The sequence below is a fragment of the Tasmannia lanceolata genome, unplaced genomic scaffold (genome assembly GCF_043159265.1).
Source record: "Tasmannia lanceolata isolate RefF3 unplaced genomic scaffold, GAP_Taslan_0.1 ptg000015l, whole genome shotgun sequence".
Classification (NCBI taxonomy): domain Eukaryota; kingdom Viridiplantae; phylum Streptophyta; class Magnoliopsida; order Canellales; family Winteraceae; genus Tasmannia; species Tasmannia lanceolata.
In genome coordinates this window covers 42,949,305-43,092,226 of record NW_027518692.1, presented here as the reverse complement: position 1 = coordinate 43,092,226, position 142,922 = coordinate 42,949,305, and the positions used below count along the sequence as shown (strand labels likewise).

Genomic DNA, 142,922 nt, shown 5'->3' with positions numbered 1-142,922 from the left:
GGTTTGGACTAATTATTTTACACCTCATGCTATGATGGGGTGGGGCCCAACATTTAATGACCATGCCTAGGATTGGTGGGGCCCACTGTCTCTACCCAAACCAATGCAAAAAGTGGGGGCTCCCATTTTATCCCTAACATTATTGACAAGGTGGTGTTCATCGTCCCTACCCAAACCTATGCATTTGACTGGAGCCCGCCATTTTACATCTCATGTTTTGATGGCATGGGGCCCACCATTTTACTAGTAAATAACTACATGCTTGTAACTTGCATGAACAAAAATAATTAAGTTTTAAGTCCCTACTTCCAAGTTTTCAACCATCAAAGCAAGAAAGCCTAGGCCCAACAACTCGATTCGACTTATAAGAGTCATAGTTTTTTTACTCGACTCGGAGCGAGTCGTAAGAGTCACTAGATGACTCGTAAAAGTTTTTGACAGAGGCGACTCGCATGGGTGACTCAACTCGACTCGAGAGTTGACTCGCACGATTCGTAAGAGTTTGACAACTTATGCTCTTGTCCTTTATAGCTATGTGACAATTCCTTCATTCAACTCAACATCCTTGCGATGCCCATCTTTAGGGTCCACCAGGTTTTTTATATATTTGTCAAGCAAGAAGAAATTCTATGACTAACTGCCAGTGCTAAGCAGAAGTCTCCCTGCCTCCATTGCCACTACCACGCTAGAGTCCATGGCTACAATGACTACGACAAACGGGTTCCACCGAAGAGACTAAAGAACGTTTCCTATGTACCTATGTATAGTATTTACTTACATACAAGATGTACTTTGAATATAATTAATATTTACCTGTACACATACTAAAAAGGCACTCTCTTATTTCAAATATCTTTAGATTTTTGTATCAAGTATCAGAAATAAGAGGGTAGAAATTATCAACATAGCAACAATTAATGTTGGTTCCTAGTCTGAGCAATAAGATATAAGGGATTATAAAGTTATAGGTAGGGGTGCCAAAATTGGCCGAACCGAACCGAAACCAAGCCGAAACAGAACCAAAAATTTGGTTTCGGTTCGGTAAAACCAAACCGATTCAAATTTCGGTTCAGTTCGGTTTGGGGGTCAAACCGAACCGAACCAAACCGTTGCCCTCGATTTCCAATGAATATGACTAAGGGGTGGCGAAATTGGCCGAAACCCAACAGAAACTGAATTTCCCCTATTCAAATTTCGGTTCGGTTTGACTCAAACCGAACCGAAACCGAACCATTGCCAACCCCAGTTATAGGGCGTTAATTATTAGAGTCGAACAATGTGTATATGCATGTGTGTGTGACCACCGTTCCCTAAGCTCAAAAAACTGTCCAATTGTACCCTTTCTAAGGTTGAAAATCTATATTCCCCTCAACCACATCCTTTCTTCTTTTAACTTGCGCATGCTATGCCATCAACCATTAGATAGTTGATAAACGGATTTTTAGTTTCGTACAAAATATACTTGACTATAAGTACATACCATACAAACTCTTCTACAGTTTGTGTTGTAAAAAGTACCACCTGAATGAAAAATACTTGTTTTCATGCTATGCTATTAGCCAACCAACCAATACATTGCCAAAAGAGAGTTCAACCAATACAGTGCTAAAAGAGAGTTCAACCAATACAGTGTCAAAAGAGAGTCCAGAAGGTGAAAGGAGGTCGGTCGGTCAACAAATCACTCTAAAACCTGTGTTATATTTTGGATCGACTTCTCTATGGCTGATGAACCACATTTAGCAGCTCAGACTCTCCTCAAAACCGCATTGTACAGACGGGAAAACTCTGGTCATTTTATTAGAAACAAGTTCAACCGCCTAGCTAGGCCTTCCTGACAAAATAGTGATAGAGCCATGATTAGAGAGTCTTCATTCGACAAGAGTTTAATGATGAAAGTGTTTGTAGAATTTGAAAAATGTTTAGGAAGATTTTAAGAAAAATTCAATGATTTACAACACGTATGTCTACTATGGGCCCACTTGGCTACCATGATTTTTTTTTTTTTTTTTTTTCATGACAAACTGGTGTCTCCAACTGGTGAGATAGAGGTTGGGCAGGTGAAGTCGCTAAAAATCAAGAAACAAAATACCGGAAACTCGCGTCTCCAAATGGTAGGTAGGAGTGCCTAAAAAACAGGAAACAGCCGATCAGATTTTGAGTATAGTTTTTTGTTTCCTGATTTTTTTGCCACTTCTCATCACCACGGAGACACTAGTTTCCTGTTTTTTCTTTTCTGATTTTTAGCGACTTCACCTTCATCTCCACTTGGAGACACCGATTTATCATGAAAAAAAATTCATGGTAGCCAAACGTGCCCTATGTGTATTCTTATTTCTCTAAATAAGAAATAACAATGATAGATTAGGAATTTAGGATGTGAGTTCATTTTCCACCACAATGTTGTTATCAATAGTTTTGAATTTCTCTACGGCTGATGAACCACCTTTAGTAGCTAGCTTGAACTCTCCTCGAAAGCAACATTGTCCAGACAGAAAGACTACAATCATTTTATTAGAAATAGGGTCAATCTCTTAATGAGGCCTTCTTGACAAAATAGTGCTAGAGATGATGCAGTCGAAAAACCTATAGGTTCCTCTTTGCCTAGCGCAAGAGGCAAAAATAGAAAAAATAAAGAAGAAAAAGGGACCCTTTAATCACCGTCGTGGGGGAAATAATACTTAGATCAGTGTAAAAAAGGTTGATATTCTCTTCGACGATCTCGTCGAAGACGGAGTTTCTTGGAGCAAAACTGAGAAGAACTCCTGTAGGGCCTAATCCTACAACCTAAATGGCCGTTTGGATATGCGGATTTTAAAATCTTGGATTTCTTCAAAATTGTGTATGGGAGCAAGAGAGGGAGGAGACCAACTGTCTCATTTTTTGATTTCTCGCCCTTCTTTCCATAGCCAGAGAGGAGATCATCCCATGTTTCCAGATTTTAGAAATCTCAGGATTGGGGAGACATTTCTAAAACCTAGTTTTCTTACTTAAAATCTAAGATTATGGAGAAGCGAAGCCGACGGTCTCCTTCTTCTCTTGTCTCCCATGTATAATTTTGAATAAATCCAAGATTCTAAAATCCGCATATCCAAACGGCCCCTACAAGTTCTCAAAGAACTCAAAAGCCTAAAGGAAATTTTCATTCAATAATTCAAAAAAGTCCCTAACAATCTCAGTTGTCTATCAAAACTAACCTAAATAAAGTTTTAAAAAGTGAAAATAAACCCTAAAATACAGGGTTGCAACTAGAGCCGGGCTCAACCTGAACCCATAGGGTTCAACCGATTTCCAAACGAGTTGGGTTTGAATAAATGAAAATATATGCAGACATCTCCAATTGTTTGTTACTCTTCCACCTTAGATTAATTAGCATATGTGGATGTTGTCTCGTGCCGAAGGCAGCCCGAAATGCCTCGCAAAATTCCCTAGCAAAGCCCTTGAATCCTACTATGGATGATTAACAAACCAAAGAGTTATCTATTAGATAATCCTAACCATCAATCATTTGCTGGCACTATGTCCCATTCAAACCGGTCCATTGGATGATGATCTAAGTAACAAAACCCAGGAAGGGCATTGAAGCTACTAGTTTCATAAGCTTGGATGGTATTTCCGTAATGAAGAAAGTTAGCAAGACGCTACGGAGAACGGCTTTCCCAAGACTGCCACTAATATGTCGCGTTGCATCGAGGCGATTTTCTTTTCTTTTCGAATAAAGGTCAAAAACCCACACCACCCCAAAAGGTTGAAAATGGCGGGAGTAGGGTTTTCAGTTTTCCAAGCTTTTCATCTCCTCTTCCCTTCACTCTCTCCAATAGGTTAGTCTCTCTCTTTCTCTCTCCATGAATTCGATTTCTCCTTTGGAAATACTCGATCGAATAAACGATCTGTTATTCATTTCCTATTTTATTATTTCAATTTACAATTTTTCCCCGATTTTTTTCAATTTTTATGGAACTCCAAGATTCCAGCAAGCGGCAACGAGGGAATTTCCCCCTGCCGTGCCGGAAGAAGCGGAGAATCGTCACGAAATCTGGGTTCTTCTATCTCAGATCTCTCGGCTCTCCTATGATTCTATCGAGTACTAATTCTCTTTGTAGATTGATTTGTTTGAGATCAGATAGGGTTTATAGCATTGGTAGGAAAAAGAAGCTTTGTGAAGTTGTCTTTGAAGACCGTCGTGTTAGTAAGCGACATTGCCAGATTTTATTTGATGGGTTAAAGCGTAAATTTTTTATTGTTGATGGGTTTTTTCCATCTGATAGTTTCCATTTGGATGAGATTAGGAGAAAGTTTGGGTATCATTCCAATTTTAAGGTTGAAGGTTCTTTGAATGGGCTTTTTGTTAATGGGTTTAGGCTTAAAAGGGGTGTTATTACAGAGGTGTCTGTTGGGGATGAGGTTTCCTTGGTTTGTGGTGGTGGGTCAGATCATGATTTGGTAGATAGAGTTGGGTTCATTGTTGAAAGGATTGTTTTTACAGAAGAGGTTACAGGGGAGAGTGTAATTGCTATGAAAAAGAGTTTGGAGGATGAAGTGAAAATTCGGTGCAGGGAAAGTTCTGATGCAAGTAATGTGCTTGCTTTTAAGGACAAGAGACCATTTTCAGATTTTACTCTTTGTAGGTTGAGGCACAAACAACTGATCACCAGAGCATCCCTACTTTTATGCAAATACAGGCGCATATTGCAAAGTGTTGACCCCATATCGTACATCCGAAGATGTGTGAATTTGGATAAGCAGGAGGGAATCATGATGCTAAAAAATGGGTCTTCTATCATTAGCAGAAAGGATCACTTTCAAGATTTAGTGCTACGTAAGATGATTGAAATTCCACCCAGTAGTGATTCAGTAATAGATAAGGACAAAAATCTTGACAGTCAGAAACTGCTCTGCCACTTTAGTTTGAATGCTGAACGACGTTTAGCAAGTGAAACAATAGACATCATAAAGACTGGTTCTATTAGACTTCATGCTGGGACCGTGTTGGCTTCTGAAAATTGCTCCATGGTGAACCTCAGAAAGACCATCAAATTGAACATGTCAAAAGAAACTCAGTCCGTTTTCTTTTCTAGTGATCCTTTACAACAAAAGGATTGTAGTAAAAATCCTGATAAGGAAGCTCTTCTTAAAGATAAATCCATGGATCACTTGATGAACTCTATTGACAATATTTATCAGATTAACGGTGCCTCGCATTCGAAGAAGGACAGAGGCATCAGTTATTCTTCATGCGGGAGAAAATTCTTTTTGAACCGCCTTAAATTTATGGACAATGGTTTGCCAGACCAGCATACCAATGTTTCCTTGCCAGAGCTTCTCTATCCTGTAGAAGGCCTCTTACGCATATTTGTTGCAACATTTACAAGTGATGTTTTATGGTATGCGAAATTCTAGTCTATTTATTGGAAATTTTATTTGTTGGGTTTGCGTTGTTACAAGTTGTGTGTTAGTTTAGATTATGATCCCAGGTCTGAAGCAGAAATTTTTTTACAGGTTTTTGTCGTACTGTGAAGTTCCCAACCTTCTACCAATAACCATTGCATGTCATAACACTGATAGATGCTGGAGTGCTAATCATGATAAAAGAACATCAGCACCTTATTCGGATTATCCAAACTTAGTAGTGGTGTAAGTGCTGTTCATCTATTGATTTCTGATAATTTGATTGTAATACCTTTATTTTTCTAATGCATGCTGTTTCATTGTAGTTATCCTCCATTTCCTGATTCTATAGCCTTTGGTAAAGACCGTAAAAAACAAGGGATTGCATGCCATCATCCAAAACTGCTTGTTTTGCAAAGACAGGATAGTATTCGCATTGTTGTTACTTCGGCAAACTTGGTTTCAAGACAGGTGATTATTTCTTTGCAAGTCACTTGTCACGAACAGCAGCCACAAGATCACATTGTACATCATTCATGCTTATAAAGTACCCTTCATTTCTATGCAACCCTTTTCTTTTAAATTGATAAGCTTGGATTTATCCCGAAAACTAAAGATTACGACATTCAGAACCTTCAAACTGAGCGACAAGCTCAACCCTCTGTTTGTACAACCTTGGCATGTTATTGACCAATGAAATCAAACTGAGAATCTTCGTCGAAGATTAGATTGTGTGACAGGGCCCTACCTAGAATATGTTGACAGTTAAAGAATAAAGATCTTGATTGTGGCGGGAAAGAGGAGTGTGCTTCCACTCTAGTTCTTGCTTCTCTAGTCCGAGGCTGTTCACCGCTCAGTGGCATGCATCCATGCTTATAGTTTTGGATCTCAGGGTTTTTATCTAATTTGCTTATTAATGAAATGCTCCATCTAGAAGCCTACAACTGTTGCTTGAATAGTGAAATAAAAATGGGTTTTGTGGGGTTTGGGCTTATTTTTGCAACCCAGAGTGGCTTATATTGTCTCAGGTGAAACATGTATTCCATGATCCATTTTATGTTTCATTTCATCCATAACAGAATATTATACACTTGTCGCTGAAAAGAAACATGGGTATTCTAGGCCTAGCAATACAAGATTACAAGCACATCTATTGTAGTTTCTGTGGAGAAGTCTGAGACGCCTTTGTCTAAGAAAATATTTCAACCACTCCTGTCATTTATGATAAATTTCACTCATCTTAATTGTTCTATTAGAACTATTTTAAATGAAAATTGGCATGGACTCAACTGCTTTAATTTCGAGGGGTCTTTCTAACTCTATGTAGATTGGTCTTCTTGTGCTCTTTTTGTTCACATTATATACTTATTAATCTGGCTCAGAGTTTCCCAACATGAACTCCTTCCAATCTTTTAGCAAATATATTCCATCTCTGTTGACACTGTATTTGTCTGCCCTGACATTTTTCCTGCACATTGCTTGCTCATTGAGCCTTTCTTTGTCAGTGGAATGGTGTGACCAATACTGTTTGGTGGCAAGATTTTCCTCGTCAAAGCACGCCCGATTACTCTTCTCTCTTTACCCACCGTTCATCTGGGGAAACTAATGAAGACTCCAAACCTGACTTTGCTGCCCAACTAGCTGGATTTATGGCATCTCTTCTTGCTGATGTTCCTAGTCAGGCACATTGGATCTTGGAGTTGACTAAGTATGATTTTGGAGGGGCTGTCGGTCATCTGGTTTCTTCAATACCAGGATTGCATATGCAGAATCCTCCTTATTCTCGGGAACCTTTGTCCTTCTTACCTGTAAGTAGTTTTTGTACTTATTGCTTGAGCGATATTAGAGAAAGAGTGAAAGAATAATCTTTGTGTATTTGGTTTTCTTTACCTTCCCGTGGATTAGTTTCCTATTATTGCATCCAACTATTGGCGTACGAGAATGTGTTCCTATGCATATGAATGGGCAGGGTTAAGAAACCAAAAGATTGCAAAGAGATGATATCAGCGAGTTGGCTCAAGCACTGATGATTACTTTCATGTCTATAAATTTAGAAAACTAGGAAAAGATGTTTTAAGCCCCAAATAATGATGAGTGAGCATGTTATAATATGTTGTATGATAATGTAGTATTAAAGATATTAATTTTCATTCTACATTGAGAGTTAACGTTTTGATGAGAGATGGAATCGTGTTCTTGATAGGGAGGGTGGGAGCACTCTTTTGAGGGGAGGTGGGTGAGAATGCCTCCTTGCTCATATCTGCTCCCGTATTGTATTTTCTCAAATCTGCTCCCGTATTGTAGATTCGTGGCTCTAGAGCTGGTTCAAGAACTTGATGAATGGATTTGGCTTCTAAGATCTCGCCCAGGGCATCCTTGGGGAGAAGATATTTCGTGGTGTGCATGTGTGCTTGTATATATTGGACAGCATGCAGACATTCATGTACGTGTGCATATGCATGCATAGCTCCATTGGTGCCTTTTGATTCCTTCGTGTGAATACAAAGAAGTCAAACCTTCACTACCTGACTCACAGCATATTTAATATTTACACACACACACATATATGTCTTATATATATATATATATATATATATATATATATATATATATATAGTGATCAGTGTATTCTATGGTTCTGTCAATAAGACATTTCAAAATATGATTATGAAAATTGTGACTTCTAATGTGCATGACATAATACATGGTCAATAGTGTTGTGACCAAGGTGTTAAGTTTTGGTTTCAGTATGTTTTTCGGTCCTGATGAAAATGGAAACATGTCAGTTTCAAATGAAAATTTCGGTAGAAATTTTGTAAAATTGCGGAAACATATGGGAACATGTGCAAATGAAGATGAAACTTCAGGAAGTGCTAGAAAAAGCACTTATACATACTAAAAAACCATCACATAAGGGGGAAAAACTACCTATAATGTTTTAACATTGAATACTTAGTGACATGCTCGACAACTCATGTATCATAATTTAATACATTCCATATTTCACATGAATTAACCTGTACGGAATGTGGCTCTTTGGCTTAAAGTCATGGGTATGCTCTCCGGTGACGAGAGTTCGAATCCCCCTGGGCTTGCCCGATGCATGTGGTTTACGGGTGATTGCGCACATCCGTTGGGAATAGTCCCACGGTCCCACCCTAAAAATTGGGGTGGGGATACCCTATGTCATCAAAAAATATATATATTTCACATGATTTTATATAAATATTTATACATAATACATACCCCACATTTCACATGCAATTCATACAAATATAATTATTTAATACATACACCGTGGAAGGAGGGGAGGGGAGACTGTTCTCTTTGCGGCTGCTTGGGATGTTCTCATATATGGGCTTAAGTGAGTTTAGGTGGTGGGATCTATTGCCCACCAATCACGTTAAAAGGTTTCTTTTAAGTCGTTTAAATGACTTAAAAGAGGTCATGTGAGCCATGGTGAGGTAAAGGGAGAAAGGGGCAAGAAAGGGTAGAGCCATATATGATGTGTGGGCCTTGGTGATGGGGACCATCCTCACATCGAGGCTAATAAAATGCTCAAAAATAGAAATGCTCAAAAATAGAAGGGCGGCACAGTGCACAAGGCTCCCGCCATTGCGAGGTCGAGGGCTAGATGTACGCAGCCTTACCCCTACTTTGCAGAGAGGCTGTTTCCGTGACTCAAATCCATGACCACCAGGTCACAATGGAGCAACCTTACCGTTGCGCCAAGGTTCGCCCTCTGCAAAAAAAGGAATAAAACTATAAACTAGAATGTCTCTCGTAGCTGTTGCAGTATAAATGATTAAATAACACCAATTCCAATGGCTTAATCTTTTGGAGTAATTGGTTGTTTTCACATGATATCAGAGAAAAAGTCCTGGGTTCGAAATTCCTTGATGTTAAAAATCCACATGTATTGGCCAACCCAAAAGAGGGGCCACATCTATGCCAACCCTAAAAAGAGGGGCCACCCATGAGGGGGAGTGTTGAAGTATAAATGATTAAATAACACCAACTCCAATGGCTTAAGCTTTTGGAGTAACGGTTGTTTTCACGGTAGCAAAGAAAGCATGCCTCAAGTGTGCCGTTTCACATCAAACTGATGTGATTCAGTCATCTTAGCATCTGTTAGATTTATTATTTTCTATTGAACTATTAGACATGTGTTATTTTCTTTTATTAGCATTTTATTTGAATTATTAGCATTTTTATGTACTGTGGATATGAGGGATGTCTATATCAACTATGACCCACCAGACCCTTTTTCCCCATGGCACACCTTCTTCACCTTTTCCCAGGGCCTACCATCACTTAAGCCTTAGCGCACACATCACCCGTTAACAAGGGGTTGGTCAAGGCATTCTTAGGCTTGATTGATGTAAGGCTTCCACTGATACGAGGTGATGGCCTTTATGTAGTGTACCATATTCTGATTTGTACACCTTTGGAATCCTTTGATCGTGGAAGGTGATTTCAGCAACGTCGTAAAATGGATCCACCCAAAAGGCGGCGCTGGCACTTCGCAGACTACTTTTAGGGGATCATTATTAGTGTGGAAGGTCATGATGTGACCTTCCAGCATATCCGTAATACAACCAATGAGGTGACCGACTTGCCGGCTATAGAGGGATTGAACCATTCCACTATTATTTCTTCTGGATCTTTTCCTATTTGATCAGAGCTTTAGCTGTGTGTTTTGGCTTCTCATGTTCCTTCTTGTGACCACCTCGGCCTGTGAGATTTTTCTCTTGTTCATTTCTTAACCGTGTTCTTTACCAAAAAAATAAAAAAAATCAGGTCATTTATGACTTGACAATTTCTTGCCTTCTTCGTTCTTACTGTTGTGTTTCTAATCTGGTATGCTTTAAGGGGCATTTTACTGTTGTGTATGTATAAAATTTTATTCTTTTGGTTATATTATGGCTTGACAAGATGTTTGGCCCAAAATGGATCATTAAGTAGCATATGTTTCATTTCTTCTAATGCAGGCTAAGCAGATTTCATGTTCACAATCAATTGATGTGAAGTTCCTTGGTTCTGTTCAAGCATCTGTCGTAGGTTTAAGCCACCGTTTTCGTACTGCAGCTGATTCACATGGCACACAACTGAAGACACTAGCTGCTTTCCTTGGAAAATGTCGAGAAAATGCATATGGAATGTCACAAGTTCTCTTAAAAAGGAACACTAATATCCCTGCAGATGCAAATGCTGTGAGCGTTCTTGTTTGTGATCTAGATGAATACTCGGAGGGAGGTAACTTTATTAAAGCTTCCTTGTGGCAACTAAATGATATTATTGGATACTATGTTCTTTACTCATGTTCTGCATTATTTATGAATTTTAATCTAAACAAACATGTAAACTGAACTAGTGCAAAGATTTTGAATTATGTGAGACCTTCATAGGAGGATGTAGGTGTGAAACCATGCATTAAAAGATAATCCATGTTGCAACAGAAACTCTACTGTTAACTTACCAACTTCTCCAAAAGCTTAAGCTGTTGGAGAAAGGCGTTATTTATCTTTTATACTTTAACATTCCCCCGCACGTGTGGCCCACTTGGCAAACACGTGGCACATGTGGTACCACTTTGGGCCGACCATTGCATGTGGATTTTTGCTATCCGGGAGGTTTGAACTCGAGACCTTTGGCTCTAATACCATGTTAACTTACCAACTTCTCCAAAAGCTTAAGCTGTTGGAGAAAGGCGTTATTTATCTTTTATACTTTAACATCTACTTTTAGTGGAATTTTATCTGTAAATCCCTGATTGAACAAATACTTCATTGGTACTGTTTTCAGTCTGGATGTTTAAGAAAGCCCACTTGACGTGGATGTCACCGGAGAGTTGATGTCACCATAGAAAAAATAATGTCATTTCTGCTTGTATGAATAAACTGGAGCTGTAGGGGCAGAGTTTACAAGCTTCTTTTGGTTCAGAATGGAGGAGAAGGTGGGGAATGGGGGATTCAAAGATCGAGTAAGAGAAACCAAAAGAAAGTTGTGCAAAATAGGTTTCCCTTCCTCCTAGGGACTGGAGGATCAAGCATTTCGAGTACCAAATTTTCAAGAGAATAGAATGTAGGAGGTGTTATGTTAAAAATAAACAATTCTCAGGCCTGGCTTTCATGCAACCCAAAGTCGATGGGGTATGGAAGAAAAAGAAGAGGGACAATGGGACAACTACAATCGAGCAGGTCTTTTGCTCGAGTGGCTTAAAAAGGGAATTGACCAGAGATGAAAAATGAGCTTCCCAAACCTGGAATATTCCACTACTGCCTGAACCAGTAAAACTAATGAAGTTTTGTTTTGGATGGAATCTGATGATCAAGCACCCAGAATTGGGAAAATATAAGGCTGAGCCATGGGTGAAAAGATGGGCAGCCCCTTTAATCAAGCATCCTGTATTAGGAGAATTGCAGCCCCTTTGAGTCACCTAATATTAGTATTGGAATATGACGAAGTGTCCTTCAATTTCAATATTACTCAACTATGTATGGTTCTGAAAGCTTTCTTCTCTAAAGTCCTGTAACTTGCAGGATGCTGTTTTCTTTTGCTTCTCAAATTTATACAATGTTTTTCATGGCTTGGTATCTCCACGTAACTATAGCAATTCCTTTGAATCAGATTATGTCCAACTTGGTTTTCTCCCAAAAAGCGTTGCCAAGTGGGTAGCACCTCTGTACGATATTGGCTTTTTTAGTTTCTCTGGATGTATTTATCCTAAAGAAGCTCTTGCGGCTGCTTTAGGAGGAACCAACCACACAGTACAGCTGATTTTGTATGTATCACAGGCATGTCTCCTTTATTTAATCCATATTTTCACTAAGACTTAATCCATTTCTTTTTTATTATTAAATGTGAGGACTTGATTTTTGGATTGTGCTTATGTGAGGGCTGTTGTTGCCTGCAATGCAGGGGCGTAACTTTTCTGAAATTCCAAGTTTAATACAGCCTGACCATATTGCTGCTATATGCTCTCTTCTTGCATCCATACAAAGGTGTGTAGGCCTTTGGCGCTTACAAGAGGTAATTTTTCCAGTGTTTAGCTCTTGATTTTTTTTTTTCATCTTTTTTCCATTAAAATCATGCACAAAATAATAATACCGAATTGGAGACAGAAAAATGTCTTCCCGACATGTATGCCAACATTTGTCCAGCATGAAATGGCCTGTCGTTGTTACATGGGACAAGATTGTATTTTGTAACCTACTTCCTTTTCTTTGTATTTTCAACATTCTCTAAGTCCCTTCTCTGGTTCTTTTGCTTTGAATTAGGTATTGTGTCGATACAAATGGCCAGAATCCCTAGAAACTGATTTTGTATATGGTGCGTTACTTTAGCTTGGTGATATTCTTTTTCATTTTAATGAGTTTATCAGATGTTACTCTCACTTCATACATGGCTATAGTAATTTTTCATTTGCATTGTGTTTCTACTGTAAAGGGGCATCCTCAATTGGAACATCAATCAATGCACAGTTTTTAGCTGCATTTTCGGCAGCTGTTGGCAAAAAGTCATCAGAGTTCTCTGAGTCTGAGGAATCTGATCCAGAGGTAACTTTTTAACGGCTTGATTTTTCCCTAAGCATTGAACTTTGGGCTTGTATCGTATATTTGTTCTTGTATTCAATAGTTCATTATCCATGCTTTTGACAGTGGGGTCGCTGGAATGCCAATCACGAGCTAAGAAGTCCATCAGTCAGGATCATTTTCCCAACTATTGAAAGAGTTAAAAATGGGGTTTGTGGAATCTGGCCTTCCAGACGCATGCTTTCTTTTTCAGAGGTAACAGATTTACTTGATATCATTTACTGTAAGTGCTCTCTGAGTGAAAAATGGGGTTTGTGGAATCTTTCCACTTACATTCCATTTTACATCACGTAATTCAGAGTTAAAACGAGGAAATTTTTTTCTCCATGAGTTTAATGGTATCTCTCTATTAAAAAATGTTATTTCTCTCCTATCATATCATACACACATACTGTCGTCCTATTTATGATTTATGAATATTGTGGACTTGAAACTGACTTTTTTTTTCATTGATTTCCTTACTTTTTCTCAGCGAACATGGCAGAGATTGAGAACCAGGGGCATACTTCATGATGCTATTCCTCATCCCATTGATAGAGTAGGATATCCAATGCATGTCAAGGTATTATTATGTTCCCGATTCGATTGTAGTAATAAGTAAACCTGATGTTTCGGGAAGCATATTTGTCTAGTTTCAGCCAAAAACATTATGATCCCATAGGAAATGTGTGTTATTATGCTGATAGAAGTTGGTATGGTCTAAACAGGTGGCGCGCAGACGCTTCCTCTCCAAGACGGGTTCATCTTCTTTTGGGTGGTTATATTGTGGATCACATAATTTCAGCCGAGCCGCCTGGGGAAACCCAATATCCCATTCATCTGATGTTAATGCCCCTGGAGCCATTGCATCGTCTGTTTTGGGTTCGAGGCTTCACATTTGCAATTATGAGCTTGGTATCATTTTCGTTGTACCCCCACCAGATATATCCAAGGTTGTATCCAAAGAAAAGCATTTAAATTTAGATGATATTACTCTGCCATTTGTTGTTCCTGCACCAAAATACCAGCATAATGATCGGCCAGCAACGGCGCAGGCCATGCGAGAGGCTTTGGCTGAAGTTGCTCAACTAGAGAAAGAAAACTCCATGGTGATGGAACCTGTTGAAGAACTGATGGATGGGGGAATCTCTGATGAAGAAGAGGAAATGATAGAGCCAACTGACTATGTAGTTGAAGAGAAAGAAGAGGAGAAAGCCTATGCTGAAACTCTCTGGAGCCAAGTAGATTCATCTGAGAGTTGATAAGGTCTACTTCTCCATCAGAGGTTTAGTTAGTGGTCGAGGTATTGGAGCAGTAAGCAGAACTTGAAAATAAGCCATTTTGGCTTCTAGTGAAGGAGCTATGCCAAAGCAGAGTTTCTCTCGTAGTAGACCGGACATATTCAGAGTTGTATTCTTGGATTGTGAAGAACATGAGCAGGAAGAAGCAGTGTTATAACCCCATAAGGGAATGACGGAATGTCATTAAGTCCTAGTCATGCGCGAAATACATTGTATTACTTATTGAAAGATGTACTTTTTTAACATTCTTTGATTACATTCAATAAAATAGAGAGAATTTATAGGCATTCGGCAATGTCGGTGTGGATTCATCCAGTTTTTGTTTTTCTTTGCTTTCTGAGTGAGATCTTACTACCATAGAGTTTTAAAACTCCCTCATGTCATTGTCAACTTGCCCTAGTCGACTCCCATTTACCTTTGCCCCGTTCTTGTCTAAGTCTGCATTTTTTTCTTACAAAGTGAAACAAAACTCTTTTGACTCTCCGAAGTTATGACTGTATCAACTGAGTACTTGGTCGCATCAACCGAGTACTGCCATGCCGAGCTATGCCAAAGCAGAGTTTCACATAGTTGAAGCTCTTTGGTCATATCGCCATAGACATAGGTCTTATCTGTGCTCGTTTTATTTTTGTTTTGTGTTTCCATCAAACCTCAGATGGTTTGGTTTGCACTTTGCAATCTTCCAACATGCATACAAATATGTTTGCTATCTGATCATGGTGGGCCCACCAAGTGACCGGTATGGATGGTTTTGACACTACACAGGAGGGGCCTAATCCATTATAGCACAAGATTGAGTGCTAATAATAGGAAGGTCCTGTGTGTCCCTCGGGGCCACCAAAAATTGAGTGACTCTTTGGTAGCCATTCAATCTTAACCATACATGCCACAGATGTGTTGAAGATCTGAACCATCTGAGTTCAGCCAGTCCCACAAATCATACGATCCTAACCATCCATCCATCAGAGGATTTTCTTTCGCACTGCCCATGGACTTAATACAAAGAAAAAGGACAAAAGAATTAACACACAGAAGAGCAACAGACAACAAGCTTTTCTATTATTTTTTCTAAAACACATTCACATATGAAGAAAGACTCATGCAACAAAAACCCACAAAGGATGCATCACAAAAGCCTTAAAAATTTATGTTTTTACGGGGAAAAGCTGTCAAATAAACGATCCAAGGGTGTTTCCGGAGAAGAAACAAGGCCGGGATTTTCCTGGGTAGTGGCCGGAATGGCCCTCGAAACAGAGGTTTCAGGTCTTCTCTCCGTCTCAACAATGAGGACCTGATTCTTCTTCTTCTTCATCTCTTTCCGTTTGATTACATAATCTTCTGGAATGAAAACATCCATTGCTGACAGAAGAAGAGAAAAGAGAAGAGGAGAGATATGAAGGAAATAAGACACGCTTGCATCATTGACTTAAATCGGCAAGGCTCCAAAAGTTCAGACCACTTTTCTGTTTTATCCTATTAATCAGATTACGAAATTGCCCTAACATTGTTCAAAATTTACAACAAAAAAAGCAATATATACCTGTTGCATGGGAGAAGCCACCTCGGATGAATTAAATGAATAAGACAAAATCTGCTGAAAAGTGAGCTTGTGTGGCTGCTCTCTCATGCAACGTAGCCAGACCCACATAATATGAAACCTCTTGCCGTTGGACTGGGCCCACACATAGCTTGTGATCCAGGACGTTCATTGGGGGACCCCATAGATGAATCTAAAAATCGCACCTACTTGCAATGGTACTCCTATGATAAGGGATCTCATAATATCACAAGTTTGATATGGATGGAGGGTGAAAAATGCGCCCACGTCCTCGTGATGTCATGGGCGGGACCCAGACTTATAGATGACATGAGATGAATGTTTTCCATTGTAGGATTTTCCAACATTTCCGATCTCTTTTGTTTGTTTTTTCTTACAAATGGCCGCATTCCCACTGTTTTCCTGAAAACAATGACATTTTCCTGGAAACACAAACATTACGGAGGTTTGGATGTGTTGGGTTGATTTGTTTTTCACTGTACGTCTTCCAACCATGGAGATCCAATTCATAGACCCCAATCTCAAGAGTTGGAATCGTCCAATGTGATGGATTTTCAAGCATGGCTTGAGAAATGGATGGTTTAGATAATAGTTTCAAAACTCCCCCATGTCATTGCCCACAAGTTGACTCCTTTTTACGCTAGCCTCATTCTCGCCGGAGTCCGTGTTTTGTCCCACAAAGTCAATCAAACTCCGTTGACTCGGTTAAGTTATGATCGCATAATCGAGCACTCAGTCATGACTGAGTCCTCGACTTCTTCTCTCTGAGTCGCCTGGGATTTGTTTTGGTTGCAGTTTTTTACCCACGTCCACATTTTGAAACACAATTAGTTGATAATAGGTCAGAGGTTTGGAAGTAACTATGGTACTATGCCCGGTAATTAGGATTGCAACTCTGGTCGGGTTTTCAAGAACCCTACCCTACGCTACTCAAGAAACAATCTTGAGTCGAGTCGGATCGTGTTTTTTTTTTCCCTTTTTGGAAACCATGATTCATAAGTCTGGCCCTACTCGAGATAGTTTCTCAGGCCAAGCCGGGTTTTTCCACATTGTCGTCTTAACTACACTTGTGGATGTCAGTTTTAGCTACATTTTAACAGCTACTTTATTTTTTTTCTAGAGTTGAAGACCCTGAAATGGAATATTGCATCTTTCACAAGTATAACCAGCCATCAGCCCCAACTACATTCAATTCACTAAGGGCCCGTTTGGATGCTGAGAAGATTTTGATTTTGATTTCTCACATTTGCAGCCCATTTTGCGTTGTGATTTGGATTTGGATCGAATCCTTGGATTTCCAAATCAGCGACTGACAGTGAGAAAAAATCAGATTTCCAAATATGATATGGAAATAAGTAATTGAAAATCCACAGATCTGGCAGTTTCCTCACCCTCTTTGCTCCTCAACCTCTCCCCTCCGGTAGGAAGTACCCCCTTCCCTCTTTGTCTCCCTTTTTATAGTTAGGTTTTACCGAAAAACAAAATATTGCTTCTATTATTGCCTCTTGCCTTCCCACCCATGCCACCCACGGTGGTGGAAAATAAGGCAACTTTCCGAAGAACAACAATTACTTACCAATTGTATCTATCTGCATTTTTCTTTTCTCCTTTGCATTTAAACAAATGACAAGGGATGTGCAATTACTTTGACAGGGACTACAACGACATTAAAGCGGATCACAGAACCATATAATACTACTGCAATGAACCTAGAAATTAATGTACAGAGACATTAGCGTGAAGAGAAATATCTGAAAATTGATAGGCTTTGATAGCATAAAATTATGTGATAACTACATGAAGAACTCATCTCCATGGTAGAAATATGCACAAAGCATCTTTTTGTTCCTAGTTCCTACTGATCAATAAATGAAGTCATTCAACCCTAGATGAAAACAACTAAAATAAAAACATTCAATGTAAACTGATAGCTTGAGCATGCGATATTCAGAGAGATAATTCAGAAGATTTGCACTACCGGACATTACCTTTTTGTTTGGAAAGAATAAGATAAAGGATCAAGACCAAAAAGTCAACAAATATAAGGGGGTAAAGATAGACCCACATACAAGGAATCACACACACACACACAAATAAATATTATATGGTACAAGATACCGTCTACAACGTAACCTAATATAAATTCCGAACCCAAATATGAGTACCACAGTATGAATAGGGCACAGTAACTATGCAATTTTCACATGACATAACTGCAAGTATTTTGTGGTTCAAGGACACTATCTAATCCCCACCTGTTGGGCTGGGTGGAACACCCGGATAAATCCTCTTCGGCTGACCTCACATAGGGGCCCTTCTCAATCTCATCGTTCTTAAACTCGAGTGAGATGGGAGGATGAGGGTTTAAATGTTGTTATCTTTTCGAAAAACAGTGTCTTTTCAATTCCTTTAAAAATATATTGAGGAATATTAGACATTCAAGTTTTCCCCTTCTCAATCTCTTCCCAATTCCTTCTCTCTTTTATAGAGGCAATCATAAGCCGTGCTTACAAGGTTCCTAAGCTTCATGAGTGCACACCCTTCAAGTGGAGTCATTGTATCTTGAAAGCATACATTGGATATCTCTTCTGCGCCATCGATTCATCTTATGTGGTAGCGATAATTGCCTTAAAGACATAAGATTTAGATCCGGGCCTTGACTCAACCGATAAGTCATTGTAGCTCACATTTACCTTTTGATTCTTACAATTGATTTAATTGCTCGTGTTCTATGACTTTAATATGTTGCTTGATTAGTATAGTCTGAAATCCTCATACACTTTATCTTACAAGGGGGTTGGGTTGGGCAGAAGAAGCATTAATCACCTGGTATCTGAGAATGATTTGAGCCTTATGAAGGAGAACTCCCACGTACATTTTTTATGAGGGGTTGGGGGTGTTGGGGTTTCAGGCAAAATCAAATCATCACACATCGGAAGAAACAGGTGGATGTGGATGGGTCGTAAGGGAATGGGCACCCTCCTTCTAACAGCTAGCTTTTAGAGGTGAGTTCAACGCGGTTAAATTTCCTACAAATGGTATCAGAGCTCAAGGCCTGGTAACCCCGGTTTGCCTCCGAGGGTGAAAATGTCCCTTGGGGAAGATCTCAAAAACCCTGGTGTAGTTATTTCGTGGTTCCCATGTTGCCGCCGCGTGGAGGGGCGAGATATCCACATTGCTTCCGCTTGGAGGGGGAGATTGTTGGGGTTTCACGCAAAAGCAAATCATCCCACATCGGAAAAAAAAATGCGTGGATGTGGATGGGTTATAAGGGAATGGCCGGGTACCCTCTCTCTAACGGCTATCTTTTAGGGGCGAGTTCTATCCGGTTAAATTCCCTACAGGGTTAGGAATATACATGGGTAGAATTAGAACATAAATTCCCATAGATGTCAATATAATAGTATCACTTGAGAAGAAGTAAGTGTGCTATAATATTACTCTTTAGGTCTATAATTAATTTCCTGTTTACTTGAGTAACTTAATTTCCTTCAATTGTGTTGAGATGTGACTTCGGGGAAAAAAGAGTAAGAGATTCCTTGGTGCATCTGATTCCTATTAGGTGTCATTTTCCTATGTCACATGCTTAAAGCACTTGGAAGAACCAAAGAAAAAAATGATGTGAAGACACATTTGAATATAACAACCTTTATTGAGCTTTGCATGTGAAGTCATTGCTGGGATTCGGTTCTCAGATGGATCCTACCTGAAGACTGTCACTCCATTCTTCCTTCTCTAAACGGATTCCATTTTTAACTGTAATTAGATATTGTTCTTGTCGTTCATTTTATTTTGGGAAAAGATATCCCCCGCGCGGTTTCTGTGACAATGGTTCACTGCTTGAGGACAAATTCACCCCCTTCAACGTTTTTCTTTGCCTTTAAAACTTAAAAGAATAATGTTAGAGTAATGCTAGGGAAACCGAGAGTAGGACCTAAAAGGGGAAGTGAGATTTCCCTTAAGTTTAGGGAAATCATAAAAAGGTAAACTTTTTTTTGAACACATGGCACATTTTCATTGCAGGTCCCCTGTTAGGTGGCTCTCTCGGTCTCCATATCATTTTCCATAACGTTAAGAGGGGATTTTATCTGTCGCGGCGCACGGGCGGGCAGGATGGTGCATTTCTCTTTATTTTTCCTAACAAATATGGGTTCAACCTAAACTTTGTCTCAACCAGACCCGACCCGACCCGAGTTGCCCCGGGTCGGGTTGGATCAGGTTGAACCTCATCGGGTTGGAACTCGGGCCTGGTGGTTGGCCTCAACCCGACCCAACCTGACCCGAGTTGCACCCTAGCTGAAACATGGACAGTTGTCCACTTGTCCTTGAGTGTTAAAGCCACATGTCCTGCCACCATCTGTTGCAAGACCACGGAAGACACGAAACATGATTGTTTTTTTTTCTAATTAATTTCAGTTTTCTTCTTCTTAGGGTTTCTTTTGTTCATCATCAAAAGTTGATTATGCTATCTTGTAGATAAACCTAACTTGATATTTAATTGGTAACATTGAACTGAAGCTAGTCTAACGACCGCCAACCTTATCGTTACTTGGATCATTACAACTTCCCATCAATTGGATGAGCTTAATTAATTAATTAAGGGGAATGTTATCAGCACTACTGTATTTTGATGATCACACTGCTCACTTTATTAGAAGTTCGGTCTGGCCCGCACCATAGGGTATCCAAATCGTCCATTGGACAGATTGGATCATCCTTAGGGGTGCAACTTGGTCGGGCTCAACCCGAACCCGACGGATTGAACCCGAATTTGGGTTGGGTTGGTTTTTTTTTAATCGGGTTGGGTTGGGTTGGGAAAAATCAACCCGAATCGGAAATCGGGTTGGGTCGGGTTGGGGTGCCGGGCAACCCGACCCGACCCGATTTCCAATTCCAATATGTATAAAATTTTTACTTCAATGTTTGTTTTGTCATTATATAACTCAAATCTAGAAAGAAATAAAAAACTTGGTGAAAGTTGTCCTAATTAACCCTCTTGTTGGGGAACATCTAATGACTAGGATGAGATGGAAATACAAAAATAAAATGGAGAAATCAAACAAATGGTGAAATCAGGTTGGGTCGGGTTGGGTCGGGTTGAGAAAATTACAAATCCGGTTGGATCGGGTTGGGTCAGTCGGGTTGGAAATCAAGTTGGGTTGGGTTGGAAAAATGGGTTCCTCGGGCTGGGTCAGGTTGGGCTCAACCTGACCTGACCCGAGTTGCACCCCTAATCATCCTATGGTGCGAGCCATACCTTACTTTTAATAAAGTGAGGAGTGTAATCATCAAAATACAGTAGTGCTGTAACATTTCCCTTAATAAATCTCTAAATATCATAAACATAATATATAAGTCTATGGGATTTGCTAGGCAATTTGGCAGAAAGCCATTTTGCATCTTTTTTTAAAGGAGAGAACAGCTACACAATGTCACTTTTCAGCAGATTTTGTCTAGTTCATTTCATTCATCTGATGTGGCTGTTCTCTTCTGCAAAAGTGAGCCGCGAAATTGCCCCGTAAATCCCTATATACATGATGTGTTTTCTTTAGTTTGGTTAACCAACAAAGCATGACATGTGCTTCTTTGATCTTACATCATTCTCTTTATTGAACTAGTGGGCCCCACAAAATTTCGAACTTACCCACCAAATTAAAAAAGAAAAGAAAACGAGTCTATTAAATGAGAAAGAAAGCTAATATGTTCACCCCCTATTCTTTATATGGAACTCCTTTTTCTTTATATCTTGCCTTCAAAATGTTTTTTTATGCGTAAGCCGGGGTTAGGTGGACCCCTACTAGAATATTAAATAAAGATGAAACAATATCAGGAGCAAGACCACTGCCCAATCGTTAGAGCAATGTCTAAGGAAGAGGGTAAAGTAACCAGGATCATGATACCTTTAAAGACAAACTCAAAACAGGCGAGGGAAAAGAAAATACACGAGCTGGAATTGTGCAATTGGCAATTGGTGGGGCTTGGCAGACACGTGATCCGTAGAGCCGGTCCTCATCCTCAGGTGAAGCCATATTTATTGTAATCCAGGAGGACTATGGCTAAACTTCCTTATTCTCTGGTTCTTACTCAACTCCTAAACCTTTGGGGATTCTGTTTTTCTTTGATGAAGGAGTTCTATTTTCTTTTGTTGGGGGTGCTCTTTTTCACTAGCTTCCTATTCCGCTCTTCAATGGGAAGAGAGAGGGAAGTTTTCCCTCTTTCTTTTCCTTTGGACTTTTTGCCAAGAGTCTCCTTTGGTACCACAGTTTGAAATACTTCATCAAGGCCTACTAGTGCTGAGAATCTGTTGTCTTGACGCTTTTTTTTTTGAAATAGGTAAGCTAGGGTTAGGCGGACCCCGACCAGATATATTAAAAAGATCAATAAAGATACTACAAGAAAACAGAAAAGCAAGCCCCTCGCACATAAGAAGAAGGGCAAACAAACTATCAAAAGGGAGCCAAAGGCCACCCAACAAAACGGCAAAGACAAAAACCTAACCGCTTCAGCAAAATGAAAACAACAGCTACAACACTGCCAGAATTCGAACAGCTACCACAAAAACAAACAGCACCAGAGCTAACAGCAGAACCAAAAACACCAGCACCAAAAGCAGACCCCAATTCTCAGCCTCCCGGAATGAGCCCACGAAATGGGGACCTTATTCCAGTAGAGGGGATCGGGGAGATAGATGGCGGCTTAAGGAGGGAAGCAGCTGACTTTCCCTTTTTATTCTTCTTGCTCTGAACTAAATTCCAAGGACCTTCAGACGATGGGGACGATAAAGAGAGAGAAAGGTCCGGAGGCTTGGTCTGCTTTGTAGATGTCTCGGGGATATCAGAGCCAATGACTGAGAATTTATTTCTAGATAAGGCACTATTGGTATAAGGGGTTTCAGGATGATCCAAGCTGATCCTATTATGAGCAATTGGAAAATCAGAACTTAGCTGAACAGCTTTATCACTATCCTTAGTGATTGGCCTCCATTCCTTTCTGTATTGAACAGAGAGAAGGGGAGGAGGCATTTGGTTCTTAGGGCATCCTTCAGAAGAATGACTAAAATCAAGACAGGTTTTGCAAGGTTTGGGCTTCCATTCATATTCTACAACCTGAGTTTCATCTCCAGTAGGGGTTTGGATGTGGACAACATCAGGAAGGGGGCTTTCGGCAGTTATTTCGACACAAACTCTAGCAAATTGTAATCTTGAGGCCTCAGCAGTGTGAGAATCCATGTATAAAGGTTTGCCAATGATGCTAGATAGCTTTCCAATACCTGTAGGAGTCCAGAATTTCAGGTGCAATGCAGGGAATTTAATCCAAATTGGGATAGTTGAAAGTTTCAGCTTCTCCAAAGAACAGCCCGGAAACCATTTCTGCAGGATGAGAGCACGACCCCCAAAGGTGGTGGGGTATTCCAGGACTTTAATGCAGTCCTCTTCCAGGTTGAACTTGAACAAGAAAAAGCTATTAGGGAGAGCAATTAGATCAAAGTCCCCTTTCAGCTGCCAGATTCTCAATAAGTGGTTTTTAATAGCAGTGAAGTAGGGCCTCCGACCAAGAAAATAACCCAGAAGACAGTTTTCCCATTTAGACTTTGCTTCAATAAAATCACCCTCCTTGAAAGCTGCCTTTATTATGCCATCTTCAGTAGTTACCGGGTTGAAAAAAGGGACAGAAGTATCAACTGCTTTGGTTCGACTCTTTCCAAACACTTCCTTCCATTTGCCCTCTGAAATTGAGGAGATGGAAGGAGCTGGTCTGGAAGAAAGGAAACAGGGAGCAGAATCCATGGATCCATTAGCTCGAGCAGGGAAAGATCCAGAAGGATTATGGGAGCTGCTGGGAGGACAGTTGGCCAGCATCTGACAGGAGCCAATAGGACTAGCAATGATAGAGGGGGATGGGAGACGAAAGGTACAAGGGGTAGGACCAGCTGGGAGAGGCCAGCAGTCGCTACACTTGAGATCAGGGGGAGAAGCTTTTTTCTCAAGAAGAGGACTAGAAAGGAGCGGTTCAGAAGGAGACCCCAATACCGAGGCATTTATCCTCATAGTCTTAGCAAATCCCATCTGAATCTCTACACCTTTTCCATCAGAATGGTTTTCATGTCCAGCAGTTTCACTCAGAGAGCAGGGGTTGCCAAGAGAGAACTCAGCTTCACAAGGTTGGACTTCCGAAGAGAAGGACGGATCCGATTCAGATAAGAGTAATGCTTCCTTCTGAGATTGCAACTTTGAGCTGAGAAGGGAGTATATATCTTCTTCACCCTCAATATGGATTTGAGGTTGGGCCTTTGATTTTCTTCTCCCATTCTTTCTCTTTTTTGATGATGAAGAAGCTTTCGAAATAGGAGAGCTGAGCTCCTTTTCTATAAGCTTGAGATATCGCATCTTCTCTGGAACTGATAACCGAATGCTATTAAAGCCTTCATCATCACGGAGAGCGCGGAGGTCCAGCAAAGTCTTATTCGGATTAGGAATCAGGTCGATCTTGTGCTTGACCAGATCAGAGAAAGAAAGAGGTTCGATCTCGGAATCGCTTGCAGCAGAATTTTTTATAGCATTAATGCCAGGAGACCAGAAGTTTAGACGCCCAAATGAGTGGGGAGGAATATCCTCATCAGACCCATCATGAGAAGAGTCAAGGCCCTCCATTTGACCTTAAGAAAAACAGAGGCGCAAATCTCTCTCACTCTCCAAAATGGACGATCTCCCTCCACCCGATGAGATCGAAATCCTGAGTCGACTCAGCGAATCCACCGATCTAGGTCGGTGCAGATGCGATTCAAAAACCCTCCGATCTGATCTCTCTCTCTCTCTCTGCAACGAAGAAAGAAGCCGGAAAAAAGTGGCCGGATCTGTACCACCGTCAGACGAGGCGAGCTACAGCCGATCTATACAATTTCCTTACTTTTCCGGCGATCGGAGACGGATCCACCGTTGACTCGACTGTCCGTTCCGATCTAACATCCGATCGTTCCTCGGGAAGCACACGTGCCTTCCCCCGCCCTCCTCCCTCTTCTCGCCCACCTCCTTCCCTTACCTGCTCACCTGGCAGATAGCCGATTCGTGTCTGCCTCCAGCCTCCTGATGGCTTCCCGGATTCCCTCGGTCTCCCCGGACAGATCCGGCCTCCTAGCGACCTCCCCGGCCAAATCCGGCCTCTCGACAGTTAGATCTGGCCTCCCGACGGCCCCTCGACTCTTCCGGCCAGATCCGGTCACTCAACGGCCAGATCTGTCCTCTCAACGGCCAGATCCGTCCTCTCGGCGGCCTCCCGTCGGGCAGTTTCTTACTAATCGCCGGAGAAGGGGAGAACCGGAGAAGGAGGAGGTGGAGTAGATCCCGCCGGAGAAGGAGGACGGCCTGAGAAGGAGGAGGAGGAGGAGATCCCGCCTTGATTGCTGTAGTCTTCTTTTCTCTGCTCTTCTATCCCCTCTTTCATTCCAAACTCTCCAAACCCATCTCAGAAACTTGTGAGAGATAGTTAGGAGAGGAGATCCCGCCTTGATTGCTGCAGTCTTCCGGCCAGATCCGGTCTCTCAACGGCCAGATCTGTCCTCTCAACGGCCAGATCCGTCCTCTCGGCGGCCTCCCGTCGGGCGAAGGGGAGAACCGGAGAAGGAGGAGGTTGCCTTCACTCCGAAGTTGACTGGGTTTTTGAGATTGAGACTTCTTAAAGGTGGTCACGCCAATAAGCTCTTAGTCCATACTGTCTGCCTAAAACGACGCTTAGACTGCTATCTCTTTAAATGTTCTACATGAGACTCAATATGGGATTCCATTTCTCCTCTGATAAATTTCCTTGACAATCTTTTCCTATTTCTTTATTTGTGACATGCAATTTTGGTCTCCATTGTGACTTGGTGGTCACCGGTTCAAATCATGGAAACAGCCTCTTTGTAAAGCAGGGGTAAGGCTGTGTACATATAGCCCTCCCAAGACCCCGCAATGGCGGGTACCTCGTGCACTGGGCCCCCTTTTTTTCTAATTTTGGTCTCCATTCTTGCTTTATTTCTTTGTGCTTTCCAGCAGGCTTAGTTTCACATCCTTCTGTGCGTTGATTGAAATCAAAGCATTCCTTGCCTGCTCTTAGTTTCCAATTCATACTCTACTGGAGGTATGAGTACATTTTCAAAATGTTTCCATCAAAAGCAGACTTCCGAACTAAACATCAGATCAAAAAACGAGTCTTAACAACCCCCTCTTATCTGTGACGAGAAGAGCCAGAATACCTCAAATTATCAAAATCAAATGCAAAAGCTTCATGGATTGAAAAGGACCGAAACATGGTCCTGGTAGAAGGCCCACACGCTATTTCGATAATGATGTGAATTATCGTTCTAGAAATATACACATGAAAAAGGGAAAAGCCAAGTAGATAAGGCCTTGCTTTTATCCAAAAATCTAAAATATATACTTACCATATTTCTTCCCATTGCCTTGGGGTGTCAATGGATCCAGACGGTCCGATGGACCATCCGAATCCGAACTTTAATGAACGGGATATAAGCATACCAAGAGGGTCCATGGGCATATTTCGGATTCCCAATCGTATGATCCGAAAACTTTCAGATCGGATCCAGGCATGCTGCGAAAGTCCTTACGGACAGTCACGATCCGAAATCATCTTACAGTAATACCCTCAAAATCATTACAACATCAAGGTTAAGTGGGGGTATTCTCGTCAAAATAGTCATATTCTTTTAGTAGTTACCGGTTTCCATCTTTATTGAATGAAATCTCCTTTTTGAAATAAATCTGCTATTCCTTCCCGTGTAAGTAACCCCTCCCCATTTGTGGAACAAACATCTCATCTTCCTATCTATAATCATAACCCATCTACTCCATATTCTGTCCATAGTCATTGCTCTCACCCTCGTCATCGCTAGTCATTGCTCTCACCCTCACCATCGCAGCAACCTTGCCTTCCCAGCATCCGAGCAGTAAGCACGGAAAGCTCCTGCTAAGTTTTTGGTTTCTATTATCTTCTTAGAATACTGGATAGTGGATACATATTTTTCCCTGTTTTTAGTCACTTCTTTGAAGTCGATTACTGCTTTTCATTATGGTCGAGTGACATTCTAACTCTTTTAAAAAAAAATTAATTGTGTACTAAGCTTAGTAAGTCATAATAGGACACTCCGACGGACGGTCCGATTTAAAATGGATCGTGATCGTGACGTGGAAAGTAGGATCCGAAGAACAATCCGATCCGACCGATAAGGAATTTGAATGGATCGTGACCGTGACATAGGTGGATCCGATCCGAAGTGGATCTGTTGACACAGGCATTGCCATTTAGCTTTATTTTATTTTTTATTTTTGATTAAGCATTTATTGGAAAATATTTTCTGCAAAAAAAGTCAGCTTTGTGTTTTTCAACTAGTGATTTTGATATGCCGTCAACTAATTTTATTTATGTGAGAATGGTTTTATTTATGTGAGAATGGTTCACTGCTTGAGGATAAATTCACCCAATTGAACGTTTTTTTTTGCCTTTAAAACTTAATGAATAGCGTTAGAGGAGGGGATTTTAATATTTTATCCGCCAGAGGGGAGGAGGGGTACCATTCCCCTTATTTTGCAGTTAACATTCACTTTGTACCAATAAAGTTGAGGGACTCATGTACTCGCAAACATATCTTGATGAGAGTTTTTATATGGTGTAAGCCCTTATGGTCCCTTATTTTTCAACAGTGTTGTACGGACCCTTATAGTCCCTTATACGGTGGTAATGCCATTACTCTCTTCATTTTTGCACTTTTTAAACAGCTGTCAAAGCTAATTTTAGTGTCATTATAATTATGATAGTGCAGATATTAATCCACTATTCATTTGGTCCCTTGTATTTTGATAGTGACACATATCCCTTCATGTTTAGCTTCTCGTCATCAACTAGTCAAACTATTCCCCAAAAAAAAAAAAAAAAAAAAAAAGGCCTGCCAATATCAGATAGCTCACTTAAGAACCTTGGGCATTCCGTATAGATCCTGAAATTTCCTCTTATCTTTTATTTTTGTTGATGGGTAAGCCCGACTAGATATCTTGTGGACACCGTCTTTATGTCAGGGCCCATCAAATGAAGGCTTTGCATCACCCAAATAAGGTGAGACTCATGTGTTTTTAGTCGGCGGACTAGAGAATGATCTCTAGTCGGCCGACTAGAAACACTTTCCTCATATATATATATATATATATATATATATCCACCCCTTTTGATCACCAGAAAAACCCCTTGTCAGTGTATCAATGACTAAAGAGGGGCTGTTGTACTTATGTTAGAAGAATTCAATGCCCCTTATTGCCACAGACACTGACAGGAGGGTGTTCCTAGTGATCAAAAGGGGCAGATATATTATTTTATTTTGGCGGAAACAAACGGATAACAACAACAACGGGGGAACAAACGGATAACAACAACGAGCTTTACTTCTTCTTTTTTTCCCTGGGAAGTGATATAATCCCCTGCCCCCTTTTCTTCCCTGGCCCCCCACCCAAAGTGTGTTTATCACTGCTCTCTTAGCCTCTAACTCTACAAAAGACAGGCTCGAGGAAGAAAATGGGGTGAATATGTCATTCCGCACTTTTATTTTTGTCTTCAAATGGTAGACGACTGATTTGATCCACCTTATCTTCGGAGCGAGGACCACAACCGACTCGGCTTCAGTGCGTTGGCCGCATCTGAGTCGCACTAGCCAAGCCGGCAATCACTCATTTCGACACGTGGGGCCCACAAAGACACGTGGCTTTTAGTTGGCAAAGCGACGTAAGCACCGAAAGGTTCTCTATCGGATGCACGACACGTATCCGTTCAGCGATAGATCACGGGGCGGCAAAATAAGAGGCAAAATGACGAATATATCCAAACTTTTCCATTCCGTTTTTTTTTTCATCTACGCCAACCATTTATTTTTTCAGTAGATAATTAATCAGACGGTTAGAATCATCCAATGGGAGTGGAATTTCATGCATGGCCCACCCACAGCAATGGCTAACATCTCAAGGGTTTGGATCATAGAACAAGTGGGCCCTATTTGCAAGGGCTCCCTTCAGTTTAGAATTCCTCCACTCAAGATTCTATAACATCCAATAAAACAAGGCTACTGTTCATGTCACTTCCATGTTTTGATAATTGCACTAAATTATATTGTCTTATATTATTTAAAGGTGTCAATAGTTATTACAATTCTCAGAAAACTCTGAGCCAATTAAAAAAAAAAGAAAAAAGGCAAAGTGAATTTCCTGCAATTATTAAAACATTATAGTAGCCTAAAACAGTGAGAATAGTGCCACTATCAAAAAATTGATAAGCGCGGATATCAATCCCGTAGGCGTATTAGTAAAAAAAAAATTATCACCGGACATGTCGGTGATTTCTTAAATCTTAAAGTGTAATTTTAGAAGCTTTGTTTGGTCTAAAATTTAAATCGCTTTACTCAGAGCATCTGAGAAGATGGGAGTGGGCCCACGTAGACCCAGGGCAGACCTGCCCGTGCTGCCCATGCTGCCCTTTGCCCGCTGCCCGCTGCCCGCTGCCCACTACCCGCTGGAAATGGCCTACTTTCTTCTATAAATACAATTGCAGTCGTGTGAAATGCAGTTTGCCGCTTTGGCTATCCAACGCCGGGTGCGAAGGTTTAGCCCTCTCCTCTTTTCTCTTCGCTCTCTATTTATTTATTTTAATATTATTATTATTATTATTATTACAGATCTAAATATCATTTCAGGATCGGGTTGACTCGGACGAGTTACGTTCAAATCCGTTCGTTTGATTTTTTTTTGTTTTTTGCTTTTATACTACTAACCGTATTTCATATCTGAGTTGGGATTCAATTCGTTTGACCCGTCCTGGTTATCGGTTTTTTTTTAGCAGATCAGATCGGTTTTAGTTGCCGGCCACGTCTTCCCGTTAAGCACGTGACTGGTCTCCTGATCACGTGCCGAGAAAAGTGTGGTCTCTCTGTAATCTGTATCTCCAGATCCAGGATTCTGACTGTCAGATCCCGTCACTGATCTCCGGTTATCAGATCATGGAAAATATTTTCTTATAAAACTGTTTCCTTTTAATGATTTAGAGGGGAATAATATGGTTATGGCTTAAGTAGGCTTCAACCTTCTTTTTTTTTTCTCCATGTGGAATCAAGTAATGGAAAATCAAGGAATTCTTGGAAAAAAAATTCCCTTTTTTGGAAAAAAAAATCCCTTTCTAAATTTTTTCGATTATTTCGCCGATAAATCATTACGTAGGTATATAATAATCTATGTTTGTAAAATTATATTTATATATTTTCTTCTGAATCTATTTGGCTTTGAAAAATTCCCATAATCTATTTGGCTAAATCCCTTGTATCCATCCAATGTCTACAGCTTTACCGTGAATAGGGTAAAGTATGAGAAAAACCCTTTAGTTTCGGTGTCGGTTTCCGCCACCACCAAAATCAAAATATTCTATTTCGGTGGAATTTTTTGGTATTTCTAAAATTTTATAGGAAATCATTAAGGGCCCGTTTGGATACCTCATATTTTTGTATTTGGATTTGGAATTGGAATTGAGTTTTGAATACAGAAATGAATAGATCTGCCAGCCAGCACATGTTGAGGAGAATAGAGGAAATGGGGTTACTTCCTACTGGAGGGAAGAGGTTGAGGAGAAAGAGGGTGAAGGAAACTGCCAGATCTGTGAATTTCCAATTACTTATTTCCATAGCATATTTGGAAATTTGATTTTTTTTCACTGTCGGTCACTAATTTGTGATCCTGATCCAAATCACAACACAATAAGGGCCCGTTTGGATGCCGAGACGATTTTGATTTGGAATTCTCACATTTGCAGCCCTTTTTGCGTTGACATTTGGATCCCAATTAAATCCGTGAATTTCCAATTCATCGACTGACAGTGAAAAAAATCAGATTTTATTTTCAAATAAGCTGTGGAAATAAAAAATTGGAAATCCGCAGATGTGGCAGTTTCCTTCACCCTCTTGGCTCCTCAACCTCTCCCTTCCAGCAGTAATTACCCCCTTCCCTCTCAGACAACATGAGATGGCAGATCTACTCATTTTGTACTGAAAACTCAGTTCCAAATCCAAATACAAAACCTGAGGTATCCAAACGGGCCCTAAAGTTTCAGCTGAGAAATTTCGGCAATATCTTGTTAAAAAACGTTTCAATGTGTTATTTCATTTCGGTCTTGGCCGACGAAATTTCAAACCATGATCAAAATATGTGGGTGGCAAATTTGGGTTTCTATTGTTTCATCTCTCTAACATGTCTTGTTTTCATCCAGCCAGTCTCAGAAAATTTCTGTTTTTTGGTTCTCCCCTACTCTGGAAATGGCTTCTACCTCCATTGACACCGCCGAGGAATGCTGCAAGGAAAACAGTAAGAACGCGGATTTAAGGAACTTGAAGCGCTCATTTTCGAGCGGTTCATATGGCAGCCAAGGAACTAAGTCATGCGTCTGTGCCCCGGCAACCCATGCTGGATCGTTCAAATGCAGACTCCACAGGGTAAATTCTCATGGACAATCATCTCTGCCACCTCCTAAGACTGCAGTCTCCTCTTCATCTACAAGGACCATCGAGGCGCAGTAAAAAAATGGAAAAAAAAAAAAACAGGGGTCTCTGTATTCATCTTCTTCTGTGAAAGCTCTTCCCTTCTGGTATATACACCATCTTTCTTGGTTGGTGTTATCTATATGTATGGGTGGTGTGCTATTTTGGATTGGAAGGCATTTATAGCATATTTGTACTAGTCTTATATGGAAATGTGGACTCAGGACATGGACAAAATCCTCATGTTTTAAGAGGATGCTGTAGAATTCACTGAATTGTTTAAAAATGGATGCTCTCTGCTTAATTCTCTCTATAAAATACAATCCATCTCTATAAAATAATGCAGATTTGTAGATAATCTATTGCACAAATTTGTGGAGAATTCACCACCCCTGTGCATGTTAAATGCGTTCTCTCTGCTTAATTCTCTCTATAAAATACAATGCATATTCTGTGGAAAATCTACGCCACAAGCACTATCTAATAATTGCTGATAAAGAAGCTAATTTTGGAGGCTGTTTTTATTTTATTTTCCATCTGTGCGTGTGTCAATGTGTGTGTGGGTTATGGATGTGATCATGAATCTAAATATTCCTTTTTCGTTACTTTTGTTCTTTCAGGTTGTATGGAGTGATTTGTGGTTTGATTGGAAGATTTCCATTTATGCACAAGCAAATGACGCCCAAATTTTGGATACATTTTTTTCTTTTTGCTGCTCAACGGTATGTGCACGGAAGTTCATCTCATGCTTAAGTTTAATGCACGCTTGAAATACCACGCATTTATATATTGAGATTGTTCGATTCCTATGTTCTTTGGTTGTTTTATGGTAAAGGTACGGAAATCCTTAGTTTGATTCTTGGGATTATTTTATGCTTGCATTGTGAGCTATCTTTTTTTCCTGTATTTTTTTTTTTTGCTGTTTATATTTGCGACTTATTAACACATGCTTAGAACATACTGATATGACTATATTTAAGGTAATCTAGGGAACCCAAGATTCCATTATGTCAGAGGGTTGTGGTTCTCTTGAAATATTTATGCTTCCAAGGATGGAAGAAACTTGAACACCCTCACACGCAACAAAAATAAGTATGCAAGAACTAACCAGATTCAAGGTATGCAAGAATTAAACAGATTCAAGGATTGCTTATGTTAGGGGTTCATGCTATGGTAACGGTACTGAGACAGGAGTACTAGTACAGGCTTAAATCAATAAAAAATATGCAAGTTTTGCTTATACGATCAAAATGTGCTGCTTGTAAAAAATTTCCAATGTAAATTATATACACAAGCACGCTCCAATATTTATATAGTTGCTTAAAAACACCTCCAAGTCAATCACTGACTTGATCCAGTCTACTTGGTTTTACCTTGGCTAATTTCTTTTCCGAGTCTGGGTGTTGACAGAGAGGAAACGGTGGATTCTTCCACTATATGCGTAGAATGTGACTACCCTAATGAATAGACGATAGAGGTGGCTGATAGATTAGCTGTATCAGCGCTCAAATTCTTTTATCGATATTGCCCTTTGATGATCAACCCCTTGTCGTTTAGGTTTACTATTAAGTCAACTAACGACTCTCGACTTGCTTGAGGTAATGAGAAATTTATTGTGTCGGCCAGGGACTTGCTTGAGCTTTGTATGATATGATGCTCTTCTTTTTTTATTTACCTTGGCTGAGTTTTTGTTTGAGTTGGGAGTTAGAACTAGGGAACAATTAGGTCTTTTACCTCAAGAGATGGGAGCTCGAGGCTCTTGCCATGAATACTTGTTGAGAAAAATATATATCACAAGTCTTTCCATTTGATGTCATGTGGGTTTTGTCGAGATTGATATTGGAATTCTCGAGGCTCTTCCCATGAATATTTGTTGAGAAAAAAAATATATCTTTCCATTTGATGTCATGTGGGTTTTGTCGAGATTGATATTGGAATTCTTGGAGGCCTATTCTTTGTTTTCTTTGCCTACTAAGGAAGGAGTATGTGGAAGTTGAGTTTATTTGCCACCTATTCCGCTATTTGGAAACTCTTGGAGTTCCACGCAAAAGCAAATAGTCTCACATTGGTAAAGTGAATTGGACGGGGATGGGTTATAAGGGAATGGGCACCCTCCCTCTAACAACTAGCTTTTACGGGTGAGTTCTACCCGGTTTAATTCCCAACAAGTGGTATCAGAGCGTGGTTGGAGCGATCGTCGAGGCCAGGTAGAGTGATCGTGGGTGTTGTGGTTGGATTTTTGGGAGTGGAAAGATTGTCCAAGAAAGATTCTCGTTCGAGGTGGAGCGCTACACCGTGAAGTGCGGAATAATCTGAGATGGTGGTAAAATCAAGTTCTACTCAGTTCAACATCGACAGATGTGACGGAAAGTGCAGTTTCACCCTATGGCAGATGAGGGTGAAGGACATCCTAATTCAACAGGGCTTGGTTAAGGCGTTGAAGGGAAAGGATGGGAAGCCAGAGAAGATGATGGATGCCAAGTGGGAAGACATTGAGTCGAAGGCGGTCAGCACGGTTCGACTATGTCTGGCAGATAGCATTATGTTTAACGTTGTGGAAGAGGAAGATGCGCCTAAATATGGGAGAAGTTGGAAAAGCTTTATATGTCAAAAAGCTTGGCCAACCGGTTGTATCTGAAGCGGCAATTGTACGGGCTGAAGATGCAGGAAGGCGGAGATCTTCTGGATCATATTACGGTGTTCAACAGGCTTGTGGATCAACTCCACATGGTTGACGAAAAGTTGAAGGAAGAAGACAAGGCCCTTTTACTTCTTATTTCGCTTCTTGATTCGTATGACAACCTAGTGACGACTTTGTTGTATGGTAAGGATGACAACCTAGTGACGACTTTGTTGTATGGTAATGATACAATAAAGTTAGAGGAAGTCACGGCATCGCTCTTATCGAATGAGATGCGGAAGAAACATGTTCTTGGTGGAGGTGAAGAGCATGGGTTGGTTGTTCATGGTGGGAGGGGCGAGATGGTCGACGTTGCTTCCGCGTAGAGGGGGAGATTGTTGGAGTTCCACGCAAAAGCAAATAGTCCCACATCAGTAAAGTGAATTGGATGGGGATGGGCTATAAGGGAATGGGCACCATAACAGCTAGCTTTTAGGGGTGAGTTCTACCCGGTTTAATTCCCTACAGAAACAATGCAATAATAGTATTTTCAAGGTTTCATAGCTGTCTCTAGATCTAAAATAGTTTGCTAAGACCTGGTTTCCATTGATTACCAGTTACTACCTCTAGAGGGTGCATGCTATGGCTATATCATCCGGTGGTTACTATCAAAATAACCGTCTAGCTATTTTATTTTTCCTACATTTTATGTCATTAGCTGCCAATTCTCCTTTGTTCTAGTCATGTTTCTCATGCCGTAGTAGCCATATCATTAGTTGTTTCTGACTATTGGAATCTTTATTAGCACATTATTCATTATTTTTAGCTTTCATAATTCAAAGAAGAATATGCAATGGTACTTGTATGTCTAGCAATGGTTGCATTAGGCTAATCACTAGATTTTATACAGTATGCGGCTGTTGATATAATATGTTTAATCAAGTCTCTATATCAAGATTTCACTTTTAAAAGTAAGATTCAGCCGGGTCTTTAGCTCAAATCTGGTAGAGTGCTTGGGAAATGGGAATGACCTCAATGTTTCTCAAGAGGATGGTGGTTCAAATCCACCAAGACCCCAAATTTTTCAAATTTGATCCATATGTAACCACTTGAAAAGAGATGCTTTTTGTTTAGGTGATAAAACGTATCCCTATTGGTAGCTAAATAACCTAAATTAGTTTGGTAGGGGAGTAACTAGTGTAATTAAAGTTCTTTCTTGTTCTTAACAAGCTACCAAAGCTGGGGAACAAATGGATGCTCTTCTGATATTAACCTATTGATCTTAACAAGCTGTTGAAGTTGGGAAATAAGATTACTATATCGAAGGCCTTCTCTCTTTTAAGCATCTATCTAGCTGTAGGGGCCCCTCTTGCTTGACTAGGTGGACACAATGCAGGTCCTACTGCGACTCCGGTTTGGAACTTGACTGGCACTTGAGGTCAGGTATAAAGGGTAAGGCCAGCCATCGTCACATGATGGATGCTACCTCTGGTTGATCTGGATTATCAGCCTAGCAGGACTGACCTTAGATGGATGATCCTAACTGACCGAATGAACTGTAAAATAACATGTAGGCAATGATCCAACATTTTAATTGGATATCCAACACAGGTCTACTATGTGGTAGATAGTTTAGGTCCACAACTGGTGGGGTCCATAAGTCCATTTCCCTGGTAGTGATGAACTTCAACTTGAACTTAAGGTGCAACACATCAAAGAGGCATCCTGCCCTCAAAACCCACCCTACATGTGTATTGGAGATATGAGCGATCCACATTGATTATGGGAAATGAACAAAATATAAAGTGAGTCCCATGAAATACAGATCTCATCAGTCATGGATTACAGATAGGGAACAAAGGGTACATGCATATCTGATGTTGGAGAGGATTGTAGTTTGAATTCAATCTTCATTTGTCCCTATGGATCAATAGCTTAATCCTCATCTCACACAAGGTGGAGAGCGGTCTATGATCGTTATTTACATTTGACCTGATGTCCTTTGACCTGATGTCCTATATCTGCTTCTGACTGTTCTTTATTTTATTTTATTTCGCCTGGTAAAGGTAATTTTATTGAAAAACAAGAGGACCAAGATGATCCCCTCAATTACATAAGAAAGATACAATAGAAATAGGAAAACCAGAAAGGTGAGGAGGTACAAAAACTAGGGAGGAAGAAAATCAAAGAACTCAAAACTCTCCCTAGAAACCCCATCTCTGACCCAATTTATCCGCCTCACCATTTGGTGACCTCCTTTTATGGGTTGAAAGAAATAGAAGACGTCCCAATCTTGTCGTGAATATCATCGAAGAAAGATGCGAATCTCCATGGAACAATCATTGATCTTCTTAACCATCTAATGACATTAAGAGAGTCACCTTCAACAATCATCTTGTTTAGATCGATCACCATGTTTAGATCCACGTTTTGGAGTAATTTGATTCCCTGATGTACGATGTGAACTTCTATCTCGTTAGGAGACCTCCCATACCTGAAGGGTCCGGATTCCCCAAATTGGATCCATCAAAATTCAATTTAAATACTCCTTGAATTGGCAGCGACCACTGTTGAACTACTTTGGGATTATTGCTAGATTCATTGCAAATCTCTTTCCAACCATGCCATTTATCGTATGCTACATTCTGACTGTTACTTTATATATTGCTTCTCTCTTAATCATTTACGCATTGCTGGCTTCCGACAAACAAAAATTTCTATCTACCCCTATTATATCCTCTACTCATAGGTCGGATTGTTGAAGAGACGACTACCGTTTTTTATGGCAGGACTGCATTTTGCTCTAACGGTAACAACTAATGACTAACAAATGTAAACATTTGAATAGAGATCAACTCAAGCATTAGATAAAGATAAAAGCAAACTCAGAGACAAATAACAGAGGACGAACTGTTTAACAAAAAAAAATAACAGAGAAGGCATTGCATCAAAGGCCTTGATTAACATGGCACACCCTTGCATTACAGTCCCGCCATAGTTCAGTTCTCTGGTTTTGCTTCCAACAAGAAGGCCTTTATTGTGCGGAGTGTCTCGGCAATTTTGAACAAAGCCATTTGGCAGCCTTCCTTTTCAAGAGACGAGCCACCACATAGCTGAACTGTCTTATTAATTTAATTCATATGAGGTGACAAAGTGGGGCTGCAAAATTGCTTTTGCCAAATTGCCTAGACACTCCTTTATTATCTTGATCGATTTGGAAGGAGAAAGCTTTCACTTTCCTTTCACTTTCCAGCTTGAACTGGGATTGTATATAATGTCTTGAGCTATTAACTGGCGTATATTTTGAAGTATGATTATTGGTTGCATAGATAACACAGTTTGTGAACTATCTTGTCTAGATTACAAGGCATCACCATCTGCTTCCGGCAGGAAATGCTTCAAAGCATCGTCTTTGTGCCCATGGAGGTAATAAATACTAAGGCCCCATTCGTTTAAGATTGTGACAACGTGCCAAACCGATTATTGGACTGAAAATTAAACATCAGTTTAGCTCACACAATCAGTTTAAATCTTCAACGAACAGGGCCTAGATGATCTTCAACCATTCATGTTCTTGAATTCTCATTATACAAAATATTTTTCTATATTCAAAGGATTCAAATAATAACGTATAAGGTGAAAACACATCATTCCACATGAAATCTTTGTCTGTGGTACTATTAGCCCCTGTTCTCAGAATCGAAAACAAACAGGTCTTTAAGGTGTGAATGAAGTTTTGATTATTTCTTATTCACTAAAACTCCATATTTACATTTATGCTTAGCCATCTGAAAAATCCGTAAAAAATGCAGGCATACTTATTATTTATGTTCTAAGGACTTGTCTCTCTCTCTCTCTCTCTCTCTCTTGCTTATTATTTATGTTCTAGGGACTTATCACCCTCCCTCCCTCTCATGTTATAAAAGAAATGCAGAGAGAATATGAAACGTCATTATATCTTTCAACAACAAAAAAAAACAGAGAGAGAATATGAGTAGTCATTAGCACATTAGCAGGGCTAGGGAGAGGAGAAAGAAGGAGAAGACAGAACAAGAGATCTTTTGTAAGAAACTCATCAAGCTTACCACGATATAATTTGCTCAAGGATTAATGAAACTAACAAACAAACGCAAATAAAATCCATCATTCACCAAAATAAACACGCAAATCAAAAGATAATGAAAGCAAATTACATGGTTTGATAAGATTGCCTACATCTAGCCAAGAGAAGTAATAGGTATAATCTTCTTCAAAAAAAAGAAGTAATAGGTATAATAATAATACATTATACAACCAATATAATGTATTATTATAAAACGAGTTCTCAAACGACATTTCATCAGCTACCATCTCTATCGAGTAGTGGAAACCTCCCAATCGAAATCTAGCTCATCCACCCCTCCACCTGAACCAGTCTCGATGACTTCAGCCTAAGGCTGAAACCTCAGCAACCAAAACCAGACTCAAATTGCAAGGTTGCCAGTATTGAAACAGAGGATTGGACATCGGTTTTTGTTAGGCTGAGAAACAGTTTATAGAGAAAAAGAACGCATGCTAGAAGAAAACAGAACCACCACGTATGAAGATTATAATAGACAGCATCACACCTAAGCCATATAACAAGAAATCATCGTTTAACATCAGAAAACCTCTTCAACTTACTGTTTGATTATACTAAAATGTCACATGAAAGTAGGTTCCTACCAAAACAACAAGAGGATATTTAAATATATCCTAAAACACGCACAATAAATGAAATCCTGCTAAAGTTTATGCAAAGAACGGCAATGGCAACACAGCAAAATATCCAGAGTGAAGAAATGGAGGAAACAGGTAAAGGATCAGTAACCGCCTTTAAGGTCGTTAACAACGTCATACGGAATGGGTGTAACGGTTTCTAGGGTGGCACCCTCAACCATAAAACCAGGCTTAGGGCCCTCAGGCTGCCTCTTTGTACTGATCTTCTCCCCGCGAGCTTTTGCCTCCGCCTTCAACTCAGCATTACGGATTTTCCTCAGCCGGAACTCTTCCCGGCACCTTGATGGTTGAACATGCTCCACCCGTACATGGATTCTCTTCCTGATAATCCTGTTCCCGACCTAAAAAAATAAGCCAAACCAAAATATTTAAGTCAGTTGAGACAATATTTTAGTCGGCATGTACCCGAAGCATCAGCAATTCAGCACTCCACAAATGGCAGAAAGATGAATCCAAAGAAAAGGATAAGTACAGATTGATGTAAATGTATGAGGACATGCCTACCTAGTGTATCTGTAGAACATAATGGAAGTAAATCTTGAGATGAATGAAAACCCATTGTATGCTCATCAAATTGCAGATACATGCTCACAGGAATGAGCCAAATATATGCATCCAAACAGTTAGTGAAAGAATTTGTATGACATACTGGTGATTCCAGATAATGCTAACATACAAGAAATGAGCCAAAAATACATATCATAACTAGCGGAAAAAAAAGTTATAAGAGAGAGCATCTCAACTGGCCACCAAATACTATATCCATGGGGTACAGTTCAAATTGCTTCAACTTCTATTGAGCACCAACTAGGCAGAACTATATGGGGCACAATTCATGAATGGTTTGGTGTTGAAAGAATCGCAGGGAATGACACTCACGCTACAGTATGTTTCCTGGTGTTGAGAATTAAATTTGAAGGCTTTAGGGACATAATGGGAAAGCCTGCAAATAATTTTGAGAAATTGGAAAGCTTGTAAACATTGTGGTCTTTCAAGGAAAAAGACATTAAAGGTGGCTAGATTAGGTTGCACCATGCCACCGTTACATAAGGGTATACCATCACAGTTTGGAAAGAATAACTTTTACATCTGGGTTTAGACTTTTGAACAAAAAACTACAGAAAGGGTCTTTATGATCGTTACGAGCCTCACCGCCGGCATGTACGAGAGGCCTCAGCACTCAAGAAATGGTAGAAAGATGAATACCAAGAAAAGTATGCTGTAAATGCATAAAAACATGTACGAACAGTGGAAATAAATCTTAACATCCATAAATCCCCATTGTTGGCTCATCAAATTGCAGATACATGCCAACAGGAATGAGGAGCCAAATCTATGCATCCAAACAATTAGAGTAAGAAATTTTATGACATATAAGCAATTCCAGATATGCTAACACACATGAAACGAGCCATAAATACACATTATGACAATTCGCGGAAAAAAATATGACACATAATATGAGATATATATTAGAGTATCTTGACTAGTCACTAAATACTATATCCATGAGGCACAGTGCATCGATCCATCTACTACATCCATGGGGCACAGTGCATCCATCCATCTTCTATTGATCACCAACAAGGTACTATTTGGATCACAATTCATGAATGGCTTGGTGTTGGAAAAAATTGCAGGGAATGACATGCTCCGGCATGTTTCCCAGTGTTGAGAATTAAATCTGAAAGTTGTAGGGGCGTAATGAGAAAGCCCGCAAACAATTTTGAGACATTGGAAACAATGTGGCAAAATTGAAAAGGCATCATCAAATAATGGTATTTCCATCATTGTTAGATAGTAACTTTTTAGGGTATTCCATCAATTTTGAGTTGAATTCCCCTACGATCTTCAGCTTTAACATGAATTAGCAAAGAAATATAAAATCCCCTACAGCTAAGCTTTGACATGAATTAACAAAGAAATATAAAATCCCCTACAGCTAAACGTTGACATGAATCAGCAAAAAACTCAAAAACCATTGCAGATCTCAGTGAACTCTAACAGCTCAAGCTTTGGGGTAATTGGTTGTTTCACAATATACATAGATCCAACGTGTTTGATCCTAAGGAAAAAACCTAAAACGCAAGATGGGTATTTTCAAGAATGCAAAGTTTACAAATAAAGTAGAAAAAGAAAAGCCCCAAACAGCAATCTAGATTTAAAACCAGAAGCACCCACTAGCATACACAATACCCAAAAATAATGAAAAGTCTCATTTTGTAAGTATAAGAAAAAAAGGGGCCAAACATAATGAGAAGTCAGAAGAAGAAGAGAGAGACCTGTTTGTTAACTTCAACACCGATGGCTCTTTTGGTAACGTTCCAGACCTTTCCGGTGCGACCATGGTAGAACTTGTGGGGCATCCCCTTGTGTATGGCCCCATTCACCTTTATGTCCACGTACTCTCCGATCTTGTAGGTTCGGAGGTATGTGGTGAGGGGGATGTAACCCTTCTTCCTGAAGGGCCGAGCGAACAGATCTCGAGTTCTAGAACGAAGACCGTGACCAGCAGGCATTTTTTTCTTTTTTTCCCCCTCTCTCTCTCTCTCTCTCTCTCTCTCTCTCTCTCTCTGTCGACGAGAAATATATATTTATACCTGACCCTGAGGAATGCAAACCCTAAGTTGGGTTATTTAGTATTTCATGGAAAGGTGAGGGTATTTTTCATCTCTTTTGCCATCTTCTATTTTACAATTATTGGCTAATGATTTTGGCACTACCAACGCTTTCATGATTGCACTAACTCATATTGTCTTTTATAATTTAAACAGTTGTCAACTGTTACTAAGTTCCCAAGAAGCTGTCATAAGCCAATTAGAAAAGAAAACACAAGATCAGTTTGTGCAATTATTAAAACATGGTAGTGGCAATATCAATATCAATATCCCAATTATATAGAGATTTTATATGGGTAGTGTTTTTTTCAAAAAGTACAGTACGGGCCATTCATAGGAACATAGGATGATCCAAATCGTTCATTTGTTGGGCAAAAACGCTCTATAGATCATAGGGTTAGGATCATCCTATGGAAATGGCCAACATATTTATGTTGTAGCCCCACAAATGAATGGTTTGGATCATCCTATAAAGTATGTTGTACGGTACTTTATGAAAAAACTGGATTGTACAGCCAGACACCATATGATCCTAACCCTTAGATCTATCGAGGTTTCCCGCTACAGGTCCGATCAGTTGTGGCCTAACAAATGAACTGTTTGGATCGGCCCTATTGGCCCATTTACTTGTCCTACGAGGAGGACCTTGACTCCACCAGGTTTGTCTACGGAGGAACTGTTTGGATTTGCTCCTACTGATTTAGAAGGAGCAAATCCAAATTCTTTTACAGCTCCTGGGCTTTGATTTACAAGGTTCTAAATACAATCAATCTTATGAAATAGGGCCCGCGGTATTGTTTTGAAAAATACTGGACTTCACATGCACACAACATATAAAATCTCAATGCTCGTATTCAACATTCCACTCTTGATATTAGATCCCACAACCACACTTGGATGTATGCTGAATCCTGAATGTGAGCATGTCCGCTAGTCCAACATATAATTTCTCTATCCTACAACATACTTTTTAAGATGCTGCTGATGGGCCCCTCGGGTTATTTAATCTTTTATACTTTAACACTCCCCCTCGCGTGTGGCCTCTCTTTCTAGAGTTGGCCTACACATGGCACATGTGGTTTGTCTTTTGGGTTTGCCCATTGCATGTGGATTTTTGCTATCTGAGAGGGTTTGAACCCGGGCATTTGCTCTGATATCATGTGAAACAACCGGTTACTCCAAAAGCCTAAGCTGTTGGAGAAATCGTTATTTAATCTTTTATACTTCAATACTGTATTTACATGAAGTGCAACATTTTTTAAAAGTATTGTGGATCCAATTTCATATGATGATCCAAACCGTTCATTCGTTGGGCAACATTGTAAATGGGAGTTTGAAACTTGTTATCTACTTGCTATGTCATAACATGTTACCAATACCAGCCGTGGAAGTCCGAGGCCTTGGATTTGCCTTTTCGTACTTTGCGGAATTGTGGGCAAGCCAAAATCGTTTTATCTGCCAGTTGAGTCAACTCAGAGTAGTTTCTAGTTTTAGTACATATGCCAAGAAGTAGAACCAAGAAATTAGAAACAACAAAACAAGGGGTGATAATAAGCAGAACCAAGAAATTAGAAACAAGGAGAGGGTGTTAAAATAACAAAACAAGGGATGATAATACCCGTAGTTACAAAATTGTCCCCGAGTTATTGAATTTTTATTTTTTTTTAAATCCTGAGTTTTTTCTGCCTCATTTTAAATTTTAAAATGAATTTGTTGAATAGATCCTAATTTCCCATATTTTATTTGAAGATTCAGTGAGAAATTTAATATGAAAAATGAACTCACATCCTAATCCTGAGTTTTACTATGTATTGTTGTTGCTCTGTCGTGCAACAGCCAGTCCGCGATCCCGATCTAGTGAGCACATGCACAGTTAAGAGTATTAATCTTAATGATTCAATTAAGAGTATTAATCTCTAGGAACTGAACAGTATATTTTGCAGCTGATTCCGCTGAGTAATGTTATATCTAATCTACCAAATATGATTATGGAAAAGACTCCACACAGCAATTTTCCTGTTTTCTATTTGCTGAACTTCAGTAACACTTGAGATCTTTCACATCCCAAAAATAAGAAAACAAATTACAAGATACCATCAGCATATAACAATATCAGAGAGGCATACATATGTCCTCACAAGCTGCAACAATTTCCATCATGCAGTCCAAAGGTCATTTCTGATGATAAAACAACAATAGGGATAGATATTTATTCCATCCAAAGAACTGAACATAGCAGCCGCACCAAAACCATATCTTTCAGCTCAAGTCAGACACCACACCATATTTGTTGAATAGAATCCTCCTAAAGAACTTTGGACAGAGTGGTATTTTCTGGCCCTCTGCCACCTCTACTCAGCTTAGCTAAGCCCTGATAGAATGCAAAACCTCTACTAAAACCCTTAGAAACTCTCTGATTGCCTGAGTCAACTTGACTCAAACCAACTCTTGGGTCAAGGGAGTACTCAGGTGTCACACATCCTGAAAAATAAAAACAATAAAAAAGGAAGAATGATGGAGCCTGATTTGAGTGCTTGAAAAAATATGAAGAAACCTCAATAAACTACTCATAAACTAGAATAAGCACTCAAAATACTTCATCAAATACTTAAAAACCCATAAAATCAAACAATATCCTAATCTTTTTAAACTTGAAAAGCTTCATCCAGTACTTGACTGAGTTTCGTGTGACTCACAGCCAGGAACCTCACCGAGTGCAAGTTGGGCTTCAAGCTATAGAACTTAAACACACAATGTTTTGGTTTGTTTTTCGTTTTTTTTTTTTGTTGAAATGATAACTATTAGATTAATTGAAGAAAACAAACTGTGATATAACTTACACACATAAAGTGATGTATGGTACAAATATAAAATTTTCCAAACCTAGAAAGAACCTGGCTTACCTTCTCTCTTCCAAAGCAAAAATGTTCTCCAGCTAAGGCATTATGTTTATTCAGAAACAGAGACAAATTACAAAGAATACAGCTCCCCAAGGAATAAAATCAAGGAAGAGGAATAAAAATACCCATACAAGATGGAGACCTAGCACCCTTTGAGAAAAGAGTCTTAATTTCAGCTATTCCATTATGAAAATGGTAGAAAGAAACATCCAACTACTGTCTAAAATCACAAATCTCCTCCAATGTTTTCTATAAGTCTCCATGGGAATGGGCCATCAATCTTGCTCCACAAAAGATCGCCATAAGCAAGTCACATTCAACAACAAAGGGGCTGAAAAAGGATTGAGAAGAAATTCAAACATGTTCAAGGAAGATATACCACAATTTCATCCAAATAATTTGTACCTGGTTTCCAAGAATAGCAACCTTATCTCCCTAGCACAGAGGATTCTAATGAAATCATCCACTTCTGCATGGCCTAAATTTCCATACGAGTTTGCATCAGTCCACTTACATCTTTCAACAATGAGGATCCGTGGAAGTCTTCAAATTTCTCAAAGAAAGAACCATTAGAGCATATTGCCCTACAATACCTGAACAGTCATCCATTGTAATACCATGAAAGTATCATGGTTAAAAGGCCTGAAATGATAAAATCACCTCCATATATTCCGATGAAATCGTGCATTCCACTGGGGCCTGATTTGCCAGCCAGCTTCCATCAAATTCCAAAATCCTAGCAAGTCGCAAAATCTCCCACTATTTAGAGTAAGAGGAATGATAGACTGAAGAGCGCCCTTGCAAAAACCAGTTACAAGGGCGCCACAATTGGTCCATCTTAAGAAAGTGTGCACGGAAATAGGAAATGGTGTTGATAACTATAAAATAAAAGCAGCAATAAATGCACTATTTTGACAAGGACCAATGGGGGCACCCTTGTAACTGTTTTTTTTTTGTTTTTTTTGCAAGGTCACCCTTCAGTCTATCATTCCTCTTTAGAGTAATCACCCTCCAATATTTAAACTTCCACTCCAACACCATGAAATGTATCATGAATGTGGGTCCAAAGAAATAACTAACAACCTATTCTTATCACTGACCACAAATACGCTCAACTTGCACTTAACAGTTATGCTGTTCCGCTCTTTCCAAAAACTCAAAGAAGAGGCAAAAGGACCAAATATTCAAGATATCAACAATCACTGTATGCATGGCCTACGCATGCCAAACAAATCAAAAAAAGAATTTAAAGACCCAATTTGCAAAAGCACAGCAAACGAGGAGGTGGCCCATCAATTCCTCTGAATAAAACACAGGCACAAAAATGTTGAAGGTGGAGATGTGATGATCTGAATTGAAATTTCAGTCTAGCAAAAGCAAGACTCCAACACCACCTACCATTCTCACATGATAATCACTATCCTATGCCGCTCTATTCATAGTGTAACAATCTTAGAAGGCTACCAAGCAAGGAAACCCAACGAACTAGTACATTAAAGTTTAAACCCCACCACTTCTCTACTGTCTCACTTCAGAGACGTCTCACTCCAGAGACTATCCCTCCAAGATCTCTACTGCCATTCATTCAATATCCCCTTATTCAACACTCTTTCATAGCAAGCATCACCATTCACCAACATTTGTCTACGTCGTTACAAACTATAACCTTATTTATAGAAAAAACGCCTTATTCACTTTCTATCCTCAAGATTTTAGTATAACAAGGAATTCTATTTCTACCTCAGTAAAGGCACCAATCTCTTACTATGTAAAGAAACTAAAGCTTTTTATACTCTTGGACATATTATAAGAAATATTAGAATTTCACAATCTTAAAAACATAATAACAAGGAGAATCAACGTATAGAAATGTATGTCTCTCCTATCCATAATCAAGAGTCAGAAAGACTTAAATAATGGAACATTTCAAAGAACCTGAAGCAAACAACACAATCACATTTCTTGTTTTGACTCGGCCTTGGATCACAAAAGGAGGTATGCAGCTTCTTATTAGTTCTGCATCATTTTTGGTAATAGAGCCAGGTTCATGTGGCTACTCAAAGAGGCATAAAATATCAAGGGAAACTAATCGATAGCACTATGGATTACTTCATATTTAAACTTATTGAAAAAGCCATCCAAGTTTAGCTCCTAATCTAGGAGGAGAAATTGTTGCCGAAACTAGGAACCCTACTAATCAAGGAGATAATGAGAACATTTTGAACAACAATAGTGAGGAAGAAATTTGTCAGGTAACCCCACCACTTAGGATTTTCCCTGGAGCAACATGTGTCCTAAACAATGCGTAGACACTCCTATGAACGAATGGGATCGTGAAATCTTTGAAAGGAACATATCTATACCTATAGATCACATGGGAGATATCATGAAAATTCATGGTGGGTGTAGCAGATTTTAAGGGAAATATTGACACACACTCACACAAATATTTCTTACTTGGATAGCTTCCATAAAAGAATATTTTGATTGGTATGACATGAACAATGATCAGAGAGTGAGATTTGAGAGAATGAGATTGATTAGTTATGCAAAAGTTTAGTGGAGAAACATTGAACTAGAGGCACAGTTCATGGTTGTAACTAGAGGCAGTCTCTAGTTGAACATCTAAACTCTCTCTTTTAACATGCTAGAAGAATTTAATTTGCTGGCAATTGCTGTCCAACAAAAAGTGTCTATATGGATCGCAGAAACCAAAGCATGCCACACAATTGACTGGGCGAGGGGGAGGGGGGGCAATCCAGAAAATCAACATATGGCAGAGTGAAATGATTTAATCATAAAATATTCATGATGATTTCTAGCCAAATCCTCTCATCTTTGTGAAGAGGAGAGATGGACATCATCAAGACACACTACGCAAGGAAGCCACTATATATTTTTCTCTTTTTTTTGGAATGGTAAGAGATTTCATTAAAAATGAAACAAAGACCGAGGAGGTCTTTACAAGAGAAAGAACGTAACAGAAAATACATAATAGATAGAGAAAAGAACAATCAAGCAAAAAAAGTAATTCAAGGGGGGAGGAAGTCAAACAGTTCCACGCCGGCCCTTGAGACACCCTCTCTGGCTAATTTGTCAACCACCTCATTAGCCGACCTCCTGACATGAAAGAAAGAAATAGCAGTTTCACCCACTGTGTCCTTAATCTCATCAAATAAGAAGCAAATCTCCAAGGGACCGAATGGGAGCCTCAAAGCCATCTAATCACATTTAGAGTGTCCATTTATATCACCAACTTACTGAGGTCAAAAGGCTGAAGGAACGCTATTCCTTGGTAAATTGCACGCACTTTAGCTTCATTGGCGTCAGCCACAACAATGGGACCAGCAAATGCCCATCTCATTGCTCCATGCGCATCCCTAAGAACGCCCCCAATTCCAGCTGGACCAAGGTTACCCAATCTAGAACCATCAAAGTTTTAGTTTAGAAACCCATGAGCAGGATGCTCCCAATCTTGGATGATTGTAGGCACCAGTTGAGCATCAAAGCAAATCTCTTTCCACCCATACCATAAGTCATGAGCAGACACAAACTGAAAACTTGGTAGTGTCCTCAACCAAGAAATAGTATAAGCAATCACCTTATTGTAAAGGAAGAGTGAACTCTTAGAGTATCCTTTAAAAACCGCGCATTTCACTCTTTCCATAACACCCAAATAGTAGCTTAAAGGCAAACATTCCCTAGGACCCTCCCTTTCTTTCTCCAAGGAACCACTGACCAACATTCCAATAGTTCAATGAGCTAGGGTGGGAAGACCCAAGAAATGCCAAATCTACAAACATTACTCCATACCTCTCTCGCTATCTTACCGTGAATGAAAATATGATTCACTGAGTCCCCATCTTCAATACAAGGGGCACAATGATCGATGATCAACATCTCACAAGCTCTCAAGAAGTCAATCATCTGGATTCTTTCAAGGACAGCAGCCCAACCAAAGACGCATTCCCCGGGAGGAGCTTGGATGTCCCAAACTTTGGCTACTTTGGAAGATACAGTGCAAGATACTAGTTGATTGTAGAAGGACCTGACAGAGAAATCCCTAGCCGAGTTCTAGGTCCAAACCCTTTTATCCAAACCAAATAGTTTGATGCAACGGCCTTCAAGAGACTCCAAGAATCTGCCCACCACCTCAAGTTCCCTATCAAAAAAGTTCCTTCTGAAGGTTGGCTTTCAAATCACGCAGTTATCTCTTCGCACAAAGTATTCCTTAACCAAAGCCTCCTTTGAGGAGACCAACACAAACAACTTAGGAAAAATCTCCTTAAGTAGAAGGGAAGAACACCACTTATCAAACCACGATATCATTTTCCTCCTGCTTGAATTCCTCGTAAAATACTCATTGCACACCACCCTCCCCACAAATATAACATTCTTTTACTCACCCCTTTGAGACTCACAAGATGATTACTTGAATTAAGTAAACTCAAATCCAAAAAAGATAATAAAGACGCAAAAGAGAAATTCTCAATTCTCATGGCAAAGAACTTCTAAATCTACTTGAGATTCATAAGAATATGGGGGTGCTTGTTTCTGTTTTTTAGCAGAGCTCAACAGTATTTTAAGAATTAAAGGTTATAACTAAAAAATACCATGAAACATCAGGATTAGAAGTCAAATCCAGAAAAGATAATAAAGACGCAAAAGAGAAATTCTCAATTTTCATGGCAAAGAACTTCTAAATCTACTTGAAATTCATAAGAATATGGGGGTGATTGCTTCTGTTTTTTTAGCAGAGCTCAACAGTACTTTAAGAATTAAAGGTTATAACTAAAAAGTACCATGAAACATCAGGATTAGAAGCGTAAGACACCAAAAAGAAAATTAAACGATCATCCATTCCACTGCTCAAATTCTTGATCAACATATCAAATTATATCTTCCTTAAAATGCTATTTACAAAGGGCAAGCCCATCAAAAAAATTTCCTATGTGCACTCCTTCAGGAACTCACCCTCTCTAATCACCGTTCAACGCTTAAGAAAAAAAAATAACAAAGGGAAAAACAGAAATCCAAATGGTCATCTAGCTGCTCTCCTGAAAAAAAAAATCCTCTGTTATGAAAAGAAAGGGAAAAAAACATAAAGTCCAGCCAATTCAAAAGATCCAGTCACTTTAAATACACAGAAATTTCTAAATCCACATACCATAACATCACCTTAGATAGATGGAGAAAGAGATTCTATCTATACAAGACCAACAATCAAAAGCTCAGGGAAAAAAAAGAAGACAAGAAAAAAAAAAAAAAAAAACTTCATCTGGACGTGATTCGGATCCAACGCCACCAATGCCGAGGACGAAGTGGGGAACGCCTCGTATGATCCAACCCTCCTGATCCCCACCGCCGCAGACGATCACCAATACAAACTTGACATGGAGAACAAACAATAGATTGAGATGCACCACAGCCCACAGAGTTGATTCCTCAAGATCACACATGTGATGGTTTCTAAATTCTAACTGTGTATTTGTACTTATTCTAGCATTTCCAGAAGTTAAAATTTAAATTCTATCATTTGTACATGTTTCCATATGTTTCTGTGATTTTACAGGATTTCCTTTCCAACCGAAACGAAATGTTTTCATTTCCGTCGCGACCAAAACTGAAACCAAAATTTAAAACCTTGCTTTTAACCACTCCGACGAACGGTTGATTGTTGTCGCTAGAGGAAGTATCTACTTGAACGTCTGAACTCTTTCTCTTTTACCATACTAGAAGAATTTAATTTTCTGGCAATTGTCGTCCAACAAAAAGTGTCTATAGACATTGCGGAGACCAGAGCATGCCACACAATTGATAGGTGGACGACAATCCACATAGGGAAAAAATATCATAAAATATTCATGAGGATTTCTGGCCCAAATCCTCTTATCTTTCTCAAAAAGAGAGATGAACATCATCAAGACACTATGCAAGGAAGCCACGGTATCTATCTCCTATTGCTTGAGATTCCCATTGTCACCCTCCACACAAACATAACATTATTTTACTCACCTCCTTGAAACTTGCAAGTCTTATATAGACTCAAATGAGCATGTGATAATAGGACCTCACCTGATCATATATCCTCCCAAAATCTAATACCCTCCCACCCTATAACTAATCCTACACAAGATGGATACTTGAATTAAGTAGAAGCACATCCAAAAAAAAAAAAATAATAACGCAAAAGAGATTATCAATTTTCATGGCAGAGAACTTCTAAATCTACTTGAGATTTTTTTGTTTTTTGATGGGTAATCTACTTGAGATTCATAAGAATATGGGGGTGGTTGTTTCTGTTTTTTAGCAAAGCTCAACAGTATTTTAAGAATTAAAGATTAGAACTAAAAAGTACCATGAAACATCAGGATTAGAAGTGCAAAACACCAAAGAGAAAATAAAACAATCATCAATTCCACTGCTCAAATTCTTGTTCAACATATCAAATCATATCTACTTTAAAATGCTATTTACAAAGGGCAAGCCCATCAAAAGATTTCCTATGTGCTCCTTCAGGAACTCACCCTCTCTAATCAAACATTCAATGCTTAAGAAAAATAAAATAAAGAAGACAAAAATAGAAATCCAAATGGTCTTCTACTTGCTCTCCTTCAGGAAAAATTCTCTGTTATACAGAAATTTCTGAATCAAAATAACATGACATCATATAGTTAAACAAGCCCAAAAATCAAAACCTCAGGAAGTAAAAAAAATAAAAAAGTTAAAATCAGGCCTGATTAAATGCCTTCATCTGGACGTGATTCGGATCCAACCCCACCAACCCTGCGGACGAAGTGGGGAGCGCCTCGTACGACCCAATCCTCCTCACCCCCACCGCTTTCGCAACAACAGCATAAGCAATAACAACAATCACTGACACAAATGTGACATGGAGCACAAACACCAGATCAAGAAGCGCCACGGCCCGCAGAGTAGACTCCTCAAGATCACACTTAGTAGATCCCTCAACCCCACTAACAACATCTAGAAGCCGATGACACCCTTCAGGTATAAACGCCTCTACGTAGAGCGAAAGCCCTGTTTGAAGAACCCAAAGCCCTTTGAGACAGATAGAGGCACCTAGGGCTAGGTCAGCAACATAGAGTTTGGGATTGTAAGCTAGGGTCAGGGTTAGGAGGGAGGAAGAGGCAGAGATTAGGGCAGCGATGGATTCGCATTTGGCTTGGAGGGATGAGGTTTGGACGGAGGAGGAGGCAGAGGCGACGAAAAAATGGAGGGCGAAGGCGGCGGAGGCGATGGTGAAAATTAGGTCAGAGGGGATGGGGAAAAGGGGGGTGGATTCGGAGATTAGGAGGGCGAGAGTGAGGAGAAAGAATAGGAAAAGGACTGAGGCGGATTGGAGAGAGGAGAAATGGTGGACGGGGGTTCGGCCTTTGATGAGAGGGTCGGAAAGGGAGGAGAGGAGAGTTTGGTGGAAGATGGAGAGGAGGAGGGAGAGGAGAATGAGGTAGAGAGGGAGGTGGCGAAAGCGGGGGAATGGGAATGGGAATGGGTGGTAAGGTTTGGCGAGATAGGTTTGAGGGGATTTGATGTGGGAACGGGTGGAGAGGACGAGGTGGTAGAGGCCTAGGGAGAAGAGGGCTGAGGAGGAGAAGATGTGGGAGAGGAGGGATGCCATGGATGGAAGAAAGATGGGGGTGGATTTATCAATTTGATTTCTCTTCTTTTGGTTTTGATTTTGGACCAAATGGATTGGGAAGAAGAGAGAGTCGTTGGAGCCGGAACTGAACTATATATGTATCTCGGGAGAAAGTGGACTTTCAATATCATTTGTTTTTTTTAATCTTTGGGTCCCACAGGAAAGATAATGACTATGAAATCAAGACTGTTGATTTGTAGATCTTTGTTGGAGCTTGGTCTCATCTCATGCGAAAGATAAAGGATCCAGGGCACTAAGGCAGGCCCCTCTTGGCTGATGATCTTGATTGATTAAGGGTGTGGATTAGTCAAGGTGGGCCAATGGCAGGTGAATAGGACCCGCAATAGGAAGTCTATGAGAAGATCCTATATTGGCCAGTTTCCCTGAAACTCAAAGTAGAATTCAAATAACAATTTTTGATATGTCATCGAAAGTGAGACCAACATCTATAGTTCATTGAAACTGGAAGTACAATTCCAATGACAAGCAACCATAACCATCCGATTAATTGCCTAAACCCTCTGTTTGCAAGGAATTTTGACAATCAATGGAAAAATGGAGGCCAAAATGTGATATTTGTATCAGTGAATCAATTGAAGTAGAGAGATTGTTTCACCTGCGCCCTGCCCAACTGCATCACTCCTACCGATTGGCCTTCCACTATTCTGTTAACGGCGGGAATAAATAAACATGTTTTATAGGGGTTTTTGCTGATTAGTCCCTACATGGCAAAATAATCACAACAGTTTATGTAATAATTATAGGGCAGTGATAAATCGACCCCCTAATACCTTAAGTTGCCCCTCATATGTCTCCCTCTCCTCTCTCTCTAAGCACTGTCCTATATCGGTCGATTTATCACTGCCCAAATTCTATTGAAAATGTAAGACATAAGTATTGTGGTCACATTATCAGGTGTTAGATACTCCTGGGACTGAGTGGCCACCTAGTCACATCATTTTGGGGTTTCGGGCCCTGGTCCATGGGTGAAAAGTCGCACCAGGGACAGGTTTCAAGTTTTAGGGCCCTGGCCTACGGTAACACTGCCCCATATTTGGGACGACTAGAGAAACGACACTCCCACTCCAAGTTTCAATAATTGCACTCTAGACCTTCAGATTTTAAATTGTTGTTAAGAGAATTTTGAAAACGTTATTGATATTGGCACTGCCATGTTTTGATAATTGCACTAACTCAACCAGTCTTTTTATTTTTTTTAAACGGCAATCAAAGGTTATTATAATTACAAAAAAGCTCTCACATGCCCTTTAAAAAAGAAAAGACTAGAAGAGTAAACTCAATTATCAAAACATGGCAGTACCAATATCAATAACCTAAGAAAATTGTGGGCGGTACCACCCTTGATGTTTGATCCAACAGCAGATCACTTTTTAAGATGCTGCTGTTGGATCAAACATCAAGGGTGGTACTTTTATAGCACCACCCACATGGGTCTCGACCGTCGGGCATCATATAATTTGTCAGAAAACTGTATCTCTTAACAGCTTACTTAAAAATATTTCCATACAATGGACCTAAAACAAATTTTACACCCATTTTTAGGTGGAAAATTGAGCATGAAATTAGGTTTATGCTCAGTTTTACATCAAAAGAAACAGAGCCCAGAAGGGTGCAGAACTCGTTCCTTTCTTTGTTTTTTGTCTGTTTGAATTTGATTGATCGCCAATTTTGTAAGAGTGAGGGGGAAAGGGATGGTCAAAGTACAACAAAAGAGAGAAACAAGAAAGCCAGATAAACTTGATTATCATACTCCAGTTTCTGCCTGTTTTGAATGATTCTCATGGCACTTGGGCCTGGTAGACCATCCCGCACGCACGAATTGCTACAATGACGTGGCCATGCCGGCACAGAACGAAGAAGTGGCCGTGCCGGGCTGTGGGTTTAGGCAAGTGGCACGGCAAGAAATGGCACAGCAAAATCAGTTAAAAAGTGAGCATACGTGGTTGTTGTGTTGTCCTGGCCTGGCCCGACACAGGCCTCAGGCTGTGGGCCGTGCTGTGCGGTGCTTAACCTCAACCTTATTCGTACCGGCACGGGCCGTAGCCAAATCGTGCCATTGCCTGGCCCGCAGGCCATGTTGGGCCATGTTGGGCTCCATTGATTCTCCAGTCTGCTTGCTATGCCCGCTCGAGCGCACCAAACCGTACAAAAACTTGATTAAAAACCACAATTTATCACGAACCCTCATTAATTTATTCCAATACAAGTAATTGTAACGGGCCAAAAATCACAATGGTGTTAGCAACATATGAGAAAAGAAAATAGAATCAATACACTGAACTGATGACATATTTATACAACAAACGTCCTTCTCTGTACATTTAAAGCCTATGGAGAGAGTCCAGCTGCATCCAGTTTTGACTCCATCAAACCCCTACATACTCAAAACGTACAAACAGACATATTTTGGATTTCTACTCGAAGCTCATTCGAGACAGTGATATATACAAGACAACACTAGGGTAGGCAAAGAGTGGAAATACCTAATGGAACCGCAAATTATCTTACAGTGGGAAAAAGCTCGTCTACTGGTCAAAAGGATAGGTTCCAAGAGAGATCAAGCAAATGCGGAGACAATGCATTGAGACTCAGAGTTCCCAGAAGCAAAACCTTCAATTCTCACACGGGGCTTACCTCCGAAGGAAGCCCCACAAGAGGGCACTATTTCTGCCCTTGATGAAGATCTTCCCCCATGAGAAACTCCCAAGGGAGATGCAAAATGTGAGGCTTGACTTACAAACTGTACATCATGGATTAATGGGTTGTTCGTGCGTACAGGAGGAGATCCACAAAAAAAGCCCGCCTGGTTGCTACTGTCCACATCATCTTCGAGATCATCCTGAAAATAGTAAAATGTTAGATGTTCCGGGTTAATAATCATAACTAAGAGTGCAGGAAAGATGAACAAGAAAATTTTAGTACCTTGTTCAAAAATATATCCATGAAATCGAACCGAGTATCTCTCCGATGAAGCACAGGTAAGTAGCTGCAAAAAAAATAAAATTAAGCGACATTAGAAACTACACACCATACAACAGAATTCCTTTGTTTCTAATCAATTAATAAATCAGAGGGACCTATACAAGGTAATTCTTTGCATCGATCAAAGAAGTTAGGACGCTTCTTGTAAATTAGTTAAACATTAAAAAGCATTTTCAAGCCTCTTGAAATTGGTTATAACTTTTAAGAATAAGAAAGATTCAAATGACGAGATAGATATCCATTTCCAACTTTCCACAGAACTCCCTCCTGTCCGTCCAAAAACAAAAAGGGAAAACCAAAGTGAAAAGCCGTGTGGTATATGCCTTCACAAAGAAACGCAAGCACAAAAGAAAAGAGAATAAACTTCACTGTGAAATGCGCAGAACTTATGCATGTCTGGCAAGATTTGGGAGTTAGGACAAAGTAGAAAGTGCTAGCAGGTTTGATGGTATCAGACATACGAAGAAGTGAAAGCTAGGTCTGCTGTATCTACCTCTCGCTCTAGTTAAAGCAGATATCAAGCATGCCAATCTATATACGCTATTGATTTAAGAAGGAGCCAGTTTGGCAAAGACAAATTCCCAACAGGAATGCTCTTAAAAAGTTTTAATATGGTGTTTCGGCATAGCTGCACGTAATCAAGGCGCCCCACTTGATATTTGATCTAACGACAGTAGACGTTATACGTTGCTGTCACTGGATTAAATTTAGGAGGGGTGGGGGTGGGGGCACCTTTGCCATATCACGATTACACGCATGAATGCACATATACCAAATAATTTCTTGCTTTTATATGTATATTTAAAATGAAAAGAACTAGAGAAAACAACAATTGCTTTGTACTGGCAATTAAATGAAGTTCATGAGCAAAAAAAAAAGGACAAATCTGAGGGGAAGCAACTACAGAATTTATTCATTTTACAGATGGTTATACTGAAAACCTGACCTAGAGAATCAAAAAAAAAAAAAATGAAAATTTTCATCCTCACCATCTTGGTTTGCAGTATAATCTGTTGACGTTATCTACAATACAAGGAGCCCTATCAGCTCGACGAGGTGCCGGGCAGATGACTTCCTTTGGACTAGGCACTAGTTGATTTTGATGTCCATTTGATTTCAAATCCCATGCACACTCTATTGCATTATCTTGGGAAATCTGCTCAACCATAACGAGACTCCTAAGGCCATCCATCTTTAATACTTCCTCCTGGAAAACCAAAATGAGAGTTTCATGAATTGATGCTAATTGCAAATATTAATTGGTACCTCAATGACATGTTTATAAGCGAACATAACTAACAACGATAAACCAGAGAGAGAGAGAGAGAGAGAGAGAGAGAGGCCATGATATTATAAATCGGGAGGACATAGACGAAACTAGAACATAGCATCACTCTTTTTTTATTTTTTGAATGGTAAGAACATAGCATCTCTTATTAGGAATTTAGAACCCTATGGTATATTTTAAGCACGAGCCAAGAGGTCGTATTAATGTCAGATATATCAAAGACTCGGTCATCCCTTTTCACCTATTGTTGGACCCCGTTGATGAGGACAATCTTAGGGTCTGTATTCTAATTTTTAAGTGTCCTTTGTTGTGTGGATCGATTCTAGGAAGTCTACTTCATGTTATGCCTTCCTACTTGCGGGAGGTGTCATTTCATTAAGCATGAAGCAGAGTCAAAGCGCTTCTCAAAGAACACTACTTATATACCGTGATAATCCCAATGTGGTTTTCTTCTCTAAGAACAACAATAGTAATGGTCACAAGTACATCGGTGTAAAGTATCTTACAGTTCGAGATAACTTGTGGGATCATCAGATGGTGACTGAGCAGATACGCACTGATATAATGATTGTACTTCCTCTGATTTTGTATCGGGGTCATGTGGAGCGTATTGGACTATTTAGTTGAATGTATAGGCAGTTAAGGTTAACCCCATCATTAGAAAGATTTGGGGTGCATGAGGAGGCCTAACCTTAATGTTTATAAATATGGGTGTTTGCTTCATGGGACTGGGAGTAACACATTAAGAGGAGAAAAGTGGTTCTAGGGTTTTCTCCGGGTTGTCCCTAATCTACCAATTTCAAGCCCAAGATTCCATTGATCTAAGCATCCAGACTTGATTACATTGAAAGATCCTTGTGGTAATCAACGGACAGTATTCATCGGAAGCAACCTCAACGCCTCAACGGTGGGATCATGCAAATCACAACACATCACCGGCATCTGATCATCATGGCCAGAGGTAAGATCGTTTTTACATTAAATTTTGATAATTAACATCTAACATGAGACACATATAAGCCCCTGATCTGTTAGCAGAAATCCGAAGCAAAGAAACAGGTTAAAAAATGGCAGTCACAAACAAAACCTAGCTGATCCCCCGTCAAAAAAGAACAACTCAACTCAACTCAACTCAACTCAACAAAGCCTTTGTCCCAAACTAGTTGGGGTCGTCTAAAATGAATCCTTAGAACAAAAAAAAAAAAAAAAAAAAATTTGTGGAGAATGACTCGCACTAAAATATAAATATAAAACCCAAAAGTTCCGTGAACATGATCTGAGATCTGAATTCCCATAAAGTCACACAAAGAAATCTAAACCTTAAAAGAAAGAAAAAAAAAAAGGAAAATCTTAAATATCAGATCCCAACTCTCGCCGGAAAATCCAAATCAAGAAACACTAGATCAACAACTAGAACATCAAACCTAATCAAAGCATACACAGAGAAAAGAAAATTGTGTACGAGATTTCGATCTCCTGCAAATTCCAAGACATAAAAACCCTCAGATCACAAAAACAGCAACCAGACTTAAATCGTATCGCAAGCCTCCATCAAATCTTCAATCATAAAGAAAAAAGAAAAAACGCGTACGGGATCTGTACGAGATCCCGATCTCTCACCAAAAAATCCTAATCCTAAAACCACAAAACTAGAAACAACCTTTCCCCAAAATCATCCATCGAAACATAAACAGATAAACCCAACAAAAAAATCGTCCATGAGATCTCGATCTATTACCTGAAATTCGAATCCAAGAAACCCTAGAAACCGCCCGATCTTCTCGCAGAGAGAGAGAGAGAGGGGATAAAAAATCTTCTAACAAAAAAAAAAAAAAAGGAGGAGAAAAGCAGCACAAAAAAATCAGATCTGAAACTCTGATCGGATCGCTGCTTGCCTCCTCCTCTTCGTTTTTCCCCTCTCCCAAAAGCCAAAGAAACTTTGAACGTTTTTTTTGTCTACTTCTGCTCCCCTCTCAGGACTTTATAATCTATTCTTAAAAACCACAAACATCATTAACACCTCCCTAATCAAGAGATTAATATCCCCTTAACTATCTATTTTTAGGGTGTCTGTTTTAGTTTCTCCACTCCACCCTCATTTATCGTGATGACAGCCATAAATAAATAAATAAATAAAATCTTCCTTTTTTTTTTCTTTTCTCAGAATGATATACCCTCTCACTTTTGTCCAATAGCACGTGAAAAAAAGTTAAAGGGAAGGAGACAAATACAAAGTGACGATGTAGAGAACGCCAAACGCCTAACTTTATGAGTGTCAGTATCAATTCCGTCATTCAATCTACAATCCCAGCCGTTTATCGCATCCGTACTCAACAAAATGTGGGCCCCACATTCGTATTTCGATCTCATCTTTCCCGCCCGAAGTTTCTTCGAAACCTCGATCTTCGCGCTGACTAAACGTTGCTGGCCAGCACAGCACAGCGCATGATATCTTTATCCAGCGCGTTGGACGGATAAACACTTCTTAAAAACAGACTTTCCCGATTTTCGACCTAATAATATAGACTTTTCATCCGTCTTGTTAAAAGTACTTATCTGGGCATTTGCTAGGCAATTTCGCTGAATGTCATTTCGCGGCTCACTTTCATATGAGAACAACCACACAGCCTCACTTATTCGTCTTATTCATTTAGTTCAAGTTGTTGTGAGAGCTTGTGATCAATGATGCTGAGGATCAATTTTTTGGTCAAACATGAATGGATAATAAAAAATCCGCATTGCCTTATAGGGGATTTGGCCCGTGTCAATGTCTTGAATATAATAAGTTTGGCCCATGACAAATTTAAACTTCTATATGCGAGTCGCTTTGGTGGGTGGGAGCTAACAAAGTCTCCCGAGGCATTCTCTCTTTTCCAAATGGCTATTTCGGCTGTTTTTGGTTGGTTGCGCGGGCCTTTGGTGGGTGGGAGCTAACAAAGTCTCCCGAGGAAACTTTCACTCCCCCTGCAGTACGCATCTGCACCCCTTATAATGTTAAGGGTGGGCAACTTTAACGCTTTTTGAGGTCAAATCATGTTAAAATGGGAGCGGATGGGTACTACAGGGGGAATGCAAATGCAAATATAATTGCCCTTCGAAGAATAGTGGAATAGTAGTAAATACCGTTATGGTTGCACGGCAGTCCTCTTATAGAATAGCAGAAAAAGTACGAGCGTAATTATCAATATAGAAAATGTAGAGAGATAGAAAACAGAGAATAACACAAGACATTTTCCACTATTCTTCTATCAAAATTTTAACATTTTATGTGAGAAAAATCAATAATGATGCCCCAAACATGTTAGGAGTCTAGTAGAGTTAATTGCAATTTTGGCAATCAAACAAGGAATGGGCCAATAAATTCAAAATAGAGAATTTATATGATGTGTGCGCATACTCTCAACAGAGCCTTTGTCCCAAACTAGTTGGGGTTGGCTAAATGAATCCTTTAGAAAAAATTCATGAATAAGGTAAAAAAAATCTACCCGGCTCTAATCCTGGTTCTAGTTGGGTTCTTCTACATGGATCATTTTCTTCCATTCTATATTAAAATGGCTTTCAAGAAAAATTATTTTAAAACGTAAACAAACGGACATATGCATTTTATAAAACGATAAGAATTTCTGAATCTATGTTTATAAAGTGATATAAACTTAATTTCTGTAAAACAATTTATGAATTTAAAACACTTTTAGAAATCTATATTCCTTATAAAAACACTTCCAAATCTATACTCTTTGTAGAAACACTACCAAAATCTGTATTCTTTGCATAAACAATTCTCAAATCTATATTATTTGCGAAAAACACTTCTAAAAGTCTATACTCTTTACAGAAACACTTCTAAAAATAATATTCTTTGCATAAACACTTGTACAAAATAATTTATGAATTTAAAACACTTTTTGAAATCTACATGCCTTAAAAAAATACTTATAAATCTATACTCTTTGTAGAAACACTTCTAAAATCTATATTCTTTGCATAAACACTTCTCAAATCTATATTAAAATGGTTTTCATGAAAATCATATTAATATGTAAATAGACAGACAGATGCATTTCATAAAACGATAAGAATTTCTGAATCTCGGTTTCCAAAGTGATATAAACTTCATTTCTACAAAACAATTTATGAATTTAAAACACTTCCAAATCTATATACTTCGTAGAAACACTTCTAAAATCTGTATTCTTTGCATAAACACTTCTCAATTCTATATTAAAATGCTTTTTAAGAAAATCATTTTATTACGTAAATAGACAGACATATGCATTATATAAAACGATAAGAATTTCTGAATCTAGGTTTCCAAAGTGATATAAACTTTATTTCTATAAAACAATTTATGAATTTAAAAACACTTTTACACATCTATATTCCTTATAAAAATATTTCCAAATCTATACTTCTTTGTAGAACAACTTCAAAAATCTATATTCTTTACATAAATACTGCTCAAATCTATATTCATTGCCAAAACACTTCTAAAAGCCTGTACTCTTTACATAAATACTTATAAAATTCATATTCTTTGCATAAACACTTGTACAAAACAATTTAAAATTTTTAAACACTTTTAGAAATCTATATTCCTTATAAAAATTGTGCTAAATCTATACTCTTTGTAGAAACACTTCTAAAATCGGTATTCTTTGCATAAACACTTTTTAAATCAATATTAAAAGGGTTTTCAACAAAATCATTTTAATACGTAAATAGGCAGGCATATACATTTTATAAAACGATAAAAATTTCTGAATCTAGATTTCCAAAGTGATGTAAATTTCATTTCTACGAAAAAATTTATGAATTTAAAACACTTTTAGAAATTTATATTCCTTATAAAAACACTTCCAAATCTATACTCTTTATAGAAACACTTCAAAAATCTCTATCCTTTGCATAAACACTTCTCAAATCTATATTAAAATGTTTTTGAAGAAAATCATTTTAATACGTAAATAGACAGACATATGCAGTTTATAAAACGATAAGAATTTCTGAATCTAGGTTTTCAAAGTTATATAAACATCATTTATATAAAACAATTAATGAACTTAAAACACTTATAGAAATCTATATTTCTTATAAAAACACTTCCAAATCTATACTCTTTTGAAAAACACTTTCAAAATCTATATTCTTTGCATAAACACTTGTAAAAGTTAATACTTTTTACAGAAACACTTCTAAAATTCATATTCTTTACGTAAATACTTGTACAAAATAATTTATAGATTTAAAGCACTTTTAGAAATCTATATTCCTTATAAAAATGCTTCCAAATCTATTCTCTCTGTAGAAACACTTCTAAAATATGTATTCTTTGCATAAGCACTTCTCAAATCTATATTCTTTGCCAAAACACTTCTAAAAGTCTATACTCTTTACAGAAACACTTCTAAAATTCATATTCTTTGCATAAACACTTGCACAGAATAATTTATGAATTTTAAACACTTTTAGAAATCTATATACCCTATAAAAATACTTTCAAATCTATACTCTTTATAGAAATACTTCTAAAATTTGTACTCTTTCATAAACACTTCTCAAATCTATATTAAAATGGCTTTCAAGAAAAATCATTTTAAAACATAAATAGACAGACATATGCATTTTAAAAAACGATAAGAATTTCTGAATCTAGGTTTATAAAGTGATATAAACTTTATTTCTATAAAACAACTTATGAATTTAAAACATATTTAGAAACCTATATTCCTTATAAAAACACTTCCAAATCTGTATTCTTTGCATAAACAATTCTCAAATCTATTCTTTGTTGTTTTCTATACTCTTTACAGAAACACTTTTAAAATTTATATTCTTTGCATAAACACTTGTACAAAACAATTTATGAATTTAAAACACTTTTAGAAATCTATATGCCTTATAAAAACACATCCAAATCTATACTCTGTGTAGAAATACTTCTAAAATCTGTATTATTTGCATAAACACTTCTCAAATCTATATTAAAAAGGTTTTTAAGATAATCATTTTAATTCGTAAATAGACAGACCTATGCATTTTATAAAACGATAAGAATTTATGAACCTAGGTTTCAAATGATATAAACTTCATTTCTATAAAATAATTTATGAATTTAAAACACTTTTAGAAATCTATATTCCTTATAAAAACACTTCCAAATCTATACTCTTTGTAAAAATACTTCCAAAATCTGTATTCTTTGCATAAACACTTGTCAAATCTATATTATTTGCCAAAACACTTGTAAAAGCCAATACTCTTTACAGAAACACTTCTAAAATTAATATTTTTTGCATAAACACTTGTACAAAATAATTTATGAATTTAAAATACTTTTAGAAATCTATATTTCTTATAAAAACACTTCCAAATCTATAGTCTTTGTAGAAACACTTCTTAAATCTGTATTCTTTGCATAAACACTTCTCAAATCTATATTAAAATTGTATTCAAGAAAATTATTTTAATACGTAAATAGACAGACATATGCATTTTATAAAACGATAAGAATTTTTGAATCTAGGTTTCCAAAGTGATGATATAAACTTCATTTCTATAAAATAATTTTTGAATTTAAAACACTTTTAGAAATCTATATTCCTTATAAAAACACTTCCAAAATCTGTACTCTTTGCATAAATACTTCTCAAATCTATTCTTTGCCAAAACACTTCTAAAAGTCTACTATTTACAGAAATACTTCTAAATTCATATTCTTTCCATAAACACTTGTACAAAATAATTTATGAATTTAAAACACTTTTAGAAATCTATATTCCTTATAAAAACACTTCCAAATCTATACTCTTTGTAGAAACACTTCTAAAATCTGTATTCTCTGCATAAACACTTCTCAAATCTATATTAAAATGGTTTTCAAGAAAATCATTTTAATACGTAAATAGAAAGACATGCATTTCATAAAACGATAAGAATTTCTAAATCTAGGATTTTAAAGTGATATATAAACTTCATTTCTATAAAACAATTTATGAATTTGAAACACGTTTAGAAATCTATATTATTTATAAAGACACTTACAAATTCTATATACTCTTTGTAGAAACACTTCCAAAATCTGTATTCTTTGCATAAACACTTCTCAAATCTATATTCTTTGTCAAAACAATTCTAAAAGTCTATATTTTTTATAAAAACACTTCTAAAATTCATATTCTTTGCATAAACCCTTGTTACAAAACAATTTATGAATTTAATACACTTTTAGAAATCTATATTTCTCATAAAAACTTTTATAAATCTATCTCTTAATATATTTATAAAGAATGGCAAAAATGAAGTTAATAACAACTCCAAGGTTTATGTCCTATATATAGGCTTTAATAAAAAATATTAAAAATGAAGACCCAAGAGCTTTCTTTAAGCTTCTATAACTTTCTCTCCCATATGCTAGTAGTGCATGCGAGAGACAGGTGTTGGGTTTTGGGTATTACAAAAACTTTAGTAAAAACTAATGAAATATAGTAAAAACTAACCTACATTATAATTTTATTAAAAAATAAGTAAAAAATTTAGTAAAACTAACACAGAAGAACATAAAAGGTTCAATTAAAACTATCAAAATACATGGAAAATTTAGTAAAAACTAAAAAAAAACCATGAAAAATCTAGAAAACACCAACAAAGTAGAAGAAAATTACAAAAAAAAAACTTGCTATTACAAAAAAAAATAAATTAATAAAAACTAACAACACATGAAAATTCTAGTACGGACTGAGAAAATACATGAAAATTCAAGTGAAAAGTAATAGGAAAATTTAGTAAAAACTTACAAAATTTAGTAAAATCTAATAAAATATAGGAAATTATATGAAAAACTTATATAAAATTTATATGAAAAAATTATTAAAAAACTATTAGAAAATTTAGTAAAAATAGTACAACGGTAACATAAAAATTTCAATAAAAAAGATTAAAATACATGAAAAAATTAGTAAAAAATAAAAACTAACAAATTACATGAAAATTTTTAAAAAATCAAACAAAATACAAGAAAAAATTAGTAAAAAGACTGAAAACTAACAACACATATCAAAAATTTAATACAAGGTAAGAAAATAGATGAAAATTTTAGTTAAAACTAAGACAAGACATGAAAAGTTTAGTAAAAACTTACAAAATACAGAGAATATTTACAAAAAAACAAAATACATGAAATTTTTGGTAAAATCTAACGGAATGTAGGGAAATTTCAGTAAAAACTAACAAAGGATGAAAATTTAATAAAAAAACTAACAAAATACGTTGAAAATTTAGTAATAGCACAAGCGTACATTAAAAATTTAGTAAAAACGAACAAAATATTTAGAAAATTTAGTACATCTAACAAAAAAGTTGATAAAATTTTTAGTAAAAAACTATAAAAAATACATGTAAAGTTTAGTAAAAACTATCAAAACACATGAAAATTTAGTAAAATCAAATAAAATATGCAAGTTTCATGAAAACTAACAAAATATGAAAACAAACTAACAAAATACATGAAAAACTTAGTAGAAACGACTAACATATATGAAAGCTCAAGTACAAACTAAGAAAATACATGAAATTTTTTAGCAAATGAAACTACAGATAAATAAATAGTTTTAACTAATAGACGTCAAAAAAGAAACCCCTTAATGTACAGTGGCAGAAAAACCATTACGTGTCAAAAAAAATCAAGAAATCACATGAACCACTAATCAAAAATTGAAATCAAAATATAATTAAACCCTCCACCTTTGGAAGTAACAAAATGCTAAGAGCCCATCTTATAATTACCCATTTAAAATTTACAAACTGTAAAATTAAGAATTTCACTAAACTTTGGATGATTTACAAAGAGAATCAATGATGCTTATATAGAGCACTTACATGATGAACATAGAAAAAGATCATGATAAACATGAAAAGAGACAAGAAAGGAACATTCTAATGTAGCCTAATTTCTAATTCAATCTAACTGCTTTAATTTAGCTAGCCTAATATATCACCAGGATGATCCAACTGTGAATTTCAATCTAATCCAACAGTGAGATATCAAATATTCTAACACAAACACCCTTCATTTTATAAGAAAACGTGAAAGTAGAAACTAAAAATGAACATCTTATCTCATTCCATAATATCCAATCCCGAGCCGAAATTTCCTCCTTAAGATCCTTTTTTCCCCTTCCCAAATCTCCCTTTTTCCTCGGAAATCTAGTATTCAGCGCAAAAGGCAACAACCGCATCCTAAAAGGTAGTAGGGAAACGCTCTTGCTAACTTTTCCAAGAGGTCTTTCTACAAAATTACGGCCATGTTTGGATTGCAAGAAAAATAGGGATTTACAACGGAAATTTTTCTTCTCTTGAATTTGTTTCTTCATTCCATAATTTAGAAGGATATCATTAGAAATTGAAGGATCCTCTAAATTTAGGTTCAGTAACATAAATCGTTTCTTATTCCAAGAAAACTTACTAATCCCATTTCCAACACCGATGCATTTTCAATTGGACAGTGATATTCCCATAGTCCACAGCCGGTAAAAGTAACACTCGAACGGTTGTGAGCCCCACCCCCATATTTTTCCAAATGAACAGTACGGACTACAGCATAGGATGATCCAAACTGTCCATTTGCTGGGCCACATTGTAAATAGATTGTGCCCCAAAAAATCATTTCCACAGATGATCTCAAAAGAAACTGCATATTATGGAACCTTCATCGAACCTATTTACGATGTGGCTCATTAAATGGACGGCTTGGATCATCCTATGGTGTGGACCCATGCACTTCATTTTGAATAGTATGGGTGGGGCCCGCAATTGGGGCATTAATGTTACTGTATGACCCACACCATCGGATGATCCATACAGTCCATTTGATGTAAATAGGCCGTGCCCCAAAAATCATTACCATAGGATCATCGCAACCCTCTAATCTATATAAGTTTCCATTATATGCAATTTCTCTTTAGATCGAAGTGCTAGGATGATATTTTGGGGCATAAATAGTGGCCCATCAAATGGACGGTCGATTATCCTATGGTGTGGGCCGATCCACAAACAAGAATTTATATGATGGGTGGCCGTGAAAACACGTGAAGTCTAAAAAAGTAGGTACGGCCCACTTTTCTTTTTTTATGATCCAAACCGTTCATCTGTTTGGGCACAACGTAAATAGGTTGTGCCCCAAAAATCATTTCCATAGGATGATCCTAACCCTCCGATCTGAAGAAGATTCCATAAATGATTTTTGGAAATCTCCATAGTCAGATCAGAGGGTTAGGATCATTCTATGGAAATGATTTTTGAGGCACAACCTATTTACGTTGTGCCCAAACAGATGAACGGTTTGGATCATAAAAAAGAAAAAGAAAAGTGGGCCGTACGTACTTTTTTAGACTTCGCGTGTTTTCACGTCCACCCATCAGATAAATTCTCCACAAATTAATCGTTGGGCCCATCTTGCTTTTTATGACTTGTTTTTTTTTTTTTTCCTTTGTGTAATGGTTCTGCATTAGGGTTTCGTGGCATATGCTTAGTATTTCCCATTGAGGTTGTAGTCTTCTTTGAGGAATTTAATCTTGCCAGAGCCCAAAGGTTCTTTCCAACTTAATTGCCAGATTTTATCTGTGAAACTAATTTATTAGCTGCTTTCATGTTCAGTTATGATCTTCATTCTTTTTTTCTTAACTTCAATTTTTCTGCTTTACTCTCTTCTGAGGATTATATAATATTACTGTTGGAACCTCTTATTTTCCCAGTGCTGTTATGAAATAAAGCTTAGGATTAAAACCCAATCTATTTTTCAATGGGCTGCATCTGTTTTTTTTTTTTTTTTTTTTTTTGAAACTTTCTGAAATAGTCTGGATTACCACAGATAATGATGGTTATAATCTGGATTAGAAGTGCTCCATCCATGTATTTTACATCAGGGTAACCATTTTATTTTTTTTGGTTTGCTGCATGTGTTTTCAGTGTCATTTTTGTTTTTCCTGTGTTGCAAACTCAGCAGATCATTCTGAATTATAAAGAAGGCAAGTGAGATTCCCCAACCCAATGACTAACAATCTAAAACCTGTCTCATGCCTATTGGTTTTCTACTTGCCAAACTTCTAGTACTGTATTGCATATGTTAGTTTTTGGTGGATTTGCTAGGATCAATCCGACGACCTATTCCAACCCTTACATAGGTATGTTTTATCTATCCATTCGATATGGTTCTTGTTAGTCGCTTAAGGTAGTCAACAGAAGTGGGTTAACTAACACAAATGTTTAGAGGGTGCAGTCACCTAGGTGAAGTAACAACTATGGTGTATGTTAGGATGTGGTTCTTGTTAGAGTATTAGGGTTTAAGCAAGGATGCTTAAAGCATTACACCCAAGGTATCTAGTTTGGAATACCAAGTTTGTTGCCTCCAGCCCCTATATATAGAGATACACTAGGGTTAAGAGAGGTTAATGGGCTCCAGCCCAAATGGGCCCACTACACCTGGTCCATTACCTATTGGGCTTATATTAGAACATACATGGGTTATATTATATATACCCAACAATCTCCTCCTATGTTCTACATATAGCACAATCCAATAGATAGATAATGTGATGTCCAAACAAAATTATTGAAGCACCCATATCACCATTTCAATAAAGATTTGTAATCCAATTGAAAACAAAATACTTTAAAGAATAACCAAAAGTTTTAGAAATAATCTAAACTCAAACATAAGCAGTTTCATATGTAGGTGAACTATTTAATCAACGGAAAAGAAAATAATAGTTCCCACTGCGCTATAAGGATTCACTCATCAAGTAAGTCATCCTCATCAAGATCCAAATTGAGGCAATCTCCTCCATTTTCGCCAATTCCTGTAAATTATCAAATATGAATTTCATTAAAAAATGAATCCAATCATTTGTGTATTTTACTAAAAGTATCTAGTTCTACCAGAAGAACTTAGTACAATTTCATAATGGCTGAAAAACAAATATTAATATCAATAAGCATCAATGTCAAGTTTCAATCAAGAACAAGACCTAAATAGTTTCTTTTACAAAGAACCATTCCATGTTTCCATTTGGAATGTTACAGGCATCATATCCAAATTGAGTTAAGCTGTATCATCAAGTTTGGAATGAAACAAGCTTTCCCAAGAAGGATATGTCATCAAATGTGGAATGACATAAAGATAACTGTAAACATCATTGAAACATATCAAGTGCTTATCTTGGCCAAGATAGGGAGATTCGAAAAAATTCAAAATAATAGGAATGTAGGTTAAGACACGTCTACACAGTCTTTAACCCCATCTCCCCCACAGTTTTGAATATTCGATCTTTGTTCAGTCCCTTCGTAAGAGCATCGGCCATATTATCCTTCGATCGCACATCAACCAAAGTGATAATACCTTGTTCTAGAAGATAATTCAGCGTGGCATGTTTCAGCCTGACATGTCTCCTCTTACCATTAAAGAGTGAGTTTTTCACAATCGTAATTGTAGCTTGATTATCACAGAACAAACTTAAAGAGTTAATTTTTAAATGGGTCAATGGAATGTCCAGGATCAGATCTCTTATCCACTCTGCTTCATCTCCTGTAGAAGCTAAAGCATAAAGTTCCGATTCCATAGATGACAGAGCAATACAAGTCTGTCTCTTTGACTTCCATGCAACAGCGGCTCCACCCAGTGTAAAAATATAACCACTGGTAGATTTACTGTCTCCTAATTCTGAGCCCCATGATGCATCAGAATACCCTTCCAGGATAGGAGGATGGCCAGTATAACATAGAGCATATCCTTGAGTACCCTTAAGGTATCTCATCAGCCTCATTAGGGCATCCCAGTGCTCATGGCCAGGATTACTAGTGAAACGACTCAGCATGCCAACTGTAAAGGCTATGTCTGGTCTAGTGCAACTCATAGCATACATGAGATTACCAATCAGTTTAGAATAATCTAACTGATTCACACTGTCTCCTCCATTAGAGATCAGCTTCTTGGTATAATCAAATGGTGTCTCAATCGGTTTACACTCACTGTATCCCCATGTAGAAAGTAGTTTTTCAATATAATGGGCTTGGCTAAGAGTAATCCCTTGCATTTCAAAACTTACTTTCATGCCAAGAATGGTGTCAACCACACCAAGATCTTTCATGTCGAATTCTTGAGCTAAAGTGGTTTTCACGTCACTCACTACAGAGAGATCGGAACCAAGAATCAACATATCGTCTACATACAAACAAATAATTGCAACCTTATTCGACACAGAACGATAGTAAAGGCATTTATCTGAGTAACTGGTCTGAAAACCAAAGCTCTTTACTACCTTGTCAAATTTTTGATGCCACAATTTAGGTGCTTGTTTAAGACCATACAAAGATTTGTGTAACTTACAAACTCTGTTCTTGAAACCTTCCATGACAAACCCTTCAGGTTGGTTCATGTAGATTTCCTCAGTGAGGTCTCCATTAAGGAAAGCCGTTTTTACATCCATTTGATGCACTACATACTTCTCAATAGAAGCCAAAGCAAGAAGAATTCTTATCGTTGCCAAATGACAGACCGGTGAGTAAACATCAAAGTAGTCTATCCCACTGACTTGAGTATAACCCTTAGCTACTAAACGTGCTTTATACCGAGCTATGGATCCGTCAGGATTAAGTTTCTTCTTCAAAATCCACTTACAGCCTACAGTCTTAGCCCCTTTTGGCAAATCGACTAGCTGCCAAGTTTGATTTTGTAACAGAGAGCTCATTTCATCATCAATGGCTTCTGCCCACAACAAAGAGTCCCTAGATCTCATCGCTTCCTTATAGGTTGATGGATCATTCTCTACATGGTAGGTCACAAAATCCTCACCAAAGTTCTTGGGTACTCTATCTCTTGTAGAAACTCTTAAAGGTTCTGATGTAGAAATCAGTGTAGGACAGGTGTCAGAAGTATTCTGTTCAAACTCTACATGCGATTCTGTAACCATTTCAGTATCGCCAGGTAGGTTCAAACCATGATCTCTGAGAAATTTATTCTCAAAGAATACTGCATCTCTAGATTCTATAACCAAATTGGTAGATAGATCCAAAAACCGATCAGCAGCACTATCTTCTGCACCACCTAGATAAACACAAGTGTTGGTTCTAGGTCCTACCTTAGGTCTCCGAGGGTCTTGTATCCTCACATAAGCAATACAGCCCCAAGTCTTAAGAGTGTCATATCTACAAGGATGTTTATGCCATAACTCATAAGGAGTAGAGGGCAACTTAGAGTGTGGTACTCTATTCAGGATGTGATTTGCAGTTAAAGCTGCTTCTCCCCAATAGCTAGTAGGCATGCCAGCTGTCAATAACATAGAGTTTAACATTTCAGTTAACGTCCGGTTTTTACGTTCAGCTATGCCATTAGATTGAGGTGAGTAAGGAGCAGTAGTTTCAAGTATTATGCCCTGAGAGGCACAGAATTCCTTGAACTCTGTCAAAGTGTATTCTCCTCCTCGATCACTCCTAAATCGCTTAATTTTCAAGTTCAATTGATTTTTCAACACGATTCTTGAAAATTTTAAATTTATCAAAAGCTTCATCTTTCGATTTTAGGAGATAAATATGACAATATCTAGAAAAATCGTCTATAAAAGTGATTAAATACTTCCGACCACCTCGAGTAGTGAAACTTTTAAAGTCACAGAGGTCAGAATGTATTAACTCAAGAAGTTGTGTGCTCCTAGAAACCGAACGAAAAGGTTTTCTAGTGATCTTGGTTTGTGCACACACTTCACACCTGTCAAATCTAATCGATGTATCTAAAGGTATATTATAAGTTTTAGCAAGTGTGACCATTTTCCTATAGTTCACATGTCCCAATCTAGTGTGTAACAACTGAGGATCAATCAAAGTGGAACTAACCTGACTAACGGTTTCATTTGCTAAACTCAGTCTATACATACCATCGATTAAGAAAGCACAACCAAAATAATAAGAGTTAACAGTTAAAGTTACTCTACCACCCAAAAAAGATGAACACATGCCAGCATTGTCTAAAAGACTAATAGAAATTAAATTCTTTTGAATAGTAGGAACTACTTTAACATTTTTTAAAGTTAGTATTTTACCTGAAGAAAGAACCAGGTTCGCAGTTCCAGTGTGAGTCACCTCTGCCTCAGCTCCACTAGCCACTGTAACGGTCTCTTTCACGCCAACAGCATACGTAAGCAGTTTCTTCGAGTTGCAAACATGGCAGGTGGCTCCTGTATCTAACCACCAGTCTGAAGAAGTACTGGCCTTACCATTGCCTAACATGGCAATAAAACTCTTAGGCGCAGCACTGCCCACCATCATATGAGCTTCCTTTTGTGATGTGTCAGATTTAGCCTTCTTAGGTTGTTTACACTCTGCAGCAAAATGACCCCATTTCCCACAGTTGTGGCACTTGCCCTTCTTTTTCTGAAAGATAGTCTTTTTGGCCTCCAACTTGGGATGGTCACTTTTAGGTGACTTGGATTTCCGAGGAAATTTCTTGGGATATGTTACCGCGTTAGCAGCAGACTGTTGCTGTCTAACCATCTCCAAGTTATTCCTAGCTCGATTCTCATCTTCGATTCGAATGAATCGTTTGAGATCATCCAGTCCCACTTGCACATTTTTCCGATACATCTCGGTTTTGAAAGAGTGCCATGCAGATGGTAATTTATATATAATTGCACCCACAAGAAACGAATCACAGACAGCTATTTTTTCATTATTCAACTTAGATCTCAAAATCTCTAGATCAGTAACTTGAGGAGTGATTTCCTTGTCTTCTTGAAACTTTGGGAGATGAAAAACCCGCTCTCTGTTGTGGGTGGTGGCGGCACAGATGAGGCCCTTTCTTCTTCCTCTCTAGGTCTCTCCCAAACCCTAAGATCCCAACTTGTAAAGCCCTCTCTCTGTTCTTCAAGTTAGAGACGGCTCCTTGAGAGAGAAGATCCGACGCCCAACTCTTTTTCTGAGGGATTAATCCCACGCACAAACACTGATGCTCCGATGTTCCAAAAAAAAAAACCAAAACGGGGAAACCCTAAAATTTAATGCTTTAAGATTGTTAGAGTATTAGGGTTTAAGCAAGGATGCTTAAAGCATTACACCCAAGGTATCTAGTTTGGAATACCAAGTTTGTTGCCTCCAGCCCCTATATATAGAGATACACTAGGGTTAAGAGAGGTTAATGGGCTCCAGCCCAAATGGGCCCACTATACCTGGTCCATTACCTATTGGGCTTATATTAGAACATACATGGGTTATATTATATATACCCAACAGTTCTTGCTAATCACTGACAGTTAGAAAGTGAAAGTCCGACTAAACATTAGCTAAGGAAATTATGACTTAGAAGGACATGAGTTATTCCTGGAGGCATCTACTGTTAGTCCTATGATTTGTATTAATCGTGAAAGTTATAGTTCCATCCCAAAGGCGATACAATCTTTTATGGATTGGTGATTGCCCATACGTCTGGTCTTCTTTTTCTATGTTTATACATTGACAATCTTCTTTTGGTTGAAAAATCAATGTGTTTATAAGATCACCATTAAAAAAAGTGTTTATAAGATCAAAAGAAAATGACAATTCTTTATGGCTTATGGATGATTTGAGTTACTACTGAGCATGGACTGATAAGCTTCCAAAATTACTGTCAAAGGATATTGAATCCTAATCACGGGAATGAACCTTGGGAATTTAAGATATAACACCTTTGCTTTTAGAGTTTCACTGGTCCACAGAATTTTTTTTTTACTTTTTTGCTTTTTGATCTGTTTCATTGATGATGAAGACAAGATGAAACTTGACATCATGGCTTTAGTATTCACCAACAGTAGGATTCTCGACTAAAAGGAAAAATAAGATAACAGTTGAAACTCCTTAGTTATAACCACTAAATCATTCAGTAAAAATTTATAACCACTAATCACATAGCACTCCGATAATATTTCCAGGAAAAAGGGGGATTGAGCCCCTAGCACAATGGTCAAGGTTTTGCTCTTCAACCTGATATCTAGTGGGCAACAACTCTCCAGTTGCCGGTCTATGATCATAACCCTTGACTAAAATATGGTGTTTTCAGTGCTCTCGAGAAAACTTTTAACTGTTGTTTTCATTTGCTTGAAAATTTGTATTCATCAAGCAAATGGGACGTAAAGTCAGGGAAGTTAATAGGAGCCACTGATTGCATGGTGGTGGCGAACGATATTAACTGTCCCAATAACTACAATGCATGGGCCACTTGTATTGGTGGTTCATCCCGCTCCTGATTTATATGTTCTTTTATTAATGTATAAAGAGAATGTTGGGTTTGGCAATTTTTTTGAAATGGATTCGTTTCTCTTTTTTTAGTGTTGGTTTGGCAGTTCCGAGCAAAAGGACTGTGATAGCAGGTGAATTCTCTTTTTGAGCCACAGACATGGCTACCCATGGAAATCCTGTTGTTTCGGATCAGAAAAAACGCACTTCGGAGGCCTTGAAGCGAAGGTTCGCTCTCGCTGAGACCCAACTCCTACAAAACCAACCAGTGAAGAACAAAAAGCTATCTTCCCAACACCAACAATGGCAACAAGAAGAACAACAAGGACAGAGCAAGCTTTCATCTCCTCTTCCGCCTCCTCCATTTGAGCCCCAAACTTCGTCAGTCTCAACAACCTTTCCTTTCCCTTCCTCCTCCAAGAAACAAGGTCCCCTCATTATGCTCTTATACTCCCTCTTTTTTTCTTGGGCTTATTATTTTGTCAGTATCATCTAGATAAAATGTTTTTCTTTCTATTTTAATACAGATGTGGAAGCAGATGGTCCTGCATATTATCAGCTGTCTCAACCCTTACATGAGAATCTACTTACGGCTACTGGTGGAATCCAGGTAATTGTGTTCTTTTAACTTCCATCTTATTACCCTTATTAAGGATGCGTTTGTATGTGCATGCATATTGCAATTTGGGTCTGCAACTTGGGCCAAATTGCAATCTATGCTTACATCAAATCAGAATCCGGATATGCATTCGAACGTCTTCGTATAGTTACCATTCAAAAAAAAAAGAAGACCTCAATAGTTTTGCTTTCTTATATGAGATTTGTATGGAATTGAAAAGCTTTCTAGTAGAAGAGGGAGGAGTGTAGCTGATAAGATTGTAAACGAGCTTCTCCAAAATGGCGACTCAGCGCAGAAGTATACACAAGGATCTAAAAGTATAAAAATTGGCAATTGGCTTCTTCTAGATAGTCTTGTCCATGGACGCAGTGCTTCAACGGATGCTCGTTCAAGGGCTGGATTACGGAGCCACTCTAAGCGCTCTAAAGGGCACATGTCCTTGAGACAACATAGGAAATGCGGGTCTTTTGATTTACCTGTGGAGTTCCATAAGTAAGTTTTACGGTATCTACTGGTTATACCTCTTGATGACATATGCTTCTCGATGACATTCGGCGTCTTGTAATTGAATTTAATGCTTCGTAATACTTGGTGGAGCTTATTCTTGATTTCGTGCCAAGCCCGGCAAAATAAACAAATAGGTGCCGAAAGAAGCAAAAATTTCCCCCCTGCATCAGTCATTTCTAATTTTTCGTTATTTCCTAATCCCCAAGATATGAGGCTAGGAGTCATAGATCTCGTTTATGGTAGTTTACATGGGTATACTTCAAATGATAAACAATCCTTCCATTCTTGTTGTCTCTCTTGCTGATAATTTTTCTTTGCATTTTCTTTATGTTTGTCTCTTTCAACATTGCCTGTTGTTTGTGTTGCAGCTTTGATATGTTCAAGCCAATGCATGAAATGTGGAAGGACTATACAAGTGAACTTCTTAAAGATGTTGGGTACGCTTTTTCTTCTTTCACTAGGCATATAGTGGCCCAACACTTCCTTGTTCACATTTTCTTTTTATTGTTTTGTATTTCTTGGTTCAACTTATAATATGTGCATTCAATTATATCGGCATTTGGATCACTTATTGTGCTATGCCATATGTTAGAATTGTCTGCCCAACATTCGCATTCTATAAATTGCTTTGGGCAGTATCTTTGTAATCCTATTTAGTTCTAATGTTTCAGGGCACACCAGTTGGCCCAATGCCTTCACACTGCAGACTTACATGGTGCTATTCTTTTAGGTAATATATATCCAATTTGCATGTGGTGGCATTTATGATTTGCAATTCCCATTTCCAACTTTTTTAAGTAGAAAAATGTGGGACCATTAAGGAATAATATAATTTATCTCTTCCTATCCTGTCTGTAATGAATGGACACTTACTTTCTTGTCTTTGCAGTTGTTGAATGTAAAACAGTTGCCTTGATTGGAGTGACTGGCATTATGATTCGAGAAACAATGGAAACATTTGGAATAATCACACAGGATAATAGAGTCCGAGGTACTTCATCCGTCAATATAGGATCTAATCTATTTTCTTCATAAATACTGTTGCACATTAATAGTGTTTGTTCTCTGTATTGTAATTTCTAAACGTCTCTGACCCTTCTCTTGATGTTGTAGCTTGTATGTACATTGTGGTCTGATTCTTTATACCAAAGGAATGCAGTTTTCATTCCTCATAGTTTTCTCTGTCCATGCACCAGACTTCTTTTCTCATCACATCTATCGTAAATCATCTTTTTCATTTGCATTAAGAGTGGTAGATGATGGGGTTGTTTAAGATCGAAACCTAACTTGAAAATTCAAAATCATATCTTGGTACATATTTGACTTGGATTTTTGTGTACAACACTCAACTATTTGGGGGATAAATTAGGTATTTCTTTCACCGTGCCTATAAATTGTGTTTGATGCATATTATACAGTATTCTACCTATATCCTAGATAATCCTAACACCATTTCCTCTCTTATACACTTTGTAATTTTTAATAGGCATTTCAATCATTACATTGTTAAGTGCAGAGGAAATTATTTAATATATTTTTAGAATATGCAAATAATGGCTGTATAACCTTCGTATTGTTTTGAATTAGTGAGTGTCAATTTACTAAAATAGAAAAACATTGCAAGTACCTCCCAAAAGAGGGGCGAAACCAAAATGAGATCTGAAGCATATTAATGCCAAGTCATTGAATTGTTACAGCTTACTCATTGAATGTAAAACAGTTGCCTTGATTGGAGTGACTGGCATTATGATTCGAGAAACAATGGAAACATTTGGAATAATCACACAGGATAATAGAGTCCGAGGTACTTCATCCGTCAATATAGGATCTAATCTATTTTCTTCATAAATACTGTTGCACATTAATAGTGTTTGTTCTCTGTATTGTAATTTCTAAACGTCTCTGACCCTTCTCTTGATGTTGTAGCTTGTATGTACATTGTGGTCTGATTCTTTATACCAAAGGAATGCAGTTTTCATTCCTCATAGTTTTCTCTGTCCATGCACCAGACTTCTTTTCTCATCACATCTATCGTAAATCATCTTTTTCATTTGCATTAAGAGTGGTAGATGATGGGGTTGTTTAAGATCGAAACCTAACTTGAAAATTCAAAATCATATCTTGGTACATATTTGACTTGGATTTTTGTGTACAACACTCAACTATTTGGGGGATAAATTAGGTATTTCTTTCACCGTGCCTATAAATTGTGTTTGATGCATATTATACAGTATTCTACCTATATCCTAGATAATCCTAACACCATTTCCTCTCTTATACACTTTGTAATTTTTAATAGGCATTTCAATCATTACATTGTTAAGTGCAGAGGAAATTATTTAATATATTTTTAGAATATGCAAATAATGGCTGTATAACCTTCGTATTGTTTTGAATTAGTGAGTGTCAATTTACTAAAATAGAAAAACATTGCAAGTACCTCCCAAAAGAGGGGCGAAACCAAAATGAGATCTGAAGCATATTAATGCCAAGTCATTGAATTGTTACAGCTTACTCATTGAATGTAAAACAGTTGCCTTGATTGGAGTGACTGGCATTATGATTCGAGAAACAATGGAAACATTTGGAATAATCACACAGGATAATAGAGTCCGAGGTACTTCATCCGTCAATATAGGATCTAATCTATTTTCTTCATAAATACTGTTGCACATTAATAGTGTTTGTTCTCTGTATTGTAATTTCTAAACGTCTCTGACCCTTCTCTTGATGTTGTAGCTTGTATGTACATTGTGGTCTGATTCTTTATACCAAAGGAATGCAGTTTTCATTCCTCATAGTTTTCTCTGTCCATGCACCAGACTTCTTTTCTCATCACATCTATCGTAAATCATCTTTTTCATTTGCATTAAGAGTGGTAGATGATGGGGTTGTTTAAGATCGAAACCTAACTTGAAAATTCAAAATCATATCTTGGTACATATTTGACTTGGATTTTTGTGTACAACACTCAACTATTTGGGGGATAAATTAGGTATTTCTTTCACCGTGCCTATAAATTGTGTTTGATGCATATTATACAGTATTCTACCTATATCCTAGATAATCCTAACACCATTTCCTCTCTTATACACTTTGTAATTTTTAATAGGCATTTCAATCATTACATTGTTAAGTGCAGAGGAAATTATTTAATATATTTTTAGAATATGCAAATAATGGCTGTATAACCTTCGTATTGTTTTGAATTAGTGAGTGTCAATTTACTAAAATAGAAAAACATTGCAAGTACCTCCCAAAAGAGGGGCGAAACCAAAATGAGATCTGAAGCATATTAATGCCAAGTCATTGAATTGTTACAGCTTACTCATTGAATGTAAAACAGTTGCCTTGATTGGAGTGACTGGCATTATGATTCGAGAAACAATGGAAACATTTGGAATAATCACACAGGATAATAGAGTCCGAGGTACTTCATCCGTCAATATAGGATCTAATCTATTTTCTTCATAAATACTGTTGCACATTAATAGTGTTTGTTCTCTGTATTGTAATTTCTAAACGTCTCTGACCCTTCTCTTGATGTTGTAGCTTGTATGTACATTGTGGTCTGATTCTTTATACCAAAGGAATGCAGTTTTCATTCCTCATAGTTTTCTCTGTCCATGCACCAGACTTCTTTTCTCATCACATCTATCGTAAATCATCTTTTTCATTTGCATTAAGAGTGGTAGATGATGGGGTTGTTTAAGATCGAAACCTAACTTGAAAATTCAAAATCATATCTTGGTACATATTTGACTTGGATTTTTGTGTACAACACTCAACTATTTGGGGGATAAATTAGGTATTTCTTTCACCGTGCCTATAAATTGTGTTTGATGCATATTATACAGTATTCTACCTATATCCTAGATAATCCTAACACCATTTCCTCTCTTATACACTTTGTAATTTTTAATAGGCATTTCAATCATTACATTGTTAAGTGCAGAGGAAATTATTTAATATATTTTTAGAATATGCAAATAATGGCTGTATAACCTTCGTATTGTTTTGAATTAGTGAGTGTCAATTTACTAAAATAGAAAAACATTGCAAGTACCTCCCAAAAGAGGGGCGAAACCAAAATGAGATCTGAAGCATATTAATGCCAAGTCATTGAATTGTTACAGCTTACTCCGTGGTTTGCTTGTGAATGCATTCGTTGCCTTCACAATGCGTATGAGTAATGTTGGAAATCTCGAAGGGAAGAATGAGATGGCTCATCTCTTGGAATGTAGTGAGAGATTGCTCACGAGGAGATTCTTTTTTGGACCATAGAAAGAGAGTCACCTTCAATTCGAGGAGTGAAAGGAGGCTGAGCAAAAAGGTTGGGGCTTAAGCATTGGTTGAACTAGAAGTATTCACCCACTCAGTATTTACGCTCTATTGCCTTCTTTGTTTTTTTTAATTACTTCAAATTTAGCTCGACAGTCACCACCATAGAAGTAGAAACCTTTTTGTTGCCAACCATCACAGTTGAGTTTGGAGGAGAGTCCTATGTATCATGAAGTATGCTTTTCCAAACAATTGTTGCAATTAATATTTTTCAAAAAATTGTTTCATTTATGTCCATGACTTTGCCAATTTATCGATGCATGAATTGTCCACACAATGCATATGAGTGTTGTTGCACTTCTCAAAGGTAGAATGGAGATGATCCAACTCCTGGAATTTAGAGGGATTACTAATGAGGAGATACATTTGCATTGGATCGTAATGAGAGTCGTCGCCTTCAATCCAAAGAGTCAAGGGAGGTCAGGCTGAAAAGATCTTAGTTACAATCCATAAATCCATGATTATAGCATTGGTTGGAATAGAATTACTCGCCAGCCTAGCATTTGTACTATATTGTCTTCTTTGCTTGTGAGTACTCCAAATGTAGCTCGACACTTTTTTTTCCTTGGTAGTTAAGCAGGATTAAACCTATGACCTCTGGGTTGAAGTACAAAGTCTTGACCATTGAGCTAGAGGCTCAATCCTAGCTTTGGTTAAGCGTCACAAAATCAAAAGCCTTTTTTGTTAACCATCACAATTGAGTTTGATCCGGCCATGTTGAGTCAACCGGTTTCACATGTATTGAATTCAAATGTCCCTTGGCAGGGTTGTGCACTTTCGCTTGGCACCTTTAAGTTCTAAAATAAAGAAACCCATCTAATTATCCATCAAGAGGTTTCCAACACAATATGATGCTCACCCTTATCTCTAAGCATTCTAACTTCAGGTGAAAGCTGCCTACTTTGTATGGCCCACTAACCGCAGTCGCAGAGAGATCCTTGGAAGGAGCTGTTCAAACCAGGGTATGGGAAAGTATCCTGTGGTGGCAGGGAGGTGATTTCAATGCAGTTCCCTTCATCAAGGAGAAGAGCAGCAAGAGGAAGGGAATGCTAAGTATGAAGAAATTCAGTGAGTTCGTCAATCAAAAAGTTAAATTTTGACGCCCATCCATTGACTAGCTCATACTCTTGAATTTGATGGCCATACCTTCGTTTATCTAACCTGTGGGCCTATCTTTCTTTCTAAAGTGAGTGAGCCCTATCCTCCCACAAATTTGCATCGTCGACACCACTGTGGAATCAGAAGCCCTTTTGCTGCTTAGCTATCAGAATTTTGTTTGATGCAAACTCTGAAGCGTCATTTGATGTCAACACGTGTACATTAGCATCTTATGTATTTCTGTTAGTTCAATTGTTGAGTGGGTTATCATGGTAGCTCCTACATCTGAGTTCTGACTTCTGACATAGAGAGCCATGGTTTCATTCTTCTTTGTTTGGTAACCACTGTGCTTGCCAATGCTGTGCTATTATTGGGTCTTCCCTAAAGGGTTTCATCGCAGTTCTTTATTGTGTGTGTGAGAGTGGAAGGCCAATGCAACCCCTTGTATCCCGGACAAAGTTTGTGTTGTCAAGGTAAACTGTAAATAAAGGGGCAGTTGTTAAAATTTGTACCATTGGGGCATTCGTCTTATCTGTATGTTAACATCATAGTTTATGTTGTCCATGAATTGGGACTTCAAATTCACTGGATACAGTAATTTAGTTTGGGATGGTTCGCCAGAGCTATTTAACTTCATGAAGGAATCAAGTGGTTAGTTATCTCAAGAACAACTTCCTGAGGTGAATGTTGAACCATGGATACTGCCACAATCTACAAGCAAAAAAAAAGGGTAATGCTTCAACTTGAATATGAGGTAGTTGTACAGAAAGCATTGTGGCTGGCATTGATTTCCCATTGAAAGTCCTACAAGTGTATTGTAATATCCATTTTGACAAATGCATTGCTCTAAACCTACCCTTTCTTATAAGCACCAAGTGACTAAAGAGCTTAATTATTCCTAGTTGAAGGACCATGTCAAATTCGAGCAGGGAACTGGTAGATCCCATTCTTAAGCTTAAGAAACGTTATAAAATTTTGGTTTTGGTTATGGTTTTATTTGAAGTTGGGGCGGTCTATTTTCCCCTTGTATTGTGAATCGAGTAGGAAGATGGGTATTGGCAGAATTCATTTATTGCTTACGATATTTGCTTTTTCGTTCTCTATACGATCCTGGTCTGATCGTTCAAAGAAAACTCAGAAAAGAAGGGAAGAAGATACAGATTCAAGAAGATAGCAAGAGGAAGGAAAAATGTTCTTTTTATTCATTGCCTCATTAGAGGTTTTTTTACAAGTATTTATTAAGTCTTTGCCCAAACCGTTAAAGACAACTGGCATTCTGTTCTAACTAATTTTCTGTTGAAGCTAGAAAAACAGTTATGTAATCCTTTTCTAAATTCTTTATTCTACTGACTTATTTCACCAACTACCAGCTAGTTGCTGACATAGTCCTTCAACCAACTAGGCTTTAGTTTCCACCTAGGTTCTTTGATGTTGCCTTCATGATTCTCGTCTCTCCAAGTCTTCTTCCAGTTGTTCATCTTGCAGTATCCTTGTACTCTGATTCGTATCAGAAGATAATGCTATCTGGTTGTTATCATTGTATCAAAATCTCATAAATCAGCTTATATGTTAACAGATTCTGTGAAACTAGCTGTGGAACTTAAGACTGACTTTCTTTATGATTTTGTATTGGATTATGCAGCCGTGCCGAAAAGGGGTTCTGTTTTTATTTTTCAAGTGTTGTGTTGGAAGATCACTCTGCACGGAGACAAACTTTCTTTAAGAACCAGTGGGCTCTGATTTCAGTTTCTGCAACCGGTTTAGACCCAGCTCCACCGTATCAGCAATATACATGCTGGCAGTAGCTGAGGCATTCGCCATATGATTTTTTAAAGTGTTGTGCCACTATGTGGGTCTTCGAACTTGGTGCAACAGGAGACACAGATCATTTACCCAATCCCTTAATACAGATATGTATTTATCAGTTTTTAAATTGGATATTTAAACTAGCATTAAAACGTAGTGAAGTGGGTTTATTCTTTAAAAGCCAATTTTTTAGGACATGGAATATCAAAATCCAGCTTCATGGCTTCCAACCAAAGTCTACACCGGCTTCTGTGGGAATTTGAAGCCCCCTAACTTTCAAAAACCCATTTTCCGGGCTTCTCAAAAAGCTAGAGCTTCTCATTCTTGAGAAGCCCAGCGAAACACGGTCTAAGACTGGCTTGTTGATATTCACATGCTCATATCCATCAATCCAACCTACAGATACTAATGCCGTCAATTACCTTTTTTGCCTCATCGTGACCGGATGGTCCTAGCCTGTTGATCTATTAAGCCTTGTTTAGGGTTCAAGCCAGACTATGGTGTGAGCTTTTGCTAAAAACTGAAATTGAATCAACCCGAAGCCAACTCAATTTTACTGTAAGAGACCAACCCGAATTCCCAAAAATCGACCTGAGTTGCACCCCTACCGACGGGTAGCTAACGAAAGGACCCAAAGCAGGGCACAGGGCGGGAATCCCATTCGGTGTGGGGCCAGAACCATATAACTAACATCATATTGGTCTACCAGATCAACAGTGTCATTATAAAGACAAGTGTCCACTAGATCAACAGTCTCATTATAAACACATGCATTCACTAGAAATGACATGGGACTGGAAGCAAGGAAGCCAAACACTTACTAGCTTTAGTAAAACACCACACCGAATGAAGGGGTGGAAGGTCTCAACCTGGATATCGTCAGTAAAATTGAGATGTTAAAATTTCTCCACAATACCTACATGATGTTTACTTTTATTTGGAAATGCAAGGAAACAAGGATGAATTTAAAATCATCCAGGGGAGCACCAAGTTATTTTGGTAGAATCAATAGCCCCAATAATCATTCCTGATTTCATCGTCAAATTTCTTCTTCAGCTTTGGATAATTCTCGAAGTACTCATCTGTGGTCATGGTGCTGATCTTTTTTCTGTCAAGATGAACTACTTTTTCAGAGGACAGTATTGAACAACATGCAAGGGTAAAAAACATGAGTTTTTAGTTCTTATTTTTCCTCAACTTCAGCGATTTCTTTCTGCAACCTCTCGGATTCCTTCAGAGATTTCTCTTCTGCTTCTTTTAACTCTACCAACTGCAATTCAGATAGCATTTTTTTGCATAAATTCAGTAAAGGAAACATTAAAAGCAACTGTAACCTACCGACACCCCACGTAGCAATAAAAGCAAGGAAAACCCCCACATTGTTTATGAAATCAGTAGAGCCCAACTCAATTCAAAGCCCTTCGAACAGGTGACTTGCCAGTTTAAAAGATAAAAGAAATGGGTTGTCTGGAGCTCCCCAATAGATAATGGGGGAGAATAAGAAAAACCTAAGAAATTGAGAGTATCACATCACATCAGTTCTCACCAGCTCATCAAACTTGGGTTTGTATTGAGGCGTCACGGTGTCTACAAACTTGGGGATCTCTACACCCAAAAATAGAAGCAGAGGTAAAGGTAAAAGAGAATAGACATGCAAGTGTCATGAACACAAGGCCGTCCTCTGTCTCGGAACGAATGGTAAAATCAAGATTTGGTAATTCGGGAATAGAGAAAGAGTGAAAGAATGCCATTTTGGGTGATCCTTGGTAAAGATCCCCCAATTTGATCGGTGAAGATCAAAAAATTCCTTCTAAAACTACTTTTTGAATTTCCTTCATCCGATCCTGCCCCAAAGGATATATATCACGCAATTCAAAAAGCTCCGTGTTTGCTTCCAATGAGGCTTATTACATGCTTCGTGTTGACTTTCAATAACGCTTCCCCCACATTTTCTTATTACTTTCTTCAGAGCTTTTTCCTTTTTTTTTTTTTTTTTTGAAAATTAACTTTCACTAGAGCTTTTCGCTTCCCGTATTTTCTCTTATGTAAATCTCTTGCTTCCCACTCCGACAGCTATGGAGAAAACTACCATTCAATAAAAAAAAAAAAAACTACGGAGAAAACAACCCACATTTATAGGTGAGAATTGGATTTTTAAGAGTTTCATCCAAGTTGAGGTGCCACACCTCCTTCACCCATGCAAGGATATTCTTTGTCTTTTGGTTGAGATGTCTCTAACCATTAGATCAAGAGGGCATGCTTCGAAAGTGCTTTAATGCAAGCGTTAATTCCTATAAAAAGAGATAACTTATATTAGACACGCATTCATCACTGAATCTACTTCAACAATAATTGACTCGGATTCGGTTGGGTAGAGAGAGAGAGACCAAGTTTTACGATTAAAATTCTCCATTATTTTAGACTTTTGCAGGGACACGAAAAGGGAGCCACATCAGCCAACCATCCCTAGTACCAGGGTTTTGATCGTGTCTTGGCAACCAAAGGAGTGATTTGGATGACGTGCCACTTGAAATGCAAGCAAACTCCATATATGGTTTTAATCGTGTATTGGCAACCAAACAACAGATTTTGATGACGTGGCACTTGAAATGCAAGCAAAACCCATATAAAAGCCTAGTTATTGTGCAACCAAATAGAGCCATAGCGTTCGATTGTCAAAGCCGATAGATGACAAAATTTTGTTAACTAACCTAACCAGAGTATAGGGTCTTTCGGATCCCTGAAATTGGATCCTCACCGCAAGTCCAGTGCCAGGTCGTCAAGTCAAAAATCTCTCGCTAGCAATTCAAAACTTCAAAACTACCAAGTGTAAGACATGTTAAATCTTGAAAGCTTTGCTCTCTCTGAAACTACCATTGAGGGGCTCTTCAGAAGTTTCAAAGACTTTCCATACTCCCCAAAAGATGGGTCTGGCACATATGAGGGCCGAGGTAGGGAGCATTTTGCTCAAGAAAGGGGGGGAGGGTTGACATGTTGTGATGGTAAAATGAGAGCACGGATGACCTTTTGGTAAATTCGGGATCCATGGACACATTATCAGGATCCATGGACACATTTCGGACCCTATCATACGATCCAAAATTATTACCTATCGGACCCAAACAACTAACAAAAGTTTGTGGGACCGTCATAAATCCATTATACTATTTTACAAAAATACCCTTTAATTTAAATAACTTTCTCAAAAGAGGGCGGAGCATGGGCGTGACCGATCGCTGCTAGTTAGGCGGCTTTAATTATGGAGAGTTGCAGTAGCAGAGTCTGTTTTGGTTGTCATATTGCAAAAGTGTCATTTTTTTCAATTTAGAGTTCCACTCGAAGTAACCATTAGAGTTGGTTCAATCTGATGTCTTGGACCAATTGGAGGAGAAGCCTGTAAGTGATAAACATTATGTACTAGTTTTTGTTAATGATTTTCTAGAGTTATGAGTGGATTTAATTCATGTAGGGGAATTTGGAAGTGTTTGAAAGGTTTAAAGAGTTTATGAAAGGATGTAGAAGTAATGACTAGTCACAAAACCGGTTGTGTGACAACCAATAACAGCGGTGAGTACATGTCAAAACAGTTTAATGATTATGTGAGGATGCATAAGAGTTGATTGCAGTTCTCGACTTCTCGTGTCCTCACACTCCACCCAAACAGAGTTGCAAAGCATAGGCATTTACTAGAAACAAAAGCATGATGTATGTAAGTTTTTCTTTAATTGGTGAGCATCTTGGTGGAAATCTTATGGTGGAGGGGGACTCCTCTGATGTGATTTCTTGGGCTAGGGATCATACTCGAGGGCCGAGGAGACTGCCAACACATTCCATTCATAGTTTGGGATCTATGGTTGGAGCAAGATATTGGTTTTTCTTTAATTTCTAGATTTTGCGGACTTAGCTAGCTAAAAGCGGAGCCCATAGGAAAATTCTTTTTGTGGGGAAAATCTCTGCCACCACTGCAATTGCTTTTTTCCCCTCAATATAGTCGTTTCTATCTTCTCAACTCAACTAAACTAAGCCTTTGTCCCAAACTAGCTGGGGTCGGCTTCATTTCTATCTTCTCCGAAAAAAAAAAAAAAAAAAAAAGATGTATGAAAGGAATGGCAGTCCTCGACATTGGGAGGAGCCTATGCGTACAACAACACATGTTACAAACAAGTCATTGCAACGGCAATTCAGTCACAAGTTACCATCCTAGAAGCTCATAGGTAAGAGATCATCAGTCAAACATTTCAAGACATTTTGGTTTTATTCATTGGGTAGGCATATGAGGGAAAACCTAAAGAAGAATTCCCAAGAGCGAAGGCCATTTAAGATTCAAATGTTTCTTGATGAACAGAGCCCTTTTCAAAAAATCACATTCAATATCTCCTCAGAAAATGGTTTTGACATTTTGGGATGAGATGAGAACCTTCATTTGACAGCTATGCATACTGCAATTTTATGCTTTTAGTCCATGCATTAATAGGCCATCAAAACCATTCAATTGATTACTGATGAAATCATAACTGTCTATAATAGCATCTCTTTGGAATCGATGTCTACCTTTGTTGCCTTTGTAGGATTCACGATGATTAGGCACAGGTAACTTTGTGTCATGCTTTGCTAGTTTGGTTTGATAATGTGAGGCAATGTGAGGCAAGTTGATACCATTGCGGCTAAGATAGTCCATGGTCCTAAATGGTTTGGATGAGTTTACAGGTTGCAGGCAGGTGTTGCACCTATGGACATCATAAGATTGCAGACAACGGAGTGGCCATCATCACATTTGAAGACCCGGGAGGTTGCGGCTCAATGAATTCTTTCTTATTTTCTTCTTCATTTGGCGAAAGCTTCTCTGCTAGCCTCTCTAGTACCTTAACTTCTAGGATATTGGAATCACATGAGTAGCACCTCCATTCCTTGGGTTCCCTTCAAATATTGATAACGTTCGCTTATCAAGATCGATCAGTGCCGTGCATAGTGTATGAAGCGTGGGACCTGAAATTTCATACAACAGGGAGGGGAAAATTCAGGTTGAGAATTGCAAGTAAATGGATCAATGGAATGGATTTACGATAGGGGTTCCAACGAAATACCTCCCATGTATATCGGATACTTCTCATCAGCTGAATCCCCAAGAACTGAGAGGATTTCTTCTTTTGATTGTTTTGAAAGCTGAGCCGCTCTTCTTTGTCTGCTAATGGAGTTCTCATCATGTACCTTCACAGAAAGCAGATACCTCTTCATTTACTATCTATGATGTAATGATTGGTTGAATGATCAATCCATCCACCCATAATTCGGTCTTTTTTTAATAAATCAATCAATCTATATATCTGATTAATCCATTAACACTATGCTAATTGAGCTCTACAAATGGAAAGAGTAACTACTGAGTTCGGCTTACCTGCTTCAAAGGAAGGTGGAGATACATGTTTGCATGGAAGAAAGGTGTCCCCACAACTTCATAAACTGAAATACGCTTCCTTGATGCGGTTTCCACATTCAAAATCTTGCGGTTCCTCACATCCACTAGATTGTAGCTGTGGCCCACAGAAACATCTGTGGAACGAATCCGCTGAAGAAACAAAACCCGCAAATCAGATGTTACTTAAGTCAGCATTGAGCTCGAAACTCAAAGTTATAGAGTTACAGTTAAATACATACAGTTAATGCATCCTTGAGGCCAGTTGCTTCAAGCAGATCTCGTGAAACAAAATTCCTGCCAATGCCGCCCGCCACAATTTCCTCCTCAGAAGGTGGTACCGAATTAAGCGTAAATGCCTATGAAGACAATTTCAGCACAGACTCATATTAGACTCTTAAACCACATAAATTTCAGTTGGGTTTAACAGAGTAAAGATCTCACAGTTGGGTTTAACAGAGTAAAGATCTCACCACGCCATGACTGTTGAAGCCAAATGCACAGCTTGGGAGCTCCCCTGCATATGTGTAAGAAGTGAATGAAAGTCCATTTGACAGTGTTGCCTTAACCAAATAGCTGCAACCCAACAAAGAAACCATTCTCAGGGCTCATGTTACTGGTGGGTTTGTAATCTTAAGCTCAAATTCCAACATGGCTAGTGCGAATTGGATCATTACACATGGCCGATCAAAGCGACATTGGCGTCCTCATTGTGTGCTGCTATGGCCATTGAATCATTTACGATGAGGACATCGGAACAATCGTCTGAGATCATAGTGTCTGGAGTTGTGGCCTCCTTTGGAATGAATGGGAGAATCTCCTTCCTGAAATTCAGCAATAGTATCTGCATGCAAACACTCCCAATGCTATTTCACCAATCAAAGTGGCACAAACAGAATATATCATACATGCATACTGTGAAACAACCAATTACTCCAAAAGCTTGGTGTTATTTAATCATTTATACTTCAACACATACATATATATACACATAGGTAAACATGAAATGATAGTTGCACTATCTTTCCCAGCATTTTCTCCCGTTTTGTTTCTCTCCACCTGATAAAAAAACTTTATCTTCAGGAAAAGACAAAAAATGAGTTGGGAATGCAGTCATTTTTTTTTAGAAATAGTGGAAACGCTGGAAATGGAATGGAAATATCAGTCCCTAAAGATACATTATATCTATATGTAGATAATAATTTCCTGCGTTACATTCAGTTGAAAATGGACTGTCCATAACAGTGAACCCTACCATGGAGAAGCCATGTTACAAAATCACAGGCATCCTTCAACCCTAAACTGCTAAAATAGTAACATCCAGATAGACGGTTAAAAGTAAGACTGATATTTGTACCATGGTAGTATTTCCACCCTTTTTATTTATCTTCCTGAAGATGTTTAACAAAACAGGACATGTATGTGTCTGTGCCTATATGTTAGAATTAGATTAATTGCCACAGCTTAAGAACTGAACGTCCAAAAGTTCCCCTGGAAGAGATAAAAAAAAGGCAAGGCAAGATGGTAGACTTTGAAACATTACATCAAGAACTGATACACCGCTCCCTTCTGCTGTCCCCAACAGTTCATCCCAGTACCTTGGAAACTTCTTTCTGCAAACATGCTTACATGAGAAAGAGAAAGACGTACATACATACACATATGTATAGAGAGAGAGAGATATATATAGAGAGAGAGAGACAGAGAAACCTGTTGGATTCAGAGAGAGCTTGAACAAGGGATCGACCTCGCGGGGAGCTCATGAAAGGGATGAGTTGGAGTTGAAGAATGAGGTCTGTGGCCACTCTGCTCTTTATCAAAGAAGAGAACTTCTGTCCTATGAGGAAGCCCATCTGGTATGCTTCATTACATGGCCCAACTTCAAAAACCTCCAACATCTTTCACCTCCCTTAGACCAATCTATCTCACTCTCTCCTGCATAAGAAAAGAAACTATCAGTTCACACCACTAAACACGCATCTTATCCATCCTCACTCACTTCTACATAAATTACTTACAGACTTACAGTGGCCTTTTTTTTTTTATTATTTCAAAACAGGGGAATTATATGTAAAGTTAGGGATTTTTCTAGTCTTAGATAAATTACAATGATCCTAATTAGTGTTTATAAAGAACGCTCAAAGGATAAACATAGAAAGAAAAACATTGTTTGTTGAAAGAGGTAAAGATGGAAACATACTAATCTAACCTACTTACCTCTTCTAATCTACTTGCCTAATCAATCTAGGTTGCCTCATCCAACCCAACGTGTTTAATCTACCACCATGATCCAACGGTGAATCTCAACTAACTTCAACAGTGAGATCTCACATATTCTAACATGATATGGTGCACCTCATCCACACCATAATATGGTGCAAATGTAACATATCAGACATGTTTGGCCGTGGGTTCATCAATTTGGACTGTCGATCGATGGGGGCGAAAACCAGACCTATCTAATGGTCCTAATCATTGCACTCTGCAAACGAACTGTTGGAACAAAAGGGCCCTCTGCAGGCTACCTTTTGGATGGTTAGGATCTTTCCACAAGAGTAACTTTTGGGTTCTTGACAATGTGGTGCAAATCAGAAGATGGACGGTCCAGATCACTGATTTGACCATTCACAGTTCCGAGTGGCCCTCGCATACACCACATCGCTATCGTCTTTTTGTCAGCAGGCCAGGGTGGTAGCCCTCCTCCCAACATTGCTGCACTTGGGTCAGAATCATTACAGAACTACAACTCTTCTCCCCCGAACTGTCCAATAAATCACGAGAAAAAAAATGTCCATGTGAATGAAAAGTTCTGCTTCTAGTAGATAAGTTGTGAAAGATCATACTATCAAGGCTGAGATTTAAACTTTACCAATAAAGCAGAAATGGCTCAAATGTTTAGATTCTTCAGTATTGTATGTAAATTTTTTGCTTCCAACTGAAAAAACTGGGAAGAGGGGTGTCAACATACTATCAAGGCTGATACGTATGCTTCACTAATAAAGCAGCAATGGCTCTCTGATGTTAACACATTCTTCCATATTACATATAAAAATACAAAAGAATTACAGACAACTAATAAACCTAACACTCATGCTTCCAAATTCTGTTTTACAATCCCATCCAAACCCCAATAGATTTCATCAGTGTGAGGATGCAATCTATCCCTGCCACAAACTCATAACCAATACCATCCACTCAATCAAACTACAACCAGCATTATTCTTGACCCTTCTCACATTCATTAGTGTCTCTATTTTGGGAACATCTTCCCACTCTAACCCCAGCTTACCCATTAGAAAAAAAAAAAAAAAACATCTTCCCACTTCCTTGCTTTCACATAAATAGGTTGTGCATTTTAACAAACAGGAGGAAGGCAGAGTGAGGGGAAGAGAGGAGGAAGCGGGGTAGGACTACGGTGTTGTAAGAGAAGGTTGGGGAGTTCTAAAGATAGAGATGGCATAGTCTATTGAGGAGAGAATGTTGAGGAGTGTGAATGAGTAATAGAGGAAAACAAAGGACTCACTAGATAAAAAAAAACTCTAGTGATCTATGAGCAAACCAATGGACTAAATGGCATTTTATGGGTGAAAAAAATAAAATTATGCAAAGTTTTTTGGATACCCAACTATACCATACATTATATCAAATATTTAATAGGCATTCCAACCATGGTAAGGTGAGAATTTTACAAATGTTTAAGGACTTTTTCCATTGTAAATGGATGTAAAATATCATTTCCAGTGCACTTAAAAGGGTGCCTTGTTAGCAAAACCCTTTAAATAAGAGGAATGAAGGACGAAAGAACCGCCCAAAAAACGGAGGAAAAGTTTCAAGACAATAAAAAAGTAGTGTTTACTGCGTGAGCGGCAGGATTCGAACCTGCGCGGGCAAAGCCCACATGATTTCTAGTCATGCCCGATAACCACTCCGGCACGCTCACTTCTATGTCTGTGTTGCGTGTCATTTTATAAATAAATCCAACACCCAAACGAGCAGCTGCTTAGAACTCTATAATTTCATTACTAAGAAAGTTTATATTAGGATCGTTCCTAAAGATAACTTTTTTTTGGTCCAACTCGTGCGACGTATCAATGCAATCTGATCCGTCAGATTCAATTCCCACGGTCTAAAATAAGTCAGATCAAAACCCAAAATAAATACATACTAGGAAAGACTTTTTCCCCATTATAAAAGTAATCCACTATCACTCTCTCATTTCTTCCTCTTTGAGTAGCCTTTTTGCTTTCATTCTCATGGACACATGTGACCTTCCTGTTCTTCTCTACCCATTACATGATTAAATCTAGATAAGTTTCTTTAATAGTTCTCTTATAAATAAAGATTATGATTATTTTAAAAATACGCCTTTAATCTTTTGGTAATAATCACATTTCATATGGATTTTTTCTTATAAAAACTAATTAACCAGTAATACCTTAATTTGATAATTGATATCCACACTGTTGAAGTATAAATGATTATATAAAGGGCGGACACCTCCAGAAGCTTATGCTTTTGGAGTAACTGGTAGTTTCACATTGTAACAGAGTTATTGCTTCACGCTAGATCCTAGGTTCAAAACCAAACAACTCCTTCACAGTGAAAATCCAATTGTACGGCCAACTAAAAAAGCGGCCACATGTGCCACACGGCCAACCCAAAAACAGAGGTACCACACGTGAGTAGCCGGGTGTTGAAGCATAGATTATTAAATAACACCACCTCTGACAAGTTTAATTGGTAGTGTCACACTCACACACACTTTTCAATAGTCACTCTGCTCTTTACTCTGCACTTTTCTAATTAGCTTTTAAAGGTTGAAAACAATTCATAAGATGCTGGAGTAGCTAATAATAAAGTGGTTAATTGAGTGTGAGCGCCCTTATCAACATAAGAGAGTAAATCTCATTTCCCCTTAATTTATTGAACACATGTTCCTAAACAATTTTCATTTCTCAAGAACAAAGGGGAGAAATGATGCCATAGTTGTGTCTTCATTATACATATATTGTCTATGTTGGCCTCACATTTGATTGATCTGAACCATTCATCTGCTGGCGGACCCTAAATTAGATCTCCCATGAGAATTGTTGAGAAAAATCGTTGGGCAAAACAATCCGATCGCGCACAAAGTAAACGGAAAAGTAAAACAATCAAACAACCCACAAGATGAACACCAAGATTTACATGATTCGGCCAAGCCTACGTCCACGGGCGAGAAACACGATCTTCCACTATGAGAAAAACAATATACAGTGATTGCAATGGATTAAACTCAAAACCCGCAATCCTTTCCTTCCTTCTCAACCCAAGACAGTACACAAGAGATAACCCCGAGATAAAACACCTAAGAGAAAACGCCAAGAAGAAACCCCGGGATGAACCAAGAAGAAACCCAAACTCCTCTCTTTCTCTCCTCTTTCTATCTCTCTTCTCTCTCTTCCCTTGGGTAGCCGGCACACCCAACCCTCTCTTGTTTTGCCGCGCAAGACAAGAGAAAACCCTCTAGATTCATAGAAAAGCAAAAGAAACTTCTAATTTTTGACTTTCGCCTTTTGCCTTCCCACTGGCAATGGGAAATAAGGCAACTTTGCCAACAAGAATGATCTCCTACTCGACAAAGGTTGAGAATGATCTCCTACTTGACAGCAATGGTCCTTAGTCATTCCACTTTTACACAGGACCACTCTCATACGCGAGACCTCCCTCTGGTTTTTTCTATTGGTTGGATTTAACCAAGAGTAAGATCGATGGGAGAATCCAACATCCAAAATATGCCACATGTACCAAAAAAAGAAGTTTTGGTTGTGTTTCCTAAACCAAAGGAACAGTTGAACATCACTTGTGATGTGGTGGCAGTAACTTATTTGTTCAGTTTCACCCCATTGTAGATGTGGTGGCATGTTAGAATATGTGAGATCGAGCGGTTGTATTAGGTTGAGATTCACCGTTGGATCATCTTGGTGGTAGATTAGGCATGTTGGTTAAATACGGTGAATCTACTTCTGTAGCTACTAAAAATAAAATGAGAGTGAATAAAAAAATTAGTTACTTCCAATCCAAAGGAGTGAAAATAATACCTGCCATTGATTCCCTCCTAACCGACACCTTTGTAAAGCTCAATAAAAAGTTAAAAAGCTGAAGAAAGGAGTAATGTTCTAAATAGGCTATAAATAAAACAGCAATTAAATGATGCTTTCTCGTTAAAAAGTAAAAACAACTTGCAAAAGTAGTTACCCTGAAAAAAGTAAATTGGAAAATTCTCTCTTACTCTTGCCCTACATTGGAACCCTCAAACAGTTCTTATAATGGAGAAAAGATTCCCGAAGCAAACCAAATTCATGAATCCAAATATACTACGCAATCTCAAAAAAATTCTTATAATGGGACCCACTCTTTTTTACACATGAGCGAGGGAGACTTGGCCGTGACGCCGTCTGACTCTGCTTTTGGTACAACACATGAATATTTCAAGCCTGAGCTTCTAATCTTGGAAATCGACAGCTGGCATGCCAAGTGGGCCCAACCTCGATATACACTAAGCTTAGGAATATAAGCACTTTCGATAGCTCGGATGCAACTCCGGTCGGGTTGGACCAGGAACCCTTTTTTCCAACCCGACCCGACCTAAGGAACTCTTTTTTCCAACCTCAACCCAGCTCAAACTGAATTTTTAAAACTTAGAAAAAAAAATCATAAAAAATGTCCAACCCGGGTTGGGTTGCCCAAACCTCAACCCGACCCGATCCGAACCCGATTTTTTTTTTTTTTTTGTGGGGTTCAACCCGACCCGAGTTGCACCCTCGGCTCATCCCCCAAAGGTGACGGTACGTTTTTATTATCTCAGATTTGGCGGTAAAAAAAACTACCATAGCACACGTTTCGGTATCTGATTGGTCAGATGATGTATACATAGTTGATCATATACATGAAAGCCATTGCATGGTCATGCATGCCATGCCATGCCATAAGGTTTTTTCCCGCGCGAGCGAACAAGGATTTCCCAAAAAAAGAGGCGAGAGAAGATAAAAAAACAGGGAAGATAGAAGAACAGAAGAGGGTTTCTTCAAAACCCTAGCTACTCTGCTCGTTCGATTCTATCCGTAGTGCTGTTTTCCGGCGCCGGATTCACCTTGAAGTTAAGATTTTCCGGTATTTATTGGCCGTTTTCCGGCCTCAGATCGGAAAGGAGGGGGAGATTTGTGGCCGATCCCGTTGCATTTTCTTTCTCTCGATTGAAATCCCGAAACTTTGTTGTCTTTTCTGAACGTTATAGATCTGAATTCGTCTTTTCCTTTCTCGAGTAATGTTGATAGATCGGTTAGGGTTTTGGAGAAAACGAGCTGGTTTGAATACATGAGTCCAGCTAATATGGATATGGAGGATGTAAAGCCTGTGATTTCCTCGATCAATTCGCATCTCGATGTCAGTGTATTGGAATCTCGGTTCTCGGATCTCTGCAAGGTTTTTTATTTTATTTTTTTCTGTAAATTTTCAGTTTTTTTTTGTCTGTGTTGCTTTCTTTTTCTTGATCTGTGATTTCGGTACCTGAATTGAGATTTTGTAACAGTCTGAATTGTCGCTCGATGAAAACATGTTGAGAGAAGCGATGACATTGCTCAAAGAAAGCAAAAATCTTATTTTGGCAAACAATTCGGGGATTGGATGCGGAACTGTATGTGTTCTCTCAGTCACTTGTTTGCAGTTCCTAAATCTATTTCAGTAATTATGCTTTATCTTTATTTCTTTTTCTCCTAGTTTCGTAAATTTGATTGCATCTCATGATCTCAGTCCGAAGAAATCGAACGGGCTTTGTTCACGTTTGTTCTGTATACTGTGAAGAAATTGAATGCTTCAGGGGAAGTGAAGCAGGAGAACGAAGATAATGGATTTACTTTATGTCAGATTTTGAGGGTCACGAGGTTGAGGTCTGTGTTTATTCCATATAATCATGTTGTTTCTATGAAGCAGGATTCTTAATTTATCAAGCGAATTGTTTTTTTCTCTGAATTTTAATTAGTTTTTTCTAACTTGTTTTGTAGTGTGGTTGAATTTTTCAAGGAGATGCCTCAATTTTTTGTCAAGACAGGTCATATTCTTAGCAAACTGTATGGTGTGGACTGGGAGAAGAGACTTGAGGTATTGCCACCAGGAGAGAAGATTGTTGTGTTCTCTTTCTTAACTTCTGATCTGTTACTAATCGTTGTCTCTTTTCACTTTAGGTAAAGGAGTTAAAAGCGAATTTTGTGCACTTGAGTCTTCTAAGCAAGTAATCATCCTTCCAATCTACCTTTCCTTTATTTGCTTCTGCTTTGAGCATGAAATTCTAATCTACCTTTCATTTATTTTCTTCTGCTTTGAGCATTTCATGCCTGTTTCAATGACTAACTCTTTTATGATTGATATCACAAGGGGGTATTGCTATCTTACATCATGATTAATTTTCTCCTCTGTATAAATTCATTATTCATCCACCCAATTTAAGATTTCTCTCTTAATAGCAGACCTTGCTTTGGTGTTTAGTGAAGGACTGCAATAAGATTCATTTGGTCTATCAGAGTTTCTTTTCCGTTAGGTGGACGATCCCAAGAAAATTCGTCTATCTCTTGGGATGTAACAATATGTGTGAAGAAACTCTAGACCAAGTGCATGAGTCAGTCATAGACTTTAATGAACAACTTGTTAATGAAAATTGTCTAACATCATTCCGGAAATTAGAGACCTTTGTTTGATTTTGCACTCGAAGTTATCTCACATGAAATGGTGTGCAAACGACTGAGCGGACAGGCTAGTGAAAGATGGAGCAGAGAGGGTTGAGGTAGAGATTATTAGCCATTTGTGTGTGTGTTGGGTGGGGGGTATGCCTTTGGACGGGGGTGCAGGCAAGGTAGTGAATGCTGTTTGGGAAGTTGCTGCTGTAATCGCTTAGTGGGATGTCTAGTTACCTTTAAAAAAAAAAATTACATCTAGTGAGTAATGAATATCCATCTAGCGTGTACTTGGAAATAATGATACAATGCATGAGCGACTCTTCCAATCAACTTATAATAATACAGAGCAAGCTATCTCAAAATAAAATATTTAGATACCATCCAAATGTCAATTCTAGTTGGGTTGAAGTATGTTCTGGATTGCCTTTTGAGGGTCTATGATTATCTATATTTTGGACCTGTTGACATTGCTTGTTATGACTTACTACACCTTCTTGTACTTATATTTTCTTTGTTAAATAATTTCTAAAATGAAAATCAAGCTAATACTATTTTGCAATTATCTTATGATACCTAGGTTCTACAAACGTGCATACTTGGAGTTCTTCTTGACACCTGATGTAAGCGATGATAAACACACAGCTCTTTCCAGCAATACTGGCTATGTCTCTGGTTATCACCGCTTTGGATGGTTGCTGTTCTTGGCACTGCGTATTCATGCATTCAGCCGTTTCAAGGACCTGGTGACCTGTACGAATGGATTAGTTTCAATATTGGTAAGTTGAGTGTCATCACTCATTATTTTTGAAAATTTTTTAAGAAGAAAATTCATCTTCCACAGTTGTTTCAGTGATAATACTAAAACTTGGATGGTAACGTACATTCAAGATATACCTAATGTGTTGCAAAATTCATGACAGGCCATTCTGATTCTTCATGTTCCTGTCCGCTTAAGGAATTTCTCTCTCTGTGACTCCCCTCTCTTTGGTAATGATCTCTCAAGTCATGCATGCATATTTTGGTTCTCTCTCTCTCTCTTTTATCTGTTTCTGATCATCTCATTGTTTCTTTGGCATTCTCAACTGTGCACATGATTTGTCTTGATTCAGTTAGGAAATGCAACAAGGATGTGGACCTTATAGCATCTCTCTGCAAAATTTATCATTCCTCAGAAGAAGAATTGAGGAGAACAATGGAGAAAGCCAATAATTTAATAGTGGATATTTTGAAAAAGAAGCCTTGTCCCGCTTCAGAATGTAAAACTGGAAACCTAAATAATATTACCACAGGTTAATTTTATTGCTTCTACGTGACTATTTTGTTAACATTTGTTAGTGCTTCTATTCTTCTTCAAAATACTTAAAAACCTTATCTTTTTGTTAGTGCAGATGGTCTGACTTATTTCGAAGGTCTAATGATAGGGGAATCTTTGTCATCAAGTTTACTTATTCTAGAAAATGATTATGATGATGCAATTCACAATATGGGTGAATTAGATGAACGCATGTTTGTCGATGGGGAAGAAAGTTTACTTGGTACTGGAAGCTTATCTGGAGGTGCCATGAACATCTCTGGTACCAAGGTATGTTTCCACCGAAGGTCCAATCATGTGAGTTGAGCTCTTCAGAATTCAGTTGCAAAATAATTATATCTAATCATTCATGGTTGTATTCTGACTTTATGCAGAGGAAGTTTGATGCAATGGCCTCCCCGACAAAGACAATAACAAGTTGTCGATCCCCCCCACGCACTCCTTCTGTGAAACCTGCAAATGGTAGTATTATAGGTAATAACTTGACGATGGCACAGACACCAGTAAGCACAGCAATGACGACTGCAAAGTGGCTTCGGACTTTCATTTCTCCACTTCCTTCAAAACCTTCAGCAGAGTTGGAGAGGTTTCTTTCATCATGTGACAGGGATGTGAATGGAGATATTACACGCAGAGCGAACATTATATTGGAGGCCATCTTCCCAAACAGTTCTCTTGGAGAACGATGTGTTGGTGGAAGTATGAAGTGTGCAAACCTAATGGATAGCATATGGGAAGAACAGAGAAGGATGGAGGCTCTGAAGTTGTACTATAGGGTTTTGGAAGCAATGTGTAGGGCAGAATTGCGCATATTACAGGATAGTAACTTGACCCCATTATTAACAAACGAGAGTTTTCATAGATGCATGCTTGCTTGTTCGGCTGAATTGGTTTTGGCTACTCACAAAACAGTCACTATGTTGTTTCCTGCTGTTTTGGAGAGGACCGGGATAACAGCTTTTGATTTGAGCAAGGTGATTGAAAGTTTTGTCAGGCATGAAGAAACTCTTCCAAGAGAGTTGAAGCGACATCTAAATTCTTTGGAGGAGCGGCTATTAGAGAGTATGGCATGGGAAAAGGGCTCTTCGATGTACAATTGTTTGATTGTTGCGAAACCAACCCTTGCCTCAGAAATAAACCGTCTAGGTTTATTAGCAGAACCAATGCCCTCATTGGATGCAATTGCAATGCAGCATAATGTTTCAACTGGAGGCTTGCCTCCTCTGCCTCCTTTGCTAAAGCATGAGATTTCACTAGGTGAATTTTTTTTTCTGTCAAGGTTGTGGGGTTCTGTTCTGAAGTGTGTACACGTGTCTATCTTGAAATACATTATTTTGTCACACAGATTTTTACTACTTATTTAACTTGACCTTCATGGTTTTTGTTTGTCTTAAATACTTTTAGAATTGATTCATGTTTTTTGCATTGTATGCATGCTATAGGGAAAAGAAAAGTGTAAAATTTCTTGAAGTGCCTGATTTGCCTATTTAATTAGTTTTGGTCTTTATGCCTATTGTTGCATTGTCTTTGAGTTGATGTGTGTTTACTTTTTCTAGGTGAGATTATATGAAAATTAACACAAATGTTTAGAAATCGATGGTTCAATCATTGATTCATCTGAATAATAGTTTTGGTTTCGGGGCAATGGTTGGAAAACAAAGAAAATCCAGGGAAGAGGATTGGCAATGCCCGGATTGTCGCTATCACAACTTTGGATGGCGGTTTAGATGCAGAAGATGCCTAAAGGATAGATTGATCTCCTTGCTTCCTCCTCCTCCTCGGGGTGGGGAAGGAGTATCTCCAGGGAGACACACTCATCTCCAAGATAAAAGGCTTGGGGCATGGTTTTGCTCTCCTTGTCAATACCTAAGCTATAAATGGCGGGTTGAATGTCGCTGGTGTCATTCGACCAGATCATCATTAAAATGGATCCCTCGACCTAGGGCGCAACCTAAGGATGATGATGATAGCCTGTGGCCTGATTCGGGCAAAATTTATCGCAACAGAAACTCCACGATTCCAATTTTATTTATTTCAGGGCAGGAATTAGATGTGCGATCTAGTTCTCTCTGATCCTGTTTGATCGGGAAAAAGAAAAATCATAATGAGTCTTTGCAGGAGCTGTGGAAGTGTCCTGGGAACTCCCATCGTTACATTGCCCGTCTTTATTGGCAAAGGATGAAGTTTTTTTATGTTTGATTCAGAGTAGCAGGCTTCACAGCTCATTGTTAAGGGATCTGTGGACTTGGACAACCATCTTCTCTCCCTCTCACCATGGAAAAAGGAATTTATTCAAGGAGAGGAGGCGCTTTGGATTCGTTTTTATGGCATCCCTTTGCATGCCTGGGCTGTTTCTACGGTGGAGGCTTTGGGGGGCCTTTTTGGCAAGGTTATAGAAACCAAGATGGATGGCAACCATCAAAATTGTATGAGCTTCGTTTCGGCTAAGATTCTAGCCCCTCGATGGTTTTTACCAAACTCTGGTGTAAAGCTCAAAATCTATGACCAGGTCTATCCCATTGGGGTTGAGCTCTCGAAGGAAACCCCTGAATCCGCCATCCAGAAATTAGGTTCCTCCCTAGCGGCGGATCAGCTTCCGGTGACCTCAAGGCCCTTGCCTGGGGAACTGTTGGGTCCCATTGGGATTTCAAATTCAAATTCAAATTCAAACGTTTTTGCTGGGACGCCTGAGATGGAGCCGTTAGCTATTTCAGAAAAAGGTATGATGGGACCGGATCAGAGGCATGAAGATATTTTAGGATTCTTGGTGAGTCCCAAGAAACCTACACTCCACATCAGACGGAAGCATACTCCATACGTAAGGAAGGATTATGTCAATCGCGCCCCTGGCGGTTTTTACAAAGATTCAACCTTCCCAGTCAGGGGTAGAAGTTCCCAAGATCAGCTCATTATGAATAAGATGAGCTCTATCTTGGGCTCCAAACTGGGTGTAAAGAAGAAATTTAGCAGATTGTTTAGACTCTTAAAGTCTTATTCTTGGCCTCCTAGATCTGGCCCCACCTATACCTAATTTTATAGCTGGGTTTCCCGAGGTAGGAAAAGGCTATGACAATTAAAAGTAGTTGGATATTTTGTATTTTATATTTCTTGGTAGCTAGGGAGGTGTATTGTCAGACTTAGCTCTTCTCCCTAGGAGTGGAGGTTCCAACGCTCTATTCTCCTTGATTTAGCTATTAAAAGGCCCTCTCCATCTAGTTTTGAACTCAGGTTCCTTAACAAAGAAGGAATGGCCTCCCTTGAGGAGCCGGGAAGACCAGATTCCCTAAGTAGCCAGCTTTCTCTATTTTGCTCTGGGATTTCACCAGGATTTGGGGGATCAGATTTTGCATAGGATGGAGACACAAACGATTCCACACTAAGGCGGTGGGTAGCTGTATGGTGGAGAAAAGCTTGGCGATCAATGACCGTCTGGAAGTCCTGATCTCGTGTTCTGGGGTTGTACATCTGCTAGAGTCCCTGACTCGGCATAGTCTGGTCGAGTCTCTCCTGGCTTTGATGGCTTGCCTAAATCACCAAACTAAATGACTATCTAAATGGTGATGACAAGTCTGTTTTGAGGAAAGCCTTGCATGAGAAGCCCCCAAATATGGCACTTTTCGTTGGTTTCGATCTGCTGAAGGCCTTGGGGTAGTGCTTTGGAGTGTTGGGGGAGTGGTGAAGACAATCTAGGCTGTGTTTCTAGATAGTAGGGGAGGTAAATTAGTTACTTGGCAGGATGGCAGTGCATGGATGGGTGGTCCTGACTGTAATTGATGAATTAGTAGATTTTCTTCTTTTGTTTTAAATGGTCCCCAATGTAATCTCCATAGCATCAATAAAATTGTCATCTTTCAAAAAAAATAAAATCATTGTTTATCTGAGTGGTCAATTTCTGGTCTTACCACGTCAATCAAGAACTTTTTTGACTCACTCAAGTCTGTAAAAAACTTCTTAGATCAATCATTAACTTGCACAGCTTGACCCAATTTTTTCTTATGGTAGCTCTTGATTGAATTCGACTTTTGAAACATTTGATTGAGAACCTTACCTCCATTCTGGAATATTAAAAGATTAATGCAACTTCTGCATCTTTTCTTGTATATGATGCTGGAAACTTTATATGAAAGTGATTTTTATTTGATTTATTTCTATACTTTCATTAGTTTTGATGGTGGTGAATTCATTGGGTTTCTATAAAAATGTGATCAAAGGAACTGAGTTGGGTGCATTTAAATTCATTAACTGATTCTGCAGATCGGAATGGAGATGCCAGGTCCCCAAAGAGAGTATATGGTGATTGTAGGAGTGTGTTGGCAGAGCGTAATTCCTTTGCATCACCCATGAAGGATCGTCTACTGCCTGTTAGCAGTCTCAAATCAAAGTTACCACCCCCCTTGCAGTCAGCTTTTGCAAGGTAATGATGTCCAATAAAATATTGAATGGAAAAGGTACCCATACTCACATCACTACATCATTCATTCTGAAAATTTTTGAATACAATGTTTGATTTGCAGCCCAACCCGGCCAAACCCGGCAGGAGGAGGGGAAACATGCGCTGAGACAGGAATTCGTGTTTTCTTTTGTAAGGTACAGAGCCTCACAATAGTCTTTTGACCTAACCTTTTTTACTTTCGGTTTGGTCTTTGTGATCCTCATTGATGGCAAGTTAATAGCCCTAGCCGTAATTGCTAATCTATTTAGATCATTGTGTGCAGTGGAGGATTTTCTGGTGCTGCTTTAATTTTATTATGCACTAGTAATTATGGTTCTCACCTTTACATATCTAAGTCTTGAGAACTTCGTTTCATTTCATAGATTGTGAAGTTAGCTGCTATCAGAATTAGGAGCTTGTGTGAGAGGCTGCAACTGTCCCAACAAGTCTTGGAAAATATCTACTGTCTCATCCAACAAATCCTTAGTCAGCAGACGGCTCTTTTCTTCAACAGACATATTGACCAGCTTATTCTCTGCAGCTTCTATGGCGTTGCAAAGGTCTGCTTGTTAACACTTATCAAATTTTATGGTTTATACTTTATAAATGTTTTCGTCTGACTTTAAGGAAGGTCTGTTATTACTTGCAGATTTCTAAACTAAGCCTGACCTTTAAGGAAATCGTACACAACTACAGAAATCAACCACAGTGTAAACCTCAAGTTTTTCGCGGTGTCTTTGTTGGCTGGCCATCGACGAGTCGCAATGGGGTATTTTGCTTGACTTTTCTCTTTTAGCTGAGCTTTTTGAGGAGCTTCTAAGCTGGTGTACTTTGGAAACAGAAAACAGGGCAAATGCATGTTGATATTATTACATTTTACAATGATATATTTATCCCGGCTGTAAAACCTCTACTGGAGGAGCTTGGACCTGCTGGAGCTACTCTTAAAACCAACGGGGTTCCTGAGGATAACAACAATGCAGATGGTATGCTTTGTGTGCCCTGTCAGTGTATTGTACCGGTTATTCTATCTACCTTTGAGTTTCTTACCTAGAAATCATTGGTCGACATACTTTATGTTGTGTTAAATAGGGCAATGTCCAGGTTCACCTCGTTTGTCTCCATTTCCAAGTCTCCCTGATATGTCTCCCAAGAAAGTTTCTGCTGCACGCAATGTCTATGTCTCTCCGCTACGATCGTCAAAGGTACATGCTTTTGTTTAGTTATTGACTACCTTGCTGCAATTTTTTCGTTTTTACTATGTTGAAAGAAGTAGAACACTAAAAAGAGGCAGCCAACTCTCTTTAGGAGCCAAATTTTTGGTGAACTATAGTTCCTTTTCTCTTGAGAAGATAGCATTATGTTACTGTGTGTGACTTTTTTTATTGTCCAGCTTATCGGATTATTTGTTTGATATTCTTTAGTCACGACTATTTCACTTTCCTTTGTGTATCAATGTTATCTGGATATGTGGACTTCAGAAATGCCATTGAATAAATACCTGATATACTATTCTAGTGTATTGCTTGTTGTTGGAGATGCTGACAAGGTTCTGTTGCGTTTAAATGGGCCATGTCTCATTCTAGTTGGATAGTGGAGGCCATCATAATCAGCTGTTAACTGAAACCTAATACATGGAAAGCAGCTTTCCATGAATAAGTTTTGTCTTCTTGTTCTCACGCGTATTCGGCAAATCCTCATTTCTGCAACCACACCTAAACTTTGCCCCTACTTGATGCAAGCTCTCCAATTTGGCTAGCAGCTCCACTTCATGAGGTTGATGTAGAGGCTTGATATAGTGGCAGAGCAAAATTACTCTTCCTGTCTTCATGAGGTTGATGTCTCCCTCTTCAGATTGATGGAGTTTCATCCAAAAAGGATTAACCTCAATCCATTTCGTAAAGAAAAGGTCCAAACAGATGCGGGCCTTCTCCAAGAGAAGTGTATGCGTTGAGTTCCTACAAGTTTGCCTGACATCTCATAAGCATCTATTGTATTTGCTAGGATATAGTGGATCAAATATGGCTGATTTTTTTTTTTTTTTGCTACTACATATAGACAACAATTTGTTTGACTCCGCAAATATTTGTTATGTGGTCTACCTTATAAACCTCAATGCCAAACAGCCACAGTTGAATTTATTAACTTCAAAGGCCTCCTTTAGTCCTTTTCTCACCTGCCAACCTTCATCTGTATTTAATTGTTAGGATTTATATTAGAATGTGAGAAATCTCACCGTTAAATTGTTAGGTGTTAGATTAAGCAAGTTGGTTAAAGAGGTAACCTAGAGTAATTAGGAAAGTAGGCCAGATTAGGATGATTCTATATTCGTCTCTTTCTATAATTTCATATTATCTTTCTATGTTTATCATGTAAGTGCTCTCTGTATATGCACTGATTGATTGTCTTTGTAATTCATCCATGTTTAGTGAAATTCTTAAACTTATCATTTACAAATTCTACAATCTGCATCACAAATCATCCGTAATAACTCTCTCTGCATGTGCTTAAACAATGAAAGGCCTCTCAACTTGTAGTTTGATTTCCATTCTTCTTCTGTCATTTGGCTCATGTTCTTAAAAAAATGGATTCTAGTTTACATTGATGATCATTTTGTTACCCATGTTTTTCTCTTAAATTGGGTGGACAGATGAATGCTTTGAACTCACACGGCTCCAAGAGTTACTATGCTTGTGTTGGTGAGAGCACTCATGCTTATCAGAGCCCATCCAAAGACCTCACGGCCATTAACAACCGCTTGAACAGGTATGCTTGTTAGATCCTGACAATAAACCGAATAGTATTTAGTACAGACAATGCTGGCACTCAGTTTCTTTTTCACTTTTTTTGCCTTGACACTCTCTCTCCCTGTACTTCCAGCAATCGGAAGGTCAGTGGAAAACTCAACTTTGATGATGTTGGTCTAGTGAGTGATTCTCTGGTAGCAGGGAGCCTTTATCCTCAAAATGGAACGTCTACCTCAAATGCACCATTGAAATGTGAGCAAGCTGATCCTTGAGCTTTATGGGTGCCCCTGTATTTAATCTCCTCCTCTCTCTTACCCTTATTTCTTTCAGTTACCGTGTATACATGAGTTTATTGCAATGGGGTTGTGTATGAGCTGCAAGTTATTGTAGAAGAGCTGAATTCGGCTGCCGACCCCAATGCTATCTATATTTGTCATATCAATTCCAACTAATCTAATTTAATAAAATATTATTCGATTCTCGCTGTCTTTCTTTTTTTTCTTTTTCTTTTTTTGAATTTTAAGAAAATTGTGCGTGTTCTTGGATGTCAATGCTATTCTGTACTAAAATGTGGCCATTGGATTGTGTTGTATATAGTTGAGAACTTGAGATGAGTTGACATTTGAGAAATCAAGTTCAGTAACTGATAAAAGTATGTTATGGGCGTCACTAACTAACTGTTGGGGATAATTTGTATCTGTTGGAGAATAAAGAATAGTAACCGGTTTGCTTCAAGGCGATTTCGCACGAAATCGCTTTCCTTAAGACAGATTTTGCCCCCACTAGAAGTGTGCAAAGAGGATCCGCGAACTGCCTCCAAGATAATATGTCCTACTATATTTGACGACGCTATGCACAAGTGGAGTCAAATCTGAAATGCCCTCAGAGAATAACAAGCCTTAGAGGCAGTATAACAGCATTTAGATAAACAATAATGAAAACAGTATGTAAAATGAATTTGGTGGGAGTGAGAAAAGAGAGTATAATTGCACTGGAAGTCTTGAGAATTACCTCAGAAATAAGTAAATTCGTTTCTATCTTGAAATGGCTGGGTTCTGCACTTTTTATTGAGCCTCTGGTGACTTTTCAGTGTGAAAAGCACCCCTGAATAGTATCTTTCCAGTTCAGTTTGAATTCTGGCCGTTAGATCGCGCTCATACACGATTTAATGATCCAGATCAATCCTGGAGTGACTGTTGGATATTTAAAATCCCGTCCTCCCCTGTAACCGTTAGATGATCCATCTATGGTGCAGATCGCACCCCCTAGATTCTTGACCGTTGGGGGAAGGGACACAACCCAATGGATCGCACCCACTGACCGTTGGAGTACTGGGCCCGCTGGATCGACCGTTAGGCTCGAATCAAAGCTCAACCCAACCAAACTATTCGGCACTAGGCTTGATGGGCCTAGTGCAAAGTGTGCTTAAAAAAGCGCTACTATGCGCCCTATAGCCCATTGCCCACGCCGCGCGTGTGCGGACGGTGTTGCACCGTCCGCGGTTTGACCCATGGCTAAAACCCATTGTGCATTTAAACAAGAGAGAGGAATGGGTGAACTAATATATCCCCATCTCCAACTTTTCTCCGGAGCAATGTGGAACTATATTTTCAATGCACTTCTACACTCTTTCCAAAAGCAAAAGTAAAAAACAACTTTTTCAAAGAATAGTTTTTCTTTTCCTAAAACAACTAAAATAAAATATTTTCCAAAATTTGTTTTGACCACAAAACAATTGATTTTGAAAAATCTTTAACACTAGCAACTGCATTGCTAATCCTTTTTTGTTTTGAAAAATGAATGCCGACACAGGCAATGTCAATTTCCATCTTGTGGGTGTGAACTGGACCGTTGATCTATTGGCCACAATAAGACCATATGGGTTGTCTATTGACATGCCAAACAGAGATTCCTTTATACTTGATAATGATATTCACACCTAGAAAACAGACGAATCTTATCAACCAAAAGTGGAAGTAAATACATAATATAAGAATTTTTTAGGAAATTATTATTCTTATTATTGTCTTTAAAAAAGAATATTTTTTGCTAAATCATGGTTTACTAACTAATTGTAACATATTCAAGAAATAAGGGATTTATAGGTAAGCTAACCCATCTCAGAATCCACATACATACATTTTTTTTAAAATACCGTAGGACCCACATTATTTGATGATACAACGATTCTATTTGTTGGGCCCTAACCTAAATAGTGTGTGCCCCAGAAATCATCTCCATAAGATGATCCTAACCATTGGATCTGAAGAGGTTCCTATAACCCATGAAATCATCTTCTCACAGATCGGATCATCTCATGGAGATGATTTTCATGGTACGACCTATTTTTTAAAAAAAATGAAATTGTAACTGGCCATAATAATAATAATAATAATAATAATAATACAGGCAGGCAAAAGAATAATTGGAAACTGTTGAAATATCTAAACCATTCATTTCCTGGGCTTCAGTGAAATGCCCCAAAACTCCCCCTATTCCAACAATCCAAAGAAAAAGTTAATGAGAAAAATACTGACTATAATTCAAATATTTTTTATCTCGAGAAATCTTAATAAAAGGGCTGATTGGGGAGGAAATATAATTGTCCCTGAAACAGATAGTCTCTGTCCTAGAGCAAGAAGGGAGAGGAGTTCAGGAAAGGGTATCCCCTTCTTTCCTGTCCACTGGCCGCATAAGACTAACCCCAGCCAAAACAGCCCCCAAAATCCATGCTAAAATGATCCCAGCTTAAACAGCAAATCTAGACTTTCTTCATGGTCCAAAACTTTGAATTCAAGAAAATGTTCTCTAAATTCTTACAAGCAGAAATCCAACCCAAGTCTGTGTAGGATGATCCCAACCTTCTGCAAACTCATCTGTGAAATTTCAGTTGAAAACACAAATACTCAAACGAAATACATAAATCAAAACCAAAAACATGAACAAAAAAAAACAAAGTGATCTAGCCATTAACATTTTGCTGATCATTAAATTATATGTACATATCAAAGACAAGAAAAAGACATCCATATCTTCATAGAAGCCATTGCCAGCTCCTATAAGAAGGGGAGAAAGACTACGTCAGGACCTCCTAAAGACAACCTCCCAACATCTCTCACCTTCATTTACAGTCAATGAAGTCCATACTTCAATAGCTACACGGAGTATATCATGCCCACTTCAATGAGGCTGATGTGAGGAATGTTGAGTGCCACAGAAGGTCCTCTACAGTTCTTTCGGAGGAATGAATACCCGATGTCAATCACCAGCTTCTTTAAGAACGAGCTTGATCTTCGAGCCTTTATATACGAGTGCCCCATTATATAAGCAACGCCGGCCTCCTGTGCCTGAATCAAATCCATCAACTCTTCCCTTACTGATGCATCCATAGAAGGGCTTGATGGCAACTGGAACCTCACCCGCCTTCTCGTCATCGATGAGATTGCTCCATCCTCAGTTTCAGAATGCCTGCTTAGCAGAGATGGAGATTTGCTGCTATGAATGGTGTTGATTACACTATCATCTTCTTGCTCAGATACTATCAAGCTGTTCGATCTGCTACCTCTGGTGCTTATCACAGCCATCCTGCCATCCAATGATGAGCTCTCAGCACTTGTGAACTGTGGTTCTTCGGCTTCCATCTGAATAAATTCTGCGATGCTCTGAATGAGCTGACTCTCAAAGTAACCATTGTCCTTCTGGACGTCCTTGTATCCATATCTCACGATGCACCGGTACATCTGGTAGGATTTTGGGCAGACTCGGCCAATGAGAAAGCGCTCTTCTGGAGAAACATGTGGAACAGGAACGGACTTCACACAGACGAATACCAATACTTTGTGGAATGCAGGGAGGTTGGTTAAGAAATGGGTGAAGATTTTAGGCACTCCTGTTGCCAGCTCTGAATAGATGAGGCCAATTCCAGGCACACGGACAACCCCAAGACTCGGGCCAAGGCTAAGTATCCATTTCAACGGGACTTTGTTATGCAGATCAAAATTGTACTTCCTTCGGGTTCCGTAATGCCAGACATACATAACACCCATGAAGAAGCACGAGAGAACAAGAGGAGCCCAACCACCTTGAGGTACTTTCATGATTGCAGCTGATAGGTATACGCTCTCAATGATTCCAAAGAAGATCAGAAATGCCATGGCCAACATAATGCTTCTCTGCCATATAAAGATTATTACGAGCGTCATGAGACATGTTGTGATGACCATGACGGTCATGCAAGCGATGCCTGCAAGAAAAAAGATTGAATTTCCATAAGACAAAAAGACCATTACTCTTATCTTCTTTATGAACTTAAGCAACAACATAATGAGAGCTTTACCATAAGCATTTCCGATTAAAGTCGTATCCCGAAACCCAATAGTTATTGCGAGGCAAATGATCATGAGTATCCAATTTATTTCTGGGATGTAGATCTGTCCATAAATTTGTCTTGAGGTATGGACAATCTTGATTCGTGGAAAGCAACCAAGGGCATGACATTGTTTGATTATTGAGAAGGTACCCGTAATGACTGCTTGACTTCCAACAATAGCTGCGAGAGTGGCAATCACAAAAACAGGCCAAAAGAGTGGATCTGTGGAAATATTAATGATAAAAATCATATTATATAAAGTTCAAATTTTCTAATCAAAGAACAATATAAAAATAAATGACATTAAAAGGTGGAAAAATCCATTTGAGTATGAATAAACTAACCTGGTATCGAGTCATAGAAACTAGTTGGAATGGAAGTGAGATTCTGAGATAGAAATGCAGCCTGCCCCATGTATTGCACTACCAAGCATGGATATACGACAAAAGCAAAGGCAAGCTGTTTCATCAAAATGAAAATTCAGGAAATGCACATGAGGCTTGAATTAGATGCAATTGTATAAAGAAATTGAGCCACGGTGACTTACCCTTATTGATAAGGGAGTGAAGTGACCAAGATCAGCAAACATGGCTTCAGTACCTGTGAGGGCCAGAAAATTCAGTTGTTCTAGATAACCATGTTTTTGTGGAATGTGCCAAAGGGCGAACACGAGCATGATGTGATAGGAAGAGGGTCAAATGAAAGATGCAGGCTGTGCTGCTTGACTCTTTCTACGGGCACAAAGCTCGCTTGTCCGATTCAGACACACAGGATTCTTGCACAACAATTTTGGATTTCTTTTTCCTTTTTATTTTTAAAATGCAATGACATAAGTTTACATTGACCATATGTTTTAAGTTGTTCTATTCTAATAATAAGCATTTTATCTCGGAAATAAAACGTAATATTGACATAACCAATTAAGATCACAGTTGTATGACTCAATGCATAAATACTTTTCACATAAAATATTACATACCTAAAATGAATTGAATATGATGTCGATTCAATGAATATAACTCTGCTGGATTATAAAATGAAATTAACTATGCTGCCAATTGGCCCAATTCCATGAATTTTACATATGTGGGATTCCGACTCTCATACCCCTCTAAACAGAGGATTCAGTCACCTTGTACTGTAGAAGCAACATGCTCTAAAGGAGAAACAACCACTATAAATATGCATATTACTCAAAACTCTGACTCACACTCAGCTCAGTAAGGCTGTGTCAGAGTTGTTTCGAAACACAGTATAAATTTTGGAGTTCAAAAATCTATGGTTGTAGTTCGATTTCTTTAGTTTTAGAATTCAATCGAGCTTTTCAGAATTTTCTTTAAAAAAAAGTTCCAATGATAGTGATCTAATGAAACTCCATTGATTTCTGAATGCAACATACCTGTTATGCAGAGGAGTACTCCTCCAAGAGAAATCCAACCATCTTTACCCGTCTCTTTAAAAAAGTTGACAATGTAATAGGGAGAAATCGCACGCCATATATTGGGATTCCAATGGATAATATTGTACAGGCCAATCCCGAAAATAGACACCAGCCAGATAATAACAACCGGTGCAAATAAGAAAGCTAACCTATGTGTCCCAAAGTGCTGCAGGGCAAAAAGGCAAATCAAGATAACACAGGCCAGTAAAACCAACACACCTGTACAGATTCAAACTACGCCATCAGTCGCAAGATAAAAAATAAGGGCATGAAAATATCAAATTATAAAATATCTACACACTCGTAAAATACTATAGGCTCCCCAAATAGGTTTTACGAATACCAATGAGAAATGGGGAAGGAAGCATCATTAAGGAAAGAGCTAACTACTTACCCTCTGCTAGTTTATCCTCAACTTCTTTAAGTCCAGAAACAGATGATAGGACTGCAAATGGAAAGGTTCAACTTGTTAATCCATGAGAAGAAATGAAATTATCAAACTTTAAGAAGTGTTAATTAGTATAAGATTAGAGTAGACACCGTTTTTTATGCAATGCAAACCAACATGACGAGGATTAATAGAATGTAGTATATAATACCTGAAATAGCTGGGGTAAACACACCATCTCCTACCACCATGGAAGCACCAAATAAAACCACAACAAGTAGGGTTGTCCGCAACTTTTTATGCTTCTCAAGGAATCTTTTAAATTGAGAGGAAGACACTGCCTGTCCTGAGAGCCCATATTTGAAAGTTGAGAGTTCCTCATCAGCCGCTTGTTGATTGGGAAGTAAACTAAACCTTGCATGCCGACAAAGAAGTGAGTAAAGAGCAAACGTTCCTCCTGAAATATGAGACAAACAATTACCATTATAACTACCTTGGATCCAACAAATGTTTTAGTGACCTTTCAACGACAAGACTCTTAATCAACACCACACACCTTCACCATTATCATCAGCACCCAATATGATGAAGACATACTTGACCAAGGGGATCAATGTAAGGGTCCAGAAAATCAACGAAAATGCACCAAATATAGCAGCTTCATTTTTATGATGTTGCAACTTTCCTACAAATGTGCTAGTGTAAACGTATAAAGGAGATGTGCTCAAGTCCCCATAGACCACACCAAAGCTCTGGTACGCTAATATTAAGTTCCTGGCAAGGTTCCTCCGTGAAAGCTGCATGACCAAGAAATAGGATTTATTTAAGTTGGAAATCAATGCCAAGCTAAATCTATCACCTGTTTACATACAGTTTTAGTAAAGCAACTCAACTCAACTCAACTAAGCCTTTGTCCCAAACTAGTTGGGGTCGGCTAATGAATACTTTAGAAAATTTTCATGAAAAAGGTGAAAGGATCTAACCGGCTTAAATTGACAAAGTCTAATCCTGACACTAGTTGGGTTCGTCTACATGGATCATTTTCTTCCAGTTTTAGTAAAGCAAAAAAGTTTAAATTACCAGGGCATTCAGATCAAAGATGCTGATTAGGCCAAAAACAAAAAATACATTTGAAGAAGTCCAGATTATATAAAACAATGTGATCAGACAAGTTGGCAGTCTTTCGAAAGAAAAGGTTGTCACATGCTTTGAGTACTTCCTCAAAGGTATGCTTCATGGGTGAAAATTTCGGAGAAACCTTCCAAGAACAAAACAGTTAAGATTTTGACATAATTGGAACGTGTTTTTTTTTTTTTTTTGAATATTAACTTGAATTAACTAAGTTAGAGAAGGCTATGTGGACTGATCCAAAATTCAATTTTTGGAACTGCGTAGAAAGAATTGAAAAAAAATAGGAGAGAATCACCAAGATTAGATGAGACAGGTTGCAACCCAGGCACATAGTGCCAATTATTTATTAAGGTACTTTGCACCAAAATTTCCTAGATTGTTCTTTAAAGAAAAAGAAGTTGAAACGCAGATGAAAATGGGAGATGCAGACAAAAAATCAGTCCAGGAGAAGTTTATCTAGTAATTTACAAAAATAGAAACCATGGTGATGCAGACTCCTTCAGTCATCTTAATTGATACATCAGTCAAACTAAAAAAACCCAAAAATTGATTCCCAGCTTGAATTCATTCGCAATTCGCGCATTTAAAACTTCCAAGGTGTCTATACTTTGTACAAAGCTATTTTTTGCCATAGATCCATTTTTAAAAATCTAAAAAAAGAAGGATAAAAGTCATTACTGGAAAAACAATAGTAAAGATTGCTCATTTCACATTCTTGAATCAATCAGAAATTAAATGACACAAGGAAGAAATCCAACTCAAACCTTCTTTCTTAATCTCTTCTCCTACTGATAAGAGAAACCCAACAGTAACGATAGTGAAAAAAAAAAATTTAACATAAAATTGAATAAATCAAAGATAATAAGTTCTATTCTTTGATAGGTAAGTTGGGTTTGAACCTCCCACCAATTAGCAATCATAAACAAGAGAAAAAAAACGAAAAATTGAAAACCAAGCTATATACAAAAGGAAAAAAGAAAGATACCAAAAACTAATTACAAAAACATAAAAATAGCATGACTATGAACAGAAAAAAAAAGAAAAGATGAATGAATAAATAACCTGAGAAGAGAATCTATGGTTCGAGGCTCCGGATTCTTCATCCATGGGTCTCTCTCTCTCTCTCTCTCTCTCTCTCTCTCTGTGTGTTTATTTGCAGAAGAAGATGTGGAAAAATCACAGGAAAGATGAATATTTCATAAGCTCCAGTGGATAAAATAGAGAGTCAATATTCTAAGAAAAGTAACTGCTAGTTCAATCAAATTAAGGAAATACCAAAGTGCCTCTTTCTTGTTGACGAAATAGTGGCTTCTAGGCAGTGGCGCTTCCGTAATTATAAATCAGAGTATGGGTTTTTTCTAGTGGAGGGATAAGTTTCGTGGGGGCCCATGCTACTGTACCCACGGTTTGGACGCGGCTTTCCGGTAATTGGATCTCTTTTCAATACAAGAAGGATGTTCGGCTACGCATCTACTGTGTTTTTTTTTTTTTCACAACAAAAGTTTTCGGTAAACAACTAGAGCATGGTTTTTTTTTTCAAGGAATTTTGATGAATTTTTTTGGGAAGTGATATCTACACCCCTTTTGATCACCATATGTTTAAATTATCTTAGAGTAATTGTTATATAAAGCATTTAATATCTATATAAAGATTCAGGGAGTGAAGGGACCTGATTGCCACGTACAATGCAGTTGGGTATCCCAAGTGATGAAAAGGGGTGCATTATGATATCAGTACAACCATGTTTTGATAATTGAACTAACCCATCTTGTCTTTCATTATTTAAAGAGCTGTCAAGGGTTATTATAGTTCCGAAAGAGCTCTTACAAACCAATTAAAAAGGAAAAGACAAGTTCTGTTTGTGCAATTATTAAAGCATGGTAGTGCCGATATCATTTAGCGTTAAAAAATCGCTTCTTCATATAAAATAAATATTTAGAATATATTGAGAGCCATAGAGATGTAGGTCATGTTTGGCAAGCATGAATTTTATTTTATGCTAAAGTAGTTTCTCAAGTGGAGAGAGAAGGGTAGGGGAGAGATTTGAGAGAGCATGAATGTTTTTTTTTGGTTTCCTTGTTGTTTTCCATGCTTTTCTTACCTGCTCCTCTCTTGTCTACCCCTCTTCCACCTTCCATCCTCATTGGGCAAGCTAATATTCTAGGAAAAAGAATTCATTCCGATAAGGTTTTAAATAACCCAGTAGAACACTAAACACATGCTTTAGGACTAATCTTTTTAGGTAAAAAGACAAGTCTATCTATTTGTAGATCCAAAGCAAAGGCTATCAAATGGATGGTTCGGATCAATCAAAGGATGGACCCACCATGAAGAAAGTCACAGTTGCTATATCAACCATATTAAAGGCAAATTTTATGTCCCACAAGAGGGCACATGTGGGCATATATTTAAGATCAAAACTCACATCCCATACAAAAACAACGGACTTCAAAAAAAAAAAATAAACAGGGAAGAAGTGGGTCCCAATTAAATACCGTTTATGAAGAGCATAAAAGTGACTTTCTTGTTTGAAGAGTTGACTCCTTGTTTTTTAGTTCGTCGATAATCTCACAAGATAAAAGAATGAGTGTGTAGAAGAAATTTGATAGAGATGTCTCTGACGTAAGATCCCAACCGTTGTTCAAGGGTGAGGTCGATTAGGCTTTTATTCGACTTAACAATGATTTCTGTTTTTTACTCACCAACGCTCACCCTACACGTGTCTAATTATCTTCTGATCCACCACCAAGCAATCCAATCGTTCGATAAAAAGATAGAGGGGCCCACATATTTGGATGCTGTAAACCATTCATTTGTTGGTCCCCCACCATAGATAGGCCGTGCATCAAAGACAACACCATAGGATAATCCTAGCCCTTGGATTTGTGGAGGTTTCAAACTTTCAATGCGTCATTTTTTCACACCAAAGACTTCGGTGGGTTAGTAGGGCATGACCTATCTACATTACGGGGACTAATTAAAATTGATTGGTCAAGATCTTCCAACATGTGGGCTCCACTTGTACTTTTGCAGTCAATCATTTTTCTTGGGAAATTATATCAGCACAACTTTAATAATTGCACAAACACAGCTTGTCTTTCAATTTTTTATTAGGCTTGTGAGACCTTTTGGGAGCCGTAATAATCTTTCTTTTTTATGGGTTAGCTGGGGTTAGACAGGACCCAACCGGTTCATTTGATATATAGAAAGATGATACAATAAAATACACAGAGTAATCTATGACTCGGAACATGCGAGAGATGGAAAGCCAAGGCTTAGCACATATAGGCGACAATCACTAGGCCTAAGAGATCTAGAAGCTCAACCCTTGTGAATTACATAATCAGCTAATTTGGTAGGGGTATGCTGGACTCTTTGTAAGCGTCTTGGCCAGTTTTTCTTCTGAACTACATGTCATGATTCTTTGATTTCTTAAGTTCAGAGTTATCTTCATCACATTTATCCTCTTGCTCAGCTGGGATCAGGTGGACTTGATTACGTTCGTCCGCCCATGAAACTTTCTCTTTTTGAGATTCTTTCGGACCATTTGTGTATGTTGAATCGTCTTGCTTGTTTAAGGAGGATTCAAATGAGACCTCTACAGGGTCGGAATAGTCCTATGATTTAGCCTCCTCCTCACTCTCTATCCCTCCATCTGTGCTTTGTTGGAGCTTTGAATAATTTTCTTCTCGGTCCAGGTTCTCAAAGATGTTGAAGTTGTTCTCGGTGGGAATAGCAAGATGTGTTAGTGTAATTATTAAAACATAGCTGTGCTGGTATCATATCCCTTTTTCTTGAAAAAACCATCCTCAAACATCATATAATTCTTCAAACCACAGAGAATTATATGGTGTGCGAGCATGAAGTCCAGCAGTTTTTAAAAAGTACTGTGGGGCCCACTTTGTAGGATGATTCAAACAGTAATTTTTGTAGGGCCACAAGCCCACAACATAAATAGGTTGTACCCGTAGATCATCTGCATAGAAGGATCTTTAACACTTGGATCTATAAAGGGACTGCACATTATGGAAACCTTTACGGAGATGATTTACCGAGTAAAACCTGTTTGTGTTGTGGGTCATGTTTTGAACAGTTTGGATCGTTCTATGAAGTGGGTCCTACAGTAATTATTGAAAATATTGGGCTTCACGCTCACACGACATATAAAAATCTCCTTATCAGATATGAACCTCTTCATTTTCTAAAGAGAATTTTAGCCATTGGCGTGGCTCTACTAATTGAGTGGAAGATATATCTTTTCCATCATGGTCTAATTAATGGGAATATTATAAGTAACGGTTTCCTCACAATAATTAAAAACAAATTAAAATACATTATATTCAGAAATCTGCTATGGTGATGGACCCGATGGTGACCATCCGAATCATCTCTCATAATATTTTCTTTACATTAGGGCCCATGGGGATTTTGTTTGAATGTGACGATTTTACTTTTGCTAAAACTTTTCCTTGCTTAAAATGTAAAAGAGTTTTTCTTAAAATAAGTTTTCCATTGTTTGTGTGACATCTTTTATTTTTCTAAAAACTTTATCTGTGGTGTGTAGGGGTGTAAACGAGCCGAGCCGAGCTCGGGTTATATTAAGTTCACACCCCTCATCTTCCCTGAACAGCCCTATCTTGTGTAATTTGACTACTTTTTTTTTACACTGTGGGGGGTGGTCCAAGTAACAAATGGGGTTCCAAAAATGAAGTGACATATTTTGCCTCCCCCTTTCACTCCCTGGACAACCTTTTTAGTGTGTGTGTATATATATATTAAATTCTTAACGAGCCGAGCCGAGCTGAGCCTGGCCTAGATCGGGCTCGGCTCATTAAGCTTAACAAGCCTGGCGAGCCGGCTCGGCTCGGCTCGTTAAGGATTCGAGCCGAACTCGAGTGAGCTTCCGAGCCCGAGCCAGATTTGACACCCTTAGTGGTGTGACAATCATCAGCCTGGGACTCATACTTGGTTCTCAAAATCCAAAACAAACATATCCTAAACTGAAGGGCCCCTTACAAAAACTAGCGGCAAGGGCACCCCATTGGATCCATGCCATCAATATGCTTTATCGTTCCATTACTCTTCAGTGCTATTATAAATTCAACTTGAGGATGGTTTTTGTTATAATAGCACTAAACTGCAATAAAGAAGGGCTGTGTTTGTCAAACATAAATAATTATTCCATGGAATACTCGTGGGCCTAAGCAAAATGGGAATCCCGTTTGGAAAAAAGCACCCAAAGTAAACAAAAAGGATAGTACTTGTCCCCACAGAAGCAGAAAAATCATGTGAAAATGATGAAAACATAGGTCATTTTCACGTGGGTCTTCATTTTCAAGCCCATAGGCCTCTATTTTCAAGCCCATAACCCATTCGAAGAGTGTTTTCGCCTACCGCCACGACTTGGTCTGATTTTTGTGCCTTAAAGTAAACTATGCTTCCACCAAAATAAAGTGGGCTTCAAAATTCAGAAAACACCCGTGCTATGTAGGCCATGTGGCAAGTGGAGATTTGATGGATTCCTCGCTCAGTCGCACAAGTGTTACCAATAGCATCACTCTTGTCAATAAGAAAATGATATCCAAACTCACTTGGAAGTTGGAACCCAAGAATCGCATTATGATGTGTGGATAGGAAGAGAACCAGCTCCTCCATCTCCCTTATGGTCCTTAGTTGGGGTCTGCTTAGATATGAGACTTGGTGAAACCTAGCCTGGTATTGAACAGGTTTAAGGGGCCTAGCCTAACACGTTCCATTAATTCTGGAGCTTTAGGGATATTGGTTCACTACCTAATATTTGGTATCAGAGCAGCCACACGTCTCTTGTTCGAGTCACGGAAGGGCGGCATGTAGAGAAAACTATATGGAAAGTGTTATCTGGTAAAAAGCAAGAGTGAAAGCCGCTAGAGTGAAGTTGTCGTACAGTGGATCGGCCCCGAAAGGGGCAACCTGTGGAAAGGGCTACCTGGAAAAAAAAAAACTAGAGTGAAAGCTATCGAAGAGTGGGCAGCCGAAGACTGTGAATGTGGAAGCATGGTGAAATTTAACAGTCCTGAGTGGAGGCCTACTTAGTTATGGCACTAGGTGCGACCCAACCTGGTATGGGCCAGGTTTAAACGGCTTAGTGACCTAGCCTGATGCACGCCATCAACTTTGGAGCTTTTAACGTATTGGTTAGGTACCTATCAATCTCCATTTGTTGTTAAAATTACTAAAGCCTCCCTTTTGATTTTTAAAATGATTGAAACACCCTAGCAAGGGTGGAGATTTGAAGGGATGTATTTGCATGGCCATTTTGCAGAAAGCTATTTTGTGGCTCACTCTTGTAGGAGAGAAAGGCCACACGGGCTCACTTTTTAGCAGATTTTGTCTTATCCACTTAATTCATCTGAGGTGGCTGTCCTCTCCTGCAAAAGCCAGCCACAAAATGGCGTGGCAAATTCCTTCCTATCACTAACATATGGAGCTTTTAGTCTTTTTTTTTTTTCTTTTTTTTTTTTTTTTCATTTTATATTACATTGGAAAGCGATTCTAGAACCGCTCTATGTCCCAAATTGCCACAATTAATAAAGGACTTTTTTTTTATGAGTAAAGGACATATTTATCATTTAATAAAAAGATAGGGAGTGCCATTATCATCAAAAACTAATTGAAGGGATATTGCAAACGTGGCAGGGCCTGGCAATCTTTTCTACCAAAAGCCTGTTTGTAGAAATTGAAGGCCTTCTTGGGTACTTCTTAAAAAGTGATCAAATTTGGGGCAGTGGTAGATCGACCCTCATATATCTTAAATCGACCCTCTCTCTCTCTCTCTCTCTCTCTCTCTCTCTCTCTCTCTCTCACACACACACACACACAGCACTGGCCTATAGGGGTGGACATGGTTCCGGTTCGAACCAAGGAACCGAACCGAACCGGCACATTTGGTTCGGTTCGGTTCGGTTCCATTTCTATATGGTTCGATTTCGGTTCCAAAATCCGGGAACCGGTGAAAATTTCGGTTCGGTTCTAGGTTTGGGATCCCGGAACTGAGAACCGAACCGAGAACCGAATTAGTTTAATGAGGGCCTGTTTGCTTTGGATATTAGGGCCTGATTATTTCCCAAATTTGTAGTTCATGGCTTCATGCGTTGCCAAAATTTGTGCATGATTATCCCACCTGTTTGTACTTCTTCATACTTCATATAAGTTTTGCATTGCCCAAATTTGTGTCTGTTATTGTTACTGTTAGTGCTTGTAATTCATATATAAACAGGGCCATTGGTGAAGGTTGGGTAAACCCAGAACCGAACCGATTATATATGGTTCTGGTTCGGTTCGGTTCCACAGATATATGGTTCGGTTCTGGTTCCAATTTCAGGGAACCGATTATACATGGTTCGGTTATGGGTTTAGCCCAAAACCGAACCGAACTGAACCCTGTCCACCCCTACTGGCCTACATGGGGTCGGTTTAAGATATACGGGGGTCGATTTATCAGTCCTAAATTTATCTTCAATTGACTAATCTTATTTCCATATATTCAAATATGGGATTTGGCATTTCACGGCTGAATGTTGCACGAGAGAACATCCACCCAGATGAATTAAATGAATAAGACAAAATCTTCTGATAAGTGAGCCTGTGTGGCTGTTCTCTCATGCAAAAGTCAGGCCGTGAAATGCCTTTGCGCGAAAATCCCTTCAAATTATCCTTCGTTATACTTTCATATCACTGTCACTTATGGCTTTCATTGTAGCAGCAAGGCCTCTTCGGGTAACCCTAAAAATTATATGCAAGCACTTTTGTATGCATATAGTCTAACACTCTTTCTCGTATTCTTGGCCCTACACCATCAAACATGAGGTGTAAAATAGTGGGCCCCACTGGATGCATGGGTGGGCCAATCCTATCAAAACATCGTGTAAAATGGTAGGAACCACCTTGGGTGGAGATGATGGGCTCACTTATGGCCCATACTACGCATCAAAACATGATGTGTACTACGCATACTCCGCATGGGAGTAAAATGTGTTAGAAAAATTGATGTGCAAATCTGTAATTTAGGATTCAAGAATACCTTATAACAAATTAATCTCACAACTTGAAGACAGAGATCAATAATACTATTTTCTGCAATAATAATCTGTAAAGGAAAAAGAAATCGTTAGATCACTTATCGAGTTGAGGCACGAAGAATTTTCGCTGTCCTTAAGGCAAATCTCGCCCCCAATATGACGAATCAACGGTGCAGATGGGCGTCTCGGCGTATGCCTCCAGGATACAACAACTCTTGCTCCAGAGGTGTGCACTCACGCAGCCGGATGCCTAAGAACTCGCTTATATTTGCCAAAAGCCTTGAGCAGAAAACCAGAGAGAAAACCAGAGAAGAGAGAGAGCAGAAGAAGAATCCGTCAAGGATATCTTTCTGTTTTCTCTAAAACCGATTTATATAGAAAGGTAATCGACACGTTAGGGTGAAATGTCGTACTCTTTTAGTGCGTGAGAGACGTTTTCCAAACGGTCACTAAACCACGATTAAGGAATCTCAAACGGTAAAAAAAGAGTTAAAACAAAAATAAATAAATTCTTGACCGTTAAAAGGAAAAATAAATAAATAAAAAGAAAAGCTTTAGGTCCACGCGCGCGGCCGGCCGAGCCACGCCGGGCCGGGCGGCGCGCGTGTGTGGTAAGATCAAAAGCCCACCAGACCCAAGTGGGCGATCCGTGCGCATAGGATCCCCATGCCCTGTTGCTTATTCACAAGGTTAAGAGAGTGAAAGTATATATATGGCCACTCTCATCCTCTCACACTCCCATCTAGGACTAAAGTTTTCTCATGACTTTAGTCTTTTTTGAGGGAAGCCCAAAAGCATACATATAAAGACTAAAAACACCCCATTGTAAGTTTGAATTACAAAAGATTTTTTTCACATAAAAAGTCAACAAAATGATGGCCCCAGCTTATCAAGACAAGTGGTTTAAGATGATGGGCAGAACCCATGGTATGTATGAGATGTAAAAAAAAATCCACCATAAAAAAATTCAATAAAAATTTTCAATGAAAAGAGGTTTTAATAAAAAAATTAGATGGAAATAAAATGAGTGACAAAGTAAAGAAACACATTTAGCATATATTATAGATTTGCAAATAAGTTTACATCTAATCAATTGTTAGAACAATGTTATTTCCATCTTAGTTAATGAGTTATTGTCCCATTTGCAGCTAAGATTAACTTAAAATAATCTCATTTACAAAATAAGAACCAATTTTGATGACATCTACAAAGGAGCGTTTGAGATTATGACAACTGATTACGAGTCTAAAACCAATTATTGGACTCAAATTAAACCACTTTTGTTTGGATTTATTTGCCGACCCTAATGCTATCAGCTCCTGTCCATCTGGCCTTTTGTGTTGTGGCACCATCGAAAGGTTTAGTCGATCAACAATTGATTCTACCCATCAGGTGTTTCTTAGACGACTTGTCATTCACATTGACTGGACAATGCCACATGGACCTAAATTCCCATCATTTGATTCCAATTGCCATCACTGTTTAAAATTTCGGTTTCGGTACCGGTTTCGGACCTTGAAATTTCAAATTTTCGGTCGAAATCTGGTACCAAATTTTTTTATTTTTTATTATTAATTATTAAATTTCGGCCGAAATTTCGGTGAAATATTAAATTACTATTTAAAAAAAGAGATAAGTGTTCCTACACGGCCGTGTAGATAAGCTTATCTACTCCTCCCTTTTAAAAGTACAGTGGGCCCACACATTGTGGATGATCCAAAGCATTCATTTGATAGGTCTTATCATAGATAGGGTGTGCCCAAAAAATCAGCACCAAAGGGTCATCCTAGCCCTTCGTTTTGTTGGGCCTTGTAGAAACAGAATGGACGCATCTTACACAGTGCGTCCATTCTGTTTCTACAAGGCCCAACAAAACGAAGGGCTAGGATGACCCTTTGGTGCTGATTTTTTGGGCACACCCTATCTATGATAAGACCTATCAAATGAATGCTTTGGATCATCCACAATGAGTGGGCCCACTGTACTTTTTAAGGGAGGAGTAGATAAGCTTATCTACACGGCCGTGTAGGAACACTTATCTCTTAAAAAAAGATTTTTTATGTCAAATTTCGGAAAAACCAAAATTTCGGCCGAAATAAATGACCATTTCGGTTTTGTGTGGTTTCGGTGTCGGTCGGATTTCGGTCGAAATTTAAAACCATGGTTTCTATTTTTACATCTGTTTCTTTCTTAGACGGAAACATGATGTCGTATAATTCTTCCGATTGATCATGACCTAACAGCAAAGATGGTGTCGAGACGACTCAGCGTGGCCTAAGACCTTTGAGGCGGCCTAAACTATGACGGAACTATGGCCTCAAGGTTGACCATGTCCGGAGACGCCCACAGACCTACGAGGGAAACTAACAACCTATGATTGAACGTTCGACCTCAAGGTTGAATAACAAAGTACAGGAGGTAAGCCGCTGGGTCAAGAAATAACTAGAGATGTACTGTATTTGAGTTCAAATGAGACTTAGTGATTGGGCCCACCCACATGCCAAGTGGGCAAGTGGTGGGCCTCAAACACAAAGGGCAGGTTTGGCAACCATGAAAAAAATATTTTCAATGGAATATTAATGGGGCCAGTTATGGGAGATAGGCTGAGAGGGAGAGACTGGGGAGGGTGGGAGTGAGGTGAGCATGCATGAAAAGTCCCAGAAAGAAAAGGAAAAGAAAAGAGAAGTCAATTTGAAGTAGCATATTTTTTGGGGAATATCGTAATGCTCTCTCCACTCCCACTCCCACTCCCACTCCCTCTCTCGTCACTCACCCTCAGACCTCAGTTCATCTCAGACAATTGGGCCTCTGAATATTCCGATGAATATCGTACCCTATCTCCACTCCCACTCCCTCCACAAGTCACTGACCCTCTCTCAGTTCATCGACAATTGGGCCTCTGAATATTCCGTGGAATAATTTTTCATGATTTTCAATCGTGCCCTTAGATACCAAGGTTAGTCACAAGTCACAACAATCAGATAATCCTAATAATCAAACAACATTTCAAGGTTTTAAATCATGTTATTTATAGGCTGATGCCATAGTTAGCAAAACAGAAAGGGGAAAATTCGAGTTTTATAGGGTATTGGTTAAAAGAACATAGTAAAAAAAGGGTCAAATAATTAGAGACGTGAAAAATGCACTTAATACATTTAGATTTCAAGTTTCTATTGCTGTAAGAGTTTTAGGGAAAAATACACTTAGACCCCCCTTTGGGTTCTGACACATTCAACTTAACGTGCGTTTGGGATACCGGAACAGGGAATAAGAATCGGTATCCGATTCCTTTCACATGGATTCCAATGTTTGGGTACCTCAACTAGGAGGAACGGAAAGATCCAAGGCAGAATATTTGACAGAATCTTTGGTGAGAATGATACCCACTAGGGGGTGCAAGGTTGGCCCTGTGAACCCTGACCCGCCCTGACCCCGAACAGGGTCAGGGTTGGAAAATCAGACCCTGACGGCGGGTTTGGGTGCATTGTTTAGGCCTTGACCCAAGGTCGGGTCGGGTTCAGGGTTGATACCCCGGGCCAACCTGACCCGGCCCTGTTTACACTTTACCCTTGACCCCCCTGAACGACCCAACCCGACCCGGCCCTATTTACACTTTACCCCTGACCCAACCCGGCCCTGATTCTGTTTTACACTTTACCCCTACCCGGAAATGAATATTTGATGATATGGGAAATGAATATTGAACACAGCTATGAGAAAAAACATGATGAATCACTTTGAGGGAAAAAAGGTTGACCTTGCAAAGCAACTGCATTTGATGAAGGATGCAAGATGAATAAAATAACACTAAAAGAAATGGGTATAAAATGTTCCATTGATAGTATTTAATTCAAATGGAATCATTGATAGCCACTTGTACTACTGCAGCACTGCTCCTCATATTTTTTTCGTAGTGAATTATTATAGTGAGAATAAGATAATGCACCATATAACTACACCATATTCTATAATATAAGATTTTGGGACGTGGTATCTGTGTGACTCTTATGTGGGATTAAGAAGAATTGATATTTTATATGCTTTGTGGCTGTGTAGTCTAGCATTTTTCAAAAAAATAATAATTTGTATGCCCATTACTGTTTGGGCCACAACCATCAAATGGACGGTAAGAATTGATATTTTATATGCTGTGTGGCTGTGTAGTCCAGCATTTTTCAAAAAAGAATTGTATGCCCATTATTGTTTGGGGCACAACCATCAAATGAATGGTTTGGATCATCCTATGGTGTGGGCTGTAGTCCCTAATTTTTCCAAAAGAGGGTATTTGCACTAGGGTCAATCAGGGCGGGTCAAAGTTGCGCCGAGCCCTGCAGGGCGGGCATTGGATTGAGGATTCTTAAGCCTTGATCAAGGTCAGGGCGGGTATGGGCCAAGAAATTAGGATCGAGGGTTGGGCTAGGGTTTTGACAAACCCGATCCTGTTGCAGCCCTAATACCCACCCAAGAGGTGGTTTCTGATTCCGGCCTCTCTCTCTCTCTCTCTCTACAAAAAAAAAAAACTCTCTTCCTCTTTATCGTCTCAAGATGATAAGAAAAAGGTTAAAAAAAGAAAAAGAAAAGACAAGCAATCCCGTGGGAAAAACCCTAACCCTAGAACTTGACGGTGATGTCATTGTTGGCTGGTCTTCCTCATATCTGTTTTATCTATCTTCTACTGAGCCCACAAAACTCCATGCAACTCACAGTTCTATCAAAATCGCAAGATAGCCCACTGTTTTACTATTCACAAAAAAAGAAAGAAAAAAAAAGATAGCCCACTGTTTTATGGAAAAATACAAGAGCTGTTGCAGGGATTTCTAGCTTTGTTTTAGGGCTTTTCTGGTCCCAGTATTTTAGTGTAGGAGATGTAGATGGTGTAAATATTTTAGAACAAGGGATTCTTTGTGGCTGTTTATTCGGTCCACTTGTATAAAAGATTTGGCTAGTTTGTATGCTCGAGAGGTGCTTGAAGAAATGCCTGTTAGAGATTTTAGTTCTTAGAATGCAATGATTCCTGTGCTTGCCAAACACTAGAATCGGACTTGAGATTTCGTTTACAAGGGGTATTGGAATGGGAAAGTAATGTGATTGCAATTCCAATTCCTGATTCCGGCAATCAAAAATGTTTAAAAAGTTACAAGTAGACCCCCCTGTGGTTTCAATTTCTGTAAGGTAGAACCCCTCAGTTGACGGTTCGTCCACAGATTGAAGGGTTATGATGATCCTGTGGAGCTGATTTTTTGGGCACACCCTATCTATGTCAGGGCCCATTAAATGAACGTTTTGGATCATCGAAACAATGTGGGCCCACCGAAAAATCAGCTCCATAGGTGGACGAACCGTCAACTGAGGGGTCTACCTTACACAAATTGAAACCACAGGGTGTCTACTTGTAACTTTTTAAACATTGTTAAGTTGAATGTGTCAGAAACCACATGAGGTCTAAGTGCATTTTTCCCAAAGTTTTAAACAAGGGATTTGCTAGGGTCCATTTTCGAGGCCGATCTGTCGCACGTCAGACCAGCCGCGAAAAGCGATGGACGCTAGCAATTCCACTCTAAACAAAGTAGTAAATGGCGAACCTACAAAACACGTACTCTGAAACAAACACAGCATAAAAGTAGCTTTTGCAGGTATAAGGACGGCAATATCTCTTTGCATTGGCAATTACTAGTAATATGAATTGACGGGCCATTTTTTCGGCTGATATTCCCATCTTTCTATTTGTCGATTGTTTGGCCTGTATTCTTTAAAATTTTTAAAAATCTCCAAAAAAAAAAAAAAAAAATAGAAAGAAGAAGAAGAAAAGAAAACATATCTCGGTCACATTTTGGATTATCAGTCCCAGTAAAGGTCCGGGATATCTGAGACCCCACTAGTATATTTATGACTGCTCTTTTTACACTAGAAGAGGGTGGCCCGGGGAAGAAAAGGGCATGAATACACCACTTCCTAGACCAAAACCATCTCCATATGATGACCAATAACCCTCCAATATGTAGAGTTTCTATAATGTGTCATTCCTCTGTAGCTTGAAGGCAGGTTTGCAATGATCGCATATTATTATGAACTAAGGGGATGTTTGTCTATCTTAAATAATGACTGTTTCAAAGATGAATTAAAGAAAAGGGGGTGGAAATGAAATCTTTCTAAGGAAACACAAAGGAGGTGGAAATGCAATCATTTTGAGGGAAAAACAAGGGTGGTGGAAATGATAAGAGCATCCCAGACTCTCTCTTCCGTCCATTTCTTTTAAGATGACAAGTAGCATTAACTAAATAATTTCCAATTCTCAAAGATTATCTTGATGTGGATGAATGAGAAAACGATGACAGATGGCGGTGTTCTTTTTAGCCAAACACATAGGGTAGGAGGGCTTAAGAAATTAGTAGTTTTAAATAAATTGAGTAAATGAAATGTGATTCAAACTCTCATATTTATATGAGATTTTGAATGTTAGATCATGCTCCCAACCCTTATAAATATCATGGCCCATTCATGTACTTGCAATTAGAGCCTAATCAATGTTTGAGTTCCACAAGCCTTTCCTCTTTCCCTTTTCCCCTTTCCAAGACCCAAGCACAAATACAGATCAGAAAAACAATAAAAGACAGGATTACAATAACATTAACACCTAATGGAGGGCGAAAGTCAAATAGCTCTAACTCGGGCATTCCCACTCCTAACCGAGGAAGGTGATCTGCCTCTTCATTTGCCGACCTCCTAATGAGATGATATCGCACCAGGTGATCTTCAACCCTATCCGAAATCTCATTAAAAAATGCCGAGAATCTCCACGGTTGAGGGGTTCGGCCTTCCAACCACCTAATATCGTTGAGGAAGTCTCCTTCAACATTATGATTTTCCATTTCTCTCTCTGACATCAATCTAATGCCTTGAAGGATGGCCCTCAGTTCCGCTTCAATGGAGTCTTTAATCTCTACTGGACCTGAGATAGCCCACTTTGTAGTTTTGTTCTCATCCCTTAGAAGACCTTCTATACCTGAAGGCCCTGGGTTTCCCAAACTAGATCAATCAAAGCTTAACTATAGCCACCTAGGTTCAGGGGGATGACCACCTTGGGGCCACCACCTCTTTGCTATCCCTGGTAATATAAATCTCTTTATAAATCTCTTTCCAACACCTTTTAATGTCAGAGGCTGAATAAAAGGAGTAATCAGGAAGGGATTTTGCCCAAGAAACCACTAATGAGATGATCCCGGAAAAGAAAGAGGAAGAGGAAGAGGAAGCACTTCTAGCCCCATTCTTAAAAAGTGAGGGGATTTCTCTCTTTCCATATGACCTAAATGCAAGCTAAGAGCTTCAAATTCCATAAGATCTTGCCGTTTTTGGGCCATGGAACAAGAGAACAACTATCCAAGAGGTCTGGCATGCGAGCTGTAAAGACACAGGGATATACCACATAGGGTCATAATCTTGCTCCATATTTCTCTAGCATACCAGCAGTGGATATGCATGTGGGCCACTGACTCCCTCGCTCGCACAGAAAGGGCACAATAGTCATTAATGAGCATATTACACCGACAGAGGTGATTTATAGTTTGGGGCCTGTTCTGAAAAGAGATCAAAACGCTCCAACTCTTGGGGGTGCTGGGATGTTCCAAACCTTGGAGAGGTGCAAGGGAGGGGAAGAGGAACTTGAAAAGTGATAGAATGATTTGACTGAGAAGAGGCCAGAGGCATTCAAGATCCAAACCTTTTTGTCCTCTCCAGATTACCCATCATATTGAAATTCCAATAAATGAATGAGATGCTACCCTTTCCACTTCCTCTCAAAGAAATTCCTTCTAAACTCAATCTTCGATGATACTTTAACTCCGTCTCTCCCAAAACAATATTTCACTAAGGCTTCAGCATTCGTAGCTGCTCTGTTGAGATCTGGAAACAAGTTCATTATGGACTCATGGGAACACCATTTATCCTTCAAGAATTTTAATATGTCTCCATTGTACACTCTAAATCTAATACATTCTTGGAATCTGAATTGGTGCCTAGGGCTATCTCTCCGCAGGGTTAAAGTTTTGGAACCATAATTGTCCATAGAGACCCAGTTTCAAGAAAAGAACCATACTTTTTATCAATTACATTCGTCCAAAGGCTAGACCTTTTTTCTCACTGGGATGATTTCCTTTCGCAATTTATGTGCATCGATTGAGTTACCTCTTCTTGTTTAATGAAAAATTGCACAACAGAAGGGAGGTAAAAGGATTGTAGGGTTACATGTTGGAGTCATAGGCATGCCTTGTTTTACAAACTCAATCAACGGGCACTTACCAGGAGAAATGTGAAATCAGGTATCCCTTAACCAAAAGAATCAATCATGAGGTCCATCATCAATCCACATGTATTATAGAAATTTATCTTCTCTACTATGGGTCTTGTGTGTTTCACATGAAACTGATGGAAGGAGCCTCCTTGTTTTAGTTTTAAGCAAGCTTAAGGAAATCTGGTGATTTATACATATAAGCATATGTACCCAGAGTTTGAAAGTTGGATTCTGACAATAACTCGTCCAAGACAACACCAAGCCGACTGGTAGTGCTTATTTGTGTGCCCGACATTTCAGTAATTCGGTCAAAAGAGTTTTTTAATGACCCATTATGGGCAAACTCAGGTGAGTTGATGATTGGCCCGGCAAAGTCATTAACCACAATTTCAACAATAGGCACTCTAAACAGAAAGTAATTTTATGGCGCTTTTTTTTTTGGTTTGGTGGTCATTTAGAAGTTCTCTCCATGGGAGATCAAGGTCTTGGTTTCCTTGACCAAACCTGAAGTGCCTAAAAAAAGCAATGAACAAGAAGGCACATTGTTCAAAGAACTACTACCTCAAGGGCTGTTTGAATTTTGTGGTGGTGAAGCAGAGTATTTTAACTTTACATGGCAATATTTGCCTGAGTACTTATATTTGGAAGGAGGCCTAAGCTTTAATTTTTGTCTATTAAGCATGGAGTGATTACTGATTTGGGTTCAAGTTTGAGTGGTCTTCCTTGATAGCTAAAGCAAGAAATTTGATATCTCCCAATATGACAAGATGACAAGGAACTGGTTAAACTTCCTTTGTGTGTGGGTGTCGGTGTGTGCGTGGTGGTGGGGGTCTCCCAATATGACAAGATGACAAGGAACTGGTTAAACTTCCTTTGTGTGTGGGTTGGGTTGGGTTGGGTGTGGGTGTGGGGTGGGGGGTGAATATTTTGCTGAATAGGAGACCAAGTGAATGAAATGCTGAGCAATGCTTTGTCTCATTGGAATTTGGTATCGCCTACTGTACCAAAGCTTTGCGTGTAATTAAAGTAGCTTTGTCTATCTGTTTTAGTTTGTCTAGAACTCTAGATGCACCCTAGTCAATGATTCTCAACAGGGTTCACAAGAGGGAGGGGAGCGGGGGGCAGAAGACGAAGAAGAAGACTCCCTATTTAATGGTTGACTAAGAGCCTCGGTTGATACCTTTAAAAATCAATCGCATATTATCCTATATGCAAATTCTTTTGAAATTAAATATGATTACTTGAAAATAGTGGTCATAACAGTTCTAGAAATGCTTCCAAGGAGTCCCTACCCCCTAAAGGATTATCTCTGATCAGTGAGATTTAGGGGGATGTGACATCATCTTAACTGCATTCAGGAAGGCATTTAACCATCTTTCTAATGTAAAATCTACACATTATGTGTTGAGAGATCAAACGGACAAAATCTGATCCAATCGTGCGCGCAAAGAAACGAAATAGTACAAAGAAACATACACACCGAGTTTTTATATATGGTTTGGAGGATAAAAAATACAAGGATTACAATGGATTAACCCAAAACTTGCAGACCGCAACCCTTCCCCTTTTCTCTCAATCAAGACTGTACACTACCAAGAGAAAAACTCAATTTTTCATCACATGAGAAATTAAGATAAACCTTCTCTTTTTCTCTCATCTCTCATAACTCACCCTTCTCTAGTCATGAGGTTTATCTCACCCACTCTTAAGGTATTCAATACCTTATATGAAACTAGGTCTCTTTCTTCTAGTCAAACTTGGGAAAACCCGGGACACCTAACCTAGATCTAGCCCTAGACTAACTAGGAAACATAACTCTCTCCAATTTTTCTATCCTAGTCATACAAGGCAACCTAGAGACAACGAGAGAGAGTATTAACTACTCAAGTGCGTAGGAAACAAGACACCTAACCCAACAATATGTAATATTTTCTTTCCCCATGTAATATTCTCTCCAATTTCTCTATGCTTTAGAAGTTACGAGGATATATTACTAATTTTCAAATTCAAAAATTGAGAAGTTTAAATTGACTAGAGATGATAGATAAGATGCCTCGAAGGCTTTCAAACACCACTCACTTTTGTCTAATTTTAATCTTCCCTTTAAGGGGAATGATAAATTTGCGCCCCCCACTCTCCCCTTCTCAATTCCTCTTTTTTCGCTGTAGCCTCACCATCATAAAAATAATAATTCATGGCTTGCACCCTATGGCCAGCGCGCAATGACAAGACAACAAGAGGTAGTAATTGATGAGGACAAAAGACAAGTTGCAAAGGCTTTATTCAAATCCCGGGCTGGAAATTTTTTTATGATTCTCACTCGGTTTTCTCATTAATCTCCTTGAATTTTTCTATCACCTTAGTGAGCTCCTTGAACTTTTCTATCACCTTAGTGAGCTCCTTGAACATAGGCTTGCACCATATGGCCAGCGTGCAATGACAAGACAACAACAGGTAGTGATCGATGAGGACAAAAGACGAGTTGCAAAGGCTTTACTCAAATCCTGGGTATGTCTTTGTAATATTTCTGGTAGATCTTTGATGATTCTCACTCGGTCCTCATAATAATCTCCTTGAATTTTCTACCACTTTAGTGAACTCTTTGAACACATGCTTGTGTCTTTGCATTGAGGTTCAAAATTGTCCCCCAAAAAAAAAAAAACCTCGCCCCGCAAGACAACATATGAGGTTGACTATACCCAGGGTCTCTCATAGTGTAGCTGAAAGGCGGAGAAAGATGTTGGTGGAAAGAGTCCAGCTTTCTACCCAGGTGAAGATGATCTACCGCAAGGATTCGAATCCCTAGCAGAGCTTAGCTATGCACTCAAACTGATGGGTCCCTACCTGGAATTTCCCAAGAGTTAGGGTCGACAGTAGGTTCGAAGGTCAAGCTCGGTCAAGGCACCTTAATGGGAAAGTTGCATGCCGTCAGCCACATCAGCCAGCAGGAGCCCACATACTGAAACATCAACAAAAGACTCCCAAGGACGCCACTGGGCACAAAGACCTGTTGAGGGTCAAAGAAAAAGGAGTCGAAGGCATGCATCGCCCCGATCGCTAGGGCACGCCGACCTAGCCATTAAGACACTTGGGTGGTTATTGAGTCGGTGACAATTCATCACGAACTTGACCTTCTGAATACCTTGCAAGGAGGTTCAAATTTGAAAAACTAGGCAATGGGAGGGGACACAAGTGGACATCCACGCACCTCCCTTTGATTCGAGATTCTCATATTACAGCACTATCCTCGCCGGTGCAGTCCTATGGCCCCCATGCAAATCCTCCAAAGGCTGGCCTGATTTGTCCGACAGCGAGCACCGAGCCTCTTCTCCTGCAAATGAGTCTTATGGATAGAACCCTCTGGCCTATATAACTCCCTCCCTACCGGCACCGAAGGCGGGACACTAGAAACACGTACATCTTCACGGGTAGTTTGTACCCAGATAGACCAGATGTCCACTGTCACTGGGAAAGTGGCATTTTCCTGGCACAGCAGCATGTGCTATTAGCAGACTAGCTCAAACTTAACTTTGATAGAAGCTTCATATGAACATCGGGATCAATCATAACAGGAAAGTTTCTAATCCACAGGGATGAAGTGTTGTTGGATTTCTTCAGCCCATTAGTGATCAAAGACTAATGATGAGAAGACTCTAATAAAAGCAAGAAACATCTTTTCCTTGAGCGAAAGATCACTTTCTTTTAGAAAAAAAATTTAAAAAAAAACCATATGAAAGTTAAAACACTAACAGAGAGAAACCCAATGCCTAGCATGTATAACAAAGTTCCATCATAAAATGAGAACCTGGTGAACATCAAAAAGTAAGGTTGCACTTTTGGTGACCTGCATGGCAGCATCAACTCAGCCTGACTCTTATACATGTACTGCGAATTTCTTAAACATCTCTTGTATAACATGAAAAATTATTTTTCACTATATCGATATAATTGTTTTCATTGAGGAGATCAGGTTTGTAATGTTAAAAACTAATTCCCTTCTTAAATTTATGCACTTATAATTTAAATTTAAAGATTTTTGGTGTGTAAGATTTGTTGCTTTCCACAATCTTTAAAATTAGTAAGGATTCTATGCTAAACATTAAAAAGCAGACTCAAGCAAAAAATTGTCTTGGGTAGGGTTGGTTTTTAGAATCTCGAGTTTTCCAAAAAAACAAACTCAACCCGATCCAACCTGCGAGATAATTTCTTAGGTTAGGGTTTGTGAAATACTGACCTGTTCAACCCAATTTGCAACCCAATCTAAAAGAATGCAAACCACTAATCAATGGCATCATACCATGTTTTAGCCAAACACTATTAATATTATCGCTTATGACAAAAGTATGAATGGAACAGTAATTGTAATTAGTTCAAATAAACTCCAAAACTGTATGTACCAACACAAACAAAATTACCATCAAACGAGATAACCAATACATGTCTTCCCAACAAAAAGAAACGTAAGCATCAGAAACAAAAACAAAGAGGAAACTAACCCATAATGATTCCACTTAAAGATCGATATCAACCAAAACAGAAGAGAATACACCTAATCTCCCTTCCTCCTGAATGAGCATCCCTCAGTCAGCCGTGCACGTCCTCCAGTCGGCTGACACAAAACAGTCTGGCAGTTCCCGCAGACCACGACGGTCTGAGAGTGGCTAAAAACAGTAGTACTGTGGTGACAAACAAAACCAATTTAACAAAAATGGAGAAAAACAACACAGCTCTACCAACAGAAGAATTCTAAAAAATGCATCAACAGAGAATTAAAATCAATAGAAACAACAACACCATTGAGAAACCTAGAAAGGACTTACATGTTGAAACATCCTTGGCACTTCACGTCCTTCAAAATTTCAGAGAAAAAAAAATGCATCCATTATAACACAAATCGAATAAAGAAGCCAAGAATTCAAAAATTAAAATGATAAATACAACTGAAATTACCATAAAAAAGGAATTTGGAGTCTGCACAAGACGCTTGAGCTTGTGCCTCCTCTTCTCGAGTTCTGCAGGTGGGTTGAGCAAATCGATATCGTTTGGAAGAACCTAATCACAATAAAGAACAATCTTTATGAAGGTAAAATGGAGAAAAAACCCTAACCCTAGAAAAAAAAATTATAAAAACCAAGCCCCATAACCATAACAAGATGATCAAAAATAGATGTACGAAATCTATTATGAAGAACAAGATTTAGAAGTACTGCCAATTGAAAAACCTAATAGCATTAAAGAAAAAACCTAGAAAATAGAGAAAGGAATGCAATAGGATCTGCAGAATTAAAAACCGGAAATCTAAATGGAAAAAATCTATAAAACTCACCATCTTGAAGGAAGCAAGGGACTTGGAAACCCTAAAATGGAGAGCTGCGCAAAAAGCAGGAGACGAGGAGAGCGAAAAAACCCTTACTATACATATTTATAGGGGAGATGTTTGGGCTGTTGAACGGTTTAGTCTTAGCCGTACGTGGGAAGAACCCTAAACCCTCGGCTTATCTGAACCGTCAATTTAATAGATTTTGGTTTGAATCCCCATAGCCCAAAAATTACCTCAATCATGCCAACCTAACAAATAATAATCAATTACGTGTATCGTTAGTAGCTGAATGTAAAAATTTCTCCACCTGTACGGCAACTTTATTCAAAGGCCTAATGTTTTAGGTTAAAAGGGGTTGATTTAATATACATGGGTAGGGGCCGACATGGTTCGTGTTGGTTTGGTTCTTTTACCACAAATTCTTAGGCATATCGATTGTATCACATCGAAGACTGCAACACTCTACCTGGTCTGATCCACCACTCTTTCTATATGATAATAGCTAAGTGAGCCGCATTCGATCCCCATTAGTAGGGGTGTCAATGGATCTAGATGGTCCGATGGATCGTCCGAATCTAAACGTTAATGAACAGATCTAAACATATGAATAGGATCCATGGGCATATTTCAGATCATCAAATCTGGGATCCGAAAACTTTTGGATTGGGTATGGGCATTCCACAAATGCCCATTGGATAGTCACGATCCGAAATGTTTTGTAAAAATACCCTCCAAATTTTATTAATACTAAGCGTTCTATGAAGGGTATTTTGGTCAAATCTCTCTTATCACTTAATGAATTGGATGGGAGCGTGATTTCACTCATTTCAGTCGTTACATTTCATACTTTCACAAAGGAAAAGAGAGAGGGGTTTTAGGGTAATTTATTCTTTGATAATAGTTATACATTATATTCGTGTATGTAATTTTGATTAGTTTTATTGTTTACAAGCATTATTTTACACATAGATTAAACATAGATAAAATTTTAATTTAGTTGAAGAAAATGCATAGAGACACACTAATAGTGGACTGCCATTGTAACTCTTTATTAAAAAAATTAGTTGTTTACTTAGCTTAGTGGGACATAATAGGACGCTTTGATGGATGGTCCGAATTAAAATGGATCGTGATCATGACGTGGAAAGTAGGATCCGAAGAACAATCCGACTCCGACCCGACCGATAATGAATTTGAATGGATCGTGACTGTGACATAGGTGGATCCGACCCGAAGTGGATCTGTTGACACCCCTACCCATTAGGATTCGAAAGGAAATAAGGAAAGCAGAGCAAGACATGGAACGAGTGAAGAACCAGAGACAAAACCATGCTTTTTTAATTTTAATTTTTTGTTGAATGTTATTTCTAACAGACATTTCAACTAGTAAAGATGTCCAAAAGTATGGATTGATCCCTACATCTGGTACTCCTGAATCAAAATCATCAAGCATGCTTTGAAGAACTTCAGTTGTCACTTGGAAGGTATGTATATAATTTTTATATGAGGGGAAGATATGGTTCGAGTTGGTTCGGGCTTTGGGTGCTAGGACCCCAAATCCAGAACCAAACTGAAAACCGATGGTTCCAAAATTTTGGATCCAGAACCGAACCAAAGAGGCCGGTCCAGATCGGTTCTTCAGGTTGGACACGAACCATGTCCACCCCGATAAATGGGGGTCGATTTATCACTCCCAAAAAATTTTCATTAGAAATGTTTCTCTCCGTGCAAATAAGGCCATAGAGGGATTTTTTAGGACACATATTATTTTTCTAGCAAATCTCTTGTCAATTTGTCCATAAGCTTACAAAATAATTGCTATACTATCCCAAAAACAAACCGTAGTTGCTTTCTTCCATTAAATTTTATAAAATGACAAAATTGCCCACTACTTTCTCTCTTCGACACTATTGTTGCATACACAATCTCTCCCCTCTGTTCGTTTCAGATTGTGGCCGCCGATTGTTGGCCCCAAACCGACTGTAGGACTCAAAATTAAACATAATTTTGAGTGTTTGGGCCAACAATCGGTTATCGCAATCTAAAACGAATAGGGCCTTAAGATTGTGACAACCTATGGTGAGGACCCCAACCAATTATTGGCCCAAAATTAAGGCCCTCTTCGTTTAAGACTGAACACTGATTGTGCCGCAAAACCAATTATTAGACTCAAAACTAAACTTAATTTTGAGTCCAAAATTTTGGACCCAAAATCGGTTGTTATAATCTTAAACGTACAGGGTCTAAAATTTTGGGGCCCTTTTATTTCTCAGGCCAACCCCTCTATTGTATTTATGACCAGGGTTACAACTTGGGTCGGGTTTTACCCAACCCGCGTCAATCCGCCCTGAAAAAAACATGAGCCGGGTTTAGGAATCTCAGATTTTTTAAAATATAGACCTACCCGGCCCGACCCAAGATAGCTTTTAGGGTAGCGTAGGGTTTTGGAAAACCCGACCCCGCGACCCGAGTTGCATCTCCACTTTTTGTACTTTTCACTAATCATGATAAAATAATGGAAGGAAAGAAAGAGAAAATGATAATGGTTCAGAGCAGCCAACGAGGATGTTATAATTCAATTAGCTAGGCATGCATATCTCTGCAAGTTCCTCCCGAAGTTGTGATCCCGGAAAATCGAACTGGAACTTGCTAAATATCTTGTAATTTTATTGCTTAATGATTGGTTATGTAATTTTTCTATTTTCTTTATTATTGCACTTGTTGTAACTAAATAGTTGTTCGCTGATATTCATCTTCATATGTCCAAATAGAAAAAAATAGAAAAAAATAGAAGTAATGTTACATCAAACGAAAAATCTATGTATTGTGCAATTACATGTACTGTACATTTTTAAAATCAAGGAACCTCATCGAAAGTCTGAAAAAACCTGACCCGAAACGAGAAACTATCTCAGGTAGAGCATGACTTATGAACCGTGGGTGTTCTAAAGCATAACCCGACCCGAGTTGCAACCCTAGTTATGAGTACTCGTTTTACACTAAAAAGGGTGGCCCATGAAAGAAAGGGGGCAAATATATCATTTTCCTTGTTTAGATCTCTGAACAAGGTGGGCCATTGTTTTTTTTTTTTTAAATATACATATGTCTTTGCATGGACATCGTATAATGTATATTTCAAGAAAAAATTACTTTGGGCCCACTTTGTTTGAAAATCCAGACAGTTAATTTCTTGAACCTCAATGTAAATAGACCTTGTCCCAAAAATCATCAGGTGATCCAAACCCTTTTGATATGTGAAGAATTATATATGGTGTTGTCTGTCAACTTATTGGAGGGTTAGGAACGTCCAATAGAGATGATTTTTGGGACATAGCCTATTTACATTGAGGCCAAACAAATGAATGGTTTAGATCTTCAAACAAAGTATCACCAATGCCATATGATGCCTCCTATTTATACGATATAATAGGTAGGCCCCACCTTGTTTGAAAACCTTCTAGCAAAAAAATGTGAATCTATGCGGTGCCATGTACAGTAGGCCCCAACTTCTTCGAAGGCTCAACCAAAAAAAATATGTAATCCAAACCATTTACTTGTTTGGCGTCAACGTAAATGGGTTGTGACCCAAAATTTATCTCCACATGAGTTCACACTTTTGCTCTGATAAAGAAACCCGCTAACACTCAGTTGGTTAGAGCGTCATGCTAATAATGCGAAGAACCCACCGAGGCGTTGGCTCTTCGGCATAAAGTCACGGTTTGCTCCCTGTTGACGAGTGTTCGAATACCGCCCCTGACTTACCTGATACACATAGTGAGTGAGTCGTTGCGTGTATCCGTAGGGACTAGTCCTACTCCCGAAGGGGGTGAGGACATCCTACGTCATCAAAAAAGAGGAAGAAGAAAGAAACCCACTAATGTACTGGGCATAATAGTATCCCGCTCCAATCTGCCTCACCTTCTAACCAGGGCATTCAAGGAGCAAAGCATTCACGATGGACCCCATTCGCAAGACCTCTATTTCTGGAGGGCAAATAAATCCACCAGACAAGTTCATGGCCAGTCGTCTCAACTAAACTTAAGGATGCCACAGCATATCTTGCACCCAAAGCTCTCTCTATTTTAATATTATTTTTAAACCATATTTCTCATTACATTGCTAACTCCGTCTGTGTTTTTCACAGCGTGTCCCAAGCCAGGATAAAGATGAGGGTTGGCGTCACGTTGGCAGCCAGCCGAAAAACTTGGCCACTTTTGTATGAAATGTTGAGAATTTCTCATTACATTGCTGTTAGGGAAATGCTAGCGTCCCTCAAAAGGCATTTCGCGGCCCGTCTATCGCACGTTAGACCAGCCAGCTCGTGCATGGAGACAAAAGGTACTGTCTTCATTCAAGAGGTGGCTGGTCTGACATGCAACAGACCAGCCGCGAAATGCCTTCTACGATGGGACCCTAGCAAATCCCTTGCCGTTAAGGACATCTTTTTTTGTCTAATTAAAATTATATTTAAAATATATGATCCATGGCTCATCCATGGAAAGGCCTTGAAATTAAATGGTTCTGCATCAATGGGCAAGTAGCCTGTTCTAGTACTTTTACCCCGTGTATTTTCCTTGAAAAAAATGTGAATCTATGAGGTGGCTGACGATCCTTTCCTTATACTGAGTGACCTTATGTAATGTGTGTTTTCGGCATGTTTTCTGTGTCTTAGGAACATTCACCTGCATCAGGAAGAAGGGTCATTACCAAAGGAATAAACCACTAATAATTACCTAATGTTTTTTTGGATAATGACAATTTAAACATTATGAAGGTAAATAGTTAAAATGATGCCAAAAGAAAAACCTAATAACAGTAAAGAAAAACCCTAGAAAATAGAGAAAGGAGCAAAATAGGATCTGCAGAATTAGGAACCGGAAATCTAAATGAAAAAAAATCTATAAAACTCACCATCTTGAAGGAAGCAAGGGACACGGAAACCCTAAAATCGAGAGCCAGGAGACGAGGAGAGTGAAAAAACTATAACTGTGCATAGTTATAGCCTCATAGGTGAGATGCTGAACGGCTAAACCCTAGGCGTACTTGCAACGTGCGAGAGCTGCAGAATTGGGTCTAACCTTTGGTTGATCTGAACCGTGAATTTGATAGATTTTGGTTTGAATCTCCATGGCCCAAAAATTACTTCAATCATGCCATCCTAACACATAATAATCAATTACGTGTATCGTTAGTATTTGAATGTAAAAAAACACAGATTATTACATGTTCTAATTGGATGATTGACTTGATTTTTAGAGCCATTGGATCTAAGAGGAAGACATCAGACAGACGGTTCTGATTAAACAAAGTTGGGCCCCTACTGCTCATAGAATGTGGCAATGTGTTGGCAGTCTATTTGTGGAGTTGTGGTGAACTTCAGCAGTGAAGAGATCGAAGACTCGATGAGCCTATGAGAACCTAAGAAAAGCATTAGTATTTCTTTGTGTCCAATAGAGTAAGTTGACACTCGAGCCATATTTGGAAACCATGAATTTTTTTGGGAAATGATATCAGCACAGAGATGTTTCAATATTTGCACAAACTTAGCTTGTCTTTTCTTTTTACTTAGCTCGTTAGAGCTTTTTGGGAAATGTAATTTCCTTTTTGACACGTGGGTTAGTGAAAATATCAAAACACGGTTGTGATGATATCATTTCCCATTTTTTTTCGGGAAATGATATTTACGCTCCTTTCAAACCCACTGGATCCTTCTGATATCAAGTACATTAGCCCTCCTTTAGTCATTGATACACTAAAGCTAGGTGTCTCTAGTAATCAAAAGGGACGTAAATATCATTTCCCTTTTTTTCATGATAAATTAGTTTCTCAAGTGCATAGCAGAAGAAGAGACTTGAGAGGGCGCAAATGAGTTGAGGGCGAGAAGTGGCGTTTAAAAAAAAAAAAAAAAAAAAGGACGGCCTAGTGCACGAGGCTCCCGCTATTGTGGGGACTGCGGAGGACTAGATGGTGAAGTTGAGGAAAGAATTGGTACTGATGGCAAGTCAAAACTCAAAAGATTGCTTCCAATAGTTCTTGTTCACTACATCACCCTTACTTGCACAACCAAAGCAGAAAGAAACCTTCTCCACTTTGGGTAGCACTCTTTAATGTTGGAAAGAGAGATTTCAGGATAGGTAGGAAACTACAAATCTACAGTAATTCAAGTGTGTGGAGAAACCAGAGTCGTTGATGTAGTAGCCCACCACATCAAGCTTATGAGATCTCCGTCCATTTTGTTACAGATCGTGGTGGTCCACAAGATCGATGGTCCCTATTGCAGAGCAAACATGAACATGTAAGAACAGTAGCATAGCTCATGGGTACGCTGATAAGAAGCTACTCTTTGAAAAAGATGGGGGTCAATTAACATCCACAGAGAAATATGGAACATATCACAAGGCTGGCCTCATCCTAACCGTTCATTTAAAGATCACAAAATGGGTATTTAGAACTGCCCAATGAGGGTGGATTTTGGTATGTGGCACATCCACTTTTATTCTCTCCACATGCATCACACGACAAACTCCTTAAAGAAATGGGCAGTGCAAAAGTTCCTGATAGGCCAATAGCAAATGAAGATCCCACCAAATCAGATATAAACATTTGCATATTTCTTTCTCCGGAAATGATACTTCCATCCCTTTTCTGTTTGTATTTTCCTGCGGGGAAAAGTGCTGGAAAAGGGGTCACTTGTTTCTCCTGAAAGCTATTTAGGTAACTAAAGCATGGTAAGCATAAATGCTACTGAACCATAGAGATGGATCTGGGATAAAATAGTAGGATACAGCAAAACTTACTTAGTGGAAAGTGGGCTTATCTTTTTTTGAGAGCTGAAAATAATAGATTACTGAGAAATTCAGATGAAAGAACAGGTATTCAAATTATTATGGCCGTGTACAAACTGTTCTTGTGGTATTCCCAAAGAAAAGATTCATATACACATCCAGTTTGAGCAACAGAATTTGTCAAAATCAAAATCTAAAGTGAAGTCTTGTTTCTCTTCTGTATTGTACAATAACAGTATGGATTTACATAGGAAGCTTGAAAGAAAATGCTGCCCATGACACCTGAGAAACCAACCTTGTCCTTGATAAAAGTGTCATCCACTGCAAAAACAAGAAGCGAAAATCAAGCAATGTGAGCTAAAAGAAACTACCAAAAACCCAATTCTACTACTGCTATGTGAAAACAGGCAATGTGTAAAAGCAAACTCTCTGAGCCAGGAACCACAAAAAATTGAGAACCCAATTTGGTTATCTCTATGCAAAAAAATAAAGTTGCAAGTGGTGGCTTGAGGTAAAGCACCCTAGAAAAGAAAGCCCAGTTCTGTTATCTCTATTACTGAACAGAAAGATAACTAAACAAGCAATGTCCAAAAGATGAAGAGTCAATTCTATTATCTCTGTGAAAAACAACGATAAAATAATTAAAACCATGTTCAATAAATGAGTAGCCACTTTCCATATCTTTATGCAAAAAAGGAAGGTGCTAAAACTAAGTAATGTGAGCTAGAAAACACCAAGGCTCAGGCAAAAGGGCGAATCTCCACTCTTAGACTGGATAAAATGTAAGGATTTCGAATACAATAATCAAATATGTTCGATGGGTTTATGGTGGGGGTTTAAGGTTCGCGAGCTAGGAACTACAGGAAAGGTGTTTATGGCCTGTAATCTGACCTATAATACAAAAGTTACAGAACTTTGTTTAATGGGTGAAAAGGTGGGGATTCTCAACTACCGTGAATGTTCGTTAAGATCTAGGGTTGAGGGCCTAATAAACAGATCATGGATATGAAGAAAAAGAGTTTACAATGGATCGATGTCTAATATGTATGTCCTTTCTTGCCTTCAATCACAACATGAAATCCCCGAGCAGATGGACAGAACACGGAAAACGAAATATCATGAAACCACCTGTACCATATAGCCGAAAATGGAGATGTGAGACATTGACCATTGATGCATATGCATACCCTGAACAGGGAAATGCAACCCCCAGGTGATGCCGAAAACAAACAAATATCTTGAAACTAGTTTTGTCACCTAAATCTACTCAGTGCAGAACATAAAATGATCAATGTGAAATAATACTATATAGTACCTGGCTGTTAGATGTCAAGATTTGTATATAACCCTCGCGATTTCTCATTGTTAGTAGTTTAACTAAGCTTGCAAAAGTATGAACACACAACATTGTCATCACCATCATCAACTATATAGTCAGGCGTATCACTAATGATCACCACCAGGAAATGCTACACCTTTTTCCCTTCAAGATCTAAACTCTTTTTCATGGTCTCATAAACAAAATAAGTGATGCTAGCAGATGGAACCGCTTTCAGCAAATTTGGGAAGATTCCTTTGTACAATCCTGAAAACCCTTCATGCTGGAGGGTTCTCCAAAATACATCAGACATTCCCTTATAAGCATTACCCATATTCGAACGCTGAGCTTGCATTCTGAAAAGTATAATAAAATTAGCATCTGCAGAAGGTTCCAGAAGGAACTAAAACAAACAAGCTATTACAAAAATCTCCAATACACAAATTGGACAAGCTACATCAAATTAACTATAACTTACCTTGTTCTAATAAATTGCAAGGGGTAAACAAATGATGCTCCAAGAGCTCCTGAAACTGTTCCACATCCCAGTTGCACAAGTGGGCCAGGTTCTACATAAGATGCAAAATTTTCAGGTCGCAAAATAAAAGGATATCTGGATGAAAGAGAGACTAGATAAAATAAACAAAGAACTGAGCAGAACAATAGACTGAAGCAGAATGAAAATAATTGAAGACCTTACCCCTATCATGAAGTATATATGTTTTTGACATATCTTTCAAGGTTTCATATGCAGCAAGATCTATGCCTGCGTAAGGGATAATCCCAAGAAGAGATGGGATGAGGCCTCTGTAGAAGGCTCGGGGTCCCTCCTGAATCAATATGTCTTTTGACAGAGATCCCAGTTTAGGATCGTTCCCACCTTCACAGGTATAAGTCTGCAGTCACGTTTTTACAAGCTCCATTGGATAAATCGCAGTCTGTGCCACTGCACCTGCTAAGCCACCGGCCAAAAGGAGTGCAGCAGTGCCAATATCACTCTTATCCTCCCCCTTAGCCTTAACGATTCTTCAGCATTTCATAAGTGTAAAACCTTACTGCACTTTCAGGGACTACCTTCATGACATTTAATCCATTCCCCCTGAAGAAACCCAAGAAACGACCTTCTCTCCATATTTCCTTTATTGCAGGCATAATATGTGCATGTGTTGTTCGGAGTTGCAACCACACTTTTAGGCGATCAAGAGGAGCAATAGCAGTGCGAGATATGGCTCCTGCTATTCCCCCTGAAATCAAAGATTTGCTTGCGTGTACATGCTTACTGATGCCCTCTCGGATGATTGCATGTTCTCCGAGGTCTACTAGGCAATCCCTTTCCCAATACTGATAAATGTTCTCAACGGTTGCCTC

At 38.6% G+C, this 142,922-nt stretch overlaps 9 protein-coding genes, 1 long non-coding RNA gene, 1 other non-coding gene and 1 pseudogene across 15 annotated transcripts in view; 4 read left to right on the top strand and 8 right to left on the bottom strand.

Annotated features, from left to right (window-relative positions):
* The first annotated feature begins 3,731 nt into the window (after positions 1–3,731).
* Positions 3,732–14,547, top strand: LOC143847411 (forkhead-associated domain-containing protein / FHA domain-containing protein). Its single transcript, XM_077356225.1, has 12 exons — positions 3,732–5,381; positions 5,497–5,631; positions 5,712–5,856; positions 6,891–7,193; positions 10,377–10,641; positions 12,016–12,182; positions 12,307–12,417; positions 12,666–12,717; positions 12,835–12,944; positions 13,047–13,175; positions 13,453–13,542; positions 13,688–14,547. The coding sequence occupies exons 1-12, from the start codon at positions 3,952–3,954 to the stop codon at positions 14,219–14,221; spliced, it is 3,471 nt and encodes a 1,156-aa protein (XP_077212340.1). The 5' UTR covers positions 3,732–3,951; the 3' UTR covers positions 14,222–14,547.
* Positions 14,548–29,281: 14,734 nt separating this feature from the next.
* Positions 29,282–38,275, top strand: LOC143847410 (uncharacterized). 2 transcript variants are annotated; one of them, XR_013235039.1, is made up of 4 exons: positions 29,299–29,452; positions 31,104–32,093; positions 37,351–38,228; positions 38,261–38,275. It is a non-coding gene; the product is annotated as an uncharacterized LOC143847410 (long non-coding RNA). The 2 variants fall into 2 exon arrangements; XR_013235038.1 differs by lacking the exons at positions 37,351–38,228; positions 38,261–38,275 and having other exon boundaries at positions 29,282–29,452; positions 31,104–31,729.
* A 271-nt stretch (positions 38,276–38,546) lies between these two features.
* On the bottom strand, positions 38,547–41,331 carry LOC143847409 (large ribosomal subunit protein eL21z/eL21y). Its single transcript, XM_077356223.1, has 2 exons — positions 41,032–41,331; positions 38,547–39,090 (listed from the first exon to the last, which is right to left on the bottom strand). The coding sequence occupies exons 1-2, from the start codon at positions 41,266–41,268 to the stop codon at positions 38,833–38,835; spliced, it is 495 nt and encodes a 164-aa protein (XP_077212338.1). The 5' UTR covers positions 41,269–41,331; the 3' UTR covers positions 38,547–38,832.
* Positions 41,332–43,366: 2,035 nt separating this feature from the next.
* LOC143847408 (plant viral-response family protein (DUF716)) lies at positions 43,367–52,025 on the bottom strand. The gene is made up of 2 exons (XM_077356222.1): positions 51,004–52,025; positions 43,367–43,848 (listed from the first exon to the last, which is right to left on the bottom strand). The coding sequence occupies exons 1-2, from the start codon at positions 51,907–51,909 to the stop codon at positions 43,840–43,842; spliced, it is 915 nt and encodes a 304-aa protein (XP_077212337.1). The 5' UTR covers positions 51,910–52,025; the 3' UTR covers positions 43,367–43,839.
* Positions 52,026–54,200: 2,175 nt separating this feature from the next.
* Positions 54,201–58,183, bottom strand: LOC143847406 (uncharacterized). Of its 2 annotated transcripts, XM_077356221.1 has the most exons (5): positions 57,960–58,183; positions 56,728–57,163; positions 55,923–56,140; positions 54,874–54,937; positions 54,201–54,790 (listed from the first exon to the last, which is right to left on the bottom strand). In XM_077356221.1, exons 3-5 carry the CDS (start codon positions 56,123–56,125, stop codon positions 54,509–54,511), a joined length of 549 nt encoding a protein of 182 aa, XP_077212336.1. In that variant the 5' UTR covers positions 56,126–56,140; positions 56,728–57,163; positions 57,960–58,183; the 3' UTR covers positions 54,201–54,508. The 2 variants fall into 2 exon arrangements, with proteins under 2 accessions (XP_077212336.1, XP_077212335.1); XM_077356220.1 differs by lacking the exon at positions 56,728–57,163 and having other exon boundaries at positions 57,960–58,181.
* An 8,481-nt stretch (positions 58,184–66,664) lies between these two features.
* POP4 (ribonuclease P family protein) lies at positions 66,665–82,022 on the top strand. Its single transcript, XM_077356219.1, has 8 exons — positions 66,665–66,805; positions 73,565–73,899; positions 73,999–74,081; positions 74,311–74,582; positions 74,966–75,034; positions 75,269–75,327; positions 75,487–78,027; positions 81,679–82,022. Exons 2-7 carry the CDS (start codon positions 73,632–73,634, stop codon positions 75,630–75,632), a joined length of 897 nt encoding a protein of 298 aa, XP_077212334.1. The 5' UTR covers positions 66,665–66,805; positions 73,565–73,631; the 3' UTR covers positions 75,633–78,027; positions 81,679–82,022.
* A 4,170-nt stretch (positions 82,023–86,192) lies between these two features.
* LOC143847403 (uncharacterized) lies at positions 86,193–91,055 on the bottom strand. The gene is made up of 9 exons (XM_077356218.1): positions 90,945–91,055; positions 88,966–89,190; positions 88,799–88,868; positions 87,933–88,099; positions 87,729–87,831; positions 87,498–87,614; positions 87,238–87,408; positions 86,927–87,050; positions 86,193–86,828 (listed from the first exon to the last, which is right to left on the bottom strand). Exons 2-9 carry the CDS (start codon positions 89,151–89,153, stop codon positions 86,713–86,715), a joined length of 1,056 nt encoding a protein of 351 aa, XP_077212333.1. The 5' UTR covers positions 89,154–89,190; positions 90,945–91,055; the 3' UTR covers positions 86,193–86,712.
* Positions 91,056–91,113: 58 nt separating this feature from the next.
* Positions 91,114–91,195, bottom strand: TRNAS-AGA (transfer RNA serine (anticodon AGA)). The gene has a single exon. It is a non-coding gene; the product is annotated as a tRNA-Ser (tRNA).
* Positions 91,196–94,206: 3,011 nt separating this feature from the next.
* LOC143847402 (retinoblastoma-related protein-like) lies at positions 94,207–104,945 on the top strand. Of its 2 annotated transcripts, none has more exons than XM_077356217.1 (18): positions 94,207–94,719; positions 94,826–94,930; positions 95,047–95,183; positions 95,298–95,394; positions 95,478–95,524; positions 96,544–96,742; positions 96,887–96,953; positions 97,076–97,255; positions 97,355–97,548; positions 97,653–98,535; positions 101,533–101,692; positions 101,793–101,865; positions 102,094–102,270; positions 102,360–102,479; positions 102,552–102,696; positions 102,815–102,915; positions 104,361–104,476; positions 104,591–104,945. In XM_077356217.1, the coding sequence occupies exons 1-18, from the start codon at positions 94,612–94,614 to the stop codon at positions 104,727–104,729; spliced, it is 3,048 nt and encodes a 1,015-aa protein (XP_077212332.1). In that variant the 5' UTR covers positions 94,207–94,611; the 3' UTR covers positions 104,730–104,945. The 2 variants fall into 2 exon arrangements, with proteins under 2 accessions (XP_077212332.1, XP_077212331.1); XM_077356216.1 differs by having other exon boundaries at positions 94,208–94,719; positions 102,803–102,915.
* A 2,475-nt stretch (positions 104,946–107,420) lies between these two features.
* LOC143847401 (potassium transporter 4-like) lies at positions 107,421–113,053 on the bottom strand. Its single transcript, XM_077356215.1, has 9 exons — positions 112,849–113,053; positions 111,212–111,452; positions 110,867–111,112; positions 110,662–110,712; positions 110,226–110,486; positions 109,374–109,426; positions 109,171–109,285; positions 108,794–109,048; positions 107,421–108,700 (listed from the first exon to the last, which is right to left on the bottom strand). Exons 1-9 carry the CDS (start codon positions 112,891–112,893, stop codon positions 107,613–107,615), a joined length of 2,355 nt encoding a protein of 784 aa, XP_077212330.1. The 5' UTR covers positions 112,894–113,053; the 3' UTR covers positions 107,421–107,612.
* A 19,422-nt stretch (positions 113,054–132,475) lies between these two features.
* On the bottom strand, positions 132,476–133,612 carry LOC143845572 (small ribosomal subunit protein eS27y). The gene is made up of 4 exons (XM_077353950.1): positions 133,458–133,612; positions 133,082–133,183; positions 132,952–132,980; positions 132,476–132,807 (listed from the first exon to the last, which is right to left on the bottom strand). The coding sequence occupies exons 1-4, from the start codon at positions 133,458–133,460 to the stop codon at positions 132,681–132,683; spliced, it is 261 nt and encodes an 86-aa protein (XP_077210065.1). The 5' UTR covers positions 133,461–133,612; the 3' UTR covers positions 132,476–132,680.
* Positions 133,613–141,582: 7,970 nt separating this feature from the next.
* LOC143846021 (calcium-dependent mitochondrial ATP-magnesium/phosphate carrier protein 2-like) overlaps positions 141,583–142,922 on the bottom strand; it is a 3,278-nt pseudogene continuing 1,938 nt past the window's right edge. The window contains exons 2-4 of the transcript XR_013234624.1: positions 142,255–142,922; positions 142,033–142,123; positions 141,583–141,910 (exon numbers count right to left, since the gene is read on the bottom strand). The exon at positions 142,255–142,922 is cut by the window's right edge and continues 113 nt beyond it. The product of XR_013234624.1 is annotated as a calcium-dependent mitochondrial ATP-magnesium/phosphate carrier protein 2-like (transcript). The remainder of the gene's footprint in view (positions 141,911–142,032; positions 142,124–142,254) is intronic.

Coding starts and splice junctions, on each gene's coding strand:
- LOC143847409 (XM_077356223.1), bottom strand. CDS start 41,268: ATGCCTGCTGGTCACGGTCTTCGTTCTAGAACTCGAGATCTGTTCGCT. Junction 39,091..41,031: donor GTGTTGAAGTTAACAAACAG/GTCTCTCTCTTC, acceptor TTATTTTTTTAG/GTCGGGAACAGGATTATCAG.
- LOC143847406 (XM_077356221.1), bottom strand. CDS start 56,125: ATGGATGGCCTTAGGAGTCTCGTTATGGTTGAGCAGATTTCCCAAGAT. Junction 54,938..55,922: donor TTATACTGCAAACCAAGATG/GTGAGGATGAAA, acceptor TTTTTTTTGCAG/CTACTTACCTGTGCTTCATC. Junction 54,791..54,873: donor TGGATATATTTTTGAACAAG/GTACTAAAATTT, acceptor TACTATTTTCAG/GATGATCTCGAAGATGATGT.
- POP4 (XM_077356219.1), top strand. CDS start 73,632: ATGGCTACCCATGGAAATCCTGTTGTTTCGGATCAGAAAAAACGCACT. Junction 73,900..73,998: donor TTCCTCCTCCAAGAAACAAG/GTCCCCTCATTA, acceptor ATTTTAATACAG/ATGTGGAAGCAGATGGTCCT. Junction 75,035..75,268: donor GAACTTCTTAAAGATGTTGG/GTACGCTTTTTC, acceptor CTAATGTTTCAG/GGCACACCAGTTGGCCCAAT.
- LOC143847411 (XM_077356225.1), top strand. CDS start 3,952: ATGGAACTCCAAGATTCCAGCAAGCGGCAACGAGGGAATTTCCCCCTG. Junction 5,632..5,711: donor TATCCAAACTTAGTAGTGGT/GTAAGTGCTGTT, acceptor GTTTCATTGTAG/TTATCCTCCATTTCCTGATT. Junction 7,194..10,376: donor AACCTTTGTCCTTCTTACCT/GTAAGTAGTTTT, acceptor CTTCTAATGCAG/GCTAAGCAGATTTCATGTTC.
- LOC143845572 (XM_077353950.1), bottom strand. Junction 132,981..133,081: donor CTCCAAATTCCTTTTTTATG/GTAATTTCAGTT, acceptor GAAATTTTGAAG/GACGTGAAGTGCCAAGGATG. Junction 132,808..132,951: donor TGCCAAGGATGTTTCAACAT/GTAAGTCCTTTC, acceptor TTGTCACCACAG/TACTACTGTTTTTAGCCACT.
- LOC143847408 (XM_077356222.1), bottom strand. CDS start 51,909: ATGGCATCCCTCCTCTCCCACATCTTCTCCTCCTCAGCCCTCTTCTCC.
- LOC143847402 (XM_077356216.1), top strand. CDS start 94,612: ATGAGTCCAGCTAATATGGATATGGAGGATGTAAAGCCTGTGATTTCC. Junction 95,184..95,297: donor TTGAGGGTCACGAGGTTGAG/GTCTGTGTTTAT, acceptor CTTGTTTTGTAG/TGTGGTTGAATTTTTCAAGG. Junction 96,954..97,075: donor CTGTGACTCCCCTCTCTTTG/GTAATGATCTCT, acceptor GTCTTGATTCAG/TTAGGAAATGCAACAAGGAT.
- LOC143847403 (XM_077356218.1), bottom strand. CDS start 89,153: ATGTTGGAGGTTTTTGAAGTTGGGCCATGTAATGAAGCATACCAGATG. Junction 87,832..87,932: donor GTCGCTTTGATCGGCCATGT/GTAATGATCCAA, acceptor GTTGGGTTGCAG/CTATTTGGTTAAGGCAACAC. Junction 87,409..87,497: donor GCCTCAAGGATGCATTAACT/GTATGTATTTAA, acceptor TTGTTTCTTCAG/CGGATTCGTTCCACAGATGT.
- LOC143847401 (XM_077356215.1), bottom strand. CDS start 112,893: ATGGATGAAGAATCCGGAGCCTCGAACCATAGATTCTCTTCTCAG. Junction 109,427..110,225: donor AGTACTCCTCTGCATAACAG/GTATGTTGCATT, acceptor TGGCCCTCACAG/GTACTGAAGCCATGTTTGCT. Junction 109,286..109,373: donor TCACTCCCTTATCAATAAGG/GTAAGTCACCGT, acceptor TTGATGAAACAG/CTTGCCTTTGCTTTTGTCGT.